The following is a 110078-nucleotide window of genomic DNA, read 5'->3' on the forward strand; positions in this document are numbered from 1 at the left end:
TGGGTAGGGTACGAATGCAATTATAGGCCAGCAAAGCAACTAGCTAGATGTCACAGCAGAGACCCAAAATTAAAGTGCAAGGCGGTCAGGTCAGCATTAATATTTTATACGTATGCCCAGCTGGTTCTTTATTCAATCTGTTTGACTTTTCTTTTTCCTTCAATGTTGGAATTTTTCTTGTTCAAAAAATAATAATATTGTTAATAGATTCGATGTTCTTCACACTTCAGCATATCAATAATCGTTCATATGCCCTAAGGCAAATATTTATATTTATTGAGCGTAACTATATTAAAACATTAAGGATAATAATAAGTACAATAAATTGGAACATATTATTCACTTTTTAATACACATATGAATTGATTTGAATTATCAGTAAACTATATTTCTATGTCTTATTAGGTTTTATGAATATAATTAAACATATAATGTTTTAATTTTAAACAAACCCCAAGCGGTTGGCCTAAGTGGTGAAGGTCTTGGTCTCGGGGTCTCATTCCCTTCAAGGTCTAAGGTTTAACACCTTATGGGTGCAAACAATCCTTTGGGGCCACACCCCTGGTGAAAAGGCAGTAATTTAACCAGTTCTGTGTAGGGAAACTTTCGAGGATGCGGTGCATGGGACCAGGGTTTATTCTGCAGAGGTGGGTCCAAATGGCCATGCCTTGGAGAGGTTCCCCAACATAAAAAAAAAAAAAAATGAAACGTGGACATCATATCAGTAAATTTAAATAAAGTAGCTCGTTAAGAATTTTTGAACTTCAGAAATACTATTAATGATGTTGGATAAATTATTAAATTATAAATTAAATGGAATTAAATATTAATGGAACTATTATTTGTTTCATTAACCATAAGTAATAATATTAGTAAGAACATTAACATTTTTATTAATTTCACATTTGTAAATACTTTTTTTATTCAATAAAAATTTATAAAAAAAAAGAATGAAAAATTTAACTGAATAAATTATTACAATAAATGAAATTTTTTATTAATGGGGTTTTTAATTACTCCATTGATAATATTATGAATATCACTTTTTTTTAATTGATAATATTATGATTAATCCTAGCTATTGATGTGTTACGTGAGGAAAATATCTCCCTACACTCAATCTCCACCGTCCATCTTGGCTTCATAAGGAAGATGCCTAAAACTCAAGCCTTTCACCCCCTTACCTGTCGGTCTCACCCAAAAAAGAAGAACAACTCTACTCAACCGCCGGTTCACTAGTACACATCACACACCCACGTAGCAAACTCAGTTTGTACCCTTCCACCAGTTCTTCCACTGGTTTTTCCACTCGATACTCCCCCTCGCCCAGACCTCTTTCTCCCTCAATCATTCTTCTTCGACTTGGGACATTCCCTCGCCCAGGCCTCTCTTCTCCCTCGACCCTTCTTCTTCTCTCACTCGATCCTCTCTCTTACCCAGGCCTCTCTTCTATGCAAAATCGCCCAATCAAATCTCATTTTAATAAGCATTTTCGTGCCATAAAAGACCCATTTTTGTAATCCAATACCTGGAAAATCTACCCAAAAAAAGGCATTACAAACTCAGAGAATAGACCCTCCTCCAAAAAGAAAAGCAAAGCAAAACAAGCTTAATATCTGTTAGACGAGATGATTAGCTTCATGTCCAAGACCAACGCGGTTGCCCATGAGTTTGTGGAGGAAGAAGAAGAGAGTGTGGCTAAAGTGAGCTTTGCTTATGCTAGTTCGAGGCCACAAGATCATCTTAATCAGCATTGGCAGAATGAGTTTGATTCCAAGTTATTGGCGTCCTCAGCTTCCAAGTTTTGGGTGGAAAGAGCTAATATCTGCCATGTATTAATTTTCTTTTCTAATGCCCATTTGGTTTCTTAAATATGGTTGGAAAATAAAAATTTATTAGAATTGTTTGAAGGGATTGATGCCGGAGAAACTTGAAAACTGAGGGCGTTTTTGTTCTTTACTGAAAAAATATTGGGTGATTTCTTATACGTTCAAATTCCTCTATTTTTAACTGAGTGTTATTTAACAGTTGGGAAAAAATAATGGCTCTTGCAAAATGGGCCTGCTGTGACAAAGAGCTAGGTGGTGGGGGAAGGCAATGCCAAATGGAGAATGTGGAAAACCAGAAAACATAAGCTGGCTATGGGGAAGGACGTGAGACAACGTGGGGGTGGGTAGGGAAAAATGTAGGACAACGTGACAAAGAGGGTTAGGGGGGACGACTTAAATAGAGATTTTTGGGAATGAGATATTTCAAAGGGAAGAAAAGAAATGCAACGTTTAAAAAAGAAAAAGAAAAAAAGAAGAGCTAGGTGGTGGGAGAAGGTGACGCCAAATGGGGAATGTGGGAAAACAGAAAACATAATCTGACTGGGGGGAAGGATGCGGGACAAGTACAACGTGGGGGGAGGGGTAGGGGAAAATGCAGGACAAAGTGATAAAGTGGGTTGGGGGGACGACGTAAATGGGGATTTTTGAGAAAGAGAGAGGGGGGTAGGGGAAAATGTAGGACAACGTGACAAAGAGGGACGACGTAAATGGGAGTTTTTGGGAAAGAGAGAGGGGGGGTAGGGGAAAATGTAGGACAACGTGACAAAGAGGGTTAGGGGGGACGACGTAAATAGAGATTTTTGGGAATGAGAAAGGGAAGAAAAGAAATGCAACGTTTAAAAAAAGAAAAGAAAAAAACAGTGGGCGGTTGAGTAGTTTAACTAAGAGAAAACTTCATCTTTCTCTTCAAGAAAGCCATAGCTGACCCACCTTCCTCTCTTCTCCTCTCTTCTCATCTTCAAGAAACCAAGTTCCTCTCATCTCCTTCAAGTTTTGTGACTCCATAGAAAGGAAAGACTTCACTTTTCTCACAAAAGCTCTCTCTCTCTCTCTCTCTCTCTCTCTCTCTCTCTCTCTCTCTCTCTCTCTCTCTCTCTCTCTCTCTCTCTCTCTCTCTCTCTCTCTCTCTCTCTGTGTGCCGTTTCTCCTTCCTCTCCATTAGTGAACAACAAATTCTTTTTTTCTTCTCTAGCTTCTCTTTTCCTCTCCATTATCAGCTGCCCTCGTGCCGTAGTGAACCCAACCTTCGGCGGGGTGAAGAGACTGACAAAAGGCATTGTCCTCCCCAACCTTCAGCGGCGTCTAAGTGCTCCAAGATCTCTCAAACCAGCCCACCATCAATGTCTCAAATACGTTTGAAGAAATGATGTAGAGAAGTCACATCCACCTCAAGAACCTTCTTGTCCCTCTCATCCTCCATAGATCTGCCTTTGGTTTTTATTTTTTGTTTTGGAGGTTGTTGTTTGTTTGCCTTTGGATCTCAAACTGCAGCACCCTCTGTCTTCCTCTCCTCCTTTATAGATGTGCACTGCCTCTCATTCTCTGTGTATTCGAGTGGATTTTTTTACTAAATTTTTTTTTCATTGTGCTTGCCTTTGGTTTGTTGTGGCTGTTTGCCTTTGGTTTGTCTTTGTTTTCTTTTTTTTTTTTGGTTGAGCTTTTCTATTACGGTGTGCCATGGGTATGTTATGTTGGGTGGATCTTCTGTTGGTTTTAAATTTATATTTTCTGAGTTATAAATGTACACATGTATTAAACATTCTATTTAAATTTAGTTTCCTTTTATGTATATCAGCATGATTTTGTGTCTAAGTTATAGATGTACACATATATTAAACATTCTATTTGAATTTGGTTTTCTTTTATGTATATCAGCATGATTTTGTGGGAGCAAAGCTGATTTTTTCTAAAAAAATTTTCCTCGCCCCTGTTGCCTTTCGTTTCTTTTAGTTGTTTACCTTTGGTCTTTTTTTTTTTTTTTTTTTTTTTTTTTTTTTTTTTTTAAATTTTCTTGTTGATGTTTTTTGGTATGATCTGTTGGCTGGACCTTGTCTTCGTATGTATATTTTCCTTTCTGTTGGTACATTAGTCTAGGTTTGGTGGGAGGCTGACGACGCGATGTGGCTGAGTGAGGCTGAACTTGCCTTAGAGTGGTTGGCTTTGTGTTTGCTGTGTGGTGGTTGGCTATGCATCGAGGGTCTGGTTCACCAAAAGAGGAACTCGTCTCATATAGTTTTAATCTGGGGGTTCAATGGCTTTGAATCTGGGGGTTCAATACCCAAAGCCAGACTCTTGCCTCTTTTGAATTTAGCGTGTATTGTGGTTGGGTGTGGGGCTTCTATGGAGGTGCTATAGATGTGATACAATCAACACTGAGATAAGAGGAAAGAGAGGCACTTACTGAGAGCATAAGAACAGAGGATGACAATGGAATTTGAGGGAGTAGATGATATTTATAGATTAGAAATGTGATTTGGACAAAATACGAAGGAGGTGGAATTGATTGATCTCCAGAAAGTGAGTGAAGCGGTGAAGCAAAGAGGATTTATACAAAATAGAAACCGGTGGAAGTGTTTTATTAGAGCATTGGTAGTGGGCTCAACAAAGTCAAATTATAACTAAAGAATAGCTAAAATGTAAAAAAACATCTACAATGGACTCAACAAGTGTACAGTAAATTTAGCCTTCAACATTTTGGCTAGCTAAATTTATTGAGCCAAAACCACTAGCTAAATAATATTTTTAGAATAAAATATTCTTCCATAATATTAAAATATTCTTTAGAGTAAAATATTCTTCCATATTAGAACCAAAACCACTAGTAAAATATTTTTAGAGTAAAATACAACAATAATATAACCATAAATTTTAATACAACAATAAACTTTAATATAATCATAATATTTAATATAATCATATTTAAATTACAATTAGAATAAAAATTCAATAAAAAGTTTAAAATCAATATTTTAATAAAATAGTGAAAGATTTATTAAACCTATTATTTGGTATTATAAAAAATGACTAGTTAAAATTGATAAAAATAAAAATTTTAGTTAAATTTTAGTTAAAGTTTATTGAACCTATTACTAATACTCTTAGAAGACACTGGGAATTGATGGACTCTTTTATCTAAGTAAAAGATACTGGTACGCGGTAGATTAATATTCTAGAAATTGAAAAAGATGGCGGAACATGGTGGATTGCTTTTCCCGAAATTACCTTTTACCCCAAGCGGCATAATTAATCTAGTATAAACACGTACATTTTTTTTTAGACTTTGCTACATACAGTCGTTAGATGCAGTTGGCATTACGAAAAGAATAAAAAAAATTATAAATTTTTTTTTTATATTCAAGGGGACCTACATGAATTATAAAAATTTATAAAAATAATTTTTTTTTTCATGTAGGTCTCGTATTAATTTTTTTTTATAGCCGACTGCACGCCGACTGCATCTGCCGACTGTAAAAAATATTTCTCTTTTCTTTTGTAATCGTGTCACCGCATCTTTTGTAAAGCCGTTGAAATTTTGACATTTTACACATCTGCTCTGTCGTTGTATCTAGAATCATCTAATGATTTTTCAACCAAGTGGCAGAATAAGGAGGAGAAGCAACACAACTGTAAAAACACCAGAACGTTAGTCGGCAAAAGAAGCCAAAAAAAAAAAAAAAACAACAGAATTTAGGAATCCAAGTAGGGGCAAAATGGGAATAAATTTGTGTAAAACAAAATAAAATTCTCTCCCAAGCGGCAGAACAAGGAGGAAAAGCAATACAACTGTAAAAGCAATAACAACTGTAAAACGTTAGTCGGCAAAAGAAGCCAAAAAAAAAAAAAAAAAAACAACATAACGGAATTTAGGAATCCAAGCAGTGGCAAAATCGGAATAAAATTGTGTAAAACAAAATTAAGTTCTCCCCTATTTTGTTCTACATTGGCGTTTATATATAGTATATATTTTTCATCTAACCAATATGAAATTTGTTATTTTTGTCATTTTATTTAAATATATATTTTAAATATTAAGATAGAATGATAAAAATGACAAATCATATATTGATTAGATAGAAATATATAGAGTATAAGACTTTCATGTAAAATATTTTTTTTAGATATATGCAGTCTGAAGCTGCTCCATGAGAGGCATTAAGGGGCTACGTATGCAATAAAGAAATATCTCGTACGTTGTTTGTTAGGGGAAAATAATATATCTAATTACTGATTTACACACACACACACACATATATATATATATATATATAATATTAATTGGCTTTATTAATTTTGCACTCCTTTAACCGTAAGTACTACATATATTATTTGTTTAATTATTCAATGGCATCTATAAAGAGGAGTGGAACGCATGAGTACTAATTTTAAGTGAAAGCAAATAATTTAATTAAATATAATTTTTTAACCTATTTTATGGGATATAAGTTTAACTTAATGATATATTGTTTACTTTTTATTTGGTAATAATACAAATGGAGAGTGGATGGTCTGATTTTATTTGGTAATAAATTTATAGCACCGATTATTATTCAACAATAGTATGGCGGGATAGTTGATGGTATACCCTCAAAAGAGTAAAGTAGATTTATAAGCAAATTCATAGGTCGAAAATCATTCGGATAAAAGTAGTGGTTTTACAAAAATCGCCACTTGTGGTTCTCATGCACCACTCATATCCGCACTGGTTTTCACGCGCCATCCCTTTTGGCAGCTCTTCTCAACATAGGCGTTAGATCGATCATCAAACTCGTCACCTTTAAACTTTTTAAATCTAATCTTTATGGTTGAAAAGATACAAATGTGTTGTCTTCATGGTTATAGATTCTAAAGTTTACAGGAGTTGGTCCAAACTATAATTTGTCATTTTTCGTATTCATCTTAATGTTTTCTTTTTTGATTTCCTTATTATTAATTAAAATAAAAAAAGAGTTCGTCTCTAAGACTTTTGTCTATAGAGGTTGGGTCATCTTTTTCTATAAAGCGTGAGGTTAAGTTTCTGTTTAGGTAAAAAGTATTACCTCTTAGACTTTTGTCTGTAGAGAGTATCAATAATAATGATTATCAGAATAGTCATAAAAGGAAATAGTGTACTAGTGAAGTTTCAAATGCATTATTTTGGTCTATGATATCATATTTAATATGAAGATATTTCAAAATATATCCGGTCATGAATGTAAATTTTTTTGATAAATAAATAATGATAATTTCTCTTTTAATAAAAAAACTGACGAGTAACGCTAGGGACAAATTTTAAATGCATAAACAAATTTTAATAAAAAGGTGGGTCCTAAAAAAAAGAGTTTTTCACACTTTTTTTTATTTTTTAATTTTTCATTTTTATATAGTGGAGTCGACTTTTTAGAAAAGCTCCGCCCAACGCTTGTATATTTAGAACTTATATATATATATATCATTATTCATAACTAATAGCGTACCATTACACTATAGATAGATAATTTAAAAGAGTATCAATGTTAGGAGTTCGATATTTTAAAATTTTAATAGAGCAATTTGATCTTCTATCTCCTTACTCTCATTAATTTCTATACTAGTAATAAAAAATCTCACAAACAGTACTTGGGTGAAAATAGAGATCAACAGAACATATATTCTCATTTGGAAAATTAAGACGCTACTGATTTTAAACAATAACTAGCATCTTAATTAGATATCTTATTTTTATTAAATAATTATAATTATAAATAAAAGTAATAGTTCGATTGTATATAATTTTTATTTTATAAGTAAAATTAATGATTTATTATTTAACTTTCATTTAATAATAATACAAATTAATGGAAAATGGATCTTATAATACTAATTATTGTGACCCTTTAATTATAATATAATGGGATAATTGATTATGTAACTTTAAAGAAAAATAATATTTACAGTCATGCATTACGTAAGCTCTAGCATCAACGCCTCACATTCCTCTTAAAAAAAGGTGAGTAAATATGGGGGTCACACTTGAAAAAATTAATGTTTTTTAGTGATAGACTCTACTCTTTTTCAAAAGGAATGCATGACACTTATATAATTAATGACAATATTTAACATTACTCAATTTCAAATATGTAAGTAAAGTTTGATATAAAAATTAAATATAAATATATATTAGAATGGATATTGGGGCTTCTTAATCGGTAATTGACTCATATCCTGTATGGAAGGATATAATACTCTGCCACATTATACGGACATGGAGAATACATGGTTAATAGTGTAGGAATATGCTATAATTTCAAGGTCCTTTGAATGATCCAAATAACATTCAAATATATACTTTTTAATTTTAATTTTTAATTTTTTATTTAATTATTACGTGATTATTAAAAATTTCTCAAATTTTTAGATAAAATATAAAAAATAATTTACTTTTAAAAATCACAAAATAAAAATAATGTTAAAAAATTATATTCTAAAAATATTTTAATTCTATAATATTTTAATTCGATTTTTTATCTCTCATTTTTTAAAATTTTATAAAATATTATAACTTAAAATATTTAACTATTATTTATAAATTATTTTATTATTATTTATAAATTTTTCATTTCATCTCGTTTATTTTAATGTGAATATGAAACCTGAAAACAATGATCACAACAACCAAAAGGATTCCCGAGTTCGAATGAGAGGAGGGACCAGAGCTAGCATTACGGGATGAAGCTAGGCAACTCTTCTCCACAATCTATGATCTTTTTGTCTTCATGTTTAGGAAGACCATGACCCGATACAATCAATGTCAAACAAGCAAGCCCTATATTATTTGTTGACCGAGTTTTCATTTGACGTGCAGTACGTGGTCGTGTTTTGGCCTCTGAAATGTGGTCCCCAAAATACACACAAATTGGGCTTAAAATTTTGAAAGAAAGAAAAAAGCCCGAGATCTTTGAAATCAGCTTAATATAATTATATATCTCTGGTCAACATCTACATGATGAACAAGTTACTTTACCCTAGAAGGGGACTTGATATATCATACCAGTAAGTTTAGTGCCGGAGCTAGTTAGCAAGGCGGCCAGCTTGAGATAGCTAGCTAGAACCCAAAATTAAGGAGAACAAACACTGCATATTACTGATTAGCAACTACTCAGGTTCATGTTATCATGACTTGAAAAATGATACCGTTGAAGAAATTCATAGGGCCAGTCCTTGTCATGAGGTAAGTAGCATTGACTTCTATTTATTTTGTTGCTGACTCTGATATCATGAAAAAATTCATAGGCCTAACTCATTTCATAAAATCAATTCAACAAAAGAGATTGTTTATTACTTATAAACATGTTTAAGACTTTGTCTACAGGTAATGTGGAATTTATTCTTCAACAACCCTAAATACCAAAAAAGTAGTACTACTCATGATGCAAGACAGACAAAGTGTTGGGCAAAACTCCTATCTATATATATATAGGTTTCTCAGATCAAATGTTGACAGGATCGTGGAGATCTAGAAAATTTACTGAACCTTTTGTGCTCGGTCGATCCGTCCTGTTGTGTTGGGGGTTGCTAGCTAGAAGTCCAATGCTTCACTATCACTATTTAAATTTAACTCTTTTGTACATGAGATCAGCATTATCAAGATAACTGTGTCAATATTCCCATTCGGCAAACAGAAAGGAATCTATATTTCCCGAGGGTTGTGAGGTTTCGGATGAAAATAAGATGGGAATGACAAGGAATCATGTCTTCAAACAAAGGAAAAGAAAAAGAAATTTGCACGAAAAATAAAACATTCTACACCAATAAAAGTCCGCAGCAGATGTCCCATAATCTTCTTCTTGATAATATAATTAATCAAAAATAGGTTTGAAAATAGGAATCATGATACTGCCTTTTTTAACCTGTTAAAAACTTAATTCCATTTGAATCACATTGACTTAATTTCTAGGACTCAGAGAGCTCCAGCTTAAATCCTTATTTGGGTGCTGCCTCTAAGTGAAAATGGTTCATGCTGCATGCTTCTCTTTGATCAGTGTTCGGCCTAACCTTTTTCTTGATTAGCTCTATGATCTGCTCGATCGTGTTCCCTATATCTGTGTAAGTACCTTTTCATTGGCCCGGCATATTCATCTAAACCAAGTGTTTCCAGTGCCCAGCAGACATCGTCACCGTTCACAGTCTTGCGCCTTTCCTTCCGGCACTTCTCCGATGCCTCACAGGTGACAAAGCCAATGAATTCCGACACACAGCCTTGCATCGTCTCCTTGGCTTCCTTCGAGATTTTTGCATATGGTGGCAATATTTGCTTCATGATCCTGACAACGTTTGCTATTGGCAACAATCGCTCTTGCTCCCTGATGTAATTATCATCATCATCATATTGAGCATTAATTGAAGCACCAGCTGCCATATTATCCTCCATTTCTAGCAAACCACTACTTGTGACCATATACGAGTAGTACTACTGTTCCTTACGGATCATAAAGCAGGCCACTTTCTATACGTCTAGACACAATTAAACATATAACAAAATGCATATATATATATATATATATTGAGAAATGTTACACCAAAACCTTATACCACATACTTCCACCTAACGGCCAACATGTAATTTTTCATTTTTGCTCTTTTGTTTAAACACACATATATTTGAGCATTAAGATAAAAAGACAAAAATAACAAATCAAATGTATTATGAGAACATAATAATCATAATTCACATCTTGTAACTTTTGTCTTTTTGTCCAATATGGTAAGTTGGCTATGCCAACCAGGTCAGCATGCATCAACCTCGGCTCAATCCATTGGAGACACTTAACATGATAGCCATATAGATTATTCTATCATACGGTAGACTATGGTCTCATTTGGTTACTTACATGAACAATTTATAAACAATAGTGAAATTGTTTGAGTAAAATGTTTTATAAGGTTTTGGGAGGGAAAAAAGAGAGAAAAAGTTGAATAAAAATATTATAAAGTTAAATATTGTTATAATATAATTTTTAATATAATTTTTATTTTGAGGTTTGAAAAAGTTGAATTATTTTTTGTATTTTATTTGAAAGTTTGAAAAAGTTGTGTAATTAGTAATGATTAGATGAAAAATTTGAAAATTTGATATTGAAAAGTGTTTGTATTTGAATGGTGTTTGGATGTTGAGATGAGATGAGATGAGATCGGTTGAGACCATCTATGAAACCAAATAGGGCCTAGGCTATGTTTGGTTGTTGAAATAGACTCGACCCATCTCAAACCAATCATTGATAAAATTTATTATATTTTTTCCAATTTTTCATAAAAAAGTAAATCCATCTCAACCTATTTCATATATTTAAATATATATATAAACCTAAGTATTTACATTCAAACACATATCAATAGGATCCACAAAACATTACTATTTAAAAATCAATTCAGATAATCTGAAATCACCTCAACATCTAAATAAAAATTAAGGGTATGTTTGGGTAGTACTGAGGTGATCTGATCAGATGATCTGTTAATAATATTGAAAAAATGATGAAAAGGTAATGATAAAATATTGAATAGTGGTAAAAAGTAGTGAAAAGTAAATAACAAATAATGATAAAATATTAAATATTAGTGGAGTGATATGAACTACCCAAATACAGCCTTAAGTCCACCTTCAAATTGACAATCATAAACAAAAGAAAAACTCACAGGATTCAACTTCAGGAAACAGTACTACAAGGATGGCAATAGAGCATTGCTCAAGATTACACCATTAATCTAAATATATAATGATGAAAGGTTAACGTGGGGTCTATTAATTAGATAGAACTTTTTCAAGGCCGCACACGTAGTGCTAGCTTTACAAAAGCCATATCATGGATGGCTAGCTAACTGTCAATGATCAGCTCAAAGACTGCCGGCACTTTCCACTTCATTCACAAGATAGAAATTTAATTTCAGTCAAAATCGCATGCATATAATGCCATATCCACTTCATGATCCATGATTTTGGTGTGTATATATATATATATTTTTTTCCAGAGCAGCAGTTTCATATAATTTGTGTGTGAAAAGTGAATCAAGTTAAGAGCATTAAAGATTTTTGTGATCATTGTTTGGATAAATTGGTCTATTGATTAGAGGTGTCGCGTGCAGTGAACTGTAAAAATTAAAGCTTGCGAGGAATCCGTCTTTCTGATCTGTGATTTTGCCTGTACATGTAACTCTTTGCATAGAATAGAGATCGAGGTTGAAACAAGCTGGTAGACAACTTTATCTAATCAAATTATTGATAAAATATTAAAGATTCAAGAACGTACGTACGAATCGATCAGCCACATTGATTTGCCAATCTAGATTTACGTAATGCGATAATATTACTTGAAAATTATATGATTTTTGAACGTCGTGATAGCTAGCTAGCGCTCTCTCATGCATGTAATTACCATATATATGCAAAATACTTTTTCTGCTTCCATTCAATAATCTAGACAACTTAGATAATTCGCTTAATTGTTACCAGCGACAAATGAATTAAAGTTTGGTGAAAGAAATTAAAAAAAAAAAAAAATTGTGAGCAACTCTCTTGGGAATCCAACATTAAACAATTATAGATAGGAAGTATTTTTAGGACTAGTTTCGTTATATAAAATTAAACTATTTCGTCTCATTTCATTTGAATTGTATAACTAAACAAGGTCTTGGTATCTTGCAAATATCATGCTTTCCCTATATATTATTACTTTGGACAAAAGTTTTTATTATTATTATTTGGTCCACACAAGCTTTAAAATTAGCTTTCATAATAATTTTAATTCAATAGAAAATCAAAATGATTAAAAGCATCTAAGATGGATCTTCTAGGTTTCTGATACCCTAATTGATTGGTGGAGATCACCATAAGCAAGCATCATTAAGCAATTAAAATGATAACCAAATATTTTATGATCAACTTTGTTTGGATCTTTTTGGAAGTGGTTGTCTTATCTAAAATCTTCTTATCCATACCAATTTCATCCCACATCTAAACAGATATAGGGAGTGGTTGTAATAACTCGGAAGGCCTTTGATGCTTTGCCTTAACTTGTTGACAAGTTAGACACTAAGTCACATAACTAGCTATCTCGCACTTCATACCACTCCACCAAAACTGTTGCTTCAAATCCTTGTACATCTTAGTACTACTTGGGTGAACAGTATAAGAGTGAGTGGTGAGCCTCTCTCAAGATCACATCTCTAATCTCTTTAACATTTGGAACACATATTCTTCCCTTGAACCCTAGAGTGCCATATACTGTAAATTCGGGCGTTTTGTCTTCTTATACCTCTCCTTTGATTCTCACTAAATCTGAATCACTGGTTTTGGCAGCTTTTATCCGGTCTATTAAGGAAAGGTGAAACTACTCAATCGAGCCTATGTGTCCATAATCATCTCTATCCATGCTCTCTCCATATCCGGTAAAATATGCATCTACGGGGTGTACATAGTAGCAAGGGTACTAGAAGATGATTTCTAGCTCAGAGCATCTGCCACTACCTTAGTTTTACCTGGATGGTAGTTGATGTTGCAATCATAATCTTTCAAAAGTTCTAATCATTTGTGCTGCCTCATATTCAACTCTTTATATGTGAAGAAATACGTTAGGCTCTTAAGGTCCTTATAGATCTTGCACTTCTCCCCATAGAGATAGCGTTTCCATAACTTCAATGCAAAAACAATTATTGCAAGCTCTAAATCATGTGTCGGATAATTTTGCTCGTAACTCTTAAGTTGTCGAGAAGCATAAGAAATAACTTTTCCATGTTGCATTAAAATACATCCCAATCCCTTGAGAGAAGTATCATTGTAAATAAAAAATCTTGTATTTCCTGAGGAAATGGTGAGCACAGGTGCTGTTACTAATCTTTTCTTCAACTCTTGAAAGCTTCTTTCACAGTCTTCAATCTATAGAAATTTCTCGTTCTTCCTTGCCAGTTTAGTCATCAAGGCTGTAATGCTAGAGAATCCCTCAACAAACCTCCTGTAGTATCTTGCAAGACTTGAGAAGCTTCTAACTTCATTTACATTGGTTGGCTTGGCCCATTTCACAGCTGCTTCAATTTTAGTCAAGTTTATTGAAGTTCCTTCTTTTGACACAACATGCCCTAAAAAGATAATCTTTTGCAACAAAAAATCACACTTCTTGAATTTTGCAAACAACTGCCACTCTCTTAATATCTACAACACAGTCCTCAAGTGTCCCTCATGATCAACTTGGCTTTTGGAATATACAAGAATATCATCAATGAAAACAACAACAAACTGATCGATATACTCAATGAAAACTCTATTTATCATGTCCATGAAAGCTGCTGAGGCATTCGTAAAATTGAATGGCATAATAAGAAATTCATAGTGTCCATATCGTGTTCTGAATGCCGTCTTCAAAATATCTTCATATTTGATCTTAAGCTGATGGTAACCTGAATGTAGATCAATCTTAGAGAAAACTTGTGCCCATTGTAACTGGTCAAACAAATCATCAATTCTTGGTAGTGGGTACTTGCTTTTAACTGTGACCCAGTTCAGTTCTCGATAATCAATACGTACAAAGTCGCATCGAACCATTCTTCTTTTTCACAAAAAAATTGGTGCACCCCATGGTGACACACTAAGGTGAATAAAACCCTTATCCAAAAACTCTTGCAATTGCTCCTTAAGCTCTACTAAGGCCATAAAATACGGTGCCTCTGATATAGGTGTTGTCCTTAGCAGGAGGTCAATCGAGAAGTCAATCTCTCGATCTGGAGGCAATCCTGGAGGATCCTTTAGAAACACATCCTCAAATTCTCTAACAATGGGAATATCTTCAATTTTAGGTCCCTCTGCAGTTGGGGCTACTAGACTAGCTAGGAACCTTGAACATCCTTGTCTTAGTAATCTGGTCCCTTGCAAGGTTGAGATCAATCGAGGTGGGGCGTTTCCTATTTTTGTGCAAAAACTGAATTCCTCTTTGCCCAGGGGTTTGAAAACCACTTCTTTTTTAAAACAGTCAACACATGCATAGTTCCGAGACAACCAGTCCATTCACAAGATTATATAAAATCCCAACATCTCAAATATCATCAAGTCTGCTTGGAGGTGTTTCCCACCAACCTTTACAGGGCAATTTCTAAGTATGGTATTGCAAAATTATGTATTCACCGGTAGGTGTTGCAACAGATAGTGAACAATCAAGACTCTCTAGTACTCTTACATCCAAACAAGCATAGAGACGTGCTATAAAAAAGTGTGTGGCACCTAGATCAAACAAAACAGAAGCATAACGAGAAAATAATTAAAGGATACCTGTAACCATATCATTAGATTTTTCAGCATCTCCTGGGGTAAGGGCTAAAACTTTGTCTGGTGCGATAGCCCTCTAAGCACTCCCTATAAATGGAACTAGAGCATTTCTTTTTAGGCAGTCTCAAGCCATGTGGTTTGGCTGTCCACACTTGGAGCAAACATTCTAGCCCACTAAGTAGTTTCTTGTATGTCTTTTTTTCTCAATTCTTGCAAATTGGATATAATGAACTACTCTGAGACGGGGGCTAGGGGTAGACTTCTTGTTTCTATTGGGCTCTGGTAGTAGTTGTTGGCGTTTCTTTTGATTGAATAGTTATGCATTCACCCTCATATCTTCTTCTATTATAGTGGCTCAAGTAACTAAGTCAATGAAATTACAGATCCTGAGTGGTAAGAGGCGACTTCAAATTCTTGGGTGCAATCCCCATTTAAGCTTCTCACATTTCTTTTATTCATTCGGAAATAGGTAACTTGCGAAAAGCGACAATGCCACAAATTTCACAATGTAACGTTCTATAGTCATGATTCCTTGAACTAGATTAAGAAACTATCTAGCTTTTGCTTCCCAGAGTGTTGGGGGAAAAGAATCATTCTAAAAATGCTAGCAAAAGAGCTTTGAAGATCTTCTCCATCCTTTTTATCCAGTTTTCAACATTGAGTACTTCCAACTTACCATCAAAAGTCAGATGATGTTACTGTGTAAACTGATTTAGAGTACAACCAACTTTGGGATTCCTGACCTCTAAGCTTTGACCATCGGCAAAATGCTAGAGAAGTCTAGTAGCAGCAATAGCCAAAAGCTCATACTTGCTCGGTTGTGGTTCTGCGGACCCTTCAGAGTGCTCATTGCTTCTAGTCATCAGTGTCATTCTAAACAATACAATTCATGCAAACGAGCAACTAATAGTACAAATTTTTCATCAATCTCACAATCAATCAAGAGCATGACAAGAAGCATCAAACATAATAGTAAATAACTTCTCTTGAACTTTGAGCTGGCCATGAGTCATCCTAGGTATTTCCTATCCTAGAACTCTTTTCTCAAGGTCAAAATCCCTTGACTTGGGCTCTAATACCAATTTGTAACACCCCCTTCCCACAGGTTAGGAATATTATGAACATTCATAACATAATGGCAGGTGAAGAAATTCAAAGTCATGAAAAATTGAATCATTAAACTAACTTAACATAACAGTCTTTGATAACATAAAGATAAAACATAATGTAAAGGCATAAACTAGTCCTACGTGGTAAATTCTTATAGAAATAACACTTATTCCAATCTAGGTCTCTAAACTAATATACTCCTGGCTCGCCAACTCTGTGTCCTCGTAATCAACATCTGATATATAAAATAAAAAAACAAATGAGTCAAAGGTTCAGTAATAGCATACCATAATGTAAACTTAACTTAGTTTAGCATTAGGCTTGATTTATAAAATTTAATGTATCATGACATATGCGGAATTAATAACAACACGGAATTCCATATAACATGATGCATGAAAACTAACTCCATACATTTCCTAACAACCCTACATGACTTGTTCATCTTGTCTTTCACTTATTAGTGGTCATCATTATATGTGTGAATCGGTCTAATTGTCGTTGACCGCATATACTTATCGTGACATGAGGTGAACCACGTTTGGGTCCTTGGCACCATAAAATGTATCATATCATGTAATGATACACACTTGCTTCTGTGTGATCACTTAACATATTGTAAACCATGCTTGAGTCCGTTGCACCATCGTAACATGTCATAACATGTAGCGAAACAGGCTTAAATCTATGTTATCACCTAGCATATGGTAAACCACGCTTGAGTTCATGACATGGCATATCATAACCTATGGTGAAACATGCTTGAGTTTGTGTAACTTTAAAATATCATATCTTCATGTGTTTTCTTACTAACTTTCCTAATGCATGAGAACATGTTTGACTTCATGAATTTACTTGGCATCTCATACTCTTGTGCATAGCATAACATTATACATGGCATATTAATATGAGTCTTACACTGCATAGTATAATATAGGCATGGCATAACATGATCTAAACATTACATGGTATACATGATATAAATCTTACATGAACATTACATGGCATATATATGAATTTCATAACATCTCATCCATCTAACAATCCATACCAGCATAGCACCACAATATATCATCGTAATTCATCAAGATTCGTGAAAAATGGTTTATCTTTGACTCGGCTCGTAGCATAGCATAACGTAGGTAAATATCACATTTTTCATGCATAGTCAAAATAATTACAGCACACATATAATAATGAACATGCTACTTACCTCTTATCGCTTCTTCTTGGTTTCTACTTTATAGCTCGTTACCTATATGAGGTACTAGACGTTACTAACTATCTAGAAAACGTGTCAGAGTATTCTACCCATTTGAACACATATCATGAACCTTAATTTAATAAAATACTCAACGATATATTGAATTCAATAAATACTAATATCATATAGTTATTAAAACAATAATATCATATCTAGTCCGTTAAATATAATTTAGTAAGGAATATATATTATCTATTCTATAAAATAACAGTGCAATTAATAATATCATAATTTGGTTTAATAATACCATAGGTCAACTGTAATTTAATAGCCAGCGATATAAGTTTCAATTCGTTAAACATTTTCTAGAAAATAAGTTCAAAGGTTACATAAAGATTCAAATAAAACTTTGGTCTAATTTAAAATCGCTAAAACAATTTCTGCCTGCACAAGGAACGGGCCCACTAAATTGATATACTACTTTATGAAAAACATAAAATAGAGCCCAACATATGACAAAACCCATGTGGTAATCAGCCCTCTTAAGGATTTATAAGGCTCCTGGCCGAATGGACTTAAGGCCCAAGGGATCATTTTTAGATTAAAAGAAGTAGAAGCTTTCTCTAGAAAGCACAAGGCTACGACACAAAGAGCTTGTGAGAAAGGGGAAAACCTTGCAATGGACTCACTAAGAGGAGACTGTGGGTGGTGGTGGTGGATCTGGGAGCTAGTCACAACGGCGCGGCTGGAGGCTCCCTCTAAGTATGGTGGTGTGACACATAGTGTCATAGAGAGAGAGAGAGAGAGAGAGAGAGAGAGAGAGACTGTCAAACCAAAAAACGACAAGGCAGAGGGAGGGATTCTAAAGTGAGCTTACTAGAAAGATGCCAGTTCGACGATGTGTGCCTAGTCAGCGGGTTTTAGGCAACTTTGTGTGCTTCGATGTCCTCCGAGGTGGCCGATGGTGGCAGAAAATATACCCAGTGTTATTTAATTATAGATGATAGATAGGCCTGTTCATCCCGACTGAGTTTTTTCTAGCCCAATCCAGAACCCAGATAATAGGATTTTGGTTATGGGTTCCGACTACCCGAGTTTGTACCTGCATTAAAAAATCAAGTACACCCGAACTGTGTACTGGGTTTTTACCCGAATTTAAAATCTGGTACCCCTTTTTTTTCATTTGAATGTTTTATTTTATTTTATTTTTTTAACAACCTACAGTAATACTCTATCTTTAGCTAACGTGAAAACCTCTTAGGATACAATGCAGGGCTTCTATGCAAGCCATGGTGCTGAGTTAGGGGATAACCCCAACTTTAGTTGTCCAGGTGCTTACTACAGGTTCATGGCCTACTCAACCAGGTGGTAGATGCAAACTTCCAGTAGAAATCTTGGGGGTGTATGAGAAGTTCAGGAGTTATTATCTTGGGACCCATATTGGGCGAAAGCTGTCCTGGCAAATGAACATGAGCACTGCTGATTTGAAAGCAACCTTGGGGAAGGGTTAGAAGCATGAGCTGAACGTTGTGGATGTGGATGGACACTTTTTCCATCTTTCTTTTAAATTGTTGTACTTGTACAAAAACTCTCATTGATGTATCGATATCACATATTATTTATTAAAAAAAGATAGAGCACTACTGTATGTTGTTAAAAAAATTTCAAAAAATAAAAAATAGGTACAACCCTAAAACTTGAGTTCCAGATTTTTAAAACTAGTTTCATCCGATTTTGACCCAAGTCTGACTCGGGTTAACCTAGGTCGAGTTTCGAGTTCTGGTCCGAGTATACCTTGGTTCCCGGGTCAAAACCCGGATGAACAGTACTAATGACAATGGAAGAGGGAAAAGTGCCAAAGGGAAATGAGGACTTACTGAAGGTGTCCTCTAAGTGATTCTGTTGAGGAGATTGAGAGTCTTGGTTTGCTGTGGGGAGGTTACAGTGGTGTTGTGGAAAAATGGAAGTTTTGATTTTTCTGAGAAAGGATCCTGGCCATGGCTGTTGTTGGTCTGAGGGAGGAAATTATGTGAATAAAAGAGAAGATTTAGACTAGGGTTTTGAAGTTTGAATTTGGCTACAAATTAGGAAACTATTTCTACTAGGAAACAGATACCGAGAGGCTTATGGGCGTGAAAGGTGGAAGAATCCCACTAAAAAACAATCACAATCTCAAAATAGATCTAAAAATAATATTACCAAAAAAATAATAATAACAATAATCTTAAATCCAAATTTCAGGACCAAATGTTACACTCCAGGAGCTAGGTTTTGTCGACTCTATTACTAACTTGCTCCTTGACTCCTTTCTTGATTCATTGTTTAGAGGTTTTCTCCATCTGTCTCTTCATCTCTAGCGTCTACTGATTCCATCAAGGTGATAAAGGTAGATGAGGAAGGCAACACACCACGTAATCCTAAGGGGGCACAACCAAAGATGTTGAGCCACTCATTCTTTTGGTCATTCCGGAGGGAAAGATTGCAACACCAACAAAAGAGAACCAGTTGGACAATTGTGCTGAGGGAACCTTTTTTAATATTGAGCATGTTCAAGGAATTTTCCCAATTTTTACAAATTATGTCTTTAATGTTCGAGCTTTACAATTAGTTTTTATATTGGTCTCAACTTCATACTCATTAGGACAATCTCTTTAGATGATCGGTTTTTCTTTTAACGAGTAGAGCCTCGCAAACTGAACATTTTTTTATGTGTTTCCCAATCAAGATGCAAGGATACAAGAACAATCTGGGTCTTTTAAGAATATATTGTTGAATCAGTTGAAGGCTCCATAGGAGAGGATTTACGGATCATGTCTAGTCGGACTCATTGTACCGGCTCGTAGCTTGGCTTATGAATTCAATGAGAAACAAGTTATAAAAGAAATGAAAGAAATAGTAAAATGAAATGGATATTGGATGTGAAACTGAAAGCCGAGGATATAGTTAATATAATGGAAGAAATTCAAGTCATTGATATTAAGGAATATAGTTTTAAAATAAATTAGCTATAAATCACACTGGTAATGGATTAAAAGGATGTATGTGGCAGGCTGATGAAGTTTTCATGATTCTTCGCATGCGACTTCTCAAGCTGTAGATGACTTACGTGATCTAGAGATTTTAATTAATTCATTAATTAACAAGATAGTTTCCAAAATCGTTGTAATTTGTCTTGAATGATCAGCTCATAATCGACCGCTTCATCCACTTTCTACTTCCAAACTGCAAAGATCATTCCTTTCTATTTATGAGCATTGACAAAGTGGATATGATCAACGCATCCTTCCCGTATGAAGCCTTCAATTGACTCATCAACATCTCCTTAAAAGATTCCTAATGTTCTTGCATCCTTGCATTTGTATTGAACAACACATCTGGATATTGTTTGCTCACAAAGCTTACTTGCTAAAACAAAAATACTTATCTCAAGAGATCACTAATTTAATAAGTAGGGGTTTGATTGAGACAAATATAAAAAATTAGTGCAAAGCCTGAACATTAATGACAGAATGTGTGAAAATGGGAGAAATATTACCTTGGACAAGTTTGATGTACAAAAGTGTACGACTATGGACTTGATGGATGCTAGTATCAGAGGCTAGCTCAATCAATTTCCTAGGAGAAACTTAATTACTCAACTTTTAAATGAAATAAGCATTTAATATAATCCCATAGATACATGACAATCATAAGAATCATGGCCAATGACACTGGAAGATACCCTTCAAGCTCCATCTGCCAATTTGTATAGTATAGTGATAAGAAATAAGAGCTCTAATAGCTAGATAGTTAGGGCATAGATGATGGTAGAAGGGATGTCTGCTAGTGACCTCATTTGCTAAATGTTGACAGCATAATGGATGTTATTGAGCATGGTACTTAAGACATGGATTCGCTCTAGGAACCAAGTTTCATTATATTAACTCGTTTTTTTACTCTCTTCCTGATTCATTGTTTTAGAGGTTATGTACATTTGCCTCTTTATCTCTACATCTCTAGCTTCTAGTGATTCCATCGAGGTGAAAGAGGTAGATGAGGAATGGGGCACACCAAGTAATCTTGAGGGGGCGCAACGGAGGATAACGAATCACTTGTTCCTCTAGTAGTTCCGGCGGAAGAGATTACAACAACAAAAAGAAACTTCGTTGGGCACTAGGGTTGAGGGTCTTGTGATTGAGCTGAATTATTGCATTTTTAATGCTTTTAGAACCAATATATCTTAATTCTTTTATTACTTTATCATTGGTTTTATATGGAAAAATGAATAAATCAAAGTTGTGATTTTAATTGATTAAAAGCATGAATTTCTGCTTGAATTCTACCAACTATTGATTACTGTGCATTCTAGTCCATAATTTTTCTTGCTTTCCATTCTCATTTGTATTTGTACCATTGTTCTTCTTGTTCTTCATGTTCATAAAGTTTCTTGAGCTATCTTTCCATCTTTTGGGTTCAATCCATGAACCTCAAAAGATAGAAGCACTTCTTGCCATCCATGAATGGAAGTTGCTCAAGCTAATCTTTCATTGTGTTATTTTGTTGCTGAGTGTTTTCTTTTTTAATCTCCATCTCCATTTTTCGTGCATACCATGGTTCATTATGTTCATGCCTTGTTCATACTTTGTCTTGAGCTTTCCCACCATTCAAACACTCCCAACTCCGTCTAACCTCATACACGGCCACACCAATCACCCCACATCATGCTCACTTAAACTGTGACCCACCATTGCCCTCCAACAAGCCACCAAACTTCCAAAGCCTAGCCTCCACTTGCCGTCCAACCCATCCCTCATTTCCCTCAAACCTAGCCACCACCTAAAAAGTGGTCATTTGCCTTTCCATTAGCTAATTTGCCCTTAGTCATTTCGGCTAGCTACCATCTCACCAATGGATCCCTTCATCCATAAATCCTAACCATCCATCCCATTGCCCATCAACCTAGGATGACCCTAAACCGCCACCTCAAAAGGTTGCCTAGACAAATTGCTTTTCCAAAAGGCCATAAAAGCAAGCTTTCCACCCCTAATTTCGGGAAACATAACACCACTACACAATTATTTTTCCAAAAGGCCAAAAAGCAAGCTTTTTCCATTTCTTTATTCCTATCCACTCAGCAACCCCTCACCAAGAACCAACCCTACTCATCTTACCTTTTTCTTTAACAATTCGGCACCTACCCATCACTCACATGGTCCCTTTTAGCTTACCTCCACATCATTAAACCCAAGCCCCACTTGCCGGCCAACAAAGCTCCCTTTTTCCACAAAACTGTAGTCCACTTACCTAAAAGAGACCCCTAGACACCTTCCTTTAACTTTAGCAAAAGTTGCCCCTCTCAAATAAGGAAATCCTAATCACCCTACTCTCTCACACACGGATCCCTTCACCATCCAACTCTACCCAACACCTATGAGTGGTAACCAACCAATTTGCCTTTCCACTAATCAAGTCACCCCTCATCATTCGGAAAACCCTACCTTCCAACTACCCACGTGAAACCTTAAGCTCTTAACCCTAGACACCCAACACCCCACCGATTACTCATGCCACCTCACACTTAGTCTCATAACCCTAGATGCCCCTCAAACCTCACGGATCCCTTTTTCACACTCAAATAAATCCACCAACTCCTTTCTAACCCATGGAAAAATGCCTCTTTTGTCTACCAAGTGGTTGTATATCACATGAATTTAATCCATTCACATGGCAACAACCTCACATGGCAACAACTTGGCAAGCTGGAAGAAGGAGCTGAAACGTGATCCCATGGAAGAAATGAAAAGGAGCCGGTGCATGATTGAATAAAAAATGTGAAAAGAAGTGAAAGCAAGGAGAGAAGAGGGAGATTGTGATGTGCATGTGATTGAATAAAAAAAAGGAGAATGAATGAGCTGAAAGTCATTGAAGGCTGCTGTCCACCGAAATTATACATTGAAGAAGTAGGTTGCTACCTCTCCACCGAATTTGACATTGAAGAATTAGGCTGCCTCTCCACCGAATTCGACATGGAAGTCATTAAAGGCTGCTGCCTTTCCACCAAATTGGACAATATTGGAGAAGGAAGACAACTAGATGGTTGAGACACACGGCTATAAAAAGACCTTAGAGAACAAAGAGAGAAGAGGGAGGAGAAGAGGGCTGAAATGCTTTGGTGCATGTTCAGCAGTTTTGGGGGGGCTGAAATGCTTTGGTGTTTTGGAGTTTTTTTTATTAAGTGTGCTAATAATTGTTTTAGAATTTTATTTCATTAAGTATAATACCTTAATTTCTTGCAAGTGTGCTAGTTGGTTTTATGGAACAAAAGAATTATTTTAGAAGTTTTAATTAAGTGTGCTAGTTGGTTTTATGCAACAAAAGAATTATTTTAGAAGTTTTAATTAAGTATGCTAGTTGGTTTCATGCAACAAAAGAATTGTTTTAGAAGTTTTAATTAAGTGTGCTAGTTGGTTCCATGCAACAAAAGAATTGTTTTAGAAGTACTCATTAAATGTGTTATCTTAATTTATTGCAAGAAATGTTTGGTTGTAAGCTTTTGTTTTTGATTTTTCTGAAACATCATACGTGGGGAGTAGAGGAGTTGTTCTAAAGTTTTCATTAAAGGTTTGGAAATTAATTTTCAAGAGTGATACGTGAGAAGTTGGTTCTTTTTGTTTTGGATTTCAATTGAATGGTGAAAGGGAGTTTTCGTCCAAACTTTTCGTTCTCTGTTTTTATTTAACTTCAGTTTAAAGTTTATGGAATACTTTTGAAATTTTTTTTTTGGCTTAGAAGTTTGGGTAAATATGATACATGGGGAGTAAAGGGAGTTGAGCTTTTCATTCGTGAAGTGAATTGAGTCGGTTTAGATTTATTTTTCTGAAAGAGTTTTAGTTGGTTTGAATTATATTTTTCAGAGAGTGAAGGAGAGAGCTTTTGTTTTAGTTGGGCAATTTATTTGTTGTTTACTTATTTTGTGTTATCTATTTTTTTCACTTTTTTAAGTTTTCATTTAATAGTGATTACAATTGTTATGGATTAATTTTGAGAATTTGTGATTTGAATACAAAGATGAATTCTAGAATCTTGGTTTTGGGCATTTTCAATTTTCAGTTTGTGTTTTATCAATTACTTTCTAATCTAGTTTAATCTTAGCTTAGTTTTATTAATTTCTTAGTTCAATTGCATATTAGATTGATTAAAGTTTAAATAGGATTTAAATAATTTCAGTTTCATTGTTTAATTGTTAGATTAATTAAGATTGTTTAATTTAGTTGACTCTTTGATTAATAATTTCAATTTGTTAGTCTTTTACATTTCATTTCGACACTCAAAAATCTAAAAACATGAATCTAGTCCATGACTAGTACCCTTTTCCATCCATTGCACATACCATCATTTTATTTTCTCTTTGTGAAGTTTTTCACCCTTTTCAACGAGTTTGATTTTTAAGTAACTTTCCCTGAGAAGACGATTTAGGAATTTATTCCTAATTATTATACGACATCTTCTTGCACTTGGGATAGCTTTAGTGCTACTCATTTTTGAGTGAGTCATTTTGCAGTTTTCTATAATTTTATAATGAGTTTGTTCGAGGCATTTTCCTGATTTTTACACATTATATCACCAATGTTCGAGCTTTACACTTAGTTTTTATATTTATCTCAATTTCCTACTCATTACGGCAATCCCTCTAGATCATCATTGTTTCTTTTGACGAGTAAAGCCTCATAAGCTGAACATTTTTCAATGTGTTATCCGGTATGGATGCAAGGACACAAGAACATTGGGAGTCTTTTAAGGATATATTGATGAGTTAATTGAAGGCTCCATAGAGAGGATTTGCTGATCATGTATGGTTTAACTCTTAACATTCATTGCTTGGCTTATGAATCCTATCATAAATAGATGATAAAGGAAATTAAAGAAATAGTAAAATGAAAGGGATAGTGGAAAGGCACTGAAAGTCGATTACGTAATTTATCTAATTAGTGAAAGTCAGAGTATTGCTTTTAAGGAATTTGGTTTTTTAAAGAAATTAGCTATAAATCATGTCGATATGTAATGGATTAAAAAGATGTGTGCGGTAGGTTGATGAAGTTTTCATGGTTCCTCACTTGTGACTTCTCAAGGTGGGGGATGATTTACAAGATCTAGGGATTTTGCTCAATTCATTAACATGGTAGTTGAAAAGAATGATCATTGTAATTTGTCTTGAATGATCATCTCATAATCGACTGTTTCATCCACTTTCTACTTCCAAAATGGCAAAGATCTTACCTTTCAATTACTCCATTAACAAAATGATCATAATCGCTAGAACTCAAAGCCATCTCTACCTTGAGAAGTCATCAGCAAGGAATCATAAAACTTTATCTGCCTTCCTCACACATCCTTTAATCCAAAATAGGTGTGGTTTATAGCTAATTTCTTCAAAAATTGGATTCCTTGGAAGTAATCACCTCATTTTTACCAATTAGATAAATGATATCTCCAATTAGATTCCTTGAAAGTTACAAGTACTGGCAGACTAGAGATGATTATTGCAACTTTCCTATATGAAGCCATCAATTGATTCATCAACATCTCCTAAAAAGACTCCCAATGTTCTTGCATCCCTACATCCATATTGGACAACACACTGGGATTTTTTTGGTCATTGAGCTTTACTCGTCGAAAAAAAAAAATCTCTAGAGAGATTGTTTTAATGAGTAGGGATTTGATTGAGACAAATATAAAAAATGAGTGTAAAACTAGAATATTAATGACAATGTATGAAAATAGGGGAAATGTTTTGAAAAGCTCTGTAGAAATGTGAACGACTTTGGACTTGATGGATGCTAGTATCAGAGGCTATATCTCAATCAATTTTCCCCAAAAAAAAACTTTCTTATTCAACTCGAAAATGTAGAGGCCTTTACCATAGTCCCATAGATACATGACCATCTCAAGAATCATGGCCAATGACACAAGAAGATACCCTCTAGGCTCCATCAACCAATTTGTAGAGTATAGTGCTTAGAAATAGGAGTTCCAAGAGCTAGATATTTAGGGCATATATGAAGATAGGGAGGCCTACCAGCCACCTCCTCTGCTAAATGTTGTCTACACAATTGATGTTATTTGGTGCCTAAGACCTGGATTCACTCTCAAAGCTAAGTTTTCTTGACTCTATTACTGGCTTGCTCCTTGATTATCTTCCTGATTCATTATTTTAGATGTTATCTCCATTTGACTAGATGCTGAGATGAAGAGGCAGATAGAGAGAACCTCTAAAACAAAGAAACAAGAAGGGAGTCAGGGAGAGAGTCAGTAATAGAGTTGATAAAACCTGGCTTCAGTAGCGAATTCTAGTCTTAGGCTCCATGCTTAACAACATCAATTAAAGGGTAAATGTTTAATGGAGGAGGTGGCTGGCAGGTCTCCCTTTATCTATGCCCTAACTAGCTAGCTCTTGGGACTCCTGTTTCCGAACACTATACTTTACAAATTGTCTAATGGAGCCTAGAGGGTATCTTCCCATGTCATTGGCAAGGATTCTCGTAACTGTCATGTATCTATGGTAAATGCTTATTGCATCTATATTGAGTTTAACAATAAAGTTTCTACCAGGAAATTGAATGAGATAGCTTCTGATCCTAGCATCCATCAAGTCAAAAGTTGTGCACTTTTGTACACCGAGCTTGTCCATTTTTCCCTCATTTCTTATATTTGTCTCAACCAAATCCCTACTCTTTAAAAAACCCATCCAGAGAATTTGTTTTTGTTTCAACGAGTAAAATTTTGTGAGAAAAAATATCTCGATGTATTGTCCAATATAGATGCAAGGATGCAAGAACATTGAGAGTCTTTTAATGAGATGTTGATGAGTCAATTAAAGGTTTCATATTGGAATGATGCATTGATCTTATCTTTCTCATAACTTGGCTTATGAATCAAATGATAGCAAAGTGGCAAGTGAGATGAAAGAAATAGTAAAAAGAGATGGGATGATGGATGAAGCACAGAAAGCTAAGGATATTGTTTATCTAATGGGTGAAAATGAGGTGATTTCTTGCAAGGAATCTAATTTTCTGAAGGAATTAGCTATAAACCACACCTATAGTGGGTCAAAACATGTGTGAGGCAAGATGATGAAGTTTAATGATTCCTTACATGTAACTTCTCTAGGTGGAGATGTCTTTGAGTTCAAGGTATTATTATCATTTTGCTAATGAGGTAATTGAAAGGTCATATCTTTGCAATTTTGGAAGTAGAAACTGGATTAAACGATTGATTATGAGTGATCATTCAAGACAAATTGCAACAATCCATCTTTGCAACTACCTTGTCGACAAATTGGTAAAAATCTCTAGATCCTGTAAGTCATCCCACCATGAGAAGTTGCATGTGATGTATCATGGAAACTTCATCATGCTACTGCACATATCTTTTAAATCCATTACAGGCGATGTTTATAATGAATTTCTTTATAAAGCCTTATTCCTTTGAACCAAGTACCTGATTTTCATCTATGAGATAAACTATATCCTCGGTTTTTAGTACCTCCTTTATTATCCCTTTCATTTTACTTTTTCTTTCATTTCTTTAATCATTTGTTTATCATAGGATTCATGAGCCAAGCTACGAGTACAACGAGTCAAACCAGACATGATTGATATATCCTCTCATATGGAGCCTTGAACGGAGTCATCAATATATTTTAAAGACTCCCAATGTTCTTGCATCCTTGCATCCATACCAAAGAACACATCGAAAAATGTTCAGCTCATGAGGCTTTAATCTTCAAAAGAAAAACCGTTCATATGAAGGGATTGTCCTAATGAGTATGGAATTTAGACAAATATAAAAACTAAGTGTAAAACATGAACATTGGTGACATAATGTGTAAAAATCAGGGAAATAGCTTGAACCAATTCATTATGGAAAAGTGCATGACCCTCAGTGGCAGTGCCCAACAAGTTCTCTTTTATCTGTGTTACAATCTCCTTCTCTAGAATAACTGGAGGAACGAGTGGTTGGATATCCTTGGTTACACCCCTCAGGATTACCAAGTGTGTTCCCTTCCTCGTCTACCTCTATCACCAAGACAAAATCACTGAAGGCTGAAGATTAAGAGGTAGATGGTGATAACCACTAAAAGAGGGAGTCAAGGAGAGGTTAGTAATAGAGTTGAGAGAACTTGGCTCCAGGAGAGAATCTAGGTCTTAGGGGCCATGCTCAATAACATCCATTATGTGGTCAATGTTTAATGGAGGAGATGGCTAGTAGGCCTCCCTTCTACCTTATCTATGCCTTAACTATCTTGCTATTGAAAACCCTATTTCTATATACACTATACTCTACAAATTGGTTAATAAAGCCTGGAATGTGTGTTTTTGTATCATTGGCCATGATGCTCATGATTATCATGTAGTACTTATGGGACTATGGTAAATATTTCTTCCATTTAGGAGTTGAATAACAATGTTTCTCAAGGAAAATTGATTGAAATAGCCTCCATACTAGCATCCATCAAGTCTCAAGTCGTGCACTTTTGTACAGCAAGTTTGTCAAAGGTATTTTCCCAATTTTCACACATTATGCCACCATTGTTTGATCTTTACACTTTGCTTTTATATTTATTTCTATTTCCTACTCATTAGGACAATTCATCCAGATTATCGATTTTTCTTTTGACGAGTGAAGTCTAATGAGCTGAATATTTTTCAATGTATTGTCGTTATGAATGCAAGGACGCAAGAATATTGGAAGTCTTTTAAGGATATATTGATGACACTCTTGAAGGCTCTATAGAGAGGTTGTGCTGATCATGTATGGTATGACTCAGTACTTGTAACTTGGCTTATGAATCAAATGATACACATGTGACAAAAGAAATGAAAGAAATAGTAAAATGAAAATGATAGTGGACAAGGCAATGATGAAAGCTCAGGATATAGTTTATCTAATGGGTGAAAATGAGGAGCTTGCTTTTAAGGAATTGTGGTGTAAGAAAAAACCGATCAAACCAAACCGAACCATATCAGTTTCGATTCCTAGAAACCAAAACCAATTAAAAATCTATTTTCAAGATTTGAATATCGAATTGGATTGAACTGAATCGAAAATATATATATATGTTTTTATATCATATATTTTTTAATTTTTATACTATATATATTATACAAATTATAAAATTAATATTACATGAAATTTCATTGTTTATGCTTTCTTCATATAAACTTACCTATTTACATAGATAATAGGGTATAAGAGTACATTTTATATTATATATATTATAAAATTGTATATATTAACATGTGATTGTAGTTTTTTAAGCAGTTATAACTTATTCTGCAACTTTTTTATATATTTTGGAGTTGCAGCTTTCACTTTGGTGGTTGTGTTTGCAATTATTTGGGTGTGTGTGTGTGTCTTTTTTTTTTTTTTTTTTTTTTTTTTTTTTTGGTTCTTTAGTTATATGCATGATATTTTTGAGAATAAAGTTTTGGGTTCTATCATATTTAGGGTGAGAAAAGCAATTAACTCAACAAAAATACCCAAAACCGAATTACACCTGTAAATCAAATTGAAACAGAGTAAAATCGAAAAAATTAAAAGTTCAGTTTCTTGGATGAATTAATTTGTATCGATTCTCAAAATTTTAAAATCGACTTATATCAGTTTAGTTTTAAAATATGTCCAAATCGAACTAATTACACCTCTATTAGAGAATATGATTTTCCAAAGAAATTAGCTATAAACCACTCCTATGATAGATTAAAATGATGTGTAAAGCGGGGTGATGAAATTTTCATGATCTCTCTCTAATGCGATTTCTCAAGATGGAGATGACTTACGAGATGTAGAGATCCTAATCAATTCGTTAACAAGGTAGTTGAAAAGGAGGATCATTATACTTTGTCTTGAATGGCCTCAATTTTTCAAGTCATAATTGCCACTACTCAATGTCACCCAAACTAACGCATAAAAGTTGAATACGCATGGATTTATTGCTATATACCTTTTTAATTAACTCCTTGTAACTACATTGGTTGTTCTATTATCTTTTAATTACAAAGGGATTACCAAAATGTAGACAAGTTTTATTTTGGAACCATAATATTAATGTTGGTCACTAGGATATTGTAAATAGGGATGTAACCGATTTGATTCGGTCGTCTTGTAGGAGAATTTTGGATTGGACTTTATTTTTTGATCTATCAAAATTTCGACTAGGCCAGACTAATAAGGACTCTAGACCGAACCAGATCGTTTTGGCTTAGTCTGGTTGGTCTTATCGGGGCATTTCAATCCAGATCCTTTTCTTTCAAGTTCTTGTTAACAAATTTATATATAATTAAAAATAATAATTAAGTGAATCATTTGGGCCTAATTTGAATAATGAGATGAGATAAGATGATCTATAAATAGTAATAAAATGGTTTGTGAAGAGCAATGAAATTGGTTTGAGTTGAGATATTTTATCGAGTTTTAGGATATAAGAAAGAAAATGTTGAATAAAAATATTATAAAATTAAAATATTATTGAAATATAATTTTTGTTTTGATATTTAAAAAAATTTAATTATTTTTTGTATTTATTTTAAAATTTGAAAAAATTATAATGATTAAATAAAATAGTTAAAGATTTGAAATTGAAAAATGCGTGTTTGAATATTAAAATAAGATCATGAGATGAGATGGAAGGCTTTCAACATCCAAACCTGAGCCTTAATTTAAGTTATCTAAGTATACACTTAAGGAAATAAGTGTTCTAATTAAATAAAATACATTAATAATGTTAATCTATCAATAATTAATAGTTAATGCCCTATCTTAAAATTCTTAACCTTTAATATTTTGTATAAAGTTAAAAAAAATTACATAATTGCTTATAATTAGTTAGAAGAAAATTAGATAATTACTTATTTTCAATTTATACAACTACTTTAAAAAATTATAAATTAATATCATATAAATATAATTTAAAATTTTATATAACAAATTCAGTTAGTTCGATCCAGGGTGGGGTTTGACTGGACGGAAAATTGAATTTTCCTACTTTATTGGATTGAGACCAACCAATTTTTTAATCAATCCAGTTTGAAAGACCAAAACCGATCGATTCAGTTAGTTTTCTCAGTCTGGACCGAAATTTTTACCCCTACTTATAAAGATGTTCTTTAAGAAGTAAATCTATAGGCTAGGGGACACTTTTCCTATACTTTCTATGAATTCATAATCTTATTGACAAACCAACTAAAAAAAGTTGAGAAGTTAGGGATATTGAAGCCTTAGTGTACCTGATATGCTTGGTTTGAGGATCCAATTTCCAATTAAGCATCATGGAGTTGCCAAGCATGGTGATAAACGAGTTGGAGTATTTTATTGTTTGGTTATTGTAAAGCATAGACTTGACAACAGATGCCCTCTTGAGCCGTTGGTTTGGCACATATGATTGATATTTGGAGGCATATATGTCTTCAACTATCTGGTTTTAAGTGATCTTGGTATAGTGGCATATGAGAGAATACAAACCAAAAGTTCCTCCTATATATAACAATTTCATGTGATGTGCAAGCGAATGAGCTGTGGCCATAGGTGCAGTTTAATTTTTGTTGTACAACCTTGGTCTTTCTGTAAGATAATTGCTCAAAGTTATGTCTATTAGCCAAACAGATGATAGGGACTAAATTAACTAAGTGATGAAACTCCATTGCCCAATTCCCATGGGTTACTTCGTCAAAAACGATTGATAATACATAAAACTCGAGGAATAGATGCTGAACAATGAAGAAAAGGCAAAAATTAGAGACTGTATCTGTCGGTATTTTTCTCAGGAAACACCTTGGATTGGGATTAAAGTTCTTCAATCACAATCTAAGAACTTCAACGTACAACTACTCCATGAAAACAAATTTGAGGAACAACAATTTTGCGTAATAATATGGAGGAAACGTAGGAGAGATTGGAGAGTACATTACCTGAGGAAATCCATGACTGAATTTAAAGTTCTTCAATCACAATCTAAGAACTTCAACGTACGATTACTCCATAAACACAAATTTGTGGAGCAACAATTTTGCGTAATAATATGAAAGAAACATAAGAGATAGATCAATCGAAGAGTGCATTACTTGAGGAAATCCATGGCTGAATTTATAGTTCTTCAAGATTGAAAGAAGCAGTTTCTACATGCTTTTCCAGTGATAGCTTCTTATCGTTGGAGCTGTGAAGAGTTAAAGAGCGTGACGGAAATATAAAGCAATTAGAGAGAAATGAAGGAAGTAAATTTTGGGAAAAATAAGATGGAAATTTTTTATTTCCCCCTTTTTAAATGCTTATGACAGCTACACATTTCAAACTAAAAAAAAAAAAAACTTTTAGCACTTCACATTTATAACCTTCAGTAAAAGGAAAATTCTATATATCATACTATAATTTCATTTTTATCTTATTAAATAAGATATGACATATTTATCACCATTAGATAATCTTTTATTTGATAATTTTTTATCATATAATGGTGATAAATATGTCAAATCTTACATAGTGGGATCAAAATGGGATGACGGTATAGTGTATAGTATTACTTCGAGGTAAAAATGTACATTTGGTTAATTAAGGTGCTTACGAGACAATTAGGCATCCTTTGGATATAGAGGAAACCATCTTATCTCATTCTGTACAGAGAAACCATCTCATATCCAAACGATCAATGTGAGATCTGAAAGTTGATTTGAAATTACTTTCATGTAACGACAAACAACTCCTCAATACATCCGATGCCTTTTTTATAGGAAGCTTCCTGAGTGGTCTCCTAGAGTTTGTTTACCTCAAGCCCACTGACTCCACCCATGGTTTTTTTAATCAAATATAGAAATATATATTAAGCACAATTTCTTTTATAAAAAATACTTTATAAATACCTTCTTAATTATTTCATTATTTTCTTAGCAAAAAATATTTTTATTTGATATTTTATAAAAATAATTTAATTTAAAAAAAATATTGCCTCTTATAATATTATTATGAAATATATTATAAAACATTAAATTTGGCTGGGTAATTTATAAATTACTAATACTTATTTATAAATATATTTATAAATAAAACAAAATCATTACAAATATTATGCAATAATTGGTGGGACCCATATTTAGCAAATCTCTAAAAAGTTAAAACCATCACATCTTACTTCCTAATCAAAATACAAAATTTTCAAAAACCATATTATCTCATCTCAACAATCTCACTACTATTTACAAACCATCTCAACTCATCTCATCTTACTATCAAAATAACTCCTTATTGGATTTTATGAAAGTCTGCATAAATTTTGGAATAATTTTAAATATGAGTAATGTTACATATAGTCGTAGAATACGGAAACGTTATGCAATCACTTGAAAAATATAGTCAATTACTAAAAAATAATTTTTTTTCCTGTGAATTTGTGCGTGTGCTTTTTAACATTTTAAAAAAATCAAAATACAATAAAGGCAACTTGGAGAGCAAATTGGGGGTTAATGTAACATGGTACTTTCTATATTACTATTTATTTATTAACACATTATTATGTATATTAAAAAAACGATCAATAACACTTGAGTCACGAGTGATCCATCTTCAATCCACATGGTATAATTCTCAATGATGAAAAAACAAAAGAAAGTTCACCACCTATCATCGGGGATTAAAGAATATTAGTGTATATTTGAGATTGTGGTAGATAATATAGTTGTTAGTTTAAAGGTCTTTTTGGGGTTGTGGTATGAGTTTTTAAAAGTAACTAAATAGTTTTAAAAAATTTTTAATAGAAAATTTTAAGTTATTTGGGTGTTATATATAAAGCATTTTTAATCTTAAATAAACTAAAATGTACGTTTGAAGAAAAATACTTTCTAGCTTATTTGAGAAATTATGTTTTTCCTCAAATATACTTTTTAGTTTATTTGAAATTAAAAATATTTTAATATGTAACACTCAAACAATCTAATTTTTCTATTAAATAACTTTTAAGATTATTTAAGCACTTTTTAAGACACATACCACAACCCTAAATAGACTTATAGTTGTAGGCCTTAAAGTAATAAGTATTATTATTAAAAAGTTATTGACTGTTTGGTAATCATATGTCTAAAAGACTTTCAAATATATTATATTTGTTTATAAAAAAATTAAAAAATACTTTTTGAAGTATTAATGATGTTAAACCCAAGGTTTCAAGTTTTGTATAATCATATATCTACACATGGATTTTGATGATAACAAATGAATTCAAAGAATAAAGGAGTTTCAAACTCAAGTTGTCTACACAGTAGAGTCAAGCACATCAAGAAAACAAGCATGAACAAGAAGGGAATAAGTTCACATTAAAGTCATAGAGTAATGTTGTAAATCTCTTAAAAATTTGAAATTAGGATTAACGTTCAAAATTAATATTTTATCATAAATCATTAAAATATATTTTCCACATGTGCATGAATTTTTTGAAAATTAAATTTAAAAATTTTTAAAAATGATTGATTGTCATCTTTCACATGTGCATACCTTGATTAAATGGTTGAATTTTGAAAATATTAAAGATGATTGATTGTCATCTTTCACATGTGCATGTTTTATTTGAATATTTTCAAAAGTGATTGATGCTTTTTTTGACTTATGCAAAAGGTAGATGATTTTGTTTGAAATATTTGAAAAGTAAAGTGTGCTCCTTTTGTCATATGCAAAAAGTAAAAGATTAGGTTTGAATTTTTTGAAAAGTAAAGTGTACTCCTTTTGTTATATGCCAAAAGTAAAAGATTAGGTTTGAAGTTTTTGAAAAATGAATGATGTTGTCTTTGACAATTGAAAAAGAAGAACCTTTTATTTGAATTTTTTGAAAAAATAAATGATGTTATCTTTGACATGTGAATCTTTTTTAATTTGAATATGAACTCTCATATGCCTATAAATAGATCATTTGAGAGCTTCACATTTACAACATCCAGAGTATACAACATTCATTTAAAGCTTTCATTCTCTCTTCTATAAGCATTGAGCATTAATCTTTGTTCATTTTGAGAGATATAGTTTGCGCTGTATTGTTCTTATTTCACTCATTGAGGAGTGTTTTCTGATAACCTACCCACTATCAGCTCTTGTATCAGAAAAAGCGTGTGTATAACCCTTGTGCATGTAGAAAATGTTCTACACGGGGAATAGTTGAATCACCACATGTAAGGTGATTGCAAGTGTAGAGGGTATTCTACACGGATCCTTTGTAGCAGTGTTGTTCAAAGGTGTAATAGGTTTCTATCTCCACCTGAAGGAGGTTGAATAGTGAATTTGGGAATCCTCAAGGGGTAGCTTAAGGCAAGAACGTAGGCAGTGAGGCCGAACCTCATTAACATTCTGAGTTTACTTCTCTCTTACCCTTACTCTTTATATTTATTGCTATTTCATATTTTATTTATATTTTATATTATATATTTGATTTATAATTGTTATTTTTTTAATACAACTCAATTCACCCCCCTCTTGTGTTAGTCATTTGGGCAACAATTGGTATTAGAACTAGTTGACCTGTACTGTTCATACAGGCAAATCACTCATGGGAACTCTCGCTTGTGACTGTGTCACCGAAGCAAGACTCTCCGACCATGAGTGACAGTGCACCGGTAGAGGCGGTGGCCGGCTAGTCTGGTAAGTACAATTGTTAGGTGACATAGGTGCTGCCTATGATCAGTAACAATTGGTATCAGAGTTAAGAGCTCTATTATAAGATTAACTATTTTTTGAGTTAAGATTTTATGACTAACATTGCAGCTTCATTTGGTAAAGGTCAATCTAGCAGTCGGCCTCCACTCTTTTATGGAGATAATTACTCATTCTGAAAAGTTAGAATGAGAATATTCCTTCAGACTTAAGGTCGAAAAATCTGGAAATGCGTTATAAATGGATCTTATATTCCAACAAAAGTGGTTGATGGAGTAAATGTCAAAAAAGAAGAAGAAGAGTTTGATCGTGAATACGATAGACTTTATATCCCAAATTTAACTGCTATGAATTTATTATTTAATGTTCTAAATGGAAATGAATTTAATAGAATAATGACTTGTGCTACGGCAAAAGAAATTTGGGATAACTTGGAAGTTACTTATGAAGGAACTTCGCAAGTCAAGGAATCAAAAATTTATATTCTTACTCATGAATGTGAAATGTTTAAGATGAATGATAATGAATCTATTTCTAGTATGCACACTCGTTTTACTAACATTATAAACAGTTTGACAGTTTTTGGCAAAATTTATTCCAAGGTGGAGATATTAAGAAAAATTCTCAACTCTCTACCAAAACGGTGGGAATAAAAAGTGACAGCGATTCTTGAAGCTAGAGACCTCAAGAAGCTCGAAATGAATGAACTCATCGGGTCACTTATCACCAAGGAGTACACATTGAAAAGAGGATAAGAAGAAGGAAAGCCAAAGAAGAGCTTGACACTCAAAATTGTTCCTCATGAAAGTGAAAGTGATGACGATGAGGAAAATGAAGACAAAGATGAAGAAGTTGCGATGATAACAAGAAGAATTCAGAGGTTCTTAAAGAAAAATAAAACTCCTCCGATGAAATCTTTCAAAAAGTTTTCCAAGAAAGATTCAGGTAAAAATGACACTTTAATTTGTTATAAATGCAATAAGCCTGGTCATATTAAGCAGATTGTCCTCTGCTAAAGAAAGATCGAAACAATGGCAAGAAAGTAATGAAAACTATATAGGATGATAATTCAAGTAGCTCAGATAGTGAAGCAAGTAATGGAGAATCAACAAATTTTTGTCTTATGGCTAAAGATGACATTGAAGTATGTATGAAGTCATCCACAAGCAAAAACAAATAGTTTTTAGATAGTGGATGTTCAAGACACATGACGGGAGACAAGACTAAGTTTTTTGATCTTAGATCTAAAGAAGAAGGACACGTGACATTTGAACTCGAAAGGGAAGATCGTGGGAATACGTAAAATTGGTAATGAATCTTCTCTTATAATTGAAGATGTTCTACTTGTTGAAAATCTAAAACATAATCTTTTGAGCATAAGTCAATTATGTGATAAATGATTTACAGTTATTTTCAAAATGGATAAATGCATTATTTTGAATGATCATAATTGTAATATTTGTTTTATTACTTTTAGAAGTATCAATGTTTATACAATCGATTTTGAAGAAATTACATCAAAAGATGCAATTTGTTTTTCAGCTCAAAATAAAACTAGTTGGTTATGGCATAGAAGACTAGGTCATGCCAACATGGAACTTATTTCCAAACTTTCAAAAAATGATCTTGTGAGAGATTTACCAAAAACATATTTTCTCAAAGAAAAAATTTGTGATGCATGACAATTTGGTAAACAAACAAAAACTTCTTTTAAAATCAAGAAACATATTTCCACTACTAGACCATTGCAACTGATACACATGGATCTTTTTGGACCAAATAGAGTTGCAAGTTTAGGAGGAAAATATTATGCATTTGTTATTGTTGATGATTTCTCTAGATATACTTAGGTCATCTTTCTTACTCATAAAGATGAGACACATAATGTATTTACCAAGTTATGCAAGAGAATTCAAAATGAAAATGATTATACTATTTCAAGTATCCGAAGTGATAAGGGAAAAGAGCTTGTTAATAAAAATATTGAAACATTTTGTGATGAAAATGGTTTTGTGCATAATTTTTCTGCTCCTCGAACTCCTTAACAAAATGGGGCAGTAAAGAAGAAAAATAGATCTCTTCAGAAAATGGCAAAACAATGCTCAATGAAAACAACTTGCCTAGTTATTTTTGGGCCAAAGCGGTAAGTACTGCATGTTATGTTATAAATAGAATTATGTTAAGGTTTAAATTAGATAAAACCTCCTATGAGCTTTGGAATGGGAAAAAGCCTAACATTGGTTACTTTCATATATTTGGATGCAAATGTTTTATTTTGAATGACAGAGATAATTTAGGCAAGTTTAATGCAAAATCTTATGAATGTATTTTTCTCGAGTATTCTACTAATAGTAAAGCTTATAGAGTATTCAATAAAAAGATTTTAACTGTACAAGAATCTATGCATGTAGTATTTGATGAATCTAATTCTCTACTCTCTAAGAAATCTATTGATGAAGAAACATGAGGTATAAATAACACGGAAAGTCTCAATCCCAACAAAGAGAACACAATAGAAGAAGTTCAACATGGAACCATCAGGAAAGATCATCAAAATTTAATATAAGATGCAACCAAACAGTGAAAATTTGTGAAAGATCATCCAATGGAACAAATTTTGGGAGAACCTTCACGAGGTGTAAGTACTCAATCATCTCTTAGAAATATTTGCAATCATACTGCTTTTCTATCTCAGATTGAACCCATAAATATTGATGACGCACTTCTTGATGAATCTTGGATTCTAGTTATGCAAAAAGAGTTGAATCAATTTGAAAGAAATGATATTTGGACACTTGTTCTTAGACCCAAAAATCATACTATTATTGGAACAAAATGGATTTTTAGAAACAAGAAAGATGAGTCCAGAGTCATTACTAGAAATAAGGCTCGACTTGTAGCCCAAGGTTTTAATCAAGAAGAAGGAATCGATTATGATGAGACATATGCACTAGTCGCAAGATTAGAAGTTATTCGAATGCTACTTGCAGAATGCCTCATGGATGGATCTAGATAAATATTAGAAGAATGAGTCATTGAGAAAAGAATAAAAGGTTTAAAATGAGAATGTTGAAGGAATGCAGATGAGTTATAGAGATGAGAAGAAAACTTGATGCGGATTGGATGAACTTTAAGATTGATTTTATAGAGATAGCATAAAGAACCAGACGAGCTATCATCCAAGTCAAAGAGCAATGTGATGTTTTTTCCCGATCGGTAAAAATGACATTTTTTAGAAACTCGGAGCCTTCAATCTCGTTTGTCAACAACATCAGGCGATTTTTTCAAATCTCCAGCCACACTTGTCGGGTCACGGATGGATCCAATTTTTTTTTCAACTATCTACAGTGTCTACTAACGCCCATTTTCTTCAATCCATTTACTTGTTGCAGATCCTTTTTAATGATGCCAAAAGGGGGAGAAGTGTTAGACTAGAACATTAACATTGTTTGAATTGCTAAATTTGTTATATATGCTTGGAATTATATTCATACTTTTACTTGAATAACTAACGCACATTCTCAGGGGGAGTTTAAGTATTAATACAGATTTCAGGTTCTATCAAGTATTTGTCATCATCAAAAAGAGGGAGATTGTTGAACCCAATATTTCAAGTTTTGTGTAATTATATATCTACAAATGAATTTTGATGATAACAAATGAATTCAAAGAATAAAGGAGTTTCAAACTCAAGTTGTCTACACAATGGAGTCAAGCACATCAAGGAAACAAGTATGAGCAAGAAGGGAATAAGTTCACATTAAAGTCATAGAGTAATGTTGTAAATCTCTTAAAAATTTGAAATTAGGATTAAGTCTCAAAACTAATATTTTATCATAAAGCATTAAAATACATTTTCCACATGTGCATGAATTTTTTGAAAATTAAATTTGAAAATTTTGAAAAATAATTGATTGTCATCTTTCACATGTGCATACCTTGATTAAAGGGTTGAATTTTGAAAATATTAAAATGATTGAATGTTATCTTTCACATGTGCATATTTTATTTGAATATTTTTAAAAGTGATTGATGCTTTTTTAACTTATACAAAAGGTAGATGATTTTGTTTAAAATATTTGAAAAGTAAAGTGTACTCCTTTTGTTATATACAAAAAGTAAAAGATTAGGTTTGAATTTTTTAAAAAGTAAAGTGTGCTCCTTTTGTCATATGTCAAAAATAAAAGATTAGGTTTGAAATTTTTGAAAAATGAATGATGTTGTCTTTAACAATTGAAAAAGAAGAACATTTTATTTGAATTTTTTGAAAAAATGAATGATGTTATCTTTGACATGTGAATCTTTTTTAATTTGAATATGAAGTCTCATTTGCATATAAATAGATCATTTGAGAGCTTCACATTTACAACATCCAGAGCATACAACATTCATTCAAAGTTTTCATTCTCTTTTCTCTAAGCGTTGAGCCTTAATCCTTGTTCATTTTGAGAGATATAGTTTGTGCTGTATTGTTCTTATTTCACTCATTGAGGAGTGTTTTCTGATAACCTACCCACTATCAGCTCTTGTATCAGAAAAATGGTGTGTATAACCTTTGTGCGTGTAGAAAGTGTTTTACACGGGGAATAGTTGAATTACCACGTGTAAAGTGATTGCAAGTGTACAGGGTGTTCTACACGGATCCTTTGTAGCGATGTTGTTCAAATGTGTAATATGTTTCTATCTCCACCTGAAGGAGGTTGAATAGTGAATTTGGGAATCTTCGAGGGGTAGCTTGAGGCGAGGACGTAGGCAGTGGGGTCGAATCTCGTTAATATACTGAATTTGCTTCTCTCTTACCTTTACTCTTTATATTTATTGTTATTTCATATTTTGTTTATATTTTATATTATATATTTGATTTATAATTGTTAATTTTTTAATACAACTCAATTCACTCCCCATCTTGTGTTAGTCATCTGGGCAACAAATGACATAAAAGATCATTTTATTTTTTAAATATGGAAAATGTTATCTATACTTATAATTTTATTTACATAACCATACATGTTAATGTGCCAGATATTGAAAATGATAAAATTTTAAAATTCTAATTAAAATAGAGAATATTGTTAAAATTGGACTGCAACTCAATAAGATAAGACAAAGTCAAAGATGATTATTTAAAAATTATATCTGTATTTTCGACGATGGACAATTTTTTTTAAAAGTGTAACCACATTCCACAAAATTAGCAAAAAATACATTTGAGAAAAAGCATTTTCTTAAAACGAACATTTTAACTTTTTTATATTAAAAAGTAACTTAATATGAATCAACCAAACAACCTAATTTTATGATTAAAGTGTTTTTAAAGATATTTAAATACTTTTGAAGACTCTTAACACAACTTCAAATAGACCCTAAGTTAAAGAAAAAATTAATGATAGCAATTACACTTAAACAATTACTTATATTTTTATTTTCATGATTATGTAAGCTCTCTGAACTCTCGGATTTTATTAATAGTCATAATAAATGGACTATATGATTTTTATACCTTTTTTCTAAACTTTAAGTTTTAAAATAAAAGGGATAATTATATAGATAAACACTTGAATATTTATTGTTATTGTTTGAGTTCTTCTAAACAACGTTGGATGCTAGTAATTATTGTATGACTCACCGAGTAGACTTATCTCTACCTGATTCTAAGTTCAAAACATATAGGATATAAATATATATATATATATATATATATATATATATATATATTTTTGGGAGGGGTTATTGGGGGATTTTATATCATATGCAAATCAAATCAGTCATTACATAACTTTTCACCCTCGACATTAAATTCAAAATATGTACATGACCTTCTTCTATCAACACTTTCTTTCTTCTTTTTTTTTTTTTTTTCTTTTTGATAACAAAAGACTTCATTCAATCGGCAATAAAAGTTTATAGATGAGAAAGATCAAGCCAAAAGACTTGAGAAAGAAAAGGAGGGTCAGACCCCATCCACATCTCCAACTCATCTACAAACCAGGCATGTCTAGCCAATGTGTGAGCTATTTGATTTCCACTTCGAACCACATGTTGAACTTTATGTTCATCAAAAAGTCTGAACAAGTCCCAGATCTCCTGTAAAATGTTGCCTTGAGTTGATAACAGTGCTGTGTTTGTAGACAAGGCTTTAACCATGAGTAAACAATCACTCTCGAGCACCACCTTTGAGATCCCCAAATGCAAGGTACATTGAAGGCCTCGTAACATTGCTAAAGCCTCAACAGATTCTGGTTCATTGAGCTCATGTTCAACTTTGCTGACAGCCATAAGCATATTTCCCCTCTCATCTCTAACCACAGCACCTACCCTAGCCTTCCTAAGGTCAAAAAATAATGCAGTGTCCACATTTAACTTGCAGAACCCAGTTGGAGGGGCGCACCAATAGCCTAGTTTTTGCATTAAGTAGCTTGGTTCATAAGTAGTTTATGCATTAAGACAACATTCTATCAAAACTTTCTCTTCTAAATATGAAAGAGCTAACTTTGCCAATTTAGTGCCGCAGTATTGGCCTCCCGATATAGAAAACAAACACTCCAGTTTTGTTTTCAATGATCATGTTTTGAATATCAACAATCACATTTTTCTAATTTTTATAAGTATCTTCCATCATTCTATGTTATTTGTATCTTTTACAACTGTACGAGAATCTCTTTTCAATATCACCATTGACAACCTCATCTCAATACAGAAATCTATAACTTTTCTCAAAGCTATTACCTCTTATATAAAACACAAAGCAGCCAAAATATCACTTGTAATATCTTTGATTATAACTAATTTTTGGTTATTACTAATTTTTAAATTATGTTGCATATCAAGTTTAGTATCTGTTTGGAATTATTGTAAATAAAAAAACCTTTAGTCATAAATTCTTGTTTGACTAAAAGTTTTGTTATAAAGTTATGCCATAAAAAGCTGTTCATTGTTAGTAAACACACACATAAAGCAGTACTCGGCTTTCAAAGAGACCTGAAATCATTTTCTACATCCAATGAAACTCCAAACACGCACCAAACGTACTTTCTTTTATCAGAGTGGTGTTACTTTAGCAAAGCAAAGTAACCGCTATAAGTTATCGATAAAATCATTCAATCATTTTTTTAAATTTTTTTATATATAATTTTTATCATTTTAAAATATTTTTTAAAAATAAAAAAAATATCAATACATTAATAATTATTTGTTTAATTATTAAGAAAAAAAATTTAAAACAAAATAAAATACAAAATGTGTCAAAATGAGGTGCCGAAATAAAGTGTTAAAGTATCATTTTTTACTTTTATAAATACTAAATATATATATATATATATATATATATATATATAATTATTCTTTATTTTTTATTTAATCATTGGCAAAATCTTTATTTAAATCCTACAAGTCGTAAAATGTCCCATAAAAGCATGACAATTTATCATAGTTTTATTTTCGTTTTTTAGTTATGTTTTTATTTAGATATAGTAAGTTAATAATAAAACTAGATTAGCATTAAATTATGGCCAATTGAAGTGGTTTGGTTACAAGAGAGTTCTGGCGAGTAGTTGAATTGCATTGAATTTGATTAGAAAAAAAAGAATTGTATTGAATTTGAGAAGTCTGTATTGTTTATCTGAATTTATTTAAATGAAAGTGAAGTTTATGGATTAAAACCAAAATAAAAGAAATAAGTTAAACGTATCTCAAAATAATCCATAAAAATATTATTATTTATAATTCAATTAAACTCAAATTATCTTATCTGAACGTCTCAACGTAGGTTAAAAATTTAAAATTTTATTACGTACAAATAAAGTTACGTATTAATTTGTATATTAATATTAATTTTTTTATATTTAAAATTTAAATTAATATTATTTTTAATAAAAATTATTTTTAATTAATTATATTAAATTAATATATATATATTAATAAATAATTATAGTTACATATAGATTTTTCCAAAAATTTAACTTATAACAGAAAATATCTGGAACGGAGTCCTGCAGTTATACCTGTTTCTGGTTTATAGAAATTATTTATTATTTTTAAAATACATGAGAAAAGAGAAAGAAATTAAAAAAAACAAATATAAATTCCGTTTACGAAAACGGAAAACCCCACCTCTCTCTCTCTCTCTCTCTCTCTCTCTCTTCTCTCTGTAATCGCCCTGTGCCTCACACCTCAACAACTCCTTTTTCTGCGGTTTCACTTTTCTCATCAACTCTCTGTCCAAGTTCGTCTTCGTTGTCTTCTTCTTGTACTTCGTCCTCACCCTTGTAGCGTTTTCTATGTACTCGCTTCGATAGGGTTTCTTCGCCATTTCCAATCAGGTCCGTATATCTCTCTCGCTCAGATTTATTTATTTATTTTTTTAAATTTTACCATCTGCCATTATTTAAATCTCGATCTATGCATTCTGATACTGTATGTTTTCATTGGATTATTGTTAGATTGATTTTAGGTTTCCGATTGGAAGGGCTTATTTGTTTTTCTATGTTTTCTGTTATCTTATTGAAGTCTGATTTGGTTGGGTTTGTGATCTTGAGCTTTGTTTAGTTGCGGGGAAACCTGGGGTGGGGGAGAAGTCAACGAGCTATAAATTTGGAATCATAGAACGGCTCCTTCGAGCTTGGCAAGTTGTAAATGGAGGTTTCCATAGTAGTACCGTGTTTCCTCATCTGAGAAACGTAGCATTAGGGTTTGTGGACTAACGAAAGGGAAATTTTGATAGATTTTCGACTTAGGGTTTAGGGCAGGTTTTGATTATGCATCCGAAGTTATTGCTAGGTTTGCGTGCTGGAGTGGCTGTATTGTTTTCTTGGAGTAGATATTTGTGAAGTCATGAATTGCTGCTATGCTGTGATTAAATATATTGACAATTCGGCGTTTTATTTTGCAGATTTTGGTTTTGGGCGAAGGAATTACGGTGCTTCAGTATGACTATGAGCGAGCGGAAGACCATTGACCTAGAACAAGGATGGGACTTCATGCAGAAGGGGATCACGAAGCTGAAGAACATTCTAGAAGGACTGCCTGAGACTCAGTTCAGCTCTGAGGACTACATGATGCTTTACACGTATCCATTCCTATGCTGTTTTCTTGGTTCATATGTTTATTCTCGTGATTTATTGTAGTATGCGCTGAAGTTTGATGGAGATGGTCACAATATTGTTATTTTTCTTCATTTTATGTGCAGAACCATATATAACATGTGTACTCAGAAGCCTCCTCATGATTACTCCCAACAGTTGTATGATAAGTACCGGGAATCATTTGAAGAGTACATAACTTCAACGGTGAGGCACAGTTTGTGTGTACATACATGTAGTTTCATGTATTCATGCTCATTTGTTTGAATTAGCCTGGCTTTATTGACTTAGCGAGGAATATGAAATGAATGTTTCTATGGCAAGAACTGATACCTAGAGTATCATGCTGAGAATCAGAGGATTGTGTGTTTTTTATGAGCAGTTATGGGATTGGATGTAATGATTACTAATAGCAGATTAAATGCCTTGTGTAGAATTTAGGAAGACTTGATTCTTCCTTTTTATTCTCTGTGAGACAACATATATTTCAGTTGATTCTTATTCTATGGAACGTTTGATAATTGGTGTTCTACTTATTTTCCTAATTTACATCTTGCTGGCATAGAGGGAAGGCTATTGCAATAGTGAGTTGTTGGTGGTCCTCCTTTGGCATGAGGTGTTTAGCATAGTGCCTTTAATTATTTTAACTATGAGGACCAACTTATCCAAAAATAACTTTGACACGAGGATTCAGGAGTTGAAAAGGATTAGGACCCATGTTTCATAAGAGCAGATAATTTCATCCAGCTCAACCTTCATTAATGTTCAGTCATTACATAGCATTCAGCAGAGTTGGTAACTATTTATTGTGTTTGAAGAAATTTTTATCATAATACAGGAAGCTTTTTTGTCTGATAATACAGGAACCCTTTGTTGAGATAAACATGTTCTATATAGATTTGATATAGATTTGAATTACCAAAGGTGCACTTGTGGGAAACTCAAGATGTTGTTCCCAAACACATGGTGCCAATAAAAAAAAAAAAAAAAATTTAATTGAACAACATATCAATGTATTCATAGAATGGATCAAGAATGACCTTTTACGAGGAAAATTTGGCAGTTCTTATCACCTTTGGAGTTGCTGTTACATTTCCGAGTGAGATCATTCCTAGACAGGAGATATGTTTGTTATTTTTCAATTGGTTTGAATTTTCTCGTTACTCTTGTTTTGCCCTCTGTCACATGTCAAGTAAAGCTTAGCTTCATACTTTGGTTCCTTTTTCCCTGCAAAAATGGAATCAGGGAGTATTGATAAGGTAATATTACAAGCGTAGGTGATAATGTGAGTGGTCTTCCTTTTTTTCTTTTCCCAATTCTTGCACCATTTTTTATAAATAAAAACATATTTCCCTGGAATTTAATCTTATCACTGCTCGATATAGCTCTCTTGGACCAATTCTATCTTTTAGGTAATTGGTTGCTACTATTATCTCAACAGATAAAGAAAGCTTTACTGTTCTTTGAAAAAATATCAACCACATTATTAAGTGGTTGGCTTGCGAGAGTAATATCATATGCCAGTGTTTTCTGCATACTTATGGTGTACTTGGACCGTGTCTTTACGTAGTCTTAATTACTTATCCATGGCATGAACTTTCATGGATTTCTTGTATTACTAGACCATCATATGAATAGGTAACACCCTTTTATATGTCCATGTACTTGGGCTCTTTCCTATTTTTATTTTCAATAAAGTTTTGTTTGCAGAAAAAAAATACTTATCGAAAACATAAATAGGTGTCTTTTAGCTATTTATTAGGCGTGAGGAAAACTGTGGGGAAAGGCCAAATTAGCATATGTATGGACATTTGTTTGGACATTACCTCATTAATAGGTGAAGAATTGTTTTATTTTTTATACATCAAGATAAGTGTATGTATATAGAATTCTCCTGCACTTCTCTTGTTATTGACTGTGATGGCTTCTTTTTCTTTACAGGTATTGCCATCTATAAGAGAGAAGCATGATGAGTTTATGTTGAGAGAGCTTGTGAAAAGGTGGGGTAACCACAAAGTTATGGTTAGATGGCTTTCCCGTTTCTTCCATTATCTTGACCGATATTTTATCGCTCGGAGGTCACTTCCTGCCCTTAATGAAGTTGGACTTACTTGCTTCCGTGATCTGGTATGTCATGACTGAACTCTTATGTGACGTTACATCTTATTTTGTGTTGAATAGATCAGTCTTGTTTTCACTGCCTCTTGATAATGGATTACCTCATGTTTTAAATGAAACATCTTCCTGTCTTTCATCCAAATCGGTTTCATTTTCTTCATGAGATATATCATATAGTGATACAGAGAGCGGATTCATTTTGATTTCAGGTCTACCAGGAGTTAAATGGAAAAGTAAGGGATGCTGTAATTTCTCTGGTATGTTCTTTTCTTGCCTATATATACACTACACTTGTATAGTTCTGGAACTAGTTCACTTAAAAAATTCCTTTGACATCAGATTGATCAAGAACGCGAGGGAGAGCAGATTGATCGAGCTCTGTTGAAGAATGTTTTAGACATATTTGTGGAGATTGGAATGGGGCAAATGGAACAGTATGAAAATGACTTTGAAGCAGCAATGCTTAAAGACACTGCTGCTTATTATTCGCGGAAAGCTTCTGTCTGGATTCTAGAAGATTCTTGTCCAGATTATATGCTGAAAGTAAACTTTATATGATTGTGTTATATGGTAATGAGTAATTTCTCCATATGCTGGATGATTCTAATGTCTATTGTTAATTCTAGGCTGAGGAGTGCTTGAAACGGGAGAAAGATAGGGTGGCTCATTACTTGCATTCGAGTAGTGAGCCAAAGCTATTGGAGGTGTGAACTGTTTTTTAATTTTTGTTTATGTATATCCAGCTTTTTGGTGTGGTAATCCTATTAGTGATGCCTTATTATATTAGTATAAAGTTTATTAACAGTATTAATTTATTCTTACACCGTCTTTCTGTTCTTATCACAAAATATGTAAATGTGGCTGCTATGTTATTGTTTTTTTTGATAAATAAACAAATATATTGATCAATGGCAAAGCCAGAATTACAATACTAACGCCCTAACTAGGTAGGCACGTTAGAGATAAGAAAATCATGCATGGCCATGCCATTAAAATCCACAGCAATGGCCCAGTTACAAAGGGTTCTAAAAAATAATAGTTTAAGCTCCTCCACTGATCTTGCCTGGTCCTCAAAGGTCCTCTCATTTCGCTCCTGCCATACAACCCACATGATGCATAGAGGGATCATCTTCCAAATAGCTTTAATTGGTTTACTACCCCTTATGTTAGACCAGCTGGCCAGCTCCATCTCCATAGTTTTGGGCATCACCCAAGCTATATCTAGTCTCAAGAATACCTCGTTCCAGAGGGCCCTTACCATATCACAGTGTAACAGGAGGTGGTCTACTGACTCTCCCCCACTTCTGCACATACAACACCAATCTGCGATGATAATCCTCCTTTTCCTCAAATTATCTGTGGTGAGAATCTTCCCCTGGGATGCAGTCCAAACAAAGAAAGATACCTTAGGTGGAATCTTATTTCTCCAGATTTTTCTCCAGGGACACGTAGAAGGGGGCACATGGGTGAGTGCCTTATAGAAAGATCTTACTGAAAAGTTACCTTTGCCTGATAGTGACCACCACAAAACATCCTCTTGCTGGCTATTTGGCCTTATGGAGTATATGAGGCTGTAGAATTCTGCGAACGTACTTAATTCCCAATCTTGTGCAGCCCTATTAAAATTAATGTTCCAAAGAAACTGGCCCCCCTCTAACTCCATAACTTCTTCCACTGAAATATCCTTATCTCTAGCCAACTGGAACAGAGAAGGATACAAGTCTTTTAAAGCCCTACTGGCACACCAAACATCTCTCCAAAATTTGATCCTTGAACCCGTACCGACACAAAGCTTTACATGACGATTGAAAACCCCCCATCCTCTTCTGATGTGTTTCCATAACCCCACTCCGTAAGCTCCCCTTACTTCTCTAGTACACCACTCCCCCCATAAACCACCATACTTCTTCACCACCACCTGTTTCCATAGAGAGTCGTGTTCCTGGGCGAATCTCCACAGCCATTTACCTAACAGCGCACGATTAAAGTTCTTTAGGTTTCTAATCCCCAAGCCTCCCCCAGATATAGGGCGGCACACATGTTCCCACTTAACGAAGTGGAACTTGAACTCCTCCCCCAAACCCCCCCATAAGAAATCCCTTTGGAGCTTCTCAATGCGAACCGCCACACTTGCTGGTATTGGGAACAGAGATAAGAAATAAGTAGGTAGATTAGAAAGTGTACTCTTTATCAAAGTAATCCTACCACCTTTTGACAAGTACAACCTCTTCCACCCCGCCAGCCTCCGCTCTATTTTTTCGATTACTGATTCCCAAATCACGGGCGCCCTCGGGGCACTCCCTAAAGGAAGTCCCAGATAAGTCATAGGGAAAGAGGAAATCTTACACCCCATCGTTCTCGCAAGATGGCGAATATTAGAAACTTCCCCAATTGGCACCAACTCTGATTTTTCCAAATTCACCTTTAGCCCTGAGACAGCCTCAAAGCAGAAGAGTAAGGTCTTTAGCACTTGCATCTGATTCTGCTCGGCTTCGCACAAAATCAGTGTATCGTCTGCAAACAAGAGATGAGAAATGATAACCGTATCCCTGTCTGGGTTGCCCATTGAGAACCCTTTTAGGAATCCGTTTTCAACCAAAACCGAGAGCATCCTACTTAGGGCCTCCATAACTAATACGAACAGTAGTGGTGACAAAGGGTCCCCTTGTCTCAATCCACGAGAACTCTGAAAAAAACCAACTGAAACACCATTTATCAGCACCGAGTACTTTACCGTAGATATACGCCAATGTATCCACGCCCTCCACCGAACCCCAAAGCCACATCTCCTTAACAAATGTAAAAGGAAATCCCAGTTAACATGATCATAGGCCTTTTCCATGTCTAGTTTACACAAGATCTTTGATTTTCCGTCCTTCAACCGACTATCAATGCATTCGTTGGCAATTAACACCGCATCCAGGATCTGTCTGCCTTTTACGAAAGCATTTTGAGGTTTCGTGATTAGCTTCCCCATAACCTCACTCAGTCTAATTGCAAGAACTTTCGAGATTATCTTATACAAACCTCACTATGTTATTGTAACAAGTGCTTTTTTCTTCCTTGCAGAAAGTTCAACATGAATTGTTGTCTGTTTATGCGACCCAGCTGCTTGAAAAAGATTTCTCTGGATGCCATGCGTTGCTTAGAGACGACAAGGTACTTTGTTTTTCTTTTTTTAATTTTTATGATGAGGTATCCGAGATAGACAGCAAGGTACTTGATGATCTATTTGATCATTTGAGTATTTTTGTTCAGGGTATTTGAGAATTAGGCGATTATTTCTGCTTTTTCATCACTTCTTTTGGGTATGTCTAAGGTGGAAGATTTGTCAAGAATGTTCAGGCTTTTTTCTAAAATACCTAAAGGTTTAGATCCTGTTTCCAGCATATTTAAGCAGGTTAGTAGCCTCCAACTTGGGTTTAATCCCTTTTTCTTCAAGTTAAAGGGGGCCACTTATGTGTGAACACCTTCCTTCCTTCTTTCTCTCATTAAGTTTTTAAGGTTTTCTCTGCTGTTTTGTAATGCAGCATGTTACTGCTGAAGGAACAGCCTTGGTCAAACTGGCAGAAGATGCAGCAAGCAACAAGAAGGTCCGTGCATTGAATCTTTTTTCTTTCTTTTTTGCAATAGATTATTTCATTTTCTTCTCATAGATGATTATAAGTTTTCAGATTGAGTAATGCTACTCATCATCTATTTTCTCATCATCCCATGATGTGGCAGTAGATGATTGGAGACTATTTATTATATTTCACTTGTGAACTTATCATTTAATGTCGCATCATGGGATGATGAGAGGATGATGAGAAAAATGATGATGATGAATAGATTTTTTCTTTCAGATTTATTTTGGGGACAACATGCAACACTTCCTATGAAATATTTCAGCCACATACGGCTTTCCTTTTATAACATTTTTATTGATTAGTTATTAAAAAAAAAATATTATTGAAGATTGCAAAGGCTTAGCCCAATTACAGGCTTGTACTTTACTACAACATTTATGACTGGATATTTTTGGTTTGCTTGAATTTTTTGGGTGCCCTCACATAATTTATGTGGCACTTGATTGTGAGTCATTTTCTTGCCATTTGTTACTTGGTAAATATTTAGAATGCCTTATATACTTAGTGGGTATGTGGAAGGAAAGTTAGTCATTAGAGACGCCTTAAGCTATGTAATAGTTTGCTCCTTGATTTTGAGAGTTAGTTCTATTTTGCTAAATTTGAAAGTTTTGGAGACGTGATATAAATGTGGAAATGTAAGTACAACAAGTATCAATTAAGGTTTCTGGTGATCACTTGTTACAACAGCGTAGACTCAAAAAATAAAGGTTCGAGGCAGAAAAGTTTGAATAAGACTTTATGTACATTCGAAGATATTTGTTTTAATTAAGAGACATTATCAATATTCAGTCCATATTGTGTATGTTCACCTTAGCTTTCTTGGTGAATTAGTTGACAGGTGCAATCTTTGAAACTCTATATCATTCACAGATTCGACAGCCGCTAGTTGTAATGAATGATTTTAATCGTACAAAAACAATGAGGAGTGATATAAGCAATCTGATTTGATCAAGCAATTTAAAGGTGCTAGGGCTAGTTATAGCTGAATTTTCATTCCTTTTTCCCCCCTAAAATCAGAATTCGTTACATTTTGAGCCTCACATTAAATGCCACATACCACCTCATAATTAGTAACAGGCAATATTTCACAATTTAACTCAGTGTAGATTGATTTAGGAAAATGATCACTAGCAATTTCGCATATTTAGACCTGTAACTTATTATGGACCATTGTTTCTTTGACCATTGCATGGCACCACTTTTCTTTTCTTTTCTTTTCTGCACTGAACTTGTCAGGCATGCCATAGTTTGAACATTTCTTTGCTATAATTCTCACTATTATTTTTATTTATTTATTTTCACAGGCAGAGAAAAAGGATGTGGTTGGTTTGCAGGAACAGGTAATTGTATGAAGCTTATACTTATTTGTGTGGGCTGTTTAATGATTGAAAACTGATCTAGGTTCTGCTCTACAGGTTTTCGTTAGGAAAGTGATTGAGCTGCATGACAAATACCTTGCATATGTGAATGACTCTTTCCAAAACCATACTCTCTTTCACAAGGTTTGTATAAGAAAATGGCTTCAAGGTTGTAATGATCACAGTTTACTTATCAAAAAATAAAAAGAGGTTGTAATGATCACAGCCATATGTTTCTTTGCATCCAATTTTCTGTGTTTCATTGCAGGCACTCAAGGAGGCTTTTGAAGTCTTTTGCAACAAGGGTGTTGCTGGGAGCTCGAGTGCCGAGCTACTTGCCACTTTTTGTGATAACATTCTTAAGAAAGGCGGGAGTGAGAAACTGAGTGATGAAGCCATTGAAGAAACTCTTGAAAAGGTCTACCCTGCTTTTGATGAGCTATTTCATTCAACTTCTCATAGATATTTTTTAACTTTATAATTTTTTTTTGAATAAGTAACTTTATAATTTTCTACTTATCAAAAAAAATAAGTAACTTTATAATTTTCTACTTATCAAAAAAATAAAAATAAGTAACTTCTAATTTTCTTGTTGCCTGCAGGTAGTAAAGTTGCTTGCTTATATCAGCGACAAAGACCTGTTTGCTGAATTCTATAGGTATACACTCCTATTTTCAGATGACTGGTCACCTTTGATTGATCATTTTACAATTTGAAAAGACAATGATGATTGCGATATTTATATCAGCAACAGAAGCTTGTTTACTTGATTCTGTTGATATATAGTCTTACTTTTTCAGATGATTAGTTTCTCTAGATGATAAATTATGTTGCATGATTGATGCCAGGAAGAAGCTTGCTCGACGGCTTCTTTTTGACAAGAGTGCTAATGATGACCATGAGAGGAGTATTTTGACTAAGCTTAAGCAGCAGTGTGGTGGCCAGTTCACCTCAAAGATGGAGGGAATGGTCAGTTGCCTTCTAATCTTGCGGCAATGAAATTTTAAAAATGTTAACCAAATCTTTTATATTTTGATGAACCCAATTTTTCATCAGTATTCCGATATCCTATAGAGCATTTTCATTTTATATTGTTATTCTTTGTAGGTCACGGATTTAACATTGGCTAGGGAAAACCAGACCAGCTTTGAAGAGTATCTGAACAATAATCCACATGCAAGTCCGGGAATTGACTTGACTGTAACTGTTCTCACTACTGGCTTCTGGCCAAGTTACAAGTCTTTCGACCTCAACCTTCCACCAGAGATGGTACTATAGAGATCTTTTGTTGATATGATGAAATGCTGATTGTATCATAGAAATCACTAACATCCTTTCTCTTTTCTTCTCTACTGTGTAGGTAAAGTGTGTTGAAGTTTTCCGGGAATTCTATCAAACCAAAACGAAGCACAGAAAGCTTACATGGATATACTCATTGGGTACTTGTAACATCAGTGGGAAATTTGAACCCAAAACTATGGAACTGATCGTGACCACTTATCAGGTGATATGTTCAAGAAATATTGTCTTGATTATGTGAATGCTTTTTCATGGGTGTTTCTGCTGTGGAAATCTTTTATGCTAATATAGAGTTTCTTCTGGGACAGGCTTCAGCCCTGTTGCTATTCAATTCCTCCGATAGGTTGAGTTATTCGGACATCATGACTGAATTAAATCTGACCGACGATGATGTTGTTAGATTGCTCCACTCATTGTCATGTGCCAAATACAAGATTCTGAACAAGGAGCCAAACACGAAAACAGTATCTCCTACTGATTCCTTTGAGTTCAACTCTAAGTTCACTGATAAAATGAGGAGAATCAAGGTACTGAGATATTGATGGAATATCTTCCTGTAGTTTTGGTTCCCCATTTTCTGATTGATTTCCAGGGATGATATATCTATTCAACCAAACTCACTGTTTGCAAAGCCCAAAAGAGAATTGAGTTCTTTATTGCTTTGTTTGACCTGCAGATTCCTCTTCCTCCTGTCGATGAAAAGAAGAAAGTAATAGAAGATGTTGACAAGGATAGACGGTATGCTATCGATGCCTCAATTGTGCGCATCATGAAGAGTCGTAAAGTTTTAGGTCATCAGCAGTTGGTCATGGAGTGTGTTGAGCAGTTGGGTCGCATGTTCAAGGTACTGATGCCACTTGTTGTCTGTAGGATTTATATCCTGTTTCTTTATCAGTTTTAACTTGCTGTTGTTTCTTGAAATGCGATTCTGCAGCCTGATTTCAAGGCAATAAAGAAGCGCATCGAGGATCTGATCACCCGAGACTATCTTGAAAGAGACAAAGACAACCCTAATTTGTTCAGGTATTTGGCCTGATGTCGCCGTGTTGACTGTCACACGATGAATTGATGCTATTTACTGCTGCAAATATAGCGAAGAAAGAGGGTCGGTTCATGGTGAAAACAAAAGCATATGTAAATGCCAGTATGTGAGGTGCAGCTTTTGGCGATTTGCTTACGAAGCAGTAGAAGAGAATGCTTGTACATTTTGCCTTCAAAACGAGGCATGGACAACTACCCCGTAAGATTGTGCACCCATGCTGGAGAAAATTGTATTTTGATTGCGTGAATTGGTTGAAAATGCACCCGGACTGACTGATCGGATCCCATCCTGTAATTTATTGCAGTGCCTACCCCCGTCTCACCACTCTAGTTTATGTTTGTTTGTTAATTGTTTCTTATTTTCTTTCTCTTACTGAAAGGAAAAGTAAATCTTTAATTTCACTCCGAATTGCATTTTCATTCTGTTTTTTTTTTTATAATTTTTTTCTTCAAATAGATTTCTTTGCTTGATGTCATATCCAGGGCAACGCACCCAAGTCTCATGCTCTCCGCTTAAAGCCATTTGCTCCCAAAGATTATCGACAACGTCGTGTCATGTTGTCTTGTTATAGAACACACATCCCACATTCAGTGAATCAAGTTCCAATAATAACTGAACTCAAAGTTAACGCCTTATCTAATAAGAGTAACAAAAAATAAAAATAAAAAGATTTCATAACAAATGTCATTTCTGTATTTAGATCCAATCCCTGTTAAATGTATGTGACAGGGAACATGTGATTTGTTACGCGAGTGTTGAAGTGGTAGCAGTAGTAGTAGTAGGGACCGATGGATTGGATGTCTCCGTTTAGGCAGACCAGATCTTGTGTCGTTGAAACCAAAAAAAAAAAAAAAAAAAAAAAAAAGATCGTGTTTGTTTTGTCAATTGTCATTTTGCCCGTTGTCGTCGCTTACCTGCTCTACGCTTTCTTTCCGATGTGTGTCCACGTGCCAAAAGTGCATTGTTTTAAGCAGTACAATTATAATTGTATTATTTTTTTTAGAAAAAAAATTTAATTGTAAGTATAATTGTGTATTAATATGTGCATTAATCTAACGTAATTGGTCAAAAATTAATTTTATTTAAAACAGTACTAATTTAAATTTTGAATATGAATGAAATGTAACGATACATAATTTATACACAATTTTAAATATAATAATATTTTTTTATTATATTTAAACACATCAAATCAAAAGAAAATTCAAAGTAAAATTTAAAATAATATTATTTTACTACATAGTTATATACAAGTTGTTAAGTAGAAGTAAATATTATTTTTCATAAAAAAATTAATATTAATGCGTAAATTAATTCATAACCTCACCTATTCCTAACAAAACTCTTTTTCAAGCCATTTTCACCGTTAAATTGTCAGGAGTTTAATAAAAAAGAGTACGTCATTGACGAGAATAAAGAAAAAAAAAAAGAGTGCCATTCCCTGTGACTGATGAAGAAGCCGTTGAATCAAAATGTCGTTTTTGCCCTTCGGAACGAACTGTCAAATTTTCATACGGAATTTTTTTATTGCATTCAACGGCAACTTCGAAATTGCAACGATATCGTATCCGCAACCTCGGCACATTCCAACGTTTTCAAGTCCGGTTTCTTGAACGACACCTTCACCAGCAACCATCTGATTAATTGCTACGTGAGACTCCAAAAAATCAACGATGCACGTAAATTGTTCGATGAAATGCCCGCACCCAACGTTGTATCGTGGACGTCACTTATGGCGGGCTATGTTGATGCGGGTCAACCCCAAATGGCTCTCAGTCTCTCTCGGGAAATGTACAGAAGTTCGGTCGTGCCTAATGATTTTACTTTTGCTACTATGATTAATGCTTGTTCGATTCTTGCTGATCTACAAGTAGGTAAAACAGTCCATGCGCATGTCGAAATATTGGGTTTTCGCTCTAACCTTGTTGTTTGTTCTTCACTTGTTGATATGTATGGGAAATGCAATGACGTTGATGAAGCTCGACGGGTTTTTGACTTGATGAGTTGTAGGAATGTTGTTTCTTGGACTTCAATGATCACCGCATATGCCCAGAACGCACAAGGCCATCATGCGCTCCAAATTTTTAGAGAATTCGGTGTATTGATGTTGGACCATCCAAATCACTTTATGTTGGCCAGTGTAATCAATGCTTGCGCAAGCTTGGGTAGACTAGTTTCTGGGAAAGTCGCACATGGAACTGTGATTCGTCGTAGCCATGATTCAAATGATGTGGTTGCAAGTGCACTCGTGGACATGTATGCCAAATGTGGATCTGTTAGTTATTCAGAAAAGGTATTCAGGAGGATTCGAAATCCTTCTGTGATTTCATATACTTCGATGATTGTAGGTGCTGCAAAGTACGGACTTGGTAACACCTCCCTCGATCTCTTTGAAGAAATGATTGATAGAAGAATAAAACCCAACGACATCACCTTTGTTGGGATCTTACATGCTTGTAGCCACTCAGGGCTCGTTGATGAAGGCCTTGAACACTTGAAATCCATGCATGTAAAACACGGGATCATTCCTGATGCCAAGCACTATACATGTGTTGTTGATATGCTTGGTCGAACAGGTCGTCTTGAGGAGGCCTACCAATTAGCAAAATCTATCCAGGTAGAATCTGATGAAGGGGCTTTGTTGTGGGGTACACTTCTTTCAGCTAGCAGGCTTCATGGCAGGGTTGATATTGCAGTTGAAGCCAGTAAGCGGCTAATAGAATCCAATCAACAAGTATCTGGTGCATATGTTACATTATCAAATGCTTATGCATTGGCTGGGCAGTGGGAGAATGTTCACAGCCTACGGTCTGAAATGAAGCGTACTGGAGTTTACAAGGAACCTGGTTGTAGCTGGGTTGAGATTAAGGATTCAAGTTATGTGTTCTATGCTGGAGATGTAGCTTCATGTCCACAGGGGAATAAACTTGTGGGTCTGTTGAGAGAGTTGGAGGAGAGAATGAAGGAAAGAGGCTATGTGGGAGGGAGTATAGGGTTGGTTTTTGTCGATGTGGAAGAGGAGGCCAAAGAAGAAATTGTGGGTCTGCACAGTGAAAGATTGGCCTTGGCTTTTGGATTGATAAACATCCCTAAAGGAGTTACAATCAGAGTGATGAAGAACTTGAGAATGTGTAGAGACTGTCACGAGGCTTTCAAGCTTATTAGCGATATCGTTGAGAGGGATTTTATGGTGAGAGATGTGAACAGATTTCATCATTTTGACAAAGGGTCATGCACTTGCAGAGATTTCTGGTAATGATCAACCAATATCACAAAGTTTAGATTATTATTGAATCTATACGTGCATGTATACTCTTAAAATCTACTCCTTAACACAATCAAAATTTCGAAAAAAGCCACCCAAAAAGTTTGACAATAGTCCAATTCCATGCCCATGGTCAGATGATAACCACTTGTACTAGACATGAGATCTTAATTGCATCCAAGCAAAAGATGTCCAAATGATAGAATTTTTACTGACAAGTTCACTTGTTAACATATTCTAGATGTCAAATTCTGCCACATCAGCTAACTTACAAAATTATGAGTTTTGACTTCTTTCTTTCTTCTTCTTCTTTTTCTTTTTCTTTTTTTTTTTTTTTTGTATAAATTTAATGGATTTCACAAGTAATTTTGTGGTTATGCATTGACTTGTAAGTGTTAGAATCACAAATAATATCAGTTCTCTAAGAGATTGGGAATTAGTCTGTCAATGTTTCTTTCTTCTCTATACGTGCAAGACCAGTAATTTGCTTGTGTACATGCTTTTGTTATGTTACATACGGTAGTTACTTTTGCATATTCTATGCACACTCTATTAATATGATTGGCCAAAGTAGTTATTTGTTGAATCCAAGATTTCAAGTTTTATGTAATTATATATTTACACATGGATTTTAATGATAACAAATGAATTCAAAGAATAAAGAAGTCTCAAGCTCAAGTTGTTTACACAATGGAGTCAAGCACATCAAGGAAACAAGCATGAGTAAGAAGGGAACAAGTTCACATTAAAATTATAGAGTAATGTTGTAAATCTCTTCAAAATTCGAAATTAGGATTAATGCTCAAAATTAATATTTTATCATAAAGCATTAAAATACATTTTCCACATGTGCATGAATATTTTTGAAAATTAAATTTGAAAATTTTGAAAGATGATTGATTGTCATCTTTTGCATGTGCATGCCTTGATTAAAGAGTTGAACTTTGAAAATATTAAAGATGATTGATTGTCATCTTTCACATGTGCATGTTTTATTTGAATATTTTCAAAAGTGATTGATGCTTTTTTAGACTTATACAAAAAGTAAAAGATTAGGTTTGAATTTTTTGAAAATGAAAGTGTGCTCCTTTTTTCATATGCAAAAAGTAAAAGATTAGGTTTGAATTTTTTGAAAATGAAAGTGTGCTCATTTTGTCATATGCCAAAAGTAAAACATTAGGTTTGATTTTTTTGAAAAAGTGAATGATGTTGTCTTTGACAATTGAAAAAGATGAACTTTTTATTTGAATTTTTTGAAAAAATGAATGATGTTGTCTTTGACATGTGAATCTTTTTAAATTTAAATATGAAGTCTCATATGCCTATAAATAGATCATTTGAGAGCTTCACATTCACAACATCCAGAGCATACAACATTCATTCAAAGCTTTCATTCTCTATTCTCTAAGCATTGAGCCTTAATCCTTATTCATTTTGAGAGATATAGTTTGTGTTGTATTGTTCTTATTTCACTCATTGAGGAGTATTTTCTGATAATCTACCCACTATCAATTTTTGTATCAGAAAAATGGTGTGTATAACCCTTGTACGTGTAGAAAGTATTCTATACGGGGAATAGTTGAATAACCACTTGTAAGGTGATTGCAAGTGTAGAGGGTGTTCTACACGGATCCTTTGTAGCGGTGTTGTTCAAAGGTGTAATAGGTTTCTATCTTCACCTGAAGGAGGTTGAATAGTGAATTTGGAAATCCTCAAGGGGTAGCTTGAGGCGAGGACGTAGGCAGTGGGGCCAAACCTCGTTAACATACTGAGTTTGCTTCTCTCTTACCCTTACTCTTTATATTTATTGTTATTTCATATTTTGTTTATATTTTATATTATATATTTGATTTATAATTGTTATTTTTTTTAATACAACTCAATTCACCCTCCCTCTTGTGTTAGTCATCTGGGCAACATTATTTTATATTAAAAAAATGATGCAGTCAATCATATTAATAGATTGTAAAAAAAGTACACAAAAATAACTTTCACACGGAATTTTTGGTAACAATATGTGCGCAAATTCTTTTTCTTGTCTGTATTTCACCCTTCTGGGAACATCAACTGCATGCCGTGTGACAGATAGAAAGAAGTTGCCATGTAAAGGGAATTGATCATACAAAGCAGCAAAGACCAAATTCTGGATCTTTTCTTGTTTTCTTTCATCTTTTTTCCCCAGTTTTAACTTTTTTTTATTTGATCTAAATCTGAGCTCACTACTACCTTGGAAATAATTCAAGAATTCTGGTTAACGTTGGAATTGTTCACTTAAGGCACGTGACAGGCAAAGAATTCTCTAAATTTTCAAAATTTCTTATAATTTCATTTCTAAACACCACTTAAACACGAAATACTTATCAATTTTAAATTTTCTACTTTTTCATTTAATCATTATTCAAAAACAAAAACCAATACAGTTTTTCCAAATTTCATGACAAAACACAAAACCAAATACATCTTTTACAAATTTCCAAAAATATATACATATATAAATTATATTAAAACAAATTTTTAATTTTATAGTATTTTTATTCAATTTTTATTGAATTTTCTCTCTTATTTTTCAAAACCCAATAAAACATCTTAACTTCAACCATTTCACTACTATTCCAACAATTCTAAATCAGCTTGTATAGGCTTTGTTTTGAATCTTGATGCATGATGAAACTACAAACCCCATGCAAAAACCATGAACAAATCAAACTATTGATATTCATCATCCATGACATGCTCTCCACTGTATATAAACAAACTTCTCAACATGTTTTAGGCTAGAGTTCATAAGACACTTTGTTGTTGATTATATATCTGAGACAACCACCACCATCAGATTAACCACTCCTTGCTATATTGAACGTAATTCACAAAGGAAAATACTTCAGCAATAAATGAATTACACACAAGTAAACTTACAAACTGATGTGACTTGATGTGGTACGTCAGATTATAAAATTACTTTTATTACAAAGCAGATATAATGAATTCCATCGAGCCACATCAATTTGTGAGTTTATTTTGTATAATCTCGTTTGTGGGTTTATTTTGTATAATCTCTTTATGTATGTAAGCAGTTCTCATCCACAAATAGCCAATCCCAAGGGTTCCATCTAAATACAAATTTCACAATCAGAATACAAGGTACACAAGTTTCACTTGTTTTAAACAAATAATACCTGGGGTCACTACAAAACCATGATATAGAAAAGAAGGGAAGGAAAAAGCTTTAGCGACCAAAAAAGCTTTGATTCTTTTATCATGTAAACTATACATCAACCGCTTTTGTGCATAGCCTTCTTAGAACAGAAATGCACTTCGAGCTGTGCTTTTATTACAATCTACAGATTCTATACTGAAACGAATGATACATAAATAGGAGTGGAAATTTAGATAGAAACAGGGAGAGCCTATGTGAAATCTGTTCATCGGTACTCGCAGCTGCTTGTCATCAAGTCAATGCACCCATTCATTAACCTAAAACCAACATTCTGCCAGCTTAACAATCATATTCGTTGCATAGATTCTGCTTAACTACCAGCTACTGAACAACCAACTGCAAGAGAAGCAATGATGTTCCCCCTCACCACAGGACAGATACATTCACGAAATTCAATTCTATGACAAACGTAAAATCAAAACCTTCGTCAATGTTTCCATCACTTCGCAAGATTCTGAATGTGCAATACTCTGTCTACACTAATAACAGCAATATAAGCAAGACTGTGAACCAAGTCCAACATATTCCAGATACTTGCTAGTCCGAATAATAGAAAAAGGCAACTAGGAAAAGGAAAAACCGAACACCACCACCACTAAATTCCTAGGAGTTGCTACTTCTGTACAACTACATGGAGCAGTTGTGCTTCACAAAACACACCCACACAGAACATCATTGTGTGAAATAAGAATTATAAGTCCTTAGGGAAGAGCAGAAACAGGGTTACCATGGAAGAATGATCCAAGCATAAAATATGTAACCCACTCTCATCCTGTCACCTCTGAATTTCCAAGATCAGTTTTCCATTACTCTTCTCCTCAATCATAGATCTTGCAATGAAATGATACCCCCCAATTAATAATCCTTTGTAGCAGTTATATCAATACATTTTTGTTATCCACACATAACACCAAAGACTCGGCTGTGGTCCTTACAGATATATCTTTTTTCTTACGAGTAAACTTGGTTGTGGACACTACAGATATAGGTAGGTAAAATATCTATTCATCAATAGTTGGCATGCATCTCCAATACAAAATTCTCTACACTTGCTAATAATAGTGGCAAAAACGTAACTCAAGTTGACAGACATTATTTTCTCAAAAACTTAAGCCACTGAAACTTAACTGGCCTGGGCTGTCTAATCATGGGGAAACTTGATTGCAGAGAGAGAGGGAGAAAAAAAAGAGGGAGGGGGGAGGATGGGGAATTTCCACTGCATAATATCAGGTTCAATTAAAACTGAATATTAGGGAAGGAGAAGCACTCGACAGAAGTAAGATTAGATTTCTTGTACGAAGATAATAAAAAAAGGTAAGCATAACATTAATGAGAATAAGATTGAACACAAATCAAAACTCTATCTCAACTGAAAAGGACAAATTAATAAAGGTAAAAGTACCTCCAATCTGTTCCTCGTAGGAACTTACATTGTTCCAATCCCTAAATGCCACATTTATTGCAAGAAAGAAAGACAATATGGCTTGAGCTCTTACATATCTATGCAGGACTACTGCTAGCAAGAACTGGAATATTTGTGTCCTCATCCAAGCATCTATTTACTCAATTGTTGTCAAAAGAAACCAATACCACCCTGTCATGTATAAACCACATAAATATACGTAAAGTGAAAAAAAAAAAATTGCAATAGGAAATCAATTTTTTTCTCGATAAGAAATCAAATTAACCTTGCAATAAAAGATTAAAACTTTCCAAACCTTAGCAGTGGAAATTAATTGACATGTGAACCACTAACCAGATCCAACAGAATCAACGGGAAGCTAAAGAAGTAACACCTGTACATAAGTATACATTATTCACCAAAAAGAAAGGAATAGAAACAGGAGCTCCTCAGAAAATGCCATTTTAAAGAAATGAAAGATTACATACCCGCAGATTCTTATTATTTCTTTGGATTTCCGTTCCCTTAAATTTCGACAAATGACATTAAAAATGAAGTACTTCACAGAAAATTGACTGACCATCACTATATCAGGATTCAACCTCCTCAAAATGGTTGCCTATACAATTTCATATCTCTGTAAATATTTTTTTCCCCTCAAGCTCCAATCAATGGGCCAAAAGAATATGTAGAACAGGCTAATACATAACCTCCAAATTGTGTTAACGAACAAGTAACAATTCCATGCCTCTTTTCCCAACCCATGAAACTTGAGGGTGAGAATGCCTTGCCCTTGTCCATGTCAAGAACTAGGTGAACATTCAAAAATACGTTACAAAATTTGCTAATCTCACTTTGTACACATGTACAGAGGGGTAATGAACATTCTGCAACCTGTCTCTTTGCAGGTTTCCAATGGCAGGTCTATGTATGCATCTTTTTCCCCTTATTTCTCCTGATGCCCACTCACTATTGGAAACAAACTGGAAAAAATATATATATAGGGTTCACTTATTCTCTCGCGCCACTAAAACTTGAACGACTTATTGCCTCCATTGCGATCCGAACCAAACGTACTAGTTCCTCTACATCTTGGAAGCTGAAATCAAGGACCCTCTTAACAGAAGTAACACAATCCCTTATTTGTTCCTCTTCCAAGCTTACATTAGTGGCTGCAATTGCATTATGGGATTTTCTAAAGGCCTCCATAGCAGACTCTGCATCCTGTGTCTGCAGAACAATCAAATGGTAAATTTTAATCTTACATGCCAAACATAGTCTTCACAAGATATGAACAAAAAGCCCAGAAGAGATAGCATCCATTGTTCTGTATGATACATCCAACCACCGTATAATCTACCCATCCATAATCTTTAATGAAAACTAATTTAATCTTAATATGAATCTACAAAGGATGGAATATTGCACTGCATTACATTGGACTATCAAGAATTATGGGAAACCAAATTTAGAGAATTTGGATGATATAAAAAATATCATTCACGAATTTTTAAAAACATAAACAGCCTACATCAAAACCTTTCAGGCAAAAAAAAAATGGTTATTTTAACTCTATATCTCCATCAGTGCAATCCTTTGTTCCAAGGAGAATATGTTCTACAATGCACGTGCTGGACCATTCTCATTTGTATTTCCAACACTTCAACCCAGCATCAAAATATGGTACTAAGAATCAAGACTCCAAAACAAATGGTGAACATATCCATTTTTCATCGGTAAACAGAATTTTATTGATTGTGAGAATAGGCAAGAGCCCAAGTTTTTTTTAATCAGTTAAAAATAAACTTTATTAATGAGAATAGGCAAAGCCCAAGTACAAGGGACAATAGGCAAGAGCCCAAGCATAAATGACGAATATATTCATTAAAAGCTCCTCGACAAAATAATGGACAATTTATATGAAATAAAGCGGTTATTTTACAGAAGATTAATCAACTTACAAATTCAAGCAGCCGAACAAAATTTGGGCGGTTTCGAGCAGCAATGGTTTGGTTTCCAGCAACATGAGAAGCAGTATTTTTAGATAAACTACCCTTATCCACAGTCGTCTGATTGTTTAAGTTATCAACATCTGAAGCAGAAGATGATGGAGATTCACCTAAATGAATGGGTAAACAAAGACAGTTATATAATTTATTTACATCACTTTTAGGAGCATGCATGCATCCTTCCTTTTACTTAATTACACAAAAATAAATTTTTTTTATTAGTATTTTTTATAAGTGGTTATAGTTAGATTAATTAGCCTCATACTATGTTTTATTACACAAAATATTTTTCAAAATTTACAAAAAGATAATCGACATTCTTTGGAAAAATAGATATCAATAGCAGTTTGGCAAAAGAGTGCGTAGACATCATTTAAAAAAAAAAGGTGTAAACTACACCCAAAGTTGACAATTTATTGTATGATATATGAGCCCAAACAAGCCTGAAAATATAGCTGTTACATGCCCTTAATTTATTACCTTGAGGAACCACTTGTAAAGTTGCTTGCAAATCATGCCGATCTCTGCTTATGCTAGAATGTTTACAATAAACCACCCTCATGTATGCCACCCCCAAGCATTTGTAGGCCAAAGCAGCAGCAGCCATCTCTAGGCGTGTTTCATATTGAAGAGCACAGAGTCTGGAGAAACACAAGGTTCAGCATATAACCCCAGACAGGCAGGTGGAACAGAAATTAGATCTTTAAAATAGTAGTGCTGTGAGAATCACACTTGTTATTGTGCTGCAACTGTGTTGATTTGCAATAACTTTCTCACTATGGGAAAAAAAAAATACTAACAACGTCCAGCTCTAAAGTTAATGACATAATTGGGCTATCGCTGAGATCACTAATCAAAATAACCAAAAACTAATCACCAAGAGTTAAAATTTGGAACCATAACGGACATGGTCAAATATGTGGCTGAGCTAAGACAAGCCAAATATCCAGCTGATGGGTCCCAGCTCAGAAAGAGTATTGAACTTAGCTTGAGTATCCCACAAATGAAGCCAAGCTTAAGCAGCTGGGTTCGTCTTCTGATGTTTAGACTACAAATAAGCCTGTTAAATGTCATCTCCTCAGGCTTGGTTTGAACAATTAATAAGCTTAAGCTAGTCTAAGTCGTTCAGTTCGTCTTCCAGTGTTTACGGTACAAACAAACTATTAAAACATGATACGGCTCGTATTGAAAAATTTAATCCTCTAAAAGTCATGCTTAAGTCCACAGGCTAGTTCATATGAAAAAGATTTCTTTAATCCCAATATTTTAATATGTTCTAATCACAATTTTCTCCTTAATACATGGGAAAAAAGGGGAGTAATTGCCCTTTGCATCCCTGAATTGCTACCCCCGTTTGCAATGTGCACCATAAACTACCAATAGGTTTTGATGCGCATAGTCATTAAGATCTGCCCATTAAGATTACGTCACGTTCAACTTACAGGTCAGATCTTAATAGATAGTGCACAACAAAGCCGTTGGTAGTTTAGGGAGCATATTGCAACATTTTGCAATTTGGGATGTACATTGCAAAATGGGTGGCAGTTCATAGGTAGAAAAAGTAATTTACTATAAAACAATAAAAGCAAACTCAGGAGGAAAGTGTGTTTTCTCAAAACTTTCAAGTGTCACTTACTCGCAAAGTTTAGCTGCAGTGCCATATGCTTGGATTGGGTTCATCTCCCCTTTTCTGCCACTCTCACCATTGCAAGTTTCTAGAAGTGAAGCTCCTTGAAGAAACTTTAAGGCAGCCTGGAAGTAAGCCTCATTACTTTCAAAACCAAAGCAAGAGCTCTGTGAAAGATATTGAAACCATTTCAAGAGTTAGAATAATAGGAAACACAAAATATCAAACATAGGAAAACAAAAGGTAAACAGATAATAAGATTAAGCTACTTAACAAAAAGAAGATAATATGAGTATGACAGGAACCTTAAGACGATCTGCAGTGTCTCTAAGAACTTTGGCTTCTTTCAGGGTGTTTATAGCAGCCTGGCTGGAGGAAATCATTCTCACAGGACTTGAGGCATTGATATCTCTAACCCCTTGGCTATCAGGCAGATGATGTCCCAAACTGTGTTCAACTCCATTGTTATCAACATTCCCCGAATCTTTTAATGCCTTTGACACATCACCAGGTGCACGAACAGGACATACATCCAATTTCTGGAGTCCTGGTACAGGTCCACAACCCAGGGTTATTTTTTCTAGTTTACCATCACCATAAGAAAGCAAGAACTTAGATTTCCCATTTCTTAGTGCTCGTTTTGTCGAGTCAGCTTTACTTTCACCCTCAAAATCCTGAATCAGGCTCTGTTCAGGGCCAAGCTTCCCATTTTTCCTACATGGAGCATCCATTTTCATATCTGAACCATCATGCTCTTTTTCTTTTAACTTGGTGTCAATTCGACTCTCACCTGACCATTGTCCTAAAGAATTACTGTGACTAACATGATTCTTCTCGTCCTTGGCAAACTTAATGCTAGGGTTTTTGGGAGAACTGTCTTTAACATCAGCTGTTGTCTCATAAACATTTATCTTATCTCTATCAAACTCAGACATGGAACTGCTGCTCTTGCCCCTAGATCGCGAGGGGGTATCCTTTCCAGATTTCTGCAGAACTGCATTGTCACAGTGGTTCTTCTTCACTTGAACCTCATCATAGCTATGTTCTGGAGCATGCACATCATTGAGGAACTGGACATTTTGCTCAACAATATCAACAGTGCCATTAAGCAAATGGCTATTCCCAATGTCAGAAAAAGGCTTGGCTTTACCACTGAATTGGTGACTAGCATCTCTATTCATATACTCTAGTGCAGAAACTTTATAGGATTCAGAATGAATCACAGTCCCAGCAAGATTCATCACAGCATTACTGTCCCCATCTGAGCATCTTCTGAAATCACCTGTGCCAGGGAGACCAGTATTCATTGCATCATCTTTCCCAGCATTGTCTGCAAAGTCCCCTCTTGCTAAATTAGAGGACTTCAAAGGAGAAGATGAAACTGACTCCACAGGAGAGCCTTTCATGTCTTCAACATTGGCTCTAGTCCTATAGGATCCTGAAACCTTTGAAGAGCTTGAATTGGCTGCCACTGAAACCTGTCCAGATCCCAAATCCCTCCTCAATGAATCCACAACTTTCTGAGTCTGTTCCAACGCAATCTTCTTTTTATGTTTCCGGAGCTGCTGGTCCTTATCATTTCTCCTAGATTCTTGCAAACCAACCGGATGATCTCTAATGTCTGACAAGATAATTCCTGGCATCTTACCTTTTTTGTTTGACTTATCATCTGCATCACTAGTGCTAGACTCCTTCACCTGATTCTTTGAGAATCTGAACTTCTTGTCCTTCCTGAATCCACTTTCACTACTTACTTCTTTCTCATATACCCTGCCATCAGGTATAGAATTTTGAAATGTATCTATCTCATTTTCATTATACTCCTGATTCTTCATTTTCCTTTTCTTCACAGACGCATCTTTTTTGCTAGACACTCGCATTCCCAAGGACCCACCATCAGATGAGACCTGTGCTTTGTATCCCAGTTTCTTAACAGACTCTAGCACCTTGTCATTGACATCACATTTTGTGTCTTCAGATAAAAATTCATCATATTTATGGATATCCTTTCCACTTCCCATAGTTGGCATTGCAGTACTTGAATTGATGTGCACCCTCCCAAGGTCCATTTTGGATGTCAGATGTTTATCAGCATGCATATCATCTGTCCTGGATTTCTTAGAGGTTCCACATCCATATTCATCAGTCTCCCTCTTGCTTTTCATTTTTATTTTTCTCACATCACCTGCAGCTGTTTGGGACCCCAAACACACAGAGTTACCTACTTTTCCCAAATAGTCAGACAGCCGCATATAATTATTAAACTGAAACACATACCTCCATTAATTGGCTTTTCTCTCTGATTCAGCATGTCTTTTTCCACAACCAAGTCACGCAATGTACTCAAAGCTTGAGAACTAGATCTCTTCATTGGATTTGGTTCTACGTGATGCTGGTTTGTGCCATTTAAGCTCCTGCTTTTCACTGTTTCTTGTACCTTATTCTTTGCAGAGTTTGAGATCTTGTAGTGGCCACCAATGGTTACTGCATTTGCTCTTTCCTTGAAACCATGTTTTTTCTTTACTTGATTAGAGATAGCATGGGAACTCAAATTCTGGTGACTCTCCTCAAGATGTTGAACATCACCAAAGGCTGCTCCCAGTGCAGTTCCAGTGACATGATTTGGCAAGTTGTTCTGATTCTCAGAAACTGGTAAATGATACAATGCATTGAGGGCCTTTGTTGTCTCCTCCTCACTAATGTCACATCGGTTCATACCATGCCTGTTAAAACAATTCAAGAGCACGATGAGAAGTTACCAACATGCATACCTGTTATGCGCACACACACACACACACACATTCACAAAGAGAAAAGAGCATTGCACTTGGAACATTATTTAGGATTCAGCTGAAGTACCGCATAGATCCTACATTGGTTACTTATCAAAAAGATCCTACATTGGTTACAGTCAACATGTTGGTTTACCCAGCTATGTTAACTCCAAAAGGAGGAAGAAACTTACAGCCAATTTAGCATGCCACACAACCATTTATCAGGTAGTTGCTCTGGCTTTGTACCATAAGGAAGAAGCCTCCACTTCTGACACCTGTCACACTGTACCCAATGTTCTTCTATAACTACGGGAACTGCCATTGTTGGTGCCATCTCAGAAGTGAGTCCATTTTTTGCAATAGGACATACTGCTGAAGTATTTTTGTTAGATGCCCCAGATACTGACTGCTTATCAACTTTCTTACTACTTGATCTTCCCTTTCTTTTATCCAAGAACACATTCTGTTGAATTTCAAAATCATCAAGTTTAGCATCTTTAGGTCTATCACCACAAGGCCTCCCCACTGGATCCATTGGATTATCTATCTCTTTCAAATTTATGGGCGATATTGAATCTCCAAGACCATCTTTGCCCTTATTATCCTTCTGTGACTTTTTCCTTCGAACTTTACTATTAAAGTCAGTAACACCATAACTAGTACTTTTTTTATCATGTGGTTCTACACTTGCAAGAAGACTCAAGCTTTCCTTTGTTGAAACAGCTGCTCGCTTGCCGTTACTCTGTGCGCCTTTTGACTTGTTGTTGCCTTCAAATGACAACCTTTCTGTCTTAATAGGAACATTAACGTCATCATCTTCATGAAATTTAGCTTTGCAGCCAACCTTCTCCTTTCGAGGATTTAGATCTTCCATACATTTGGCCTCATCAGTGTAACCTTTGAGGGAGGTAGAAATTATCAGACCATTGTCATCATCCTTACAGTTAATTAAAACATCCCTGTGAGAACTTACCACTTTATTTCCGTTCAATTTCTCCACTAAACCACTCCTAGGATTTCGCTTCTCACTCTTGCCACGCTCCTGGCCAGATATCGACTCTGAAGATTCCTCTTTCACTAATGCAGAGGAAAGTATTTTATCTTTCCCAACATCCTCGTTACTCTCCCATGAAACTTCAGAAGCCCCACCAGCTGGTTTGACAGAGTCGCAAACATCAAATGCTGACTTGGAAACCTGTGTGGATTTCAACTTACCGGAGAAAAGCTCCTTTGTTTCCATGGTTTCATCCACTGGTATTTTCTTCATTTCTAATGTCGTGTCATCCTCAATATCTGTACCATTACGACGCTTCAATTCTACCAGTCTTTCACTTTTCCCCACTGATTTCATTCCTTTTTCCTTTAACACTTTCTTATTTCCTGTCATTGAAATCGACCCATCTAATAACAAAGCAGAGTGTTCTTGATGACCTTTGAGGGGTGGCATGGGTTTACTTACACTATCCACTTTTTCATTACTCATCAAGCAAAGCAGACTATCATGAAGAGGTGATATGAGTACACCCCTAGGAATGGGGAGGGACGTCATTTCCTGTTTAGCAAATAAATAAATAGCATCAAACATAAGCAGACCATTTGAGTTCTATCTAGTGGCAAAGTTACATAATATGCATAAAATAATAAACAAACCATTACCCAGATGATGCTAGTGGGAGACTTATCAACAGTCTCTTGAGATATGGGTGACGTTCCTCCACTATCCTCCAGGCTGTTCCCCATTGATGAAGATGGAGAGTAATCAAGTCCGAGACCACTATAAATTGCTGCATTATTCTGTCCAGAGTTATCATAACCCACTTTTATTCGAACTTTAAGTGTTCTTTGATTGGTTCGATTGCCCGGTCCATTGAATGTTTCATCTTTTGAGGGACTCTTCTCGGCAACTCGACTTTGTTTGATGGAAACATCTGCAGAAGGAACCCTTGAATTATGCAATTGATGGGCACTACAGGAAGCAGTCCCAAGCCTCAAATATGGGACTATATTCGAGGGAGCTTTCAAATTCTGAGAGACACCCTGTACGGTAACATAACCCACAGTTCTCAAGTAAAATAGAATTCCCCCAGCTGGCTAGATGTCAGCCATATACATCTCTTTCCTACCAAGATCCAAAAAAGTTAAAAGTAAAAAATCAATATACCTTGATGGGAAGATCGTTTGAAGATCTAGGTGCACTGTAGTTTCTTTGTGGACTCTTTGGACGAGACCACTTAGAAGGAGAGCGTTCATAGGTAGGTAAGAATGAGCCATAGGCACCAAACTTTGCCCCTGCCAAATTTATCAATATTCCCATATTATTATTTTCAAATGCACAAAGAATGCACTTCTCTCTATGAGATACAACTCTCATAACAGGTCACTTACCCAAATTCTCAGCAGAAACCCCGCCTTCAAAATCTTTTAGAAAATGGCCGAGAACATGTTGAATCTTCTCATCCTTTATGAAAGAGAACTAAACTCTTACAAATGACATTTATACAGAAACTAAGATATATAAGTTTATGTATAACATCCAGAATGATCAAAAAGGCCAAGTCGTTGGCATTTGAGGTAAACTTTGTCAATGTCACAATTTCAGCATACAGTTCCCATATATTAATTATACAAAGTAGTTTTTTCCTATAGATGCCCACACTTTAACAAACATTTTCATCGCATTCAATAATGAGTTTCCAAAATGCTTTCACACATTTAAAGGAAGGAAGGGTGAAAAAAACTTTCTATTACTCATCCTTCCAGCACGAGAGATCATCTAATCAACTAAAGTAAGTCTTGAAACCTTACTGTGGGATTTAAGTTTTTTATAAAAGTAAAAGGTCAAAGTTCCCTCAGATGTTTCTCCAAATAAGAACAGGTTAACAATCTGCAGAAGGATTTGCCCTTTTCAAACGAAATTCCTAGAATAGAACCTAATATTAAGAGCTTCTCCACAGTTTCTTAACAATTTGCGGATTACTCAAATACATATTGGGCATAAATATGCAATCTTTATATCTGTGAAAGAAGAATCTACAAAGTTTCTACAGCTGGAAGAATCAAATTTAAACGTTTACACGCAGTTTCCAGTTCCATTTTGCTCCACGAGGTCAATGACAAAATGTACCAAGTGACAATTCCTCTTTTTTTGTAACACATCAAGCAAAAGCTAAAGATCCAAATATTCAACCTCCTGATCATACAATTTCCCGTGGACCAAACAACTTGTTACTTTCCATTAGAACCCACAAACCCCACAACAGAACTTGAACCTCAAACCAACAGATAGATAAAAGAAATAGAATTTCTTCAAAACCAAGATTAACTGCAAAGGAAAATAATTAAGCGATTATCCAACGGAACACAGAAGAAGCCCTTACAATGTAAGAAAGAGCAATGTCAGGATCAATTTTCTTATCGTCGTCATCCTTGAAATAGAGAGCCTCGCCTTCCTCGAGCTCGGTAATCCCTTCCATATCCACCATCCCACCCAAACCTTAATCCTTGCCCAAACCCCAAAACCCTAACACCCCCTAGCACACTATCCTTCCCTGAAGTCCAGCATCACAGAATCCCAAACCCAGCACACACCAAAAAGAGATTGTAAAAATAATAAAATAAAATAAAATAAAAGCTCCCAAAGCCGAACCTGATCCCTCCTCCGAAACACAGACCCTCATTGAGATTTCGACGGATTAATCAACAATTACCGAATTGAATAACAGTTAACTCTCCATTAAAATCCACGATCAAGAAACGATACCCGACGGCGCGTATGCTATCGAGCCGGTCGTTGGAAACCGGAATCAGAATTCTCCCAGTTTGTTGGCCTGGTTTTCGTTTGATGTACCAAGAGCAGAAAAAAGAACTGGGGTATCGTCGTCGGTCTTTGGTCGCTTATTATTATTATTATTATAATTATTCCTTTGTGTTTAATTTCTTTTAATTTGGTGCTTTCGGAATATAAATATTTAATAAAACCTGTTAATGAGGAAGGAAAGTAGAAACTCACCAGTCACCAGAGATCATAAAACCTGTCTATATATATACACATACATACGTACTACGTGCGTATGAATTTAACACCCGAGTCCAACATGAAACTCGTTTTTCAATATTTATTTTCAAATAAAAATATTTGGAAAGCTTACTTAAAATTTAGAAAGTATTTCTAAATAGGCTATGGCCTTAAAAATTTATTTTTGGTGGAATATAAATTTTTTTTAGGTTGATATTTAGGTTAAAATCTTTAATGGATCAAGTGAGCCTTTTCATATCAACTCTATCCGCTAGCCCTCTCCCCTTCGTCATCTCATCGACTAATGGCTCTAGTAAAAACAGATGGTGGATGAATGGTAATGACAGATAGGTAAGGCAACGGAGGCGTTTCCGCAAGATCTCCAAGAAGAGCAACTCCACAAGGTTCTCCAAGCTGTGGACGTTCCAAGATTGCCACAACAGCCACGACAAATTGGTCTTGTGAAGAAATAGTGACAGCCATCCATCCTTGTTTCTGAACCACCCATCCAAAGGCATAAAGCCGACAAACGAAACGATGGCAAGTAGAAAGAAAGGCAATGTTGAGAAGGCGAGGGTCACGACAGGTGTTGAGAAAGCACAATCGAGAGGGTAGGGTTCAAAGGGTGGCACAAAGGCATCATCAACGCATGATAAACATTGCACGAGGAATAAATAGAGCAAGAAGGGAGGGAGATAAGCAAAAATCAGTCAAATTTAAAGGCAGGGTTCATCTACGCAAGAGCTTATAAACGGGTTGACCTGACCAGAGTTGGTCAGATCAGGTTGCCACCAACAAGATGCCTAGTCGGGTCGGCCCCCCAAAAAAAACTCGCTTTAAATCGATCAGGTTGTAGGCCTATTTTCTATTTGGATTTTTAGCCCAAAAAATTTGCGATACGAGTTGGGCTATTTTTAGCAATTGAGTTGCCAAAGAAATTATTAAGTTCATATGCTATGCTAAAACTTGGGTCCAAATATTTGAAATAAAACCTTCTTGATCACCCCCATGGCCCACATCGTTTGTTCTAAACTAGGCGATCATCGTCCAATTATCTTTAGAAAACTCCCCACCACGCACAACTTCACTCCTATTCACATGCACGTTTCTCCTTCCCTCATCTCTAGGGTTTTACAATCACACGTATTTATATATATATATATATGTAAACTATCTCTTGTGTGGAGAAACTGCCAAGTCCTTGTTATTGCCCCCAGCCATGCTCCCAAAGCTAAGCCTTTCCCTGTCGCTGCCCCTGCACCACCAAACCACCGCCCAAGTTACCGCACGAGAATTACTTCAAGCACAGCGACGCCACTCCAAGCCACATCATCATCCTTCCACTTAAAAACCGACGCCACAACTCAACCACAACCCAGCTCTTAATTGTCCCGTATCACCACTACACTAGTGCATTCCCATTGTAACTCCCCTTTGCTAAACCACCATGTGATAGCCACTGCCCAGCCAACGCAAAATCCGCCAGCCACTACCTATTCAATGTGAAATTGTAGCACCATTGCAACCCAGTTTTCATCCACTTAAAATGAAGCGCAAACCTCCTTGCACCACCACCAGGACAAGTTTTTTTTTTTTTTTTTCAAACCACCAACAACCTACGTTTTTAAGCAAGAAAATAAAGCACGGCTCTTCCTCCTCCGTAAGCAGCCCAACCTTGCTGTCGAGCACTGCATGTCACCCCCAGATATCGCACGATGCACCACTACACAGGAGCTGTTAGTTTGGCCATGTAGAACTGCAGCCGCACAGTGCACCTCTTCCTCTGAGTTTCTCATTGTTCAGTCGCGCCACCCAACTCTATCGGTCCTCTTTACCACGGGTCTTTGGTTCTAGTTTCTTTCTTAGGTATGTGCTACCGCCGCTCAACTCTTTGGCATAAAGACTGATTTTATTACGTTGAGTTGTTGTTAGGTTTACATGCAAGAGTTTGTAAATTACGGTCTTACCCTTAAGTTCAACTATTGGTAAGTCTGATGTTTTCAGCTTGGGATGGGCCTATTGTTAAAGGTGTTTTGATCTTATGTTGGGCTTAACTTGAGTTGGGTTTATTTTTATATTAAGGTTGGGTTTATTTCAAAAGATTGTTTTACTATTTTAAGGTGCATTGGACTTGTGTTTTTAAATTAGTTTGGGTGAGGCTACAATTTTTACAGAAACTACTTTTAAGGAATACTAAGTGGATATCGAGGAATTTAGAAAGTGATAGTATTTTGGGGTTAAGAGAATTAGAGCTTTTGAGGAATTGAAATTAAGTGTTTTAGGTGTTATTACATAGTAACTGTTCAATTGGAGATTTATTCAAGTTACATGTTTTCTCTATAGGTGACGATGGATTTTCCTTTGTACTGTTGTGAGTAAATTCTGAAAAGTTGAGAAGTACATATAAGCGGGGTTCGTATATTAGACTTTGTATAAAAATAAAATGAAACGAGGTTGATTTTGAAAAATACGCATGTTTATTTTTTAAAAGAAATGTAAAAATAATCTCAATTAGTTGTTCAGCATTACTCATGAATTCTGATAAAAGAGAAATCATTTTTGTTTTAACTGATGTAGATATGAGCTTATTTTTTACGTTCTATTTTTGAACTATGTAAAAAGAGCGAATATAAAAATTTGTGCATGATTATGTGAATATGCTTTAGATCTGTTTTGATTCTAAAGATGATATGACAATATTCAATACTTTATTTTGATAAGATGTGACATCTGAAAAACTTTTGACATGATTTTCTGATTCTAAATTTAATTTTGTTTCTACTCTGTTTAGTTACGGCCTTGCCACGGGTGATAATAGTAGCATATAGCCCAACCACGAGTGATAATAATAGATACGGCCCAACCACGTGTTATAATAGTGGATACGACATTACCATGAGTTATAATAGTGGTCTCTATTTGAGTGCACACTTTGGTGATAAAGTAATTTATGTTCTGCTTAGTTGTCTACAGATGCACAACCTTTCCACAGGAGTTATACATGACATTTGTTCTGATATGATGATGATGTGTTGTTTCAGATTTTGATATGCCAAAGGATTTTTGAATAAGATTGTTTCTGAAAGTTTCACTCTGATATTTTGATACATATTTTGATTCTACATTCTAAAAGCAAATGTTCATATTTTTACATTCTTAAAGTAAATGTTTTGTTCTGCATTCTGAATTTTATAAATGCTCATATTTATATACTAATATATATTCTCTGCTTACTGAGTTATTGATAACTCACCCCTTTACCTTTACAACATTTTTCAGATAATATTGATGCCTCAGCTGGAAGTCAAGAATATGAAGTGTTAGCAAGGGTGATGATCGTAGAAGAAAAAGTGACATAGGGTACAATTATCTATTGGAGAGTCTTAGTTATTATAATTATTATTTTATGTTATTTTTGTGTTTTTAGTTATGGATATGTCCGAGTTTGTGAAGTTTAGTTTATTTATTGAGGTATTTCTATGCTATCTTGGAGGAGGAACAAATATATTTGGTTTGAATAAATTAAGTTATATTTTGTGGAGCCTTTGGATCATTTATAGTTGTGTTATTGGAGATGATTTTAGGTTACAAGAGCTAACTCTATGAACCTCCGGGATCGGGGCATTACAATATATATTATTGCAATTTATTTTTTAAATTTGCTTATTATAATTAGGTATGTATAAACAGTCTAGGACAGAAAAAATAAAGTGGAGAACTGGCTCGAACTTGTTGATTTGGTCCTATTCTAAACCGGTGTGGTCCAAGACTAATTCCATCATTTTAAAAAGGTCAAAACCGGTCCAGTTCTGATTCTAAGTTTTCTTGCGCTGAACTGAACCAAACCGAACCGATTCATGTATATATATATTTTTAAATAATTTTTCTATATAAAATATAATTATATATGAAATAATTTTATATTATAAATTATAACATATACGAAACTATATATAGTTGATAGTTATATATTATAGTATACTATATAGTCTATATGCATATTAATATAATATGTTACATGTAATTTTTTTTTTTTTTAAACAAACAAACATCTTCAATTACATAGAGAGTTGGCTTTTAGCCATTACAAGGGAATAGATACAAAACGCAATAGCATCTATGTCAATCAACTCTGAATGAAGCATCATCTCTTCTTGAGCTAATGTTTGTGCCACCCTATTAGCCTTCCTGTTAACATGTCTAAGTTGCCAATCAGACTCAATAAACAAACATTTGATATCGGATACAAGTGGACTAATGCTTCCAGAACCAAAAACTTTAGCATTAATAGCATTTATAACTTGAAGTGAGTCACCTTCAAACAAACATGATGGCAACCCAATTTCTTTGCATAACAAAACAGCTTGTAGAAGACCCCAAGATTCAGCTATGCAAGCTTTTGAGCAAAAAGTCAGTGGCTTCAGTAGACTAACCAGTACCATACCACCATAATCACGAATAACCACACCAATACCAATCCTGTTAATGTCTTGATTGGTAGCTATCTCCCAACTAACTTTAATACATGCAACTAGTGGAGCCTCCCATTGCAAATTCAGAGACTGTGGCGGGGGAGAGGGAGTTTTATTGTCTGCAAGACATTTTGAAACACAACAAAATCATTCAAAGCATGATTGTATAACCCTACTAGATGTAAAAACAACTCTTCATGAATCCATTTATTCCTCCTATACCACAAAGATCTAGCAACAAATGCAAACAATGCTAGATCTTGCTTTGACCATCTTAATATCATATGTTGAAAGATCTAACCAAATTCAATAGCTGTGTTTGAGGCCTTTTGAATTGATTTATTTCCAAATATCCAAGCATTAGTAGTTGTAGGACAATACCACAGCAAAAGACCTAGTGTTTCATCCTCCCTCAGACAAATAGGACATATAGGATCAGCAATAACATTCCTTTTATACATATTTTGTTTTGTTGGCAGTAAATTTGTACAAGCAAGCCATAGGAAGACCTTGCCCGCATTTGTGACTAGTAGAGCCCAAATTGTTTTCTAGAACATATCACAATCCCTCCTATTTGAAGGTTCACCTCGCTTCATAGTTTGAAGATGCATATGCAAATGATATGCATTCTTCATAGAGTAAATTCCATTTGTAGTACCCTTCCACACCAACTTTTTTGAACAATTTAATAAATTGATAGGGATCTTCAATATTGCAGAAATATCATTTTCATTAGATTCATTCTATAACAGACTCACATTCCAACGACCAGACTGCTCTCTATTAGATCTGCCACCACAGCTTCATTCGTGAATACTCTTATTGGAGATTGAATTTTACTAGAGCTCTCACTTGGTAGCCATTTATATACATACATATACCATATATTATGTAAGTATATGTATAAATAAATAGAAAAAGCCCAATGAAATTAAAAAGCAAAGTTGCCCAAAACACTTAAACGATGTCGTTTTAGTGAACACCCAATAAAAGAGAGACTCAACTAATTGAAATGACATCGTTTTTAGTTAATAAATGACGACGTTTCAATGTTGTTAGGGTAAAATGTAAAACACAATTTTTACCTTTCATCGTTTCAGACTTTCCTCACTCTCAATCTCTCACGCTCATGCAACCCTCCCCTTACCGAGTCACACTTGAGTCCCCTCTCTCACGTAGCCCTCCCATCTCGCACCGTCGCACGTAGCCCCTCTCTCACGCAGGTGCAGTCATGCAGCCCCTCTCTCTTCGATATTTTCTCTTCCTCTCTCCCGCATTTCTCTCCCTCTCTTAAACAATTATTTTTTCTCTAAAGAGCCCCCACTCTCTCGCATCTGGATCTTTGTTTTTGTACTTTTATGGTCTAATTTGTTATTTGTGATGATTTGGCTTTGGAAATTTAGGACTATATGGTTGAATTTTTTTGTATTCTATGGTTGATTTTTTTTGTATTCTAGGGTTTATATAGGGGCCGAAATCTGAATGTGGTGTTCTTGTTTTACAATTGGATGATAACACTCTGAAATATTTTTTCTTAGACTTTATGAGATTTATAGTGGCCGAATGTTATGTTCTTCATTGTTCTTGATACGTGTATCCATATTGGGATTAGATCATGTGATGCAAGAAAGATTTTTTCTTTGTGGGCTGGAGAATTTGATAATGTGCATATTACTGAACGTGCCATCTTGCTAATTAAATGATGATACTACAAAATGAAAATGCTGTAGAAATAGGGAACTTTTGCCTAATCCTTGGCAAATTACTGAACCTACTATTTTCTTATCCTTTTGTATCTTCTAATATTGTAAGCATGGCTTTCTTGAATATAGTAATGGCAAAACCCAGGAATTAATCTTTGTTTTCCCGTTGAAGTTTAGAACTTTAAACAAAGCGTAGCTTGGGCCGGATGGGTTCTTAAAGATGTCATTGCATGTTATAGCCATTGCTTGTGCACATTAATCTTTGTCCTTCGCGCTTTTCCAAAGCTATATAAGTAGGGATAAGAATGCACCCAGATATACAGTGGCATGATTTCTTTATACAACATATATATATATATATATATATATATATATATATATATATTTTAATAGCAGGTTTTGCTATAACAAATTTTTTGATAACATGTTGGTGATTGATTAAAACCAAAAAATCGGATCAAATCGGATCGGAACCGGTAAAATCAGAAGTATTGGTTTAGAATGATAACATGTGCAGTATCTGTTCTTGAAAATGCTAAACCAGTATATACCAGTTCGGTTGTAAAATTTGTCCAAAACCGAATGAACCGGACCAATTACACCCCTAATAAACACATGTTTATAATTGCTTCCGAGTTCCTTCGTTCTTCCTGCATCCTTCTGCTAGTAGAAGGCACGTATTTGCATGCTTCTAAAGCTACAAAACGACACCGTTGCCTAAATTGCCTTCATAAGCGTGGTATTCTCTCATAATAGGATCAATTTTACGCAGAAAATGAGTTATGTAATGTGAAATAGATAGCATATATATTTAATACAATATATACGTTATTTTGATATTTCCCTTGTCAATATTGGAGGGCTAGGGATTTCTAAAAAGTATTTAAATAATTTTAGAGAAATAATATTTGCAGTCATAGAATACACAAGTACCATACACTTCTTTTGAGCAAAATGAGTAAATATAAAATTTAAATGAAAATAATAAATAATCTCAATCTCACTCATTTTTAAAAAGAGTGCGCGGTACTTGCATAACTCATGATTATATCTAGCATTACTTATAATTATAAAACCTCTTTAATGATAAAATTACTTTATTTTGATTTTACATATTAAAATAATATTTAATCTCAAATAAGTTAAAAAGTACATTTGAGGAAAATCATCATTCATCAAATGTGTTTTTCTAAATAATGTAGAACACAATTTCAATTTAAAACAAAATTATCGATGGACTGAAATATATATACAACTTTAATACAATTACAATTTTACCCTTTGGTCTTATTGCACGGCTCTACAACTTTTAAATGACCTTTTATATCATTTTTATTTTAAAAAGTATTTTTTTTATGTTGTTCCAAACAAATATAACATGTTTGAAAATGATTTAGATATATGGTTATCAAATAATAAATAAATTTTTAATAATAAAGCTTATTATTTAACCTCTACAACAATATAAATAAACTAAAATCTATATTACCTACCGTAATCCAAAATACTCTATTCACTTCGTTCATAATACTATAAAAAGAAGTTTAACGGTCGTGGAGGTATTCGTTACACAAACATTATTGCTAAAAAGGTATTTGAAATATTTAGGCCATGTTTAAAAAGTGAGATGGGTTAACAACATATCATCACGTCTAAAAATTTATTTAAATAATAAATTAATATTTAAATACAAATTAATATTTTTCAATTTCAAATTTTTAACTTAAAAAAAAATACTTATTCAACTTAATTATTACAAATTGTACAAACTTATCCATTCTGAAATTGGTGGCATGTGGGTTACTTTTTTTTTTTTAATTACATAATTTATATTAATAATTTACTTAATTTTAATTTAATAATTTAAATTAATGATAATAAATTAAATGAAAATCACATCATTAACTTATGTAATTACTATACAAAAATAATATATTAAATTATTAAAAATATTTTTAAAATATATATAAGAGTTCAATCCGATCCGGTTTAAAATTTATAGATCCCAAAATTAGACCGAATGATTTCAATCTACAATTTATAAGATCAAGACCGACCAGTTTAGAATTCACTCTGATCCGATCAGTTTTTCGGATCTGGACTAACTAGCTTACACCCCTAAGAAAATGTTCCTTTCTAAAATATATAAACTTCTAACTGTTCTTATTATTTTTTGATTTTTTTAAAACATTTGCTTTGAAAAAACAGTTACAATTGTAGACTTTGCCATGCATTATGAGATGTAAGCGCCAATTGATATCTTGTTCGGACTCGATTAAAAAGCTCAAATGTATAATTTTTGTCTTTCATAAATGTAATTGAATGTTCATAATTTATGTTCAAAATTAGTTGATTTAGTTTTAGATGATTGTCTCATATTTCAAGTGTTTGGGATATTCATTTTCTAAGGTTAAACGATACTGCCAAAATTGATATGGACCCAATCTTATACAAAATTGATATAATTTGATAATAAACATTAATTATTGTTTAATTTATGCTAATTGAATGAATAAATTAAATTTGAGTGAATTTTATACAAATAAAGTTCAATTATTTATGAATAATTTGAGTTGTATATTATTATTATTATTATTTCTATTATATATGTATTTGTCCAACATAAAACAACAAAATATACATTAATCTGTTTTATATTGGACAAATAAATAATAATAATAATAATCCAAATATCTATTATTATGATCCATTCAACCAATTGAAATGATTCCCCTGTCATAACTTTAGCAGACCGCTTGGGTCTTCCCACTCTCGAAAACGCACTTCTTGGCATGACGTTTGTAGTTTCACGTGTATGAAACTTTAGTCCGAATAAAGAAAAATACATTATAACAACTGATGATCAATGATTTTGTTTTGTTTTTTTTGTTTTAACTTTCTTCCAGCCTTTTTAATAGTTTTATAAGTTTGAAGGGTGAGATAAGATGCGATAAATTTAGATAAAAGTTAAATAAAATATTATTTATTATTATTATTATTATTATTTTAAAATTTAAAAAAATTGAATTATTTATTATATTTTATGTATAAATTTAAAAAAATTATAATGATGGGATAAGATCAGTCGAAACAATTCTTATATCTTAACCAAGCTTAAGAGAGAATATTCTTGCCTAAACCTTCGAATATTACCAAAGTTTACCCCACAAGGGGACAACTTGATTATAAATTACATGGGTTTGACCAAATATATATGTATAAATTTAGCGTCATTTAAATAGTAAGATGAGTTGAAATAATTTGTAAATAATAGTGAGATTATTGTGTTGAGATGGTTTTTAAAAATTTTGTGTATTTAAATTTGAAAGTAAAATGAAATGGTTTTAACTTTTTGGAGATTTGATATATGTGAATTCTATCAATTATTGCCTAATGTTTGTAATGATTTTGTTTTATTTATAAATATATTTATAAATAAGTAGAGTAATTTATAAATTACTGACCCAAATTTCATTTTTTATAATATATTTCATAATAATATTATAAGATAACAACATTTTTATAAAATTAAATAATTTTATAAAATATCAAATAAAAGTATTTTTTATTTACAAAATAATTAACTAATTAAAAAGATATTTATAAAAAAATTATATAATTTTTGTGCCTAAAATCATTTTTCATCTTCAAGTACTGATGGTCATTCTGATTCTTCAAATCAAATGTTAATTGTCGGAAATTATGATTATATCGCCCTAGATAACTTTTTCCCTTTTTTATTTGCAATAACTTATGTCTTTAACGGTTAGAAGTATTGAACTTATTTTTTGCATGGCCTTGCAGCAGTTTTCAATCATAAATATGGGTAATAATCATTCATGACAGACTTCATGGCGGACTTCCATAGCCCACCATAAAGCCAAGCATCCTGCAGTTAATGGATTTGTATAGAAATTCATTAGGATATGTTATCACCACCCCAAGACTTGTTTTTCTGGATTTCTTATCCAAAGCTGCATCCAATTCACTTTAACATAATTCCCAGCTGGCTTCCTCCATTTAGCTTCTCTACTTGCAGCATGCATAACTTGATTTGGGACATTTTCAACTACCTATTGTACTTCATGAAACTCTTCAAGCTGCTGTACATAACTCATGAGACCCTGTTAACTTATCTTCAAATATCAACCCATTTCTCTTTATCCATAACTTCCTCATTGTCATTGCTACCCATTCCAACTCCTCCTGTTTTAGGCAGCTCACATGCACACCTCTCCCATAAAGCCAGCAAATGGGACTGATAACTCCTCCCCATAGATCTTATAGAGTAATTCTATATTTCTATGGGAAGATTTTAAAGGTACATATAACATTTAATCTATATTTTTAAAAGTGAAAACCAAGATTTTCCCAACAAGTTAAAATTTTCACCCTAAATTACCAAAACATCTATTTATACTGAAACTACCCCATCTTGACAATTTGCATTATGGCTTTTAAGAAAAATTCTAAACATAAGCCCACATGCCACACACCACACTTTTTTTTTTTTACTTAATTTTTTCTATTTTACAAAATATTTGGTATATAAATAACGAGTAGAAGAATTCAATAAGTTTAAAAAGAATAAAATAATTTTTTTTTTAAGTGTAATGGGTTGTGTGTGGGGATAATGAGTAGTAATATCCTTTAACTTTATATCTAATTATTACCATCACAGTTTTGACAATACAATTATAAAAGTAAAAATTACAGTGTGAGTTTTGTTATTCGTTTTCCCACACACCACACATTAAATTCATTTATATTTTATTTGTTTTGATTTTATTCGCACTAAACTAATTAAGATATTTTATTCACCATCTAAATACCATATATTTAGTAAGAAAAATAAAATAAAAAAGATTAAAAAATTATGTATTGGGTGTGGTGTAAGAATAATTAGTAGAATCTTACAATATGATAGTTTACTTCAATGCAAGTTGACAATTTTAGTAGTTTGAAATATAAGTTAAAAAATGACAACTTAAACATATGTTTTTTTTAATTTAATTTAATTTAAGTTTATAAAAAACTAATACCATGATTAAACTTAGATTTTATTATTTTTAAAAGATGATATTCATTATAAAAAAGAAAAACGATATTCAATATTCAGTATTCCTTATCGTTTTAACCATTCTCCTTTCAATATTCTTTAATGTAATATCAAATAATTAATAGACATGCAAAACATAATAAATATAATCCCTTTTCAATTATTTAAGGGAACAGCTAGATTGAAAAAAGATATTATAAAGAAAAAATCTTCACAACTTCTCAACACCCCACACTCCACATTTTTTTTTAATTTTTATTATTTTATTTATTATTAAATATTTAATATATAAATAATAAATAAAAGAATTAAATTAATTTAAAAAGAATAAATTCAAAAAAAAATATTAAAAACATATTTAAAAATTAAAAAAAAATAGAGTGTGGTGTGTTAAGAAATTGTGTAGCATTTCCCATCAACGTTGAAGACAAAAACACGAGAAGTTAACAGTTCCGCAGTTAACAACAACGGTAGAATTCTCAGCTCCGTAGTAACCGCACGTGCGAACACAGTACACAACCATAAAAATTTCATCAACGTCGCAGGCCGGCTGAGAGAACTCTTTATAATAACATCAAATTCCCAAGTTTCGTCTTTTAGGGCTCCAAATCGGACTTGCCTCTCGGTTTTCACGCCCACTTTTAATTATTATTATTATTTTCTGGACTCTATATTAAGTTAAAATAAATTAAAATTAAAAATTAAAATTTAAATAATATATTATTAAAATATTAATTTTAGTAAATAATTAAAATTATAATAATAAAATGAGATAGATGAATAGACATGAATTTTGAATCCAAACGCGGCCTTAGGTTTCGATCAATTTGTCGCGAAGCTCACTCGCTTCGACCTCATATATTTTCGACAGGAAGCCCTTTTGGTGCTTTATTTAGTGGATTTTCACAGCTCGAAAACATTAGGGTCAGGGGATTCGTCCGCACGGTTGGCTTTTTTGGGGGAAAATATTTCTAGGGTTTGATTAATGGATTCTGTGCTCCATGAGTCTGAATTGACGTAAAATTTGGTTGAATTTGTTATACAGCAAATACATCATTTAGAGGACTGTATAAATTAAGTTGATTTGCTTGGAAGGTATTTCTCGAAAATCAGTTATATATTCGCGGGTTGAATGTTCGGGTCGAACATGGACTCTGTGCAGGACGCCTCCTTGGTTCCGGCCACGGTGCTGGTCCCAACGCGCTTCGTATGGAGACATGGGGGGAACAGCGTGTATCTATGTGGCTCTTTCACACAGTGAGTTCTCTCAAAATTTCCATTTTACTTCCACTTTTTATTGCTATCTGGAAACCTTTTAATTTGATTTTTTAGAATGCTGTTTAGATTAGTTTTGAGTTACTGAAGAATATTTTGTTTTAGTTAACGGGATTTTTTTTTTTTTTTTTAAAATTGTTTTGGAGAAGGTGGTCGCTCATACCAATGTTGCCTGTGGAGGGTTGCGACAATGTGTTTCAAACTGTACATGGCTTAACGCCGGGATATCATCAGGTCAGTTGGCGGTTTTGAAATTAAAATAAAAGCAGTCTGAGCAATTAATTTCGGTGCTTTGAAGCAACACCTGTTAATAACGGTGCCTGCATGATGAATTTAACTATCATAATAAGTAGTCGTACATACGAGAAATTTGTTTATCAAGCATAAGCATATGCAATTTAGAATTTATTTACAGCGGACATATATGAATGCTGTTAAACAACTGCTGCATAGATTTTGGTCAGTGTCAATGCACTTCACTGGTATACTGGGAAGCACGAGGCAAGAAGGTATCAATAAGGTTGATGAAGATGATTAGCTTGAGGCCAAGAGCACTGAGATCTATGTAGGGATCAGAGGCAAATGGAGATATAATTACCTGAATGGGTTGCTGAGTGATCAACAAGGCCCCATAGTGTAGGCTGGTGATGTCCATTGCACTTGGGAGGGTGTGTCTAAGGTCTCCCCAACTAGGAGGGACTACATAATTTTTGGAAGTGGGGCTTGTGCATGTGTGACCCTTAAAAAAAAGCAGTTGGAGAAGAAGCCCATAAGAGAATGTGCTTATGATATTATTACTATTTTTTCATCACCATCTTCACAGAGATAAAATTTCTGGCGCTAAATAAAATAGCACTTTAGGATTTAATTCATCATGCTTGTGCTCAAAATGAGAATATTCAGATGCCAGTTACTTATTGATGGAACAAAAAATAGGCTGTCAAATTTATGAAGGTCAGTTTTTGGAACTAAACTGGGGATTGATCAATGGAAAGATGAGCAATGTTGTATCATGGGAACCATTGAAGTCTTAATATTGTTTCAGTGTCCATTATTTGGGAAGTGGAATTTTTGGTGTTCACCTCATCCAGTATGAGCGTTTACCAATCCAAGGGCAAACCCATTATATGTAATTTGAGCACAGGTTGTGAAGGCTGTCACAACCTTTGTCGAGATGAAAGCTATCTTTTGATAAGTTTAAAGAAGAAAGGACAAATGGAGGATATTCGATATATGGTGTCAGTGAACTGTGATAAATTCTTACAACTTACAAGTAGGTTCGAGTCATGTGTGTTGCAGCGAATAATGATGTGTCTTGCACTTTCTGTAGTTGTCTGAAGAAGTTTAAGCATTTGTAAGAATATTGGTGGATTTAAGCTTTTAGAAAGAGTTAAAGCATAACCCAAGTACATATGAAGTATACAAATGAACCTAGTTACAAGTCAGGAACTAGAAAAAGAAACAAGGAAATCATGGACACTACTTCCATTAAATACAACGGCTGAAGCCCAAAGAGATAAGATGTTAAAGAAAAAACATCTAAATTCGTCCACTGAGCATTCTTTATCTTCAAAACACCGGTCATTCCTCTTGAGCCATATACACCACACGATGTAGAGGATTGTGTTCCAGATGGCGGCAATTTGAGAGTTACCCCCTAAGACCTTTACAACAAGCAAAAAGTTCCACCACCCTCTTAGGCATCACCCATGCCATTCCATTCCTATTAAAGACCTCATACCATAACACCCTTGCCATCTCACAATTAAGTAACAAATGATCCACCGATTTGCCACTTTTTTTTTACACATGTAGCACCTATATATAACAATTAACCTACACTTCCTAAGATTTTCCAAGGTCAGAATTTTCCCTAGAGAAGCTGTCCAACCAAAGAAAGCAACCTTAGAAGGCACTTTACTCCTCTAAATACACTTCCAAGGAAAAGAGTGTACCACATCCAGACTAGTCAGCAGCTTGTACATTGAGCAGTCTGAAAACTTTTTGTTTCTGGTATGAATCCAGATCATCTTGTCTGTCTTAGCCTGGCCAATACTCGTATCATATGGCAAACTGAACAGATCAGAAATTGCTTCCATTTCCTAGTCATTTGCTGCTCTAGAAAAATGTAAATTCCATTAAGGGAAACCACTTGAACAATCGAAAATCTCTACCACTGAAGCATCCTGATTCTGAGTGATACGAAAAAGACCTGCAAAAGCAACACTAAGGGCCCTACCGCTACACCATGAACCATGCCAAAAAATAATCCTAGAGCCATCCCCAACTGCAAAACTAATATGTTTGGCGAATTCATCCCCACCACTCCTAATATTTTTCCTAAGGAAACGTGGTATGATTGTTATGGAGTGGTGCTTCATGTGTAAGAAGAATGGGGAATCGATTGATCATTTACTTTTACATTATGAGGTGGCCAGGGAGTTATGGGTTGGCATTCTAAGTAGAGCTGGGCTGAGTTGGGTTATGCCTAAGAGTGTGGTGGATTTATTAGCATGCTGGAATGGGCATCATAATAGCTCTCAACTGATAGCAGCGTGGGGGATGATACCTTTGTGCTTAGTGTGGTGTTTATTAACAGAAAGGAATGACAGGTGCTTTAACAACATAGAGCGAGCAGTGGGGGAAATCTGGAATTTCTTTGTGTCTTCTCTTTTTCAGTGGTTTTCTGCTATTGTAGTAAAGGGAGGGAATGTTCATGAGTTTTTGTTTTCTTTTCAGCTTTCTAGAATATAATTAGGTCTTTCATTTTGTATACTTCCTGTACATGGGCTTTGCCTAGTTTCATTCATTTCAATAAAGTTTCTTACTTATCAAAAAAAAAAAAAAAACTTTTCCACACCCACACACCACGTGTGCCTCTAACCTCATTAGAGGACCCACCCCCTTAGCACTCCCATATTTGGAATAGATCAAAACCCTCCACACAGACTCATTTTTCTGATGATACCTTCATAACCACTTTCCTAAAAGAGCTTTAGTCCTCAACTTTCGAACCCCCATCCCTCCACACGACATTGGGGTACAGATCTTATTCCAACTAACTATATGGAACTTGGCTTCCTCCTTGAAACCTCCCCATAAGAACTCTTGAAACTTCTTTTCAATCCGGTTAGCCACTACAATTGGTATAGGAAATAGTGAGAGAAAATATGTGAGGAGATTAGAAAGGTGCTCTTGATTAAGGTGATTCTTCCCCCTTTTGATAGGCACAAAGTTTTCCATCCCACCAACCTTCACTCAACCTTCTCTATCACCACATCCCAAACTGCTTTTGCCTTAAAAATAGCACCCAAGGGGACACCAAGATATCTTAGTGGCAATGAAAAAACTTGGCAACCCAGAATGTTTGCCAAACTGTTAATATTTCGCACAGGGCCCACCAGAACTGTCTTGGATTTTCCAAGATTCACCGTAAGGCTAGAAAGCCTCAAAACAAAGCAAGAGTGCTCTCAATGTTTGCACCTGACCTGAATCCACATCACAAAAAAGTAACGTATCATCTACAAACAAAATGTGAGAAACATTAGTCATTCCATTATAAGACCCACCCACCTAGAAACCTGCCAAGAAACCACTATCAATCACAGCCCCCAGCATTCGACTAAGTGAATCCGTAACTATGAGAAAAAGGAAGTGAGACAATGGATCCCTTTGTCTCAAACCGCGAGAACTATTAAAGAAGCCCATAGGAGATCCATTTACTAAAACTAAGAATCGTACCATCGAAATGCAATGCTTAATCCACTTACACCACCTCCTCCCAAAGCCACCACAGCTCCCTAGTAGGTAAAAAGGAAAGTCCCAATTGACACGATCATAAGCCTTCTCCATATCAAGATTACATAAAATACCCGTACTTTTAATTTAATTCTACTTTCCAAACATTCATTGGCTATTAACACTGAATCCAGAATTTCTCTCCCTTTAGCGAAATCGTTAAGATGTTTCAAAAGAATCGTCCCCATAACAGTGCCCAAACAATTGGCAAGAATTTTGGAAATGTTTTGTAAACCCCATTATTGAGAGTAATAGGACGAAAATCCTTCACATTAGAAGTCCCGCCCAATTTGGGATAATTGCAATGAAGCTTGCATTTAGACTCTTTTCAAACTTCCGAAAAGAATGTAATTCCTGAAACACCTTCATTAGAGAATGCCATGGTAAAGCCGTTCGGACCAGTAGCTTTTTTTTTTTTTTAATAAGTAAAATCAAATTTGATTGAAACTAGTAAAAAGGTATTGCCCAATTACACAAGAATGTACAAAACAACATACATCTAGTTGTTAGGAGTTAGAAAGTGATTCAAGAAAAACATGTAAGCTGGCTCCATTAAAAAACATATTTTTTTTTATAAGTAAGATGAAAATTTTATTGATACGAATGAAGTAGGCGAAGCCCGTGTATACAAGAAGTATACAAAAGAACACCTAAATACATTCTAGGAACCAGAAATTAACAGAAAATCATGAAAACTAATTCCGTTAAGCACAATGGCTGAAAACCATCGCAATAATGTGTGTGCAAAAAAGTTCTGAAGTTCCTCCATTGTACACTCCCTATCTTCAAATCACTGGGCATTCATTTCCATCCAAATTCACCACATGATGCACAAATGAATCATCTTCCAAACTGCTGCCACTTGGGGACAGCCTTGAATCTCCTTCCAACAAGCTATTAAATCCACCACCCTCAAAGGCATAACCCAAGCCACACTAACTATTCTAATATCTCATCCCACAACACTCTTGTCACCTCACAATGTAGTAATTAGTGATCTACTGATTCTCTATTCTTTTTGCACAAATAACACCAATCCATAACAATGAGACCCGCTTCCTCAAATTGTCCGTGGTCAAAATCTTCCCAAGAGAGGCTGTCCATATGAAAAAGCTACTTTGGGAGGCACATGAGACCTCCAAATACTCTTCAACGGGAAAGGAACATTACCATGTGATGATAACATCTTGTAATACGATCTCAGTGTAAACCGCTTGCTCTCGTTAGGCCTCCACTGCATCCTATCCCCATGTGCCATTAAATCCCCCGTAGAATATATCAAAATGAAAAATTCTGAAACATTATCCATTTCCCAATCATGAATATCCCTATTAAATTGAACATCCCGCTGGTGCGAACCATGGGAAAATACCATCAGATTCGACATAGAAGCATCCCTATTGACAGCAATGCGATAGAGAGCTGGAAAAACCCTATAGAGAGCACAATCTCCACACTAAACGTCGTGCCAAAATCTGATTCTAGACCCCTAACCAGCCACAAAACAGATATAAGTGACAAAACTCTTCCAACTCCTCCTAATAAATTTCCATAAGCCCACACCATATCCCCCCCGCCCCTCTCACTTCGTTAGAACACCAACCCCCGCCAAGCACTTCCATGTCTATGACCAATAACCTCCTTCCAAAGTGAATCCCCTTCCAAATGGTACCTCCATAACCATTTTTCTAATAGGGCTTTAGTGAATGTCCTCAAGTTGCACACCCCCAAGCCTCCATAAGAGATTAGAGAACAAACTTTATTCCAATTAACAAGATGGAACTTTGTTTCCTCCCACACTCCATCCGACAAGAAAGCCCGAAATAACTTCTCAATCCTATTGGCCACCCCTGTAGGCAAAGGAAATAAAGAGAAAATAAGTGGGGAGGTTGGATAAAGTACTTTTAATTAATGCGAGTGTACCCCCTTTTGATAAATATATTCTTTTCCAACCAGCCAACATTTTCTCTACTTTCTCAATAACCCCATCCCAAATGGCTCTAGCCTTAAATGTCGCCCCCAACGGAAGACCCAAATATTTCATGGGCACAAGACCCAACGGAAGACCCAAATATTGATACTAGGCACCACACCCATCAAAACCATCTCAAACTTACCAAGGTTCACCTTGAGACCCGACATTGCTTCAAAGCATAACAAAAGTGCCCTTAAAGCTTGAATCTGGCCACGGTCTACCTCACAAAAAAGAAGAGTATTGTTTGCAAAAAGGAGATGGGAAATTATGAGTCCATTAAAAACATAGGCTGAAGCCTAAAGAAATAAAGTATGGAAGAAGAAACTTCTAAGCTTATCTGGAGAACGTTCCTTATCTTCAAAGATTCGACCATTCCTTTCAATCCAAAGATACCGCATGATACATAAAGGAATAATTCTCCATACATCCGCAATATGGGAATTGCCCCTACTCCTTTGCTAAGAGGGAAACAAATCAACCAACCTCTTAGGGCATCACCCATGCAATACCAGTTCTGTTAAAAATCTCCACCCATAGCATCTTTGCCATCTCACAGTGAAGTAAAAGATGATCCACCAACTTCCCACTCTTCTCACGCATATACCACCAATCCATCATGACGAGTCCATACTTTCTCAAATTGTCCATAGTCAATATTTTTCCAAGAGATGCAGTCCAACCAAAGAAAGCAAGTGATCTTAGGCGTCACCTTACTTTTCCAAATGCACTTCCAAGGAAACAAAATATAATTTTGACATGACAAAGCCTTGTACAATGATTGCACAGTAAACTTCATACTCCTTGTATTCATTCATAGCATCCTGTCCACTCCATTACTATCAATATGCGAAGTATACAATAAACTGAAAAAATCAGAAATAACTCCTATTTCCCAATCATGAGCAGCTCTAAGAAAACAAACATTACATCGTTCAAACCATGTAGCACTCAAAGAGTCAATTGGTATCGAAAGCTAACCCTTCAAGACTTGGCCTCCAAGCATACTGCTCTGTAAGGAGTTTCTCATAAAAGAGACAAATATGCTCCTTGATCTTGGTTTAATTGTTTTACAATTTTAAATGGTTTAAATGTTAGCTACATGACATGCCATGTTTCTGCAAGAAAATCTAATAGAACTCTGATGGAGGGTCTAAATTGAAAAAAAAAATTGCATGCTCGAGGATTAAAAATTAAAAAACCCAACGACTAAAGAGATAATGGTGTAAAACCCAAGGATTGATAGGTTATGTACTCAACCTAAAATGAGTACTCAGGTTGCATAACCATGCCTTTTTAATAAGTATGGTTTTATATATACATATGCATGTGTATTTAGTGGAATTATAAAAGGAGCATTGAAACTTTATGCAGGGTTACCTTTTAGGTCTTATGGAGGATAGGTTGTGGAACATCCATAAAAAAGAAGCAGAAAAGATTTCTTGGAAGTCAAGATTGTTTTTAAAGGTGCAAAATAAGAGAGCAGTCTACCAATCATAGTTATAAGGTGGAGTGGAGTTTTTTTAGTGGCTCGAAACTTAATAAACAAAACAAGTTAGCTGCACTATTCATTAGAGTAGTTCCTTTTATTATCTTCAAATCAATTTCTCAAAGGGCTGTTATTAATACTGATTCCGCACTAGGAGTTTCCTTGGAATGCATGATACACAGTTCTGGTGGGTGGGGTTGTTTATTCAAGATTTACTCCCTAGGGTTGGTTTGAAGGGCCTTACCTTGGGGAGGTTTTACATCATTAAATAAGATATGTTGGCCTAAAGTTCTTGAATCTGTTGAAATAAAGTGGTCTTCTAAATTCTTGTAATTTGAACAGAATATGCTACCATAAGTGTATCATGCTTAGTATGCTGAAGATGTTTTACCTTTTTTTTTTTTTTTTTGAAGATGTATGGATGTGCTTATGTGTGGATTACCTTACATGCAGTTCAAGTTTTATGTTGATGGTCAATGGCGATATGATGATTCCCTACCTTATTATGAGAGTAGCGAATATGGTATGGTGAATACACTGATTTCGGCTACGGATTACATGGATGTTGATAATGAAGCCTTTCGGCGTATGGTGAGTTGGTTGTTGTGTTTATTTGAAATATTGGTAACCAGGATACTTGTTATCATTCTAGTGAGGTAAAAAGTCTTAGCAATATCTATGGGCCTGCAATGGGCTTCACTTGAGGAATTATTATGAAGTTTAGTATTTCTAATTCTCAAAGAATCCGTGCATGCATTCATTGCATTGAAACCTGGAAAAAAGCTTTTTTCAGTCAATCATGAGAATTATTTGTGTTGTTCGGGTACGAGTAAACATTATCCTATTGGTGTTCAGTTGCATCTTTCTACTTATTTGTTACTTTTTTTATACTTAACGCGTCATATAAGCGAACCGTTACAATGCAGGCCCGAGTTACAGATGGTCCGCAGACTGAGATGGTGCCTAGTATATCAGATGCTGATATACAGGGCTCACGTCAACGTGTTTCTTTATTTTTGTCTACTCATACTGTCTACGAGTTACTTCCTGAGTCAGGCAAGGTTTGGATGCGCTACCATTTGCCTTCATTTAAGACCTACGATTTACTGTCTATCTAATGGTGATGTGAATTGGTTCCCATCATTATAATCTAAAAACATCTTGTTTACAGGTTTTTGTCTTCGATGTTGATTTACCCATGAAGCAAGCATTTCATATATTGCATGAACAGGTATCTATATATTTTATTTATGCTGAGGCTAGAATTAAGTACATTTTGCATGTTTGACATGTTTTCTTTGGATAAATTGTGTGTATTACTTGTTAGAGTGCAGTCTAGTGGTTGAAGGACAGGCTTGGGATGAACTGTAGATTCAGACATCATGGGTTTGAATATGCACTAGGAGTTCCTCTGGATTAACCGATACACGATTATGATGGGTAGGATCTGTACGGGGCTTACTCCCCAGTGGCAAGTTTCAAAGGGCCCTGCCTTGGTGAGGTTCCACCTCGTCAAAAAAGAAAATGTGTTGTATTAATAGGGGAAAAGAAGGATTCAAAGTTTTCTGTTCACTTCGATGTGCATTGTTTATCTCATACATGGTAGAGAATCATCGATATGTCTAGAATGAATACATGGTTGTTTCAATTCAGCATTCTGGAGGTGCTAAAGTCCTGAAAAGCTGGTCGCTTTCTTCTTGTTTTTCTTATGTTGTTGGACATTTTAATTCCTTAATGATTAAAAGAGCAATGAAATGCCCTAGTGATGCTTTTGGGGCCTGTGTACTTTACATTTCACCCTTTATGCATTCTTGTACAAATAATCTACTGTTCTCGAGTTAATTGTCCTTAGCTTCCTGCTTTACAATCTCTCTTGTTTTTTATATTCTTGCATATTTTATTTTTTTCTAAATGACCTTGGATGTGCACCTTCTAAATCAAGCTAATTAATTCCAGGGGATCCCGATGGCTGCTCTTTGCGATTTCGGCAGGGGCCAGTTTGTTGGAGTTCTTAGTGCATTGGATTTTATTTTGATATTAAGAGAGGTATGTGCATGTTGGGAATTATTAACAATTTTCTCTGGTGTGCTTTTTTAATTGTAAAATTCTTGTAATAATTATTTTTTTCTTATAAATTGTTGATAGCTTTTATCACTAAAAATATGTACCTTCATTGTTCTTGAAGCTACCAATTTGCTATGTTTAGGGACAATGTGTTGGGGAAGAGAAGCCCCTTAGATGTCACTATACGTTACTTTAGTGATAGAATTAGGGGTTGTTTGGAAGATATTTCATCTCATCTCATCTTATTTCCAAACATCACTCAAAACACACATTTTTCAATTTCAAATATTCAACCTTTTCATCTAATCATTACTACTTTTCCAAACTTCCAAACAAAACATAAAAAACAATTCAACTTTTTCAAATCACGAAACAAGTATAATATTAAAAAATTATATATATATATTTTATATAGTTATTAAAAAAAATTAAAAAAAGAATATAATATTAAAAAATTATATTCTAACAATATTTTAACTTTATAATATTTTTATTCAGCCTTTTATCTCTTCTTTCCCAAAACCCAATAAAACATCATAACTCAAACCATTTCACTACTATTTACAAATTTCTCATCTCATCTCATTCCCCAAGCATCCCCTTAGTTTTGACATATTATGAGATATTTGCTTTGAAATGTTTTGGTACACACCTAGCAGGAGAGTAGTGTTTAATGCATCAGCGGTCATTTGTAGAATTTTTACTTTTGGTGTTGCTCCTTGGGTTTTCTTCATTAATATGAGGAAAATTTTGAAATATATATTTTTTTTGATAACTAATTATATTATTAAAAAGGAGGCAAAAGCCTAATACAAAGTTTAGTGACCAGTTCTATGTTTGATCAATGGATATAAGGAATTCATGTAACCCCAAACCATTGAAATCAACCTCTATGGTCCATGTACAAAGAGTTCTAAAGAAAAAGACTATCAAATCCTCCATCGATCTCTCTTTGTCCTCGAAAGTCCTGTCATTGCGCTCTCGCCATAAACACCACATGATGCATATAGGGATCATCTTCCACACCGCTTTTATCTGTTGATTTCCTCTCAGATTATTCCAACTGGCCAGAACCCTGACCACCGTCTCCGGCATAACCCAAACTAAGTCCAATCTGCCAAATACCTCATTCCATAACCTTCTCGCTACCTCACAGTGTATTAAGAGATGGTTCACCGATTCACCTTCCTTCCCACACATGCAGCACCAATTTGCGATGATCACCCTGCGCTTCCTCAAGTTATCAGTTGTGAGAATCTTACCCAATGCTGCGGTCCACACAAAGAAAGCTGCTTTGGGTGGCGCCTTATGTCTCCATATCTTTCGCCATGGAAATTGAATAGGTGTCTCTTGAGTAAGAGACTTATAGAACGAGCGCATCGAAAAAGTACCTTTAGCTGTAAGTATCCACCATAAACTATCCTGTGAATTATCCGGTTTAACAGAATACAAAAGGCTATAAAAGGCTTCAATACTGCTCATCTCCCAATCTTGTGCCATACTGAAGTGGATGTTCCATTGAATTTGCTCCCTTGATCTTTCCAGTACATCAACTACTGAAGCATCAATATCTCTTGCAATTCTGAATAAAGAAGGAAAGGATTCCTTTAGAGCCACATGATCACACCAAGTGTCGTACCAAAACTTAATACGGGTTCCTCCTCCTAAACGGATTCGGGTATAACGATTGAAGACCTCTCACCCTTTTCTTATATGTATCCACAAGCCTACTCCATGTGCTCCTCTCACTTCTTTTGTACACCAACCCCCTCATAGGTCCCCATATTTGCTTTCTATTACCGTCTTCCACAAGGTATCAGGTTCCTTATGGTATCTCCATAGCCATTTACCTAGTAATGTCCTATTGAAGGTTCTCATATCTCTAATGCACAAACCCCCATTCGAGATGGGGCTACATACCTTTTCCCACTTAACAAGGTGAAATTTTTGTTCCGCGCCCAGTCCCCCCCACAAGAAATCCCTTTGAAGTTTCTCCAGTCGAAGAGCAACACTTGCTGGAATAGGAAACAGAGACAAAAAATAGGTGGGTAGATTAGACAAAGTACTCTTAATTAGAGTAATCCGTCCACCTTTAGATAGGTATAATCTCTTCCATCCGGCTAGCCGACGTTCCACTTTCTCAATAACTGAATCCCATAATGACACCGCTCTCGACACCGCCCTTAGTGGAAGTCCCAGATAAGTCATGGGTAAAGATGCAGTCGTGCATCCCAATATACTAGCCAACTGTCTAAAATGTCGAACACTTCCAATAGGCACCATCTCAGATTTTTCCAAATTGACTTTCAATCCGGAAGTTACTTCAAAACACAGGAGAAGGGCCTTCAAAATTCGGAGCTGGTTAGGATCTGCTTCACAAAAGAAAAGAGTATCATTTGTGAACAACAAGTGAGAGACATTAACAAGTCCCCTATTAGGGGAGCCGATCTTAAAACCAGTTAGAAAACCATTCGTAACCAAGGCTGATGACATCCTGCTCAGTGCCTCCATCACAAAAACAAAGAGTAAAGGGGATAAAGGATCTCCTTGTCTCAAGCCTCGTGTACTACAAAAGAACCCAGTTGGGCTTCTGTTTATCAAGACGGAGAATTTCACCGTTGATATACACCACCTAATCCAAGAACACCATCTCTCTCCAAACCTGCATTTCCCCAAAAGATCCAGAAGGAACTCCCAATTGACATGATCATATACCTTCTCCATATCCAGCTTGCATATAATCCCTACCTCGCCTGTTTTCAACCGACTGTCTAGGCATTCATTCGCAATAAGAACTGCATCTAAGATTTGTCTATCCTTAACAAAAGCATTCTGAGGTTTTGAAATAAGCTTTCCCACTACCTCACTCAGACGATTCGCTAGTACCTTGGAGACAATCTTGTAAACCCCATTTACTAGACTAATAGGTCGAAACTCCTTAATCTCTTTTGCCCCTACCTTCTTTGGAATAAGTGCAAGGAAAGTAGCATTAAGGCTTTTTTCAAACTTTCCGGCTGAGTAGAACTCCTGGAAAACCTTCATGAGGTCATCTTTTAATAAAGCCCAGCAAGATTGAAAGAAACCCATCGAGAAACCATCAGGGCTCGGCGCCTTATCTTTTACCATTTTCCTTACAACTTCAAAAACCTCCAACTCCTCAAAAGGCCTCTCCAATCGGTCTACAGCATTATGTTCGATGGAATCAAAAGCAAGCCTTTCCAATTTAGGTCGCCAACCCACCTGTTCAGAAAGTAAATGCTCAAAGAAGTCTACTACATGGTGATTTATCACTGACTCATCCCGACACTCCACTCAATCAATTTTCAGCATTTCAATGTTGTTGTATCTTCTATGTGAATTAGCTATTCGGTGGAAAAACTTGGTACTTCGGTCTCCTTCCTTCAACCATAACGCTTTTGACTTCTGACGCCATGATGTCTCTTCAAGAACTACTATTCTTTCCAGATCTGCTTCCAACCCCTTTTTTACAGCTATTTCTTCTTGTGTTAAGGGCCGGTTTTCTTGTATTCTTTCCAAATCTTGGATCTCCAATTCCTTGCTTTTTTTACGCTCCCCTATATCTCCAAAAGACTGTTTGTTCCATTGCTTTAGGTATTTTTTTAGAACTTTCAATTTACCTGCAAAAATGAAACTAGGGGTTCCTTGTATCTGATATGAAGACCACCATTGTCTGACATTTTCCTCAAAACCCTCCGCTTTCAACCACATATTTTCGAATTTGAAGGACCTACGCCTCCTATGAACCCCTCCACAATCCAACAAAATAGGCCAATGATCCGAACTCAAATGCGACAATATCTTTTGCCGCACATCTGGAAAGTGGCATTCCCACTCTGGTGAGATAAGAAATCTGTCTAGTCCAGACCATGTATGATTATTGGACCAGGTACAAGCTCCCCCCACTAATGGTAAATCCACTAGATTCAAAACAAAAATACACTCCGAAAAATCAGTCATAGCTGGCCTCATTCTTCGATTCCCAAAACACTCTGTTGGGAATCTAGTTACATTGAAGTCTCCACCTATACACCAAGGAAGGTCCCACCAGTTATGTACTCCAGCCAATTCTTCCCACAACAATCTTCTCTCATGGTCTAGGTTAGGACCATATACACTTGCAAAAGCCCACTTAAAGTCGTCTTCCACGCTTCTAAAAGAGCAAGCCATCGAATAAACTCCCACAAACTCTTCTATTTTCTCCACCACTCTTCTATCCCACATCACTAAAATGCCACCCGATGCCCCTTTAGCTGCCAAGTATACCCAGTCTACATATGTGCAGCTCCATATACTTCGCACCATATTTCTACTAATAAGTTTCAGCTTTGTCTCCTGTAAACACACTATGTTTGCCTTCCACTCACGTAGCAAGTGTCTTATTTGTAGACGCTTACTAACCTCGTTTAACCCGCGGACATTTCACGATGCAATTTTTGGTTTCACTTGGAATATGTCACACCCTTCCCTTTGGTCCTTTCCTTACTAGCACTTCCTTCCGAATTCATGGACCAATTTAACCTCCTCAACTCTCTCTGTTTTTTTGACTCTGCTTTTCTATGTTGGTGATGGCCTGATTCAATAACTGTAAGTAGAGCCATGAACTGTTCTTCGTAACTTTCACACCTCAATTCCACCAAATGCTGAATTTACTTTACCGTATTAAAACCCAATCTGAAATCCTAGGTTGCTCTGGACTCAAAAAATTTAGGGGTATTGGCTCACTCTCTTCATCTTGCGCTGACCCTGCTACCTCAGCTATTTGTAAAGGAAACAAACTGTTCAGAACTGCATCCATCTCTTAAGCTCCTTCCCTATGAAAAGTATCTTCAACCAGCGAAACTTCTTCCATCCCTATGATATCTAAACAACCCTGAGAATGCCTTAAGAGCATTTCATCATCAGAACACCCCAACTCCTCACTGATAGAGCCCACCGAGAGACCATTTTCTGTTGCCGGCATCCCACCAGACTCCAAACACAAAAAGGAGTCGTTATCCTGCACATCCACCGTCGTAAGGGTAATCAAACCTCCCGTCGGCGAGGTCTGTTCCATTTCCGGCGGAAGAGAATAAGCCATCTGTCTCGGGGAGTGATTTGAGATTTTTGTCTAGGTTTTCTGGCCACTCCACTCAAGCGTACCGTCGTTGGAGAGCTCCACCATCGGCATCGGCGGATTTTGGCTTACCTCCGGCGAGTTACCTTGCGCCGGCGACCATCGCGCCTGCTCCGACGAAGGAGCACGAGACTCGGTTATCTCCCGAGCTGCGTATCGATCGGGGCTGAAAACCGGCACATGGGCCATGACTTGGGTGCCCGGTATTTTTTCGGGTGGGCCCTGGGCTGATTCAGACTTATGAGCCGTGGCCTGGCCCAAGCTTTTATCTTGTGTCTGATTCAGGCCAATGAGCCATGGGTTGGGGCCAGGTTGTTGAGAACCTGAGCCCTTTTCGGAAATGCCAAGAGGCTGGACCTTGGGCTGAGGCCCTATCTTCAGCCCAGGTTTTTGTCTCCACTTAAACCCATACTCCAAAATTTCCTTCCCCTTTCCTTTACCCGCGGGCCTCAGAACTTGGCCCAGCCCCTTCCATCCCCTCTCACTTATATCCCCTACCTTATTTTGCCTGATCACCTTTCTCATTTCAGCCACCTCCCACTGCAGTTGCCATACCTGCCTCTGCAACTCCTCTATTTTCCTCCCCATGTCTCTGTCACCTACACTGCTTCCTTTTGAAAAATGTACACCATGAGTGGCTCGAGGCCATCTCCTATTAGAGTTTACCACGCCACCTCCCATACCGTCATGGACCAATGCCTCCTTATACGACCTCCATAGCTGTCTTCCATGGCTGAGCACCTCCATGCATGCCAGCAGCCCTTCCTTGTCCTTCCATCACAGCTTCCTCCAGCACATCTCTCATTCTCTTCCATCCACTTCCCCCTTCCCCTTCCGGAATGAAAATGGAACTTTTCTTTCCAACCTCCCTGTACACAGACACCACAATGAATCTTCCCCTACCATTGACACATCTCTGAGCAAGCAAACGTCGATGCCCTTCCCTGATGGTGCTATAGACTTCCTTTTGCTCACCACTTAAGCATACTTCCAATGTCTTACGCAGCCACTGAATGGAGTTTTCTTCTAACCATAGCTCTTGTTCATTCTTCCATTTTCGCTCAATAATACGAAGATGTTTGCCTACCTTAGTAAGAATAAATAATTTTGACTCTATCCCAAGTTCTCTCAACAAACCCATTGAAACAGCACCTAAAAACCACCTTAACTCCCCATGGGAGTTACTGTGTTGGTGTTTGACGCTAGGAAAAAATTTCTCTCGGAGTGTACGGAGAGAAAATTTTCCCTACTAATTTCTTCAACAAGGAGGTAATATTTACGATTATCCATGTAAGAGTTGCATCTGAGGTAATAATTGAAATATTAGAAGGCTCCTGATGTCTTAGTATGGACATTTGGAGGTAATATTTATGGCTAAATGTGTAGCATTAAGAATTTTTGGTGCCAGTAATGTTTGTAGTGTATGTACATATTGTTGAAGGAATTTGTGCTATATGAGAACTTATTGTTTATGTGTTTCTTGTAAAGTTCAACTTAGCAGAATCTTGCTTGTGTTTCTTCAGTAAAATTATTATTTACCGATCAAATAAAAAAAATCAACTTAGTAGAAAAAAAAAATTTGTTTGTTATAAAGTTCAGTCAAACAAACACTTATAAAAAAATTCCATCCAAACATATACTCATGAAAGCATGCGTTTGCATGGGTAAATAGTTGATAACGTTGTTTAGCTTTTTTGTTTTTTGTTTTTTTTTGGATAGGTAATAAGAGATTTTATTCCAAGTAAATAGGCATTTTATTCCAAACAATGTTTAGCATTTAACTTGTGTGTTATTTTTAGCTTGGGAGTCATGCATCAAATCTGACAGAGGAAGAGCTTGAAACACATACTATATCTGCTTGGAAAGAGGTAAAAGCATGTCTGAACAGACAAAATGATTTTCAAGGGAGAGCATTTCCGAGACGTCTTATCCATGTAAGAGTTGCATCTGAGATGTTGGAATCTCTGGCATGCTGCTTGAGTTTACGATTTTTTTTTTTTTTTTAACAAAAGACTGCTGTCCATTGGCCTCAATTTCTGTTGATTGCAGGCTGGTCCATATGATAATTTGAAAGATGTTACTCTCAAGATTCTGCAAAATGAGGTGGCCACTGTTCCTATTATCCATTCATCTTCTGAAGATGGATCATTTCCACAGTTATTGCATCTTGCTTCACTTTCTGGAATTCTAAAATGTAAGCTTTTCAACTTGCTTTTAAATGACAATAGATGATTTTGTAAAGCTACTTATATGTAAAGAAGAAGAAGAAGAAGAAGAAGAAGATTTTGTAAAGTTAGCTGGCTAACTGGTAGTCTATGGATATTAAACCTCTGGATGTTAATTTTCAGGTATTTGTCGATATTTTAGACATTGTGCGAGTTCATTACCCATACTCCAACTGCCAATTTGTGCAATTCCTTTGGGTACATGGGCTCCACAAATTGGAGAAACAAATCAGCGGCCGTTAGCAATGTTGAGACCTAGTGCTTCTCTCAGTTCAGCATTAAGTCTTTTAGTTCAAGGTTTGATTCTTGCTTACATCATGACAGAGGGAAAAGGAGGGGGTTGAAGGGGGAGGTTGGGGAGAGTCTACAATATATCAATTCACTGTCTATTCAATTCTTGGCCTTAAATTTAGCTTATTTATGTGTTTGTCCATATTCAACATATCTAGTATATGTGTGTTATTTTTAGAAAGAAAAATATACCGCACGCTTGTGTTCATGAAATTTTTGGAAAGAAAATATGTTGGAGGGAATAATTAATTGCATTATGTACAGTTCACAGTTGAATGGAGTTTTTTTTTTCACTATGATGCTGCCTTGCCCATTGGGCACATATCTACTGCACTTGTTGCAATATGTCTTTCATGTGAGGTTTCACATGCAGCAGCTGTGTTATTACTATTGGTGGTTTTCTTGCACACTATTAAAGGAGATGACCTTAAGTATGTTTTATTTGGGTTTGGAGAGGGTAGATTGATTGTAATGATATATGGACTCTTATGGGGAATAATTAGCATAATTCGTCGAGATTGATGGTGAAGAAGAGTTTTATTTATATTTTTTTACTGCAAATTTACCATTACAAAAATAGATATATGATAGCTTTGTCACATTATATCTGTCTAGCTTATCTATAAGTATATTTGGATAAATGAAAATATGATTGAATCATGACCATGAGTTTTGGTAGCTGCCCTTCTTTTGGTCCATTTGAGACTCATTGTGTGTATGGGCTGCACGATGAGACACAGACATCTTCATTCCTTAAAATAGCTCAATCCTTTGTAAGGTGGCTATTCGTTACAAGTCTTTTATATGATACCACCAAGAGACATTACTAGTTGAAGCAGTTATGCCTTTCGTTCTTGTAGCCATATATTTGCAAAATTATACTTTTTGCATGCTCGGTAATTTTTATGTATCCCTTGCTTTTGCAGCTCAAGTCAGTTCAATACCAATAGTTGATGACAATGACTCATTAGTTGATATATATTGCCGCAGGTTAGTGCTATTTATTACTCTCATTATATTTTTGTATATTATAAACTTCTAAGGTGCATAGAAATGATTCTTAGCTATCTTTTCATTGTCTGCAAGGGACATTTTTCCTTATTTATGTATGTTTTGACAGTGATATAACAGCTTTGGCTAAAGACAGAGTTTATACACATATTAATCTTGATGAGATGACAATTCATCAGGTAAAGGCCGTACCTTGTTCTTGTTAACCAATCAACTATCATGTACATATTTTGTGTGAAGAAAAAGTGTTTTTCATTGGTAGTTGTATTGAAATGTTGTAGTTCAGCTTAAGCCACTTGTGATACTGATCAACAGTCTCAGTCTTGAGAGTTGATAGATTAATTCACATGTCAATAATTAGTGATGCTATCATGTCCAGATTCCGTAGTTTTCGTCTTCTGGCGTTTAACAGTAGCATTTTTCCAGACGTATCAGGGCCATGTTTGGGAAGTGAGATGAGTTAAGAACATCTCACCTCATCTCATCTCAAAACTTCTCATAATTTCCTTCCCAAACATCACTCAAATACAAAATGCTTTTCAATTTCAAATTTTTAAAATTTTCATCTAATTATTAGCTAATCATTACACATTTCCCAAACTTACAAACAAAATACAAAAAACAATAACTTTTTCAAATTTCAAAACAAAAATAAAATTAAAAAATAATATTCAAACAATTTTTTTAATTTTATAATATTTTATTCAACTTTTTCTCTCTCCTTTTACAAAACCCAATAAAATATCTTAACTCAAACCATTTCACAACTATTCACAAGCCATTTCACTACTATTTACAGTATTCTCATCTCATCTTATTACGCAAACATGCATTAAATGTTTATTGTGCAAACTGAGTTTTGTACGTATCTTATGTATGTAGAGCTTTAGAGGCTAGGTTTAGTATGAGAATGATATTTAGCTCCAGGTTTAGGGGCTTATAGAGGTATAAGAAGGTTGGATCCCTGATGCATTCCTTTCAATTCTAAGTAAATTTTATTTCCATGTTTATTCAGAGCCATAGTTCACATGTTGGGTTCAGTTGGCGGGATGGAGAGGAGTATGACATCCTGGAGGTGTAAAGGGAGGAGGAGCGTTGGACAAGATAGCAGGCAATTGATGGTGTTAGTGATCTTTTTTTCTTCTTCTTTTTTGTTTTTTTGGTTTTTTTTTTTTTGGGGGGGGTGGGGGTTGTCCTAGATTAGCAAAAACTGTAAGTGATGAGAGATATGAACAAGTTCTTCCTTCCATAGGGGCCGTGAGGGAAGTGGAACCAAGTATTGTGTATGGCTGTGCTCTTGTGGGAGACATTCTAAGTGCAGTTACTTGACCCAAGCCGGCCTAATTGGTGGGAGTTTGATTAATTAGAACTTATTTCCAAAGTTTAAGTTGATAGGAATGATTCTGACACTGCATATCAAGCTCCCCCTCACTTGCAGCCCACCCATTAGCAGTGAGCCAAATTGGGCTTTGCACGTGTTGGATGTAAAGAGAAATGAACATTGAAATAGAATCTGATAGAACAGAAAGCAGGTCACCAAGACTAGAACCAAGGACCTTGCATGAACCATGTACACCACTATCACTCCCAAAAGCTTAAGCTGATAATTAATGGGGGCCAAAATACATACATACATACATACATACATATATATATATATGACTTGTCCACTAACCTGGAATGGTGGTGAAGTGATGACCTGCAGCCTATACCCGTTAGGTTTCTTTGGATTTGGGTGGTCAGTTGTGGATGAGTTAAGGAGGGAGGTAGATTGCCTGCTACCATATGCTCATTGACAAAATTTTACAAGTTTGAGCAGAGGAAATTTCATTCAAAAGTATGCACTAGTTAGTGTACCAAGTACCAACAGCCCTGATATGTAATTGATCTCTCTGAAGTTAACCTTCCAGGAGCAGCAAATTTCATCAGAAAGCTCCTGCATTCCAGCTGTTGAGTTTCAATTACCAGGTTCAATGATGTAACATTTGACAACAAAGCTGTATTCTCCCTGTTTCTTGACATTGAATATACAATACAGTCTATTTTTGCTAGCTTCTTTTCTTTTGGCCAAGTGATGGTTCTTTTAAATTTCAACTCAGCCGAGCCTTAATTCTAACCAATTGTGTCTGCTGCATCAATCATTGTTACATAGTTTGTTATATTTTGCCTCCCCCTCTCTCTCTAGGCATTGCGATTGGGACAAGACTTGTACTCCCCTGAGCTGAGAAGTCAAAGATGTCAGATGTGCTTACGATCTGATTCGCTGCATAAAGTGATGGAGCGATTGGCGAATCCAGGTAAAGGTTGTTTTGTAGTCAATTTTTTTTATGCGAAGCATGTCCTCTTTTAGTTTAAGTTAGAGATTACGAATACTGGGAGTTTTTATGAAAATTCTGAAAGAGGCTCTTGCTTTTCTTGTGTATGCTCTTTATACCTTGCACATCACCTCTATTCCTGTTATGTACTGCATTTTATTTAATAGCACATACTTTCTAAATTCATAGCAACAACATAATGCTGTCCCCAAAACAAAATGGATACAATCATGCAGATTTGCATTTCCTCAGTAAGTCGGACCAATGAATTCCTGACATAGTCCCAACCTCCAGAGAAACTTTCCTTGTGTTACATGTCATATTTTGAAGACAATAGTTAGAGTCATCCTGGTGGGATTACCTGGCATGCAAACAGTCACTTTAAAGTTGATTCACTCGAGCTATAGAATCTGAATTTGCATAAATTATATTTTGTAGAGTTTGCTGGGTCTGAGGACCTTGCACATGCATAAATAAGCATATCAGGGCTGGCCATCGATTTTTTCCTCTCTTCAGCATCTTTGACTAGCACTTAGTTCTGTCAATGTGTGGCGGCTCTCTCTTGAGATTTCATCATCGAATTAAGTGCCCTCTGAAATGTTGCATTTCAGGTGTAAGAAGGCTTGTTATTGTGGAGGCCGGCAGCAAGCGCGTGGAAGGCATTGTTGCACTCAGTGACATTTTCAAGTTCTTGCTTGGCTAATTCAAAGCAAGGACCAAATAACGTGGATGGGTTTGTGCAGTCTTTTAGGCATCCAGATGTTTGTGGGCACCATCAGCAGCTCAACTGTTCCATAGGGACTCCATTCGTTTACACGATGAATGGATATTGTTTCAATGATATATATATATATATATATATATATATATATATATATATTGGATTGGCAATTGGATTGGCCTCTTGCTTCAACGCCTGTTTTTTAGGATTTTAGGCTAAAGAAAGGGGCTGTAAATTTGAGAGGAGTCGATTGTCTCCCAAATTTGTTCGTCTGTTCCCCCATTGTCCATATTTACATCAAGCCGCTACTTCTCGATGCCTTTTCGGCACTTGTAATGTTTCAAAAGTTGCAATGAAGAAAGTGCATAAAAGAGACAAAGGAGAATGGATGGCTAAACGATTTTAGTTGTTGTGTTGATTTCACTAAATTTAGGCGATTTAAATTACTTTATACTGGCAATTGGCATTGATTACTGTCAAATCTCCTCGTGTTCCATGATGACTAATGTGCATCTTCCCGAAGCAGACGTGATTCATTTTCCTCATTTTTTATACAAAAAACGGAAGCAGACATAACTTATAGTAGATTGGTGGGAAGTTAAGATTAAGACAGTGGAAGACCACCCCATTGCTCTACTCACCCACTTCCATCCCATTAACTTATCAAGTTTGTTTAGCACCTAAACCCTTTTTATAAATGTGCCTATCAGGGCAACCAAAAGGGGAAAACGACCTCTTAATTTTTAACATCCAAACCTGGAAACGTTATCCTTCTCAATTTCTCTTTAATTCTTCAACCCCCCCCCCCCCCCCCACCCCAAAACAAAAAAAAAAAAAAAAACACAACGTTTGGAGTTTCAAACATGTCCGTGGATAATGGGATAAGTAGTAATGAAACACAGTAATTAATAAAGGAAAATGTTGTCTACCGAGAGTGTCCGCCAATATTTAATGAGGGTTGTTACATTCACAAAGAGATTACATAAAAGTAATCCTATAAATTGACTTGTATTCATGTGATCTGTCAGATCTACTTTATAATAAAAATAATTTTACAATCTGACAGGTCACATCAATTTGTAAAATTACTTTTTGTAATGACTTTGTGGGTAGAATATTTCTCTTAATTAAAATAGGGATAGTTAGTGGCTTTGCTCTGCATAAATAGTAATATCATATAACAAGGTTGGAAAATGGAGAGATGGAAGAAAAGAGAATTGTGAAAGGGTTGGAAGCTGCTGAGCAAAGAGGAAATAACTCTCCGAGACACCAAATTTGCACCCCTCCCTTTGTCCTTCCCAGCCCTCAAATTTCCCTCCTCCTCCTTAATCATCCTTCTTCTTCTTCTATGTTTTTATTTTTATATGTTTTGTTTCGTTTAGTCAAACTCACGGAAGCACTATCGACATGTTTATTCCTTGGGTGACTCTATGGTGCTTTGATCTCGCATTCATGTAATCTCGACTGTGATATGACTTTTGAGATGTAAAATGGATTAAGGAAAATTAATGGTAGAAAAAGCCTGAACATTAATTTAGTTAAAAATAATAAAAACGATGAGCGCTGAATGGCTATTGAGGGCACTATATGATATGTGTATCCTTTGCTAATGCTCTTGCATAGTGAGTATATTATTTTTGCTATAGATGGTGAAAGGAACTTGGATCTGCTGTAGTGAAGAAAGGTCAAAAGAAATTTTGAAAACATGATTGGGATAAGTGTGAGAAAAGAAATATTTGAATCACGAAAGCAGAAATTAAAAATATGGTCTCCAAGGCTCGATCATAACAATGATTTCTTTAGAATATATTTTGTTCCATTTCAGCATGTTATAGAGTATTGAAAAAATTGTTCACACAATAAAACAAATAATCACGAAAGCAGAAATTAAAAATAGTCTCCAAGGCTCGATCATAACAATGATTTCTTTGGAATATATTTTGTTCCATTTCAGCATGTTATAGAGTATTGAAAAAATTGTTCACACAATAAAATGAAGTCCTCTCTCTTCTCATTGTTCTATAATAACACTTTTATATAACAACTCAAAAACACATTTTTTTTTTTTTTTGGAATTACAAGATTAAGAGATATCTTTAAGAAGGAGAACTCTGGTTTTTCTTATCTATTCTAAAATCTGAAAGAAAAGATGAAGAAATGGTTTGGTTAACACTAACTAGTATTGTATTCCATTATGCATATATAGCCGTAGGCTATGTACAAAATTAAGAAATTATATAGATAAGGAGATGTACATGTAAGGAAAGTATAAAAAGTATAATGACTGATTTACAACAGATTGATCATGTGGATAAATGAAAGTCAACTATCCATTTCTTGCTATCTTGAGTCATCTTGCCATTTGAGAGATCCTGTGATTGAGCAGCAGATGGGGCAGGAGATTGAGCTGGATCACGATTGAGTATATCTTTAACATCCTCGCACAAGCTAATGGGTGTAAGACACACTTGTAGCTTGTCTCTTAAGAGAAGAAAACGAGCAGATGCCAGACCTTTGGTAAAAATGTTTGCAATTTGCTAAGCTATAGGAAGATAATTAATAACAATATCCTTCTGCACTACTTTATCCCAAATAAAGTGATAATCAACTTCTACATGCTTAGTATGAGAATGAAAAACTAAATTTGAAGCAAGTGATATTGCACCAATATTATAACACCACAGAGTAGGAGTGTTAGTGATTGGAATATGCAAATCTTGGAAGAGCATCCTGGGCCATAAGAGTTCAGCTGTAGCAAGAGCAAGAGATCTGTATTAAGCTTCTGTGCTGGATTTGGACACCACAAGTTTCTTTTTAGCAGTCCAACTAATGAGGCAAGGACCAAGGAAAATAGCATAACCTGTTGTGGATCTTCTGTCATCGGGATTCCCTGCCCAATCTGAGTCAATGTAGGCATTCAACTGTAGAGAACCTGAGTTGAAGCATAGACTTTGTTGAATGGTGCCTTTAAGATATCTGAGGACCATTTTTGCTACTGCCCAATGAATAGTGGTTGGATTGTGCATGAATGGACATAACTGGTTGACTAAAAAAGCAATGTCAAGTCTAGTTAAAACACAATATTGTAAGGCTCCAACCAAGTGTCGATACTCAATGACATTGTCCAGAGGATCTCCATCATGTTGTGATAGTTTGGTATCAGCATGAATTGGAGTTTTGGCTGGCTTTGCCCCAGCCATTCTAGCTTTCTCAAGGAGCTCAGTGATGTACTTGAGCTGTGAGAGATGAAGACTTGTTGTGGTGCGATGAACTTGAATACCTAAGAAAAAGTGCAAGTCTCCTAGATCTTTCATAGCAAAGCTCTCTTGTAGACATGCAACAAGATGTGTGATGGCAGATGAATTCTTTCCAGTGACAATTATGTCATCAACATAAATGAGTAGGAACAAGTGAATATTGGATTTGTGAAAGATAAAAAGAGAGTAATCAATTGTGGATTCAACAAATTCAAGACCAAGAAGAGTGCTAGCCGGTTTGTTGAACCAAGCTTGAGGGACTTGCTTTAGCCCATAGATTGCCCTTTGCAGCTTGCATACATGTGTGGGATGTATTTTATCAACAAAGTCCTATGGTTGTTCCATGTACACCTCCTCTTCAAGAGATCCATAGAGGAAAGCATTGAAGAC

The 110078-nt window shown here is 34.9% G+C and overlaps 5 protein-coding genes and 1 non-coding gene across 16 annotated transcripts; 4 read left to right on the forward strand and 2 right to left on the reverse strand.

The window, feature by feature from the left end:
- Nucleotides 1–9731: 9731 nt before the first annotated feature.
- On the reverse strand, nt 9732–10242 carry LOC122301814 (nuclear transcription factor Y subunit B-5-like). The gene has a single exon (XM_043113188.1). It carries the CDS (start codon nt 10240–10242, stop codon nt 9835–9837), a length of 408 nt encoding a protein of 135 aa, XP_042969122.1. The 3' UTR covers nt 9732–9834.
- Nucleotides 10243–44185: 33943 nt separating this feature from the next.
- LOC122300440 (cullin-1-like) lies at nt 44186–55001 on the forward strand. Its single transcript, XM_043111103.1, has 20 exons — nt 44186–44388; nt 44958–45134; nt 45255–45354; nt 47089–47274; nt 47475–47522; nt 47605–47808; nt 47892–47969; nt 50335–50424; nt 50585–50665; nt 50796–50858; nt 52199–52234; nt 52310–52396; nt 52521–52670; nt 52855–52910; nt 53101–53221; nt 53360–53521; nt 53613–53756; nt 53860–54078; nt 54228–54395; nt 54486–55001. Exons 2-20 carry the CDS (start codon nt 44995–44997, stop codon nt 54585–54587), a joined length of 2235 nt encoding a protein of 744 aa, XP_042967037.1. The 5' UTR covers nt 44186–44388; nt 44958–44994; the 3' UTR covers nt 54588–55001.
- Nucleotides 55002–55985: 984 nt separating this feature from the next.
- Nucleotides 55986–59440, forward strand: LOC122300441 (pentatricopeptide repeat-containing protein At4g15720). 2 transcript variants are annotated; one of them, XM_043111105.1, is made up of 2 exons: nt 55986–57845; nt 59383–59440. In XM_043111105.1, coding segments are annotated over exons 1-2 (1803 nt in total). In that variant the 5' UTR covers nt 55986–56043; the 3' UTR covers nt 59384–59440. The 2 variants fall into 2 exon arrangements, with proteins under 2 accessions (XP_042967039.1, XP_042967038.1); XM_043111104.1 differs by lacking the exon at nt 59383–59440 and having other exon boundaries at nt 55986–58283.
- Nucleotides 59441–61073: 1633 nt separating this feature from the next.
- LOC122300442 (cysteine-tryptophan domain-containing zinc finger protein 7-like) lies at nt 61074–72795 on the reverse strand. 6 transcript variants are annotated; one of them, XM_043111110.1, is made up of 14 exons: nt 72265–72794; nt 71273–71345; nt 71049–71176; nt 70544–70924; nt 69079–70439; nt 68391–68836; nt 66419–68304; nt 66123–66280; nt 64967–65127; nt 64439–64596; nt 62966–63707; nt 62794–62871; nt 62572–62669; nt 61074–61332 (listed from the first exon to the last, which is right to left on the reverse strand). In XM_043111110.1, the coding sequence occupies exons 1-11, from the start codon at nt 72367–72369 to the stop codon at nt 63489–63491; spliced, it is 5076 nt and encodes a 1691-aa protein (XP_042967044.1). In that variant the 5' UTR covers nt 72370–72794; the 3' UTR covers nt 61074–61332; nt 62572–62669; nt 62794–62871; nt 62966–63488. The 6 variants fall into 6 exon arrangements, with proteins under 6 accessions (XP_042967044.1, XP_042967043.1, XP_042967042.1 ...); XM_043111109.1 differs by having other exon boundaries at nt 61074–61411; XM_043111108.1 differs by having other exon boundaries at nt 61074–61473.
- Nucleotides 72796–84939: 12144 nt separating this feature from the next.
- On the forward strand, nt 84940–106836 carry LOC122300443 (sucrose nonfermenting 4-like protein). Of its 5 annotated transcripts, XR_006240026.1 has the most exons (15): nt 84940–85393; nt 85561–85645; nt 93124–93261; nt 93597–93731; nt 93842–93901; nt 94627–94716; nt 101668–101802; nt 101918–102062; nt 102217–102390; nt 103311–103374; nt 103505–103574; nt 104411–104518; nt 105306–105363; nt 105581–105692; nt 106322–106353. XR_006240026.1 is itself a non-coding variant. In XM_043111114.1 (13 exons), exons 1-12 carry the CDS (start codon nt 85269–85271, stop codon nt 104474–104476), a joined length of 1287 nt encoding a protein of 428 aa, XP_042967048.1. In that variant the 5' UTR covers nt 84940–85268; the 3' UTR covers nt 104477–104516; nt 105581–105692. The 5 variants fall into 5 exon arrangements, 3 of the variants coding, with proteins under 3 accessions (XP_042967048.1, XP_042967047.1, XP_042967046.1); XR_006240025.1 differs by lacking the exon at nt 105306–105363; XM_043111114.1 differs by lacking the exons at nt 105306–105363; nt 106322–106353 and having other exon boundaries at nt 104411–104516.
- Nucleotides 86002–86155, forward strand: LOC122302118. Its single transcript, XR_006240361.1, has one exon. It is a non-coding gene; the product is annotated as a U1 spliceosomal RNA (small nuclear RNA).
- Nucleotides 106837–110078: the final 3242 nt, after the last annotated feature.

The sequence above is a fragment of the Carya illinoinensis genome, chromosome 2 (genome assembly GCF_018687715.1).
Source record: "Carya illinoinensis cultivar Pawnee chromosome 2, C.illinoinensisPawnee_v1, whole genome shotgun sequence".
Classification (NCBI taxonomy): domain Eukaryota; kingdom Viridiplantae; phylum Streptophyta; class Magnoliopsida; order Fagales; family Juglandaceae; genus Carya; species Carya illinoinensis.

Bases quoted from the DNA above. Each gene is read 5' to 3' on its own strand.
- LOC122301814 (XM_043113188.1), bottom strand. From the start codon at position 10,242: ATGGTCACAAGTAGTGGTTTGCTAGAAATGGAGGATAATATGGCAGCT.
- LOC122300440 (XM_043111103.1), top strand. From the start codon at position 44,995: ATGACTATGAGCGAGCGGAAGACCATTGACCTAGAACAAGGATGGGAC. The intron at 47,523-47,604 runs GTATGTTCTTTT...CTTTGACATCAG, and splicing joins GGGATGCTGTAATTTCTCTG to ATTGATCAAGAACGCGAGGG. The intron at 53,757-53,859 runs GTGATATGTTCA...CTTCTGGGACAG, and splicing joins TGATCGTGACCACTTATCAG to GCTTCAGCCCTGTTGCTATT.
- LOC122300441 (XM_043111104.1), top strand. From the start codon at position 56,044: ATGAAGAAGCCGTTGAATCAAAATGTCGTTTTTGCCCTTCGGAACGAA.
- LOC122300442 (XM_043111110.1), bottom strand. From the start codon at position 72,369: ATGGTGGATATGGAAGGGATTACCGAGCTCGAGGAAGGCGAGGCTCTC. The intron at 66,281-66,418 runs GTTCCTGTCATA...TATCTTTCACAG, and splicing joins ACACTGCAGATCGTCTTAAG to AGCTCTTGCTTTGGTTTTGA. The intron at 63,708-64,438 runs GTAAGTTGATTA...ATTGTTCTGCAG, and splicing joins TTGTTCGGCTGCTTGAATTT to ACACAGGATGCAGAGTCTGC.
- LOC122300443 (XM_043111112.1), top strand. From the start codon at position 85,269: ATGTTCGGGTCGAACATGGACTCTGTGCAGGACGCCTCCTTGGTTCCG. The intron at 93,902-94,626 runs GTATCTATATAT...AATTAATTCCAG, and splicing joins TTCATATATTGCATGAACAG to GGGATCCCGATGGCTGCTCT. The intron at 103,575-105,580 runs GTAAAGGCCGTA...CTCTCTCTCTAG, and splicing joins ATGAGATGACAATTCATCAG to GCATTGCGATTGGGACAAGA.